Source organism: Syngnathus typhle, linkage group LG4, assembly GCF_033458585.1.
Source record: "Syngnathus typhle isolate RoL2023-S1 ecotype Sweden linkage group LG4, RoL_Styp_1.0, whole genome shotgun sequence".
NCBI lineage: Eukaryota > Metazoa > Chordata > Actinopteri > Syngnathiformes > Syngnathidae > Syngnathus > Syngnathus typhle.
The window spans coordinates 21685751-21811747 of record NC_083741.1 but is presented as its reverse complement, the minus strand read 5'-3'; the positions used below and the strand labels follow the sequence as shown (position 1 = coordinate 21811747).

At 40.5% G+C, this 125997-nt stretch overlaps 2 protein-coding genes, 2 long non-coding RNA genes and 1 other non-coding gene across 5 annotated transcripts; 2 read left to right on the top strand and 3 right to left on the bottom strand.

The window, feature by feature from the left end:
- The first annotated feature begins 2426 nt into the window (after positions 1-2426).
- Positions 2427-14965, top strand: slc6a5 (solute carrier family 6 member 5). The gene is made up of 15 exons (XM_061275820.1): positions 2427-2935; positions 3546-3696; positions 4208-4339; positions 4444-4617; positions 5667-5817; positions 6331-6463; positions 6611-6745; positions 6824-6927; positions 7067-7191; positions 7275-7387; positions 8483-8614; positions 8702-8801; positions 10192-10292; positions 11130-11297; positions 11915-14965. The coding sequence occupies exons 1-15, from the start codon at positions 2519-2521 to the stop codon at positions 12065-12067; spliced, it is 2289 nt and encodes a 762-aa protein (XP_061131804.1). The 5' UTR covers positions 2427-2518; the 3' UTR covers positions 12068-14965.
- Positions 14966-31209: 16244 nt separating this feature from the next.
- LOC133152301 (protein kinase C-binding protein NELL1-like) lies at positions 31210-110122 on the top strand. The gene is made up of 20 exons (XM_061275814.1): positions 31210-31342; positions 31704-31832; positions 42452-42602; positions 48134-48304; positions 59144-59240; positions 62330-62402; positions 62773-62855; positions 66825-66959; positions 68276-68378; positions 69144-69217; positions 70772-70871; positions 71703-71831; positions 85228-85353; positions 90893-91015; positions 100085-100180; positions 102712-102852; positions 105351-105547; positions 106908-107084; positions 107258-107482; positions 107915-110122. Exons 1-20 carry the CDS (start codon positions 31288-31290, stop codon positions 107963-107965), a joined length of 2436 nt encoding a protein of 811 aa, XP_061131798.1. The 5' UTR covers positions 31210-31287; the 3' UTR covers positions 107966-110122.
- LOC133152368 (uncharacterized) lies at positions 40865-42879 on the bottom strand. The gene is made up of 2 exons (XR_009714114.1): positions 42531-42879; positions 40865-42104 (listed from the first exon to the last, which is right to left on the bottom strand). It is a non-coding gene; the product is annotated as an uncharacterized LOC133152368 (long non-coding RNA).
- Positions 110123-124137: 14015 nt separating the features above from the next.
- On the bottom strand, positions 124138-125316 carry LOC133152364 (uncharacterized). The gene is made up of 2 exons (XR_009714109.1): positions 125018-125316; positions 124138-124321 (listed from the first exon to the last, which is right to left on the bottom strand). It is a non-coding gene; the product is annotated as an uncharacterized LOC133152364 (long non-coding RNA).
- LOC133153352 (small nucleolar RNA SNORD67) lies at positions 124446-124558 on the bottom strand. The gene has a single exon (XR_009714323.1). It is a non-coding gene; the product is annotated as a small nucleolar RNA SNORD67 (small nucleolar RNA).
- Positions 125317-125997: the final 681 nt, after the last annotated feature.

Below are 125997 nucleotides of genomic sequence, written 5' to 3'. Positions count from 1 at the left end.
AAGCAGCACTTTCTCGTAAATCTCCAAAGATCGTTCAAAACGGACATTTTAGAAATAATTCTAAATAAATATTTTGCAGCCATTTCAAAGTATTTAGGGCATTGAGAGCGTTTTGTACGATGTGTAACGCGTGCGCGCGCGCGCTCGTGTGTTAAAGCCACAAATCAATTACAATTATTCCAGTTGACAATGTAATTAAAGTCGAGGCTAATACAGCGGTCCCAGTCTCTTATCTGGAACGGAGTCAGATTTGGAAGGAGCGCGGTGCGCATATTAAAGTCTTGCAGCTCCGACATCGAACGTGGGGGGGATAAATCCAAGTCGCAATTTGTACAAACTAATTTTTGGAGAAACTAGAAACTTTCTATTTGTTATTAATTCTGTGCTTCTATTTTTTTTTTAATATATATTTTGGATTCATATTGGTCCAACAATGTTGGTTTTTCAACATATATGAACACACCGGCCGATGTATGTCAAAGTGATTAAACACGCCAGCATATTCTGCGATTAAGAGTTTTATTTTTCCTTGTGACTATTTGCAAAAAGAAGTATTTTAAAGTAGCATATGTTTTTTCACCGCATAACGCATAGCAGTATAAAAACGAGCATTGACTCATAGTTGCGCTGTGTAGAATGCGTCATTGTCATTGAAATTGAATAGATTTTTTATTTGATTTAAAATTGATCACGGTTCTCTATCAAAATCCGTGCTGCATTTCCGGGTTGTGTAATCCCACTCGTTTATTTTCACCTTCATCTTTTAAAATAGGCCTTCGTGATCTTGTGTGTTACCCATTGATTAAAAATAACTGATTAAAAGCGCGACAGTGTCTAAATGTATCGACATTAGTCAAAACAAACGGCCCGTTTTTTATTTTCCCCGTCGTTAGTTGGCAACAATACCGCTTCATGCGGTCGCTAGGCAACGCTGCACGGGAGTATTTTAGCTGAGGCGCAAAAAATGTAACCAATAAGCACATGCTGCTACAGGAAAGGCTTTACGAAATGTTTTCCACGTGTGCAACTATTGTTAAAAAGAATCCGAAGATGTGAAAATAGTCAAGTATTTTCCTTGTTTAAACAAAAGCTTAGAGACTAAATGCGCAATGCAGCATTCAGGGATCTAACATAGTACTTTTCTTCGTCACAGCCTCACGCGCAGGCTCCACTTTTTTCACAAGATTGATTTAGGATGCCCCCCCCCCCTTTTTTTGTGCAAGACTTGTGCGATCGAGACCCCCCAAAGTTGATTAACATACAAAAAGGGGGGCTGTAGTGTGTGTCCAAAAACCAGTGAGAGTGTTTTGATACACTATTTGCTGTCCCAATCAGTGTGCGCACCACAAACGTTTTTTTTTTTACCACGTGCTGTGGGCGTGGGTGCGCGTTCACGTGTGCGCGCAAAAGTATACTTGAGCAAATCTGTAAGTGACACGTGTTAAGTGGAGTGCGCAAGTGTTACAACGCGCGCGCCCGGCGTCCAGGTATTGTAACTGCGTGCGTAACAAACGCGTTAAATACACGCGTGTACGCGAACATCCTGTCCGTACGCCGTGGCGTGTCCCTTCCAAAAAAAAAAAACCCCAAAAAACTCCCAATCCACAGGGCCAAATGATTGATCAAAGTGCTATTATCACGAAAATGTCCCGCCAAGGGCACCTTGCTCTGCACTGACGCACGGACCCCGAGTAAGAAAATCGGTGCACGCGCCGGTTTGGCGCGCACACGAGCAAGTCAGCTCGCTCACACCACTCGTCATTTCCACGGACAACACTTTGAGCCTCTTCGGAGAACTCCGCGGCATGGTAAGTATATTTCACATCCCATTTCCCCCTCCTTGCGTTTGGTTTCGCATTCTTTCGGAACACTTTGGACTTTGCTACCTTGGTGTTGGACTCTCTTGGCTGTGTTTTCCTAGCGCTGTCCGTGGTGCTGAAACGCAGCATACGGTCGGACTTCACTGCTCATTTCCACACTGATTCAAACTACTTTATAATTTTGTGATATTTTTAGAGCTTATTTGGTCGTAACACTTTTTGTCTATATCTTTACAGTGTTCATTTTTATTCCAGAACCCCCCCCCCCCCCCCCCCCCCATGGGCAACATTTCGGGTTTATAATTGCGCGCCTCGGGTCAAGCCGCAGTAATTCCGGCACGGGTCGTGCGAGATCGAAGCCGCATAGACCCGCAGCAGCTTGTGTATTGCCCATTAAAAATGTTGGACGCGTATGTGTGTGTGGTTGAATGACACGAGGGGGAAATGGGCCGTAAAATTAAAGAATCCTGCAGAACGACACAAGAGGGGGTATAGCGAAGCAACCCCCCTCCCACTAACACGCGCATCCCCACATGCACAGCCGGTCCAGACCGTGAGCTGTGAATAGAGAATGCGTCCCCAAATCGTCGCAGAGAGCCACTCTGTCCACCCCCTAGCAGAGATGCGCCGCACGGACCCGACATTCTTCCACTTTCTGCACTTGTGACACACTTTTGTCGTCTTCATTCCCCGCTTCCATGTTCCAGGACGAGCAGAGAAACATGGCCAAACAACCGGTGGGCCACATCCCCACGCAGCAGCCGGACGGAACTGCGGGATTAACAGGAAACAAACCCGAAATCAACCCGCCTCAGCCCGCCACTCCTCAGCACAACCACCCGGCGCCTAACCCATGCAACGAAAACCAAAGTTTTTGTCCCCTGGAAAATGTACCAACGGGAGCACCGGACGCCAATAAAGCATACGGGACGTTCACAAACAACCCACCAGTCGTCCCGGCGATGATGACGGCTAATTCGGCCTTTGGGAAGGAGCCGTCAGTTTTGCACGGGGAGCAGAACAACACCGCTTCCAATTGGACCCCTATGAGCCAGACCACCGTGGTGATGGGCGTAGATGGCAACATGTCAGTTCAAGCAGGCTCCCTGACGCGAGTAAGTCCGCGAAAAACAAGCGTTTGACTCGGATGAACATGTTTTGCTCTTCACGTGATGTAAACTCTTGTATTTTGTTTTAGCGGTTGGCAGACTTCAAAATATTTGCTTGCATTCCAGGCTGTTGTTGCAGAATTGCCCAAAACAGATTATTGTATTCTTCTGAGTGTATTATTGCGCATGTTGTGTGGTAAAGGATGTTCGGAGGTTGTGGAATTCTTTTTTTTCAAACACTGGACAAAAAATTCTGCAAAGCACGGGTTTTTTTTTTTTTTTTTTGTGACGTGTCACAAGGAATTGTTGATCTCGCGATAGTTAGATTTTTTCCAATGCGGGTGTATCATGAGATTTACTCTTTTGCGGATTAATTCTCCTCCCTCTCTCTTGCTACACTCAGCGAAACTTTTTTTTTTTATATTATTTGAGATTCACTGTGTTTTGATAGACGTTTGATATTTTTTTTTGGCCCAAATTGACAGTTTGTGTTTTAAACCCGCAGATATGTTCATTCGTTCAGAAAAAAAAAAATCTTCTGATCTTGGGCCTTGGGACGGTTTTTTTTTTCAATTAAAATAATTTGGAAAATGATCTCGTTGTTTTCTCCTCTCAGGCTGAATGCGATGATGATGAGGAAGGGGACGAGAACAAGGCCAGGGGAAACTGGTCCAATAAACTGGATTTTATTCTCTCCATGGTTGGCTATGCAGTGGGACTGGGAAACGTGTGGAGGTTTCCATATCTTGCTTTCCAGAACGGTGGAGGTAAGAAGGCTGGAGACTTTGACACTCTATGGAACAAATAGTAAAATAGCACCCCGCATGCTTCCCCCCACTCCCACTCAAAATGAAACCAAAGTTTATTCCAAACATCTCCGATAGGCCGATGCGCAAACGTTTGTAGAAGAAATATTAACATTAAAAAAGTGATCATAATACGCTTGGATTATACACGTTAAATATTATTTGGACATATTAATTTTGTGTAGCCACTTTTATTTAACCACCAATCAATGGCAGCAGTCTGCATTACATTTGCAGATTTTTTTTTAACTGTAGAAAATGTCCGACTCAAAATTGTAACTATTATTATTAATAGAAGTAACAGTACAGTGATATTTGCAATGTTATGTTATGTTGCAATGTTAGCCTATTGTTTTTTTGCAATTTTCTATACCCTGTACCTCTCTCTCTTTCTATTTTTTTTTTAATATTTGCCTTTTCTGTCGCCTGTTATTGCCATTCTCTGTAGCTCGTCTTTGTATGTCCCTTCCAGGTGCATTTTTGATCCCTTACCTGACAATGTTGGGGATCGCCGGCATCCCCATCTTTTTGCTGGAAGTGTCCCTGGGCCAGTTTGCCAGCCAGGGCCCCGTGTCGGTGTGGAAGTGCATCCCGGCACTACAAGGTACACTGGCCCTTGCAATCAACTGCACCAGCATTTACCATCCTCACCAGTCTCCACTTTCATTAAGAGTAATTGCTATATTTCGTCTCATTTATTTATTTTAGGTTGCGGGATTGCCATGTTGATAATATCTGTCTTGATAGCCATATACTATAATATTATTATGTGCTGGACACTGTACTACCTGTTCGCTTCGTTGAAGGGCTCACTGCCATGGGCTAACTGTAGGAATGCGTGGAACACGGTGGATTGTAAGGACAAAGACATGCTGCTATTAGGTAAGACACACACACACACATTCACACACATTCGCTGGTCGCTTACACGCACGCACGCACGTGCACGCGCAGTGCACAATGCGCAATGCGTCACGAATCTTAGTTGAGGTGTCCTGCAGAAAATGAATCCTGACTTGTGATCTATGCGCTGCTTTTCATTCAACACATCGATAAGCCTGTGCAGTACATTTCGAGTTTTAGAGTATTGACTAACCTCAATATGACCACATGTTATAGATGTGATATTGATATATTATTTTATACGTTACCATATGATATTAACATGTTTGTAACATCTATTAGCAGTTGGAGCGTTCCTAATGTGTTTTTTCTTTCATAAAGCATGTTTATTAAAGTGAAATAACGTTTTGGCTATGGTAAAATGCAAAAGCATGCGATTGAAAAGAGTACGCATCGAATTTGTATCGAAATTGAACGAATTTGCCGTGATATTTGCCTCTTGAGATTGTGTGAATTCAGCACAAAAACTGCTTACTTGACATATTTACTGTACTGACTGAGCTGCTGCAGTGCTGCAGTGTGCGCACTACTGACCCCTGCTGGCTGTTAGGAGAACTACTTGCTCTGGCACCCTTTCTAAAAAAACGTCGGAACTAAACATTGTTGCCTTTTTAATCAATGCCCTTTATGATGTTAATGTCTTTCTAAAAGACACATTTTCTGATATATATTTTTTCTAATTTTGAGAAATTTCTCTAACAAACAACATTTGCTATGTGACGTCACAACAAAAGTGTTGAGTGGAAAGATAAATACGGGGGCGTGTTGTTAGTGAAGCACTAATTAGTGCTGTCGAAAAGCGTGCTGAATCCTTTTTTTTTTATTATTTCATTTTTAACATTTTCACGCATTTTCTTTGTAGTGTGTTCAGTTGAATATGAAAAGGAGATTTTCAACTCATTGGGGTTGGTACTTTTGTGACCTTTTGCAGGTTTTTTCGAGCAATAAAAGTTGGGAAACACTAATCTGTCATCTACTTTTTTTTTTTTAATTATTATTATTAAACATGTGGTTTCTCCTTTGAACAGACTCGTGCATCTTGCGGGACAAAAACTTCACCACAATCAAGAACTCTTCCTTTTGTCTGTCTGCCAACACTGTTGGAAATTTGAGCAAGTTATTAAACATGGCCGTGGAAGGTGGAAAGACATATGTCAGCCCGAGTGAGGAGTACTTCAAGTGAGTGAAGCTTCTAGCTGGTGAGAAAAAAAATCGAATCGATGCAAATGTATGTTTTATGACATGCATCCCTTAAAGCTGCTGTTTTTTAGGCTCTCGTGTGAACATATCACATTTTCCTTCCTACTGGATGTCCAGATTTAAATTTTCTTGTATCCTTTATAAACACATAATTAAATTCTAGCAAAAAAAAACAGCACGTGAGCTGTCTTTCCTCAATGAGATTCAAAGATAATAATGCTGAGTTTTGGATTACACTCTTGACGAACGGACGCCTTATACGGTGTTCCTAATATTTTGCTTATTTGGCTACCAGATGGGAGCATTATCTTTCCAAAGGTAGACTTGGTAAAACATCCCTTTGTTTTTAACCATTGGTGTTCACCATTGGCATGTGATGTTTTTTTTTTTTTTATCATTGTTTTATATTTTTTAACAATTTAGCAACACATAGTGTACAGTATTGACAGTCGAGTGTTGTTGTTTGCTGGTGTTTGATGGCTCCTCGTGCAGGTACAACGTGCTGCACATCTCCAAAGGAATCGAATACCCGGGAGACATCCGCTGGCCTCTGGCAGGCTGTCTGTTTCTGGCCTGGATTATTGTCTACGCCTCTTTGGCCAAGGGAATCAAATCATCAGGGAAGGTAACTTTGCTAAAGATAGATAATACCATCAACTTGTAGTATACTGCCCTCTTGTGGACGAAAGTATACAACCTGCAATCTAATGCCGAGAGATTTTCTGGTCAATCCTACCGTCTTTATGATTTTGATCATGACTTCTTTTGAAAGGTGGTGTATTTCACAGCCACTTTTCCTTACGTGGTACTTGTGATCCTGCTAATCCGAGGCGTGACCCTCCCGGGGGCCTTCGACGGCATCCTCTACTTCATCACACCAAAGTGGGAGAAACTCATGGATGGAAAGGTGCGTGATGCCTTCTGGCTTGAAGTGTGGCTCAAAAGTTTCCTTCCTGCTTCTAATGTGGAGTCTCTCCTCTATCAGGTGTGGAAAGATGCAGCCACTCAGATCTTTTTCTCACTGTCTGCCGCTTGGGGAGGCCTGATCACGCTTTCCTCCTACAATAAATTCCACAATAACTGCTACAGGTAAACACACAAAAGGTAAAGGATGCTTCTGGCAACAGACTTGGAAAGTGTCACTTGTTTGGACAACGGAAGCCTTTATTTCAAAATATGGCCGTTCTTGACAAACAGCTAAATTGTCTTTCCTTTTGTTTACCTGCAGGGATACGGTAATAGTGACATGTACAAACAGTGCCACCAGCATATTTGCTGGCTTTGTCATCTTTTCTGTCATTGGTTTCATGGCACATGAGTTGGACGTGCCAATTGATAAAGTAGCAGATGAAGGTAGGAACGCAAGCTCGCATGTAGCATCTTGGCTTGCTACTGTTACACAACGGGGCCAAAAATTCATTTGTGTGTGACCCAAGGTCCAGGTATAGCGTTCGTGGTGTACCCAGAAGCTCTGACCAGACTTCCCCTGTCTCCATTCTGGGCCATCATCTTCTTTCTCATGCTCCTGACTCTCGGCCTGGATACTATGGTAACCGTTACCTCCTCTGGATTTCTATGCTCGGGTGTGCTTATAAGATAGACGAGGTGAGAAGATTTCTCCAAGCATGCACTGTTTGATTCTTTTGGGTTCAGTGACCCAATGAAGTCTGCAACTGAGCGTGTCCCGAGACAGTTGGCTAACGCCAGAGAATCTTAACAAAGGCAGACGAGTCCCAACTCCATTGCGGTCATTTTCTGTCTGCTTTAAACTCTTTACCAGCTTAAAAGTGATTACTGCCGCACACATTGACCCAATTAACATAATTGTCCATTAATGCTGCCCATTGGGACAGATTCTGGATGAAGTGCTGTGGAAATAGCAGAAGGAGGTCTGTGTGAATGGCGAAAACGAAATTGGCCTTAAGTGTTATTAGGAAAACAAAGAACTGAAGGGAGGAAAACAGAGTTCCAAGACATTTAATATAATAAAAAAATATTGTGATTGATCGGTGGTTGTTTGCAGCGATGTAGAGCTCATCTGCATTTTACTGTCAAATTATGAAAAGCAATAATTTTTCCCATCTTGGCACACTTCAGTTGTGCTAATGAATAAATGCCTATGTCTAAGCAATACAAGATTTTTTCTTGGAACAAAAATTAATTATATCACAAGATTGTATTTACCATAATTTTCGGACTATAAGTCGCGTTTTTTTTCATAGTTTGGGTGGGGGAACGACTTAGATACATATATATGTTTTTTTTTCACTTTTTTGGGCATTTTATGGCTGGTGCGATTTATACTCCGGTGCGATTTATAGTCCGAAAATTACGGTAACAACTTTTTCCATGATCACGTTCAATCAAGGGCAAACAATTCCTGATGCAACATGGCCGCAAGTTGAGCAAAGTAGTAAAGAGGACACAGGAGCACACAAACCAACAGGAAGGTTAAAAGATGTTCCTTTCATTAGGCGGCTGAGAGAGCATTTGGACTCAAATCGACTTTCGGTGTTGGCAGGAAATTAGTTTTGCGAGCTCAGGCTAGAGGAGGTGGAAAGATTGATGCCACTTTTTTTTTGGGTCGTGTTTGTCTATTCATCTTCCTTCCGTCCTTCTCCCCCTCTGCTCTTTCCGTTCTCAGTTCGCAACCATTGAGACCATCGTGACCTCCGTTTCGGACGAGTTCCCCAAGTACTTGAGGAAGCACAAACCGATCTTCACCCTGGTTTGCTGCCTCGCCTTTTTCATCTTGGGATTTCCCATGATCACTGAGGTATCACATGGTTCAAATCCGAAAGGCCTTTTTGCTGAAAGTGGTTATGGCTATGAGTTTTAATAATATTTTGTGTGTGTGTGACAGAATGGCATGTACATGCTGCAGTTGGTGGACACGTATGCAGCCTCCTACTCCTTGGTTATTATCGCCATCTTTGAGCTTGTGGGGATTTCCTATCTCTATGGTGAGTACAGCAGGTCTCGGTCTGAAGCCTTTTCCGCCGAAGCTTTTACTTTTCCTCACATTTGTGTCAGCCTTTTTAGAAGGTTGAATAAAACTGGCTAAAGTTGACATTGTGTGCACTGCAGTACCAGATTTGACCTCTTTGGGGCACTGTTACTCATCTTGATACACAAAGTACCGTAATTTTCGGACTATAAGTTGCGTTTTTTTTCATAGTTTGGGTGGGGGGGCGACTTATACTCAGGAGCGACTTACATACATATATATGTTTTTTTTTCACTTTTTTGGGCATTTTATTGCTGGTGAGACTTATACTCCGGTGCGACTTATAGTCCGAAAATTACGATAGTGAAAACAGATCTTGTGGGGATCACATTTTGTTTTGCTGCAAATGACTTTGGAGTCTGTTTTCTATTGATTGCAATGCTTGTGCCTGTGGAGAAGCGATCCCCACGCAGATTGTCAGATCGCAAAAGAGGATATAAAAATAATAAACACAGACTGGTTTTAACATTAAACTAATTAGAAATTTCCAGACAAAATATTGCCCAAGTATTTTCTTCTTGCTCATTTTGTGTGCTGTACTAGAAATGGATGCGTGTCGTAGGACCAAGACTAAACTGCGAGTAGAAGCATAGTGGCACACGTCAATCAAAATGGCGGAAGAAAAACTACTACTCGTGGGCTTTTCTGTTAACCAGATTGAGGTTACAAACTCAGTTACACTGTGGTTTAAGATATAGTCACAGAGTTTGGGACTTGGCTCAACTCTGTGTTGACTATCCACAGGGATTTGAGATGATAAATATCAAACAGGGTTAACATTGTTGCCCTGTTTTGCAGCAGATCTATGCGGGAAATCACTGTAGCACCAAATCAGGGCTGACAATGACGAAGGAGCCGCAGTCGGGTTGGCTGCTCGCCATGCATCGATTTACACTCATTGATTTCTGTCTTTATTCTTAACACCCGCGTTCGGTCTCTCTCTCATTTCAAGTTATTGATCATGTCCTAACTAAGGTTCTTGTTAAATCAAGTAAAATGAAATGGTTCGTCAAACTCCGCTTTAGTGACTGAAGGGTCTTTGTGGAGTGTTGTACTAGTCTTGGCCACTAGGTGTCACTGTTGTAAAAGCCAAGCAACGCGTGTAGATGAAATTGTTCCCCGCCAGCTTCTGTTTGGCTGCACGCCGTCACACCCACTGCCTCTTGATGCCACTCAATGTCATTTATCAGACAGGAATGAGGAATGAAGCCACCTGCTTCCTCCTCCTTCTTCAGGAATTGGAATTTAGGATCTCCTTTAAGAGACTTTTTAAACCCCGGTTTGGTGACTTTATGCAATATCTACTCTTATTTCATTTACCCTCCACCCCCTCATTCCTTCTGCAGGGCTTCAAAGGTTTTGCGAGGATATTGAAATGATGATTGGTTTTCAGCCCAATCGCTTCTGGAGACTATGCTGGGCCTTTGTGACACCAACCATTCTGACGGTGAAACACACACACGCGCACACACACACACACGCCGAGTTTAAAAGTGGCCATTTTATTGCCTTTCAAATTCCAATTTCCCTGTAACGCTAGAATGCAAAACGACTTCTTTTACGATTGTCATCATGTCACAAAGTCTGAATTGTTTTTCCAAAAAGTTTTTAAAGTAGCCTGACAACATTGTTTAAAATGGCCTCACAATTATTTCCAAATGCAAGTTGTCCAGCGCTTACATCTAAGCCCGAGTACTGAAAACAAATTATCTTTATCTGTTTATCTATCAATATTTTCCACTTTGTCTTTTCACGGTCACAAATGTGTATTAATTGTTTATTTGAGCTCCATTTCACTTTCTGATTTGCCCATTGATTATTATGCTATGGTTATTATGCACCTTTGGGAAACGCTCGGACGCACATATGCTTTTTTCCTCCTCTTAAAAAAAAAGTCATTTTGAAAAATAACAATAATGTGTGCGATGGCATACTATCCGGCAGTGTGTCCAATCCGCAGAGCTTGCCTTCCTTTCAATATTGGCCACGAGACAGAATATATATTAGTCATTGTGCTGAAAATGGCCGCGGCACAGAAGCAGGGCTGACGATGACAAATGGAGCCACAGTCGGGCGGCTGGTGGTCTCACGAGAAGTCCAGTTCTCTTGGGGAGCTCATCGATTGGCCTTCATTTATTTCTCTCTTTGTTCCCTTTTCTCCCATTTCCACGACTTCCTCAATTCCAGCGCTGTTTATACTTATTTTATTCTTTACGGCACATTTTTCTTTAGCTATATTGAGCCGAATGACATGGTCACTCTGTCAATACGTTGATCCACGCAGGGCATCTTGATTCTGAGTCTTTCTCAGTGGAGCGTTATGACATACGAGGACTACACCTACCCCACCTGGTCTATGGTGATGGGCTGGCTAATGGTTATCTGTTCCGTCATCTGGATCCCCATCATGTTTGTCATCAAGATGTACCTCGCTCCCGGCACCTTAATTGAGGTAATCATTTAGTCAGGCGCTGTTGGCAAATCAGCAATCATCAGCAGAGGAAAACACACCGGCAGCTGAGTATTCACTTTTTTTCTTTTGTTTGTTTAAAGGGCACATTTAATTACTGTTGAATATTTAATTCCGTGTTCTCTCACAATCTCTCTTTCCACAGTCGCTACAAAACTGTTCTCAACCTTACAAGAAGTGTTTTTAAATACACATTTTCAACAACATGTCACAACATAGACCTTTTCCCAGGTGACCCCAAGAGCATTTCTTTTGGGTTCTTTTTTAGTCCAAGACCATTATAGAGCTGCAGCAAGATTTTAAAATGGATTCTTTGACTTGCATTTGAGGTCAGGTGTGGAGTGGTCCAATTTCCTGGCAGCCTGCTGCAGCCGGCTGAGTTATTTTTTATTTGGACCTGTTAAAAACATCCCAGTAGTTTCCTGGAAAGACAAGCACAAACATGGTTTTTGTCTTGTTGAGACACAAAGGCAGATTTCGTGGTAGCTTTTGAAAGGCTGCTAGAAATCTCTCCCCCCCCTGGAGAGTATAATTGGGATGAAAATTCACACAAGCCAGGACGAGCAATAACGCAGCGACCTCTGTCTGTCCCGCTGCAGCGTCTCAAGCTGGTTTGCTCCCCTCAACCCGACTGGGGTCCTTTCCTGATGAAGCATCGTGGGGAACGCTACAAGAACATGATGGACCCGCTGGGGACCAACTCTCTCGGCCTCAAGCTGCCCCCTACGGACTTCCAGCTCAGTTCTTTCTAGTAACAGCAGCCCCCGAAGAGCTCTAACCTTGGGCGGGGGTGTGTGTCAGAAGCAGCCCCCCCCTTCACTCCCCCCACTATAGTGTTTCACCGCCCTCTCCCATTGTCTTCCTCATGTTCCTCCTCCTCTCCCCTACTCACTCTTCTCTCAGGGAGGAGGGCCTCCCAGGTGGAATCATCTCCACCACCACCACTGCTGCTGCTTTGTGCTCAGCCGAAAGTCTATCATTGCCTCCCACTCATGATGACTGGCAATTTCACCGCAACCTTCCAAAGTGGGAGACTTTGTGACCTATCGTCATGAATGGCCAGAGCTGCAATCTGCAATACTTTCGCTGCTCCCAATGGAGTCATGTGTCTATGTGGCCATATATATATGTGTGTGTGTGTACTTACAACCATATCTATGTGCAAAAAAAAAAAAAGTCTCAGCACAAGCAGAGACAGGAAAACTCGTGACAGATGGTGAGAAAATGTGTTCCTTTGAATATAGTGGCAGTACAATGATCATGGCTGCTCCTCAGTATTTACAAAAGCAACAGTACATTGTCCTTTAGTTGGACTTTCTACTTCCTTGTACTGTTTGGCATCATAGAAAGTGGAGAATAGAAAATCAGGAATTTGTGCCTCCTTGGTCCGTGTTAAGCCGTCAATGCATTTCATTTGATACACTTTGGCCTCGGATGACTCCGCTGTCTTATAGATGCTTGCTTGGGGTGATATTTGTCCGTGACCCCCCAGGGACTCTTTGTGAGGGTCTCTCCCCTCCCCCCCCCCCCCCCCAACTACACCATACTGTATTTATCTTAACCCTGTATATGTAAATCATGTCAATCTGCCCTTTAGTTCACGATGAAGAAGCCATTTAACCTTTTCGAAGCGCTAAAACTCAGCCTGATAGTCACTCCGTGCATCTATTTAGTGTATTCATCGCAGTAGCCTCTTGTATGTGTTGTGTATTTATTAGCCATTTGTGAAAACATCACAGTGTGCGTTTCAATAGGCTCACCCACAAAAATAAGGAGATCTACAGATTTACATACGTATTTAAAAATGTGCATATACCTGACTATAAATCTGTAGCTTTGGGCGGAGGAGAGAGAGGAGGACAGATCGAATGCGTGCGTGTTGTTTTTGTATCGTGTCGGTTTTGTGTATACGTGTGTGTGGTCACGCCCCACAACGCTTGGCGCAGATGTTTGATGTGGCAAGGCGAGAAAACAGAAATAGGCTTCTTTCTCACTTCTTGGACGTGTTTATACGAGATAGCTCCGGAGACCTCTTTGCCATTTCGGAAGAATGCTTCTTGCTTCTCTGTATGTCCGCTTGAAAACAGGGTTTCAGGTATCCACAATTCCGTCAAATGAATGATGTGGAAAACTGTATTGTTATGCTCTGCGGAAAAACACTCTCACGGGAGTGCTTTCTGAATAGTTCCACAGAGATAAAGCAAAGAAACACTATTCAAATGTAAAACTCCGGCCTGATTGCCAAACGTGTTTTGGCTACTGGCAAGTGCAGTAAATTATAAGCTATAATGTCTTGATGTAAATGTACCATATAATATACAATGTAGCTCGCTTTGTAGTCTCTTTAAAAGCAACATGATGGTTCCAAATGGTGGGCTGCGAACCACCCCGTGGGGCTCCAGCATTTGAGAGGCGGCACGTTTAATTGCGTTGAGTTCTCGGATGGTTTCCGCAATAACAGTTGCTCAGAGATGGAAAAAAAAAAATTGGATTCTCAAAGCCATGCCTAACTTATATGAACTTAGAATACATTCTAGTGAGATTGTAAAAAATTGTTGCTTTTATTGAGCGCTTGTGTATTTCGCTTGAGTCCTCCCGTAACGTTCCTCAGTGGGCTCGATTGCCTTTTAGTTAGTTGAATTTATCAATCAGATGTTTGTAGGGCAGTAGGCGAGGAAAATATGTGCAGGTCTCCCACTCCCCTTTCCAAAATGCTCTAAACTAGAGTTTAAAAATGATGATGGGGATGTAAAAAAAAAAAAAAAGTGGTCTGCCCTGAACTGTATTATAATGGGTTATAGGGCAACAGTAATATCTCAACTTTTATTTTGAGGGGGAGGAAAAAAAGGCGCTAAATCCATATAGCTTCATGAAATAAGCTTGCATGTGCACTTTGTGTTGCTCAACTCAATGTCCATATATTGTGACGCACTCAATACGTGTATGTCAATGCATGATAAGTGAGCTTTCTGTTCACGTGAGACAGAACTTATCAGAGGATGAAGTAACAAAACGTATTCATTCATGACTTGAATAACTTTGCCTGCAAGTCAACCAAAGGGTAAAAAAAAAAAAAAAGGATTATGAGATTTGTGTGTAGAAGGTTTAGCTACTGCCATCCATGTTCCATGCAGTATATCTTGGTGTTTGCCAATACGTTACAAAACATCTTCAGGTAACCATTGGCCTTATAGATGTCTTGGACTAGTACAGTGTAATGTGATAACCACAGAAAAGCTCATTGTCTGTCTCATATGGTATTGTTATTATGTCTATGTGTCAGTTTGGCACGCTACTGTGTGACCTATGACGACATAGGATCAATTTCTAATTACTTGAGTAATGTCATACATTTTTGTGTGATCTCTTGTGAGGCACAGCTGCCTATGGATATAGATATGTGCCTCCAACATGACGTCATTTGATTTAGAAATAGAGTAGATATATATAGATATATATAAATATATATGTTTTAGAATTGGTGTAAGATATAAAAAGAATATAATATAAAATATATATATATGTGAAATGCATTTATTTTCCACTTGTCATCAATCTTTGAGGCCCTACCTCCAATTTTGTATTTATGTATAAAAATGCAATTGAATAATAGTATCTTTGCCAATAATATATATCGCTATTATAACATGAAATGTATACCTATGATCAATAAACGTTATTTTCTTTCTTGCCTATCTGCTTGTTTTGAACCATGCCAAGGGTAATAAAGACGAGCTGGTTTTCAAGCTGTCACGAGACGGCACATCTAAAGGCTTCGCGACTGCATGAAAACAAACACGTTCTGGAAAGTTATGATCAAAGATGAAACGATGCAATGTGCTTGATTGTTGCTCAATGCTCGCATTTTTATGTCAAACAACTTTACATCAAGTCTGTGCTGCTCTCATTGATAATCTGAACCAGAATTACTGGTAAATAATCTGAATTACCGTTTTTTTTCCATGTATAATGCGCAAAATTTAACTAATTTATTGTCCTAAAATCTGGGGTGCGGATTATACATGGGTACAATTTATTATTTATTTATTAAAATTATTATTATTATTTTCTTTTATCCGGATATCATACGGAGGCCGCCATTACAGATGCGCAGAACGGATGCGCATGACACGTCAGCTATATAAAGGGCGAGAGTTCAGTTCTCTGCCTAAATGCGTATTACAGGTAATATTTTATTTCACAACACTTTGCCTTGTTCCTTTCTTCTCTGCTGTTCACTTCAAACACGCTCCATACGAACACAATGCTCTCGTACCAGACAAGGCTTGCTCGATCACCTGCTCGTTTGCTGTCACAATGTACCCTACACAAATCCGAAACATTTCTTCGCTATCGAGTTTGCTAGCGCATGCGCAGTGATACTGACCGGCAGAATAACATCCGGTTGTTCCCAAAGATGATCTTTTTTCTGAAGAATTTTTACGTTTACGGACTTAAGTAGGAGTCAAAATTTGGGTGCCTATTATACATGGGTACAGGCTTTTTTCCAGCATCGACATGCCATTTTTAGGGTGTGTATTATACATGGGGGCGCGTTATACATGGAAAAAAACGGTAACCTATCTTATATTATTATCAAATTTTCTTGGGATAGGCCACACTTCATTTTCTGAGCCTTTGCAAGATGTAATACCGGTGTTCACCGAAAGGGGGCAGACATTGCTCACCAGCGTCTCTAACACTGCGGCTGGAATGGTGAATAAGAGTGTGTCATAGGTGCAACAAGTGATCTCAAAAGTGCAAAAGTACAACGGCGATTCCCAAATCGCCACCCCTGCCCGATCCCACCGCAGTTAAAGTTAATTTACATTGCATGAGGATTCAGCAAATGTGCGTCCATCCAACAACATAGACGTGCCTATGAGGACTTAATGAAACCAGGGGCTGTCATCATGGAGTCCTTGCAGAGTGACGTGCATCACACAGGTGAGTCAGCCTATTCATTTGTTCATTTGAAGTGTATGTGATTGCCTGTGTAGTTGAGCATTTGAGTCTTTATTAAAATTAGCATATTGATCACAAATTGGGCTTCTTCTTCCCACAGGAGTGCTGATTAAAAAAAAAAAAAAAAATGCCGCTTCCATCATTTAATTTGCCCATCCCCAGGTGTGTTAATAATAATAAGGGGAGACCTTTGACCGCTAGGGGTCAGCAATGATACAGGAAACTCAAATCCTTGACCTGTTCACTTGCAATAATTCTGCAGCCTATCAGTCTCAAATAATCTATTTTTTTTTTACCGCCAACTGGTGATGATAAAATGCTTTTTCTACATTAATTTCAATACTGGTGGTGTTTTCAGACTATCAGTCTCAACCCCCATATTATTAAAACTGCTCATTTTGCACTTGATGATTTTTTCCCCCTAGTTCTTCCAGCCTGCTCCTTTTAGAAAACATATTGTACATAGACAACCATCTGCAACTCCTGAAATATTCATCAAATTTCACAGTCTCAGCAAGACATCACAAGTTCTTGAAAATTGCGAGAACTAAAATAAAAGTGAAACAGTATGTTGATTAGGTTACACTGGTAAAGATCTTTTTTTTTTTTTCTCACAGCGAGCAAATACAGAATCAGATCACAATGCTCCATAGTGTCATTTGCAAGTGGTCAGATTCACACATTAGTCCTCTGTACTGATCCAGCTGCATGGGTTTCCGTGGTAACGGCACAGGTATCAGTTCCAATGCTGGTGATGAAGTCGGAGCTGTATAAGTATATAAATAAATTAGATTTGGCCATAGCTGTGAGAAAAAAAATGATTTGCAGCAATCTCAGCTGATCAGTTAGTATGACTGAGAAATGATGGTAATTGAGTTTTATTTGTTTGAAACATTTCAATAGTTTAGCCTTGGTCCTTGCAGTGACTCTCAATGGAGCACCATGAAAAAAAAAATGTTTTTCTAGTGTTACTTGTTTGGAAGGAAAGTAGTAGCGTGAATCCTGACTAATAAATAAGATATACACGATGAGGAAGAGGAAGGAAGTATTTTCCTAACGCAGTACTTTTATTGAGAAATTTTATTCCCCGAGGCAGCTTGCTCATGTGCTCCATGGCGGAAAACTCTTTGAAACCTGCTATAAGATAATATTGGCTTTGCTTCACTTGTAGGCTATTAAGTTAATCATCCAGAGCAAAACACTGCTTAATTTGTGAAAGGGAAATAAACACCACACCAACTACTGGATTCTGCTTCTTATCTAGCATGTCTAATAGATACCTTTTTGCGTCCATGACTTCATAAAGTGGTGTGAAATTATAAAATTTGTTACTAGTCAGTGCTATCTAGAGGAGTAAAAAAATACAACTGCTTCATGAAGCAAATTTGAAGCTTCATTACTATTTTAAGTTGGCCTCAAGCAGTTGTGGTTATAATTAATTGTTGTGACTGATTAACAGGTGCCCACCCAATTCCTGAATAATGTGAAAGGAAATAGTTAGGACCTATTCTATTTGATAATTCCAACTCACTTGAAAATAGCATTTTTCCAAATTCCGTTTTATTAAAGAGCTTTGTGTCCGTACAATTGTACACACACGGAGGTTCTACGTGCATAAATAAATGAATAGCACAGCTTGTCGTTTTTTCTTTTTTAGCGGGTAAATAGTTGCAGATTACATTAATGAGGACTCATTGCAGTTAATCGGCTGTCGACACATCTCAATGGCCGCTTTATCACTTGGCTTTATGTTGGGAGCATAGCGAAAGCCCTCTTTTGTCACATTGTGTGCCAGGACCGAGAGCGATAACATCCAATTTCCAATTCCCCATTGCCCGGGGCCTCACTGAGGTGTGTGTCCCGGTTCAAAGAATTAGTGGCTGTTTATTGTGGTCTGGCAATGAGCAGGAACAACAGAGCTGGAGTAATCAATGACCTTGCCTTTGAGGAGGAAATGTGTGAGCCAGGGCATTTATCCGACGGCTTGTTCGATCAAGTTGATTTACACGTAGAGAACTAATGAGGGCTGTTGAATTTTGAACCGAAACTCTCCTATAAACAAAAGTCAAGGTCTTGCTTATTGTCTTTATCCTTCTCATACACCTTTTCAATATCATCCGTCTTGGTTCTTATCTCTGAATGGGAAAAATAATGACCTCTCTGTTATGTTTGGCAGGTTTTAGATTTTGAGTTTGCATATTTCAAACCTGTTGAGAAGATTTCTCTCACTCGTCACCATTTTAGCGGAATCAAATCAACCGTATGTCCGCGTCAGCACAAAAGCGCACGAGTGAATCGAAGGCAACATCTGCCTGCCGAGTTACGGCGCTTTGGTTTGTCCCGAGTCCAGATGGGCCATCACGCTTTCATGCTTTCACACAGCAAACACTTACAGTAACTAATGACTTTAGGTTCGGAGCCAATGACAGGAATTCTTTTCACGAGGACAAACTGAAGCGCTGATGAGCGAACATCTGCAGTGCCAGTGCATTGTCCAGCCTCCTCGACTGTAATTTGAAAACATAAATCACCTTGACAGCCGTATCAAAGCATAAGCGTGGCTTTCTGGTCTGAAAAGTATCGTCCATATGGACACTTTGTTTGAGGCAATCCAAAAGTGGACCTCGAAAGAAACCAGCTTCCGCAATTTTAGCTGCTATTAACAGTGGAAGTTTTATTCTTTTTTTCACTGGAGAAGCGAGTAGAAAAATCTTTTCAGAAACTCCCTTCAGGGTTAAAAAAAAAATCAGTTCACTATAGTAATTCTTGCGGTAGAATTTCAGCACCACTTGTTCTTGAGGAGCTGGTTGTTGTCGCCTTGCAGGTGTATTTTCAGTTAACAAAGTTGTGGAGGACAAGCCCCGGAGTAGCTGCTCAGTCTGGAGAAAGTCAGAAAAGCATATCCAGGACTGCCGCACGTCCCCCAGGCTATGCTGAGCATCTGATACTCTTGCATGATTCTAATTAAACAAGCTCCAAAGCTGGAAGACAGGAAGCAATTTCATCAATGTCATATTGAGTCAATTATTACATTTTACAAAACCTTGTGGTGGTAGTGAGAGGGGGCAAAGAGCTTCTTCATTTTTAGAAAGGGAAAGCACCAATCAAACATTGATTTCCATGTGCCTCCATCTTGAATAGCATCCAAAGTCTTCCGTCCTGTCAAATAAAAACCAACGGCCAAAATTAATGTTTGCGATTGAAAACTGAAATGGTGAAGAACATATTTTTACACTATGAGCTCAATTTTACGCAAGTGCTCAGGCGTAAAAACTAGCGTGTGTTGATTTTTCGTGCTGGTGCTAGCTAGCTAGCATATTTGGAACGCGTGATTTGGGGGCCCACTTCACATCATCCAAAAATAAAGATCTTGCAGTTCCTTATGAACGTACTTTCGGCGTTCATCTCCTGCACGGAATTCCCATTTTGCGTCAAATGAAACATGAATAATGCAAAACATCATCAGTGCGAAACAATGATTGCTAGTTTTATGGATTTTTAAAGCACCTCCACCTTGAACCCACTGAGGTGATATCTTAATGGTGTTGAGCCCCACAGCAGTGAACACAAATGTCAGCTAGATTAACAGCGTTATTGGCGTGGTGTGGGTGCAGCTTTCCAAAGCCAAGGGCCAAGCTGAGAGCTGAGATGCATCGCTAAGGAAGATAATTCACAGACATCACGTGACCAAAACACAGCACCGGTGTGGAGGAATCTCCCATTTTCTCCTCCGAGCACAAATTCTCCACACGCTGATGCACACCGGCTAGCATGCACAGCCATACATAAATTATCACATGCCAGACCTCAGAGAGGCAAGCTACAAACAGTTGTGAGCACACATCACTTCACCCACATCTACATATTTAGTCTGGAGAAATACTGTATTATCACAAGATTTGTTTGAAGGCAAGTAAAATGAGTAGAAAAGGGAAATTAATATATTATTGTAATATGACTTGAGTTGGCAAACATTGCGTAGTGCTGATAATAGTTTAATAAAGGACAAATTAATTGAATAATTAAATTGAAAAAAAAACTTAAATGAATTAAATTGGAAAAATAAATTGAGAAATTAATTGAAGTAAAATGAAAAAATAAATTCACAAATTGTGCATATTTAGCAGCGTGAAGTTCCATTTAAATTCCTATATTATTTTATATCGGGGAAATTGATCTATAGCTCTACCTCTCAAAGGCTCATCTTCTCCTACAGTTAATTTTACGTATTTAATATAGTGCTTGTGCTCTTCGGAGCTATGCTGGGACCAGTGGGGGCAATGTTCTGTTTGACAATCTGATATCTGAGAACACGATGTAACGACTGCAGTTGGGCAATCGCAATGAAAGCATGATTTTCACGGACGGACAGAAACAACCTCACAAACTTACGACATACAAGTAAATGTCACAATTACTCGTGAATGGACCCAAAGTAGCATTTTAATCAGCCCGAGAGTTATGGAATGTCCTCTTTTGATGAATTAGCTCTGACACGGGCTTCATATTTTTATTAATTAAACATGCCTCTGTAATAATTTCATACTGATCGAGCACCATTCTACCATAGACTTTAGGCACACAGGATATGCTTTTGCCACATAACTTAATTAGAAAATGATAAATGCCCCAATTCCCTGTCTAAAGTATTTCGAAAGGTCAGGCCACCTCTGGCTTAATTCTTTGAATTTATAGTGCACTTGTTAAAGTGTTGACACGCTTTGTTTCCATCTGTTATCTACTATGTGTGGGCCTTAAAGTATTTCATCATTACTTTTATGTTGTAATATTAGACCTGCTGCTTTTAAAATAATTGTTATTTCAAGAATATCAATGTGAAAAGTGTTTTCTAAAGTTGCTCGAGTGGTCTGGAATAATGACATGATGTCAGGAGCCCGGTTCTGTGCCCATTTATTTAAATGCCATGTAGCGGTAGTTGCTTATCTTTATGGCTCGAGAACCATATGGTTCCAGACGAGACAGCTCGAGGAAAAAAAACAAACAATCCATCTGCTCTAAGTGTGAATAGATGAGAAATTGAGATACTGGTTAAGTAAAACAGATAGAAGTGAATATTGTATTGGTTTGGCAAATATTTTTGTAAAGTGTTAAGATCAAGTTAGTTCTTGCTGGTTATTCATGACCTCAGAATCATTTCCATTGTCCTGCTCTTCATCTGCCGCCATTAAGTTAGCCGCCTCATGTCGCAGGGGATCTGGACAGTTTCATGGAAGTTAAAAACATAAAAGATTTGCCCGCATAGTCACCAGGTAGTCAAGTCAAGCTGAGTCAAGTCAAGTCACCCTGATCTTAAACTCCCAGGAGGGAGGTAAACAAATGAGCTTTTTTTTTTAAATCATAAAGTAGCTTCAAAAGCCTTCACAAGCCCAGCATTCAGGGAGATCAATTACATTTATTGGTCTAAATCTCCCATCCGGGCAGGGGGAGGTGAGGGGAAAAATCCTTGAAAACCCATTTGGGAAAAAGAAAGCAACCTCGAGAAGGGATTACAGCTAGATGGATCCCTTTCCAACATGAAGGACTGCAGGCAGAGGCCTCTGGTTAAGTGGTTATCCTAAGGTCCATTCCGGTCCATCACTGGCGAAGCCTTCACAGCAACAGCCTCACTTCAGACGAGAGGAGAGAAGCAGCAATAAGACCGCCGCTCACAATCTAATTGCCAGAATAGTTGAAGACTTGGTCTGGTTGAACCAACTACAAGGGTGTAGGAATTAAGATGAGATTCCTAGCAGCTCAAATTTTTATCAGCCATGCTTCCAATTTACTGCTTATTCATTACTTCCAAAGGCATGAAGCTAGCGCTAGCATAACAATGAATGCTAATATCGTAGTTAGGTCTCCAATCGGAAGCATATCGTACTCACTCATCGCTATATGAGTGATACGCTCGAAACCAGCAAAATGCAAAGCCTTTCATTCCAATTCACGTTTCAAGGCAATCGTGTAGTACATTATGATTGACGGCGGTATCAAAGCAGTGTTAAGGTCAGGTAGTAATAACATTCATGGAATGTTATATAGCAAAAGATCATTCAGAAGTTTTTTTCGAGAGTCGTTTTGGTAGAGTGATTCATCCTGAATCTGGACTGAAATCAACCAAATTGATTGCTAGACGTAATCATTAATCTGCGTAGAATCCAACAGACGATTGCTAATGACTTGTAATGGCATTTACGAAACACAAAATGTGTGCTTTCCCGCACAGTAGCTTTAAGAGAGCAACTCTAGCCCATCCATCACTGTACGAAATTGTGGGCATTGACATTTTATAGCCAATGAAGGGTGTAAATTTGCCTGCTACTGCCTGTGGTTCATTTGTTGTTTTTTCCCCGGGATCCTGCAGAGGAGTTGCGAAACCACAGCTTTGTTTGAACGTCAGTACCTGAGACAAAAGACGACTGCTGTGCCAGCTAAGCTCGGTATGGTTTACGCTTGTGATTATAATGGGTTGGCCATCGTTAAGTTTGGTTTTGGACCGCTGTTTGGAAGCCATTCAGTTGGAAATGAATCTTGTGATTTCATTCTTCTTTTGCTATATGTGCCATGTCCTCTCATACCTTTACATTTATAGGTGTGTAATTTACTGGTTGTGTTGGTGCAGTATTTTTGGACCTGGTTGAATATTTTTGACACCAATATCCAAACTAATACATGTGATTTTTTTCAGAAAAAGCCAAAGGTCAATGATATCAAATTGGAAGTGTACCATGGGTGTCCCGCAAGGTTCCATTGCAGAACCACTTAGTTTTTCTCTTGACATCAATGTCCTTTCTAAGAAATATATGAAAATAACCAACAGTTTGCTATTATCAGTAAATATCTTAAGCATTTGATGTGCTGTTCATTGCAAAAAGCTTTTCCCAAAAGCATTTCATGGAAATGTGTTCCGTTGTGTAATACATTCAGCTGCATGTGATGAATTATTTTCATCAGTCGCCAGGAACACTCAGCCTGTTAAAGCCCTTCTCAATCAGTTTATTGTGATTAGCGGTGTATTCTTCTGCATTTGTTGATTGCGGCAAACCGCGGCTATCCTGTTTAATGATCCCCACACTAAAAAATAGACAGAATCAACAACAAGCGGGAGAAATCACAAAATTATAGAATCACTACAATAACAATCGGTTGGAGGTAGGTGGACTGGTCAAAGAATGGAGGATTAGAATCGTCATGGGCATTGTGCTAGTGGCCTTTTTGTGTTGTCACAATTGTTTGGATAGACGTTGTTTGCGTTACTGTAGGAAGTTGTGGAGGCGGACTTGTCAAACAAAGGCTCAGTGGAATTACCTGCCAGAACTCATTCATGCCCGGGTACGGTTGTGCGGATTCAGCTGGAGTTCTTATGTTTTGGGTTCATTACTACTTCTAAGCTTGAAGAGATATGCTGAAATTCCGACAAGTGATTGTGTGAAGATTCTTGTTTCCAGAGAGATTGTGGAGCTCTCACAATCAACATTTTTAGATTTTTGATGACTTCTACATTATGATGGACTTGGACAATAAGCTATTTGCAAAAGTTTCCGTCGACCGTATCTACTCTACACCAAAACTAACTTCTTCTAATTGTCGAAGTAGACATTCAATTTTGTGGGGGATTAAATTATCATCTTAAAATAAAATGTTTGGGCTTTCTCCATTAAGTATAATTTTTTTTTATTTGATTCGTAAATTAGCATAATGTTGCCAATGACTTTGCAATGACACCCAGAAGCAAATCTGCTACCTCATTTTAGAAGTGAAAATCAGTTTATATTGTGTTCCAGTGTTAGTTTACAAGCCCATTTTCTTGTACTTTAATACACAATCGTAGTTATCCCGGCAAACAAATGATTACTTGTATGCACGTTAAAATCGGTTGTTATCCCCGAGAATGGTCATTTGCATGATTGCCAACAGGAACCACAACACACATTGTGCTGTTTTGTTTATTTTTTGCTTCATGAGAGTACTCAACGCCTCATCTAACTGCACGATGAAAGATAATTGTAATAACAAGTCCTTTATTTTTGTGCTCTCTGAAAAGTGCAATTAAAACCTGACAAACGATTATTATTTGGAAATAGTCTCTTTTGTGCTAGTGACTGCAAAAATGTGCAGTTATGAGTTGGCCTGGTTGTATGTATGGTATTTTGTGCAGCAGTGCGTTTGTGTTAAGACAATCATAGTGTATTGTGTTCTTCCATTTGCTGTGGGACCAGAACTCCCACTCAGGCGGCCATTGTGCGGTCCCAGCCTTGCAGTCCTGAATGGGAAGTACCATCAGGTCTGCGCGCAGAACACCTGACATGACTCCATTGACAGATAAGCCTTCCAAACTCTGATCATCGACAACGCTACACAATTGAAATGTATAATCTGATTGGAGGCTTGTACTGGGACATTTCCACTGAGATTCGATTGAAGGTCCAACCTGACGTAATGAGATCTTTACTTGTTCGCAAGTGCTTCTTCTAATGGCTAAATTAAAAGCATTGTATTTTTTAAAACCGTACTTATTTAAAAAAAAGTCAGTTTAGATACACACACATAAAATACAGATTTATCTCTGAATGAGTTAATTACTTGATCCCCTCAATCTCTGGCATTTGAGTATATTTAAAGGATTTATCCTAATTAGAGAAACTCCGGATTCTGTGCTTGCCCTAAGGCTTTTGGATTGGGTTGTGTTCTTTAGAATTTGAAAGGTGGACACAAAGAATACGTATGTGTATCTCATCCTGTTTGTGCAGCCCTTCAAAGTTGTGTGCATTATCCCCCTGTGCTAGTCATTAGGAAAGACGCAATCTAATGAGGTCATTAACTCCCCAACACTGCTGTAGTTTGCATTTTCAGGATTTACAAAATGTTTTCACCATTTTTCATGTCAATCTTGATTATATAGCTATATAGCTGTGTATGTGTGTATATATATATATATATATTTTTTTTAATGTATACGTGTGTGTGTATGTAGGGACTGCAGTGAGCGTTGTCTCCACGTGAAAATGGCTCAGTGTCGGCTGACATCTGCATTTAGATGCCAGTGCGTCTTGTATCCAATAAATGTCTCCGCTCTGATGTATTCCTTCACCGCAGAGCATGGCACACGGGACTTTGCTCTTCTGTCGGCGGATGCCATGGCAACATCAATTTAACTGTGCATGTGGGTGACCTACCCACGTTGCAAACACTGACCAGCGTCATATACAATTTCTGCCAGCATTCCAGCTTTACACGCAGTGCCGGTAAGCATCGAATCAGAAGGAAATCAATTAAAAAGAAAATTCTATCGCGTTGTAATTACAGAAGACATTTGATGCCCGGACTTTGAAGCCTCTATTGCGGAGTTACCCCTTGAGATGAGTCATCTTCTTAGCTGTTATCACCAGCTCATTCTGTGAGGTTCACCTGTTCGCATTGTCCGCTCACCCAGAGCGGTGACAACACTCTAGTCACGCAACGATGGCCGTGGCCTTTTCCGGATCTCCATGCGAGAGGTCATTGCGCCTGTATTTATGAAAGGAGCGAAGCAAGTCTTCACGCCAATAATGACTCAGGCTACCTTGGTTGGCCAGACTTAAGCCAATCAGTCTTATATCCCAATAACGATAATTTAAAGTGGACTTTGGGAATTTGTTTGATAGCATAACTCGCTTGTGTCTCTAAATTGGTCGTTAAATCGGGAGCACTTGAATCACCTTGTGGGTGTCCAGTTAGAAAGCAAACATTGTTTTTTCTTGGGGTGTTATTATCCCAAGGCGGACACTGCATTCCCCACAAAGAACTCCTACGGAGAGAACGTGAAATATTTCAATTTAATTAAAATACTGCAGTGTTTTCTGACTAGTGGTATAAATATTTTTGGACGGGGAAGTTATTCTCACCTTGAATTGTAGTTAACCATGCAAAAATTCATCAGTATTCTCAAACTGATGTTTTATTATGATTATATATTTTCTTAAGGCTACAAAGACTAGACTTGTGTTTGTGTAATGAGCACAGTGTACTTAACTCTTCTCTGCTCCGCAGCCCCTGCCAGGAGACGCTCTTTCAGGACAATTTGTTTACAAGGCAGGACACAATTACCAAGCGCAACCACTTAGTACGGCCCGAGAAATATCAAAGCTAGTTTTTTAATCGCTGAAGCAAAGCAGACAATTATGCAAACACCTCTACTAAGAGTCCCACCATATCGCTCTTCTTATTTGCATACTATCAAGGGAAGTGTAGAGTGAAAGGTTAGTCGGGAGGAATGCGCTCAGGAGAAGAAGCCTTTATTAGTTCAGAGATGGCAGTTGAGAAGATCCAATTTTGTCTTTGTAAATTGTCCAGGCTGCTCTGTTGGGTGCATCATCACCGCACGGCAGTGTCGGCTTGAAATGGGGCAGATTAAAACTGTGTCGTTCTTCAGACCATTCACACAAGTGATCCTCCATAATGATCGAAAAATACAGAATAGAACATGAGCACATTTTACCAAAAGGTAGATTCATGCTCTCTGACATCAAACGTCATAACTAACGTATTTTCCGGACTACCAGTCCCAGTTTTTTCATAGTTTGGTCGTCGGTGCGATTGATACTCTGGAGCGATTTACGTGTGAAATTACATGATATCATTTCTCATGTTATTTTCACACTAAACCACAAGAGGGCGCTCTAGGCCTTGTGGAATAATTGGAACTGCAACTGACGATGAGTCTTATATATGTATTTTACTTCTTTATCATGCATTTTATGGCTGGTGTGACTTATAGAGAAAATACGGTACTCTATTATGTTTCCATGCTTAACTTGTCCACGTGTAGTGACGAAGTGATCGACTCATCATGGACATTCACAGTCTGACCTCTCTTAGTAACAAATGCAAACACACACACACATCTCAAGATATCGACTGACCTTCCTCCTAAATAGCACAGATTATTTCTGCTGCAATTACATATTCTCCCTCAGCTCTGATGGAAATCAATATTTCCTATGTCAAGTGACGATTTTTAGTCGATCTTGATCAAAATCTGTTTTTTTTTCCCATGACATAGAGTGTCAGTAGGTTCCACTTAGAATTGAGTCTGCCGATGGGTCACGCCCCTTTTTGACCACTCACAGCGACGAGACACAGAGAGAGAAAGGAAGGAAATGACAAATGACTTTTCGCTATGAGTGTATATTAGCACGAGCCATAAAAACGTAGGACATCCTCCTCGAGGAAGGCCACCGTTGCACCGACAGAGCCGTAACTTCTTTCACGGGCTGTCATTGATGAGTGAATATACTGTAGAAGTATCAAGTATCTTCTGAGATTTCTGCTGTCTGGTTTATTGTTATATCCGTGCTTATAGCGCTGAGTCATCATACATCGTTGAAGGGGAAACAAAGAAGAGAATAAGAGGCGTCGTGTCACCTTGATTTTCTGGATTTTGTCCAATCACAGATGAAAACAAGTTTTCTTTCTCAAAGTTTACCAGCAATGAAATTGTACCAATTTGCTTTTTAAAACGGTAATTTGTAATGTGAGTTAATTACTTATACATCCACATGCATGGTTGGGTCGATTAATTTTTTGATGTGTATCTAGTTTATCCATGCACACCAATCGAATTTTATTTCCTTAGCTTTTAAATGTATTTAATACTTTTGAAGCACCTTGTTTATGAAATGCGCTGCACAACCGAAGCTGCCTTGCATTGCCGACAGAAATATTTTCACTTGATGGAAATCCGTGTTTACGTGCGTGGGCAGTCATGGTCAAGTAGAAACCTGCGTGATAAACGAGAGTACAGAAAGAACATTGACGTTACATAGCAGTGAGAATCTCAAATATTTTCTCATGGCTTGATTATATTTAGTTTTGGAAATACTTCATTACACTGGCTCCATGCGATGGATGTCTTTAATAATTAATGTTGTCCAAACCGTTGGACCAGATTACGAAAACATCGGCAAACAAGCTCCCCTTATTACCGTTAGGCTGCTCATGTTTTATGCTTTTGTAATTGAGAGCGCAGAAGCGAAAATGAGCAGGTCTGTCACATGTAAATGAATGAGCTGCTCGGGGCCTGCCGCTGCCTTACGTCCATTTGTTATCACAAATCGGCTGTCAAAACGTGACTGCTGTGTTGAGAGAGTTGCAATACACAGGTCAGCAAAGACAAGCCAGTGCAGAAAAAGCAATTAGAGCAAGTTCAGCCACCCTGCATATTTGCCAGATAAGCTTCGAATCGTAGCGGCGCCAATGATAATAGCTTTCTCTGAAGTAGTCATTGCCAGTTGTTATTTTTTCAAATCCGTAATTGTGAAGGAACTCATAACGGCGAGAAGGGTGGAAAAAGCCAATTCGTCGAATTACAGCGCCCTGAAGTAAATGTTGTATTCAACGACAGATGGTCACCTATGATTATGTTTTAAAAAGATTCTCAACACGCTTGAACGAGCAAGTGCATTTTGCGAGGCGCTTTTCAGAAGGTTATGACTGAAAATAGGCCGTGTTTTGGAAACTTTTTTTTAAATCTCATCTCACCAAGCCCCCTAAAACGTTTCTTTCACCCTGCAATTGCCTTGTGGTTACAATTTTGGGAGGAAAAAAAAGCCAATCAAAAGGTTTTCCTTAGCAGTCTTCCCAATTGTGGCTGGAATGTAAGGGAAAATAAACGGCATGCTATTCCCTCCTCGAATGACATTCAGTCAGACGTCAATTGTGGCTGACAGCATAAATGTTATGCTTTCCCTCGAGTGTTGTAAAACGGCCAACTTGAGGTGGCCTAGATTTCTAATCCTCAAGATAGAGCAGACTCATTACCTACCACTCTCACTGTGGCTAATGGGGATGTGAATGAAGAATCGTTAAGACCTGGCATAAGCAGTTTGCTTTTTACGTTGGACTGTACGACAAGCACACTGGCAGCTAAGCAAGATGTTGCCTGATTAATAAATAAATAAATAAATAAATAAATAAATAAATAAATAAATAAATAAATAAATAAATAAATAAATACATAAATACATAAATAAATAAATAAATACATAAATACATAAATACATAAATACATAAATACATAAATACATAAATAAATACATAAATGAATACATAAATAAATACATAAATGAATCAATAAATGAACGGGAATGAATATAAATATATATATATATATACACAGTAGGGATGTACCGATGAATCAAAAATTGATTTAATAGATTTAAATTGTTTAAAATATCGGGGAAAAAAAAAATCGACTCACTCACCGTAACCACTCGTTTCGGCTGTAAACAAAGCGCATACATAAAAACTGGGCTGAAGTACTAATTCATCATCTTTAAAACGGGAGTAAACGGTAAAGTTAATCATGTTGAAAGTGTGTTTTGCTCTCCCTGCAGCCCTCCCCAAGTGTGTGTTCCCTTGCCCCAAATAAAACCACAAGAACCAAATCATGTTTTTGTCTTATAATAGTTTCGGTCTGTTGTGTGTTATGAATTTAATGAAAAGCAGTTATGATGTTTTATCTGCTTAGTTCAAATATACTAAACCAAATCCTCCTTCCATTCCTTTCCAGAATCGTTTCATATTTAAATGACATGTTCTCTGTTTCTCCGAGGTGCGCTAAATAGTTGTGACAAGCTGCAGACAGGTTGTGACAGTGAAACAATGACATGCCTTCACAACACTCTGAGAAATAAGCACTGGCTTATTTGCACTTATCACCATGTCTCATTAACTATATATTGGAAAAGACTTAATGACTAAACTAGCATCATCAAAGGGAATTGATAAACAACACATTTTCCTTAACCCTCCAATCTTTTTGTTTTGTTGTTCTGGATCAGTGGGGAGGCTTAGACGTCCTGCTCATTCCTTTGAAGGGATGGAAGAGTTGACAGCAATTCTAAGTAGACGTCACTGTCTATGTTGTAGAACATATTTTTTCACAGGTGGAACAAGCAATTCACTTTGTGTAACCACCACCATTATCATCAAGCAGACAGTGTTGGCCTTTCTCTTGCCAGTTGGGCTTGTTACAGGTAACCCGGACAACCTGACAATGTATACAAATTAGACGGTGGCAGGAGAAACGCCTGATTAATGGCTCTCTATGTGGACGAGCCCCGGTGGAATTAAAGGGAATGAGAGGGAAGCTGGTCGGGAAGCAAGTTGACTGTGTTAGATCCCTCATCGGCGCAAACGGCCATTTCTAACTTTGCCTGTCTGCAAAAATGCCCCAGAAAAGAAGATAAAATAAGCACAGACAAATACTAAATGATTATTAGGATAGTATCTAACTGATTCACTTAAAGTAGTAGCAAATAGATGTACACTTCTTTTTTGTTGGTGTGCTTGACTGTATTATTCTGCCTCCCAGTGGTTAAGGTGGGCACACCAGAATGAGCAGCACAATTAATTGAACTGCAGCATAAAATAAGAATGCACAAATCGTTTAATTCTTTACTTTTTGATTAATTAGGTTATTATGCTATGTATTTATAAATTATTATGATATATATATATTTTTAAACACACTGAGACATAATTCCATGAAAACGTTATTTCTTAGGGGAGAGATTCAATTTCAAGTCGAGTCATTTTCAAAAAACCTTCGGGACTGATATGATATTAAATTACCACTCGAAATCTGAATATTGCTCTCCCCACCTCCATGTTATTGGTTTTAAATATCACTTTATTAACCTCTAAAACTGGAACTTTGGAAGACGAGGGTGTGACGGAATTCTAATTTTACTCTTCACCTTGTTTCGCTTTTTGAGGTCAACTCCAATTCACTAAAGGCACAATTATAGTATTATTTTAGTGTTGGTGCAAGGAGAGCCTGTCCGGCTGGGCTGCAACACCTAAGTGCGATGCTTTTGTGTTTTTGCGGCAGCCCCTGCTCGCGTGTCGTGGACCATTCCTCAATTCTCACACATAGTCTGAGTGGGAGCAGCGCACACGGACCAAATAGGTGCTCGTGGATACAGCGAGACGCACGGCTCGGGACTCTACAGCGCAATTCCATCTCATGGATATGGATATTTCCGTGGCTTTATTATACCTTTTGCTTTTTTCCAAACCAGGTAAGACGATCGCACCTCGTTCATTAGGAGCGGAGTAAAAAATGGTGTCGTTTTTCCCTATACGCGTCAATTTTTCTTTTGCGCAAAAAGTGATATATTTAAATTAAAAAAAAAAAATACGGTCGCGTTTTGATTAAATCACCGTTTGCAAACTAAAGAGCCAAAAAGGACAACTCTATACGTGCGCTGCTGCTCAGGTGTGGGGCTGCAGAGCGTTTTCCACGCAACACTCCAATCTAAATGAAATGCGTTCAAATCGACTTTTAACGCAAGTGCAATTTAAGCCCAGCATCGTATGCGGCAGCGCTGATTCAATGTGTGCTCATTGTGATCAGCTCCTTTCTCTTCTTCTCTTCATCAGTTTTGGCTTTTGGCACAGATCAAGACTACCAAATTGATATAATCAATGAACTTGACTTGGCAAATGCTACCTATGGAATTACCCAAGTGGCCGGGCTTCACAATAGCAGCAAAGCCTTCGTTTTTCGAGGTAAGGCGACCGTAAAAGTTGGATCATCTTGTATGCTTTTGTGGTGATGTGCCCTCACAGGTGCATTCCCCTTCATACATCCTTGAGCACCTTCTCTAAAAATGACACACAAGTGGCACCAGAATCCTTCTGGTGCAAGAAAAGCATAACAGTACACTTATTTTTGTGATTTTAATAAAATTGAGGATGGTGAGAATTTTTTTTGCATAACTTGTGAATGAAAGGCTGAAAATGGATTGTGGGAAATGATGCTTAGAGCAAAAAAGGTCTATAAATGGCAACATTTAACTCAATATTGTCTTCCTTTCCACTTGCAATGAGATCTATAGTGTTAAATAAGGCTGTATGAGCTGCAATGATGGGATGCAGCGTGCGGCTCGAGATGTCCGAGGGCTCAAATGCGATAAAGCGATACGAAACAAAGTATGTCAAAAGGTTGACCCATTTGCTGTTGAAGCTGTCGTTGTAAGTCTTGTCAGTTGCAGATGCTTTTCCGAGCTCCTTCTGAACTTGTGCGTTGCCCTCAGCCTCAAGCAGATTGTAAAAGTAGAAGAATGAATTAAAAAAAAAAAGTAGTTGTGATTTAGGAGTGCTTTTTTTCCTCCCTCGACTCCTTCATTGTAGGAAAGCCAAATATGAAACTGGCATTTTGCATGTTTATTGATGTTGTAATTTCAAGCATGGCTTTGTGAGGCTCTCGTGGGAGGAGAATTGTTCAAATGCTGCTTCAAAGCCTGATCTGTTTGAGTTCAGGGATGGTGGCGCAAACACTGGTTGCTTGAGTCAAAAATCTGTAGCCTTGGATGTTGAGATGTGTGAGGAGAGGGAGGGAGGAAGAGAAAAAAGTGTGTGTGTGTTTGTGCGTGTGCACTTGAGTGTGTGCTCCTATCTTGGAATGAATGAATGCAGGATGCCGCACACCTAATTAGCCAAATATGAGGCAGAGCTGTCCAAGCTTGAGAAATGGAGGACGCCCAGCCCTCACAGTCCTGCTTTTTTTTTTTTCTTATCTAATATTTGTGACATGAACAAGCTTGCACACTCCTGCCAACCTGTTCTCCTTATGGTTTCCTGGTTACTCGTGTAGAGATACGCCAACGCATGAAACAGGATGGGAAACATTTGGCATGATTTTATTTCAACAAAATCCCCCACCAAGAAACAGCAAAAATTTTATTTTCTTAGTTATTATATTTTGGGTTGTATTTTACTAGCAGCTGTTGAAATGTTTGTGTGAAATAAATATCTTCTACTACAATATATCAATTTCAGCAGTATGCCAAAAAAAAGGCCACTAATAACTAAAATATGAATAATTTTGCTGTTTGTTTGTTCTTGCATATCCACAATTCATAATTTTAGCCATTTGTATATTTTGGTGGGGCAACCTGCTTTTATTGGCGCAAAAACTCACCTACTTGCTATTTTCATGCTCTGCCCAGTCAATAGGGAGGTTGCAGTCCATCTTGTGGACAATTCGAGAAGTTTTTGGGGGCGTGTCTATTACTTTTGGAAATTTGCTATCTGCGGCATGGCTTGGTTCATATGAAAGCACCATATCTCATATGTTTTTATTGCATTGAGATTGTTTGAAAACGAGTTTAAAGTCAACAAGTCGACTTCTGACTTGTGGGGTTCCTGTAGGTGGCGCTGTCGTGCAACTCGCACGTACATCTGCCCGCCTTCAATTGTAGCTGTCATCAGGCAGTGGCTAGCTCAGACTTTTAAAAATGGAGTCAGTCCATAATTATTAAGCATCTGTTAGGAACTGTGCAAGGGTCTGCGGGGGCGGAGTGACAGAATATCCGTGATCTGATCATTTATGCATGCTGGATGTAATCATGTTGTGTTCTGAGGTGGAGAGCATATTTGATCTGTTTGAACACATGAATTGTGAAAGAGCATGTACACTTTGTAATGTCGTTGAAGGAGCTCTCGGAAGAGGCAATCAAGCTTTTCAGTAAGTGTCCAAAAGAGTGTGGGGGAGGCAGAACGAGAGCGAGAGAGAGAGACTAGTGGGCAGAAGCTTTGCAAAAATAATCATCCCAGCATGTCTTTATCTCATCTCTCCATCACATCATTTCCCGTCCCAAGATTATTGCACCACTGCGCATAATGAAAGCTACTTTAGGATAGGCAGCTGAGCAAAAACCATGACTAAAAGCTCTTTATCTCCACGTGCGATCCGACCTTTTGATGAACAAAAAAAATAAATAAAATGCTAATTTGCTCCTGCTGGGTACTAATAATCAGCAACAAAACACAACTTGATATTTGCATAAGTGCTCTTAACATGGTGTGGACACACAATCCGGATTCTGATTGTTTACAAGTACAAAATAGCTACATATGATTTGAAAATGATTTCTACATCCAGACGTCGGTAAATCAGAAACATCACGGTTGTTGCCTTCCCACGGAATATATGTTGAGAATCTCTGCAGCATGTTGCGGCAATGTCAAATAGCACCACAGAGGAAATCACGGACTCACCCAGATGGTGCTGACACCATTTTAGAAAAACATCACATTTAAAGTGTGAGTCAGGCTGGGGGGGGGGGGGGGGGGGGGCGACGGCAGGTCCCCGCTGCCAATATTCAGCTGACAATTTTGCAGCGAGACGCTAACCCAAATCCACAAACATTGAGGTGCGAGCATTAAAAATGATGCAAGCCGAGTTGCGCAAGCCCAACTACCGTTCTTTTCCATGTATAATGCGCAGAATTTAACTAATTTATTGTCCTAAAATCTGGGGTGCGCATTATACATGGGTACATTTGTTTTTTGTTTTTTAAATCCGGATATCATACGGAGGGCGCCATTACAGATGCGCTTTCTTCTCTGCTGTTGACTTCAAACACGCTCCATACGAACACAATGCTCTCGTATCAGACGCTTGCTCGATCACCTGCTCGTTTGCTGTCACAATGTACCCCACACAAATCCGAAACATTTCTTCGCTATCGAGTATGCTAGTTCATGCGCAGTGATACTGACCGGCAGAATAACATCCGGTTGTTCCCAAAGATGATCTTTTTTCCGAAATAATTTTACGTTCACGGACTTAAGTAGGAGTCAAAATTTGGGTGCGTATTATACATGGGTACAGGCTTTTTTCCAGCATCAACATGCCGTTTTTAGGGTGCGTATTATACATGGGGGCGCATTATACATGGAAAAAAACGGTAAACTGAATACTGGCGGCAGCACCAGGACTGAGCTATTCTCATGGCGACAGTAATTAATTAATAAAAAAAATACGCATCTCTTTTGACACTATTATAGTGTGGAGTTGAAACTGTTAAGTATACATTTATGAACGTTTGACTGACAAAGCCGCTAATGAGTTTGCCAGCTAATCTTAATTAAAATACAATTACTTCAACAGGACTTTCCACATTATTAAGCAAGTCACATTTTTTATTAATCAGGAAGGTGGGGGGGGGGGGACCAAGCATCTTCTTGCTAATGAAAAACAGAATTGCTCAACATATGGCAAAGGGATGAAACTATTTTTTTTACTGGTAAATCATTTGTGGGACTCTGAAACAAAACGTTTGATGTATTAAGGAAAGTTCCTGCAAGGCATTTGTTTTTTCTTTTTTCTTTTTTAAGAGAGCAGCTGCTAAAATGTCACTTTTTTTTCTCTCCTGTAGATTAGGCAAAGACACTTATTTTCTGTTATACCCCCCCAGGAAATATAAACAATTTCACACCCCCTGCAACTCTCCTCGGAGACTATAAATAACATCGTTTCTCTATCAAATTGTAATAAATCCACTTTTGGATCTCCTAATTAACACGTTCTCACGTTTTCATGGAAACCTTTGCTTTTTTAGTTCAAAAAGTTGATGAGGAGTGATGTCATTGGCTGCATATGCCACTTGAGAATGTTTAACTCATCCAGTGCCATTGACGGTTATAGACGTCAAAGATATGAACTGGTTTGGCAGTGAATGAGTTAAGGGTGACAAATTGTCACAAATTGGTTGTTAATCACACTTCTCAAATAATCACTACTTTTAGCCAGCCAGCCAGCCAGCCAGCCAGCCAGCCGTTAATCTAAAAGTCCTGATGATTACAATGTCTGCAAAGCGTGGCTAAAAATAGCCACGGTTTTCACCGGGTATTTTTGTTTTTGTTTCATCCTTCCTCCGTTGCTTCTTTCCCACTTGCCGTGGGATCAAATGGATGTTGGCGACATCTCAACGCTCTACTCTAATGGGGAAGAAAAAGCAAACGAATGGCGAAGCCAGGTGGGAAGATAAAAAAAGGGGAATACAACTCAACATGAAATAGTCAAGTTCAACATAAAGCACAGAACGTTCAAAATCACATCCTATATGTCTCCTTTTCATCTCTGTACAGAACAAAAACACCCCCATCTTATATGCGCTCAAGGTAAATATTTTCATATTTGTGTCAGTCAATCAGAGGAATGTTTTGCTCCTTTCAACACGTTTGTGTGTGGCCTAAATTGAAGCTTGGAAAAAACGGCAATTGAAAGCGCTCACTGCTTCTAATGTAGTAAAAATAGACCTGTGGCGTTTGGAGTCACAAGTCAACTATGACTGAAAAGTGAATTATCATTATCATTAAAAATTTGCAAAGAAGTGATTTTTTTTTCAGGAGGCTGTGAGCAATTCATAGGCTGCGTCCGTGTAGCTAAGCGATGTTACCACAATAAAGTCTTTACAGTGGCACCAAAAGCAATGAAGGTTATCAAACCTTTCATCTTTTATGTATGAGCTTCCTGGCTGTCCTACTGCTGCGGGATAAGGCGAGACACCGGTCCCACCTCACAGGGACCTCCATGGAATCTGAATTATTCATCCTACATGAAGGGGATAGCTCTTAAAGGCACAGACGACGGTGTCTCTGTTACGTCCTTGCTGTCCAATTTTTTGCCATAATTCTCTCTCTCTCTCTTTCTCTCTCTCGCTCTCTCTCGTTCTCTCTCTCTCTTTCTCTCTCTCTTTTTCTCTCTCTTTTTCTCTCACTCTCTCTCCCCATCTCTCAATCTCTCATTCATCCCTTCATCCATGTCTCCCTCCCTCCCTCCCTCTCTATCTCCCTCCCTCCCTCTCTCTCTCTCTCTCTCTCTCTCTCTCTCTCTCCCTCTCTCTCTCTCTCTCTCTCTCTCCCCATCTCTCAATCTCTCATCCATCCCTTCATCCATCCCTTCATCCATCCCTTTATCCATGTCTCCATCCATTCATCTCTCTCTCTCTTGCTCCCTCCCTCTCTCTCTCTCTCCCTCCCTCTCTCTCTCTCTCTCTCTCTCCCCATCTCTCAATCTTTCATCCATCCCTTCATCCATCCCTTCATCCATGTCTCCATCCATTCATCTCTCTCTCTCTTGCTCTCTCTCTCTTGCTCTCTCTTTCTCACTCTCTCTTGCTCTCTCTTGCTCTCTTGCTCTCTCTCTTTCTCTCTCTTGCTCTCTCTTGCTCTCTCTCTTTCTCTCGCTCTTTCTCTTGCTCTCTCTCTTTCTCTTTCTCTCTCTCTATCTGTCACTCTATCTCTCAATCTCTCCATCCATCTCTCCATCTATCTCTCCATTTCTGTCTCCCCATCTCAAATTTTAGTTCATCTTGTTGCTTGTTTTGCTGTAAATTGATCATCTCAGTGGTTGGCAGCTTGAAGGCAGAAGGTGCGATATCCAACTTTTGTACTCAGGATTAAACTTGCATCACACTGACGCATAGAGGAAGCATATCACTGTGTGTGTGTGTGTGTGTGTGTGTGTGTGTGTGTGTGGCAACACCTTACAGAAACAGTGTGGGAGGTTTTCATGTTGAAAGTGTGGAAATACTTGCCTTTCAAGGCTGAAGAAATTTTTTCCCAAATTGAAGTGCTGAAGCGTTGTTGGTACGTAAAGCATCTAGAGGAGCTCACATATCCTTGACTGTGAAAAAGAGAAAAAGGGAATGATAGACTGTGTTATACTGAAACTGTGGACATATTGTACGTGTTGTAAATATCTTGGGGACAAAATGTATATATATTTTCAGTTTGCAGCTACACTTCCAAATCATTTATTCTCCATTGGCATCGTATTTTAACAAAGCCAAAAAGGTCAGTATTTCGATCCTCCTCATCTTATACAAAGACCGGACCAAATTGTAGCAGTTTTGTCTAAGTAGGCAAATTTCATTCCTTAAAGTATTGTGATTAGACAGCACCTCTGAGTCATTGCCATTAAAAAAAATTTTTAAGGTGGCATATGCAATTTATTCACTACCGTTGACGACTATAGACGTCAAAGTTTTTAACTGGACTGGCAGTGACTGAGTTAAGTCTTCAATGTTTTTGGAAAATGAAAACACAAACTTCCACACTGAAGCACCCGCCTGTCGGATGAAACCGAAAAACAAAACAAAAAGAAATGAAGTGAAGGGAAGGGGCTACTGCCGGCTTGTCATGTCACAGGGCTGAAAAGTGAGAGGCGCTTTTATGAAAGCGATGAAGGCTTTTCCCACGTTTGCATCCTCTCATTAGTCTTTTCATTCAAATGCCTGAGCAACAACATTTTGGGAATGTCTGATCAGACCAAACATATGCTGTAGATTACAATCATTAATGAGGCAGTGAATGGAGCACAAGGCTGGAGAACTGGTTGGAAGAACAAAGACGTATGGAGACGACGGTTGTTTTGCTTTCTTGAAGATTTAAGAAGCAGACTCCATGGTGTTGACTACAATAGAACTCACTTGTTTATCCCACAGGGAGTTAGCAATATTTCAAAACTTGCTCCTGTGACAAGTTTTTTTTTTTTGGTCGCGAGTCAATCTCACCACGTAACAAACTGTTGTGTTTGTCGTCTATTTGCCGCGTCAGATGTTGTATTTATTGTATTTGCAAATGGTTTTTTTTACGGTATGAGTTACAGAAGAAAAGATGAATGCTTATTTAACACCTCCCCTGATACAATTATCCACAATTTCACCTACCTCGCCAGATTTTCTTTTTTACACAGGCTCATTCAAAACTTGCAGCATTAACTTGACAATGCGAAATGACTGAGAACTGCTAATATGTCACTGTGACACTCCGCCTCAGGAATTAGAAATCTACCCAATTATGCCCCCCCATACATCATTTGTCTTGGCAAACAAGAGAAAGTCATGCATTTGTTTATAAATAGTATCAACACACTCATTTACTTCAGTTGGTGTCCCATGATGATAACCTAACTTATTTTATTATCAACTGATGAATAACTAGTTTTAAAATCAGACTAGAAAAAACTGTTCAAGTATTTTAAAGTGAAAACAATTTGAAATTTTAGTAATGACATAAAGTCGATGCAAAATGTGTCTTTGCAGGCCACATAAAATTATATGGTGGGCCGTATCTGGCCCACAGGCCTTGACTTTGACACCTATGACCTCTATAATCTATAATGAAATGATTGATGGTATTTGTATAAGCCGTGATTAATTTTCAGGCAGCATCATTTCAACTTTGAATAATTCATTTTACAGAGTGTACGGGAGGATAGCTTCACTTATATAGTGTACATTGCAACAACAAAAATGCATCTTGCTACAGTTAATGTGTATTCATCATTTTCGACTTTCGCACATATGTCATCCATCAATGTGGGAGTGAAAATGTTAATATGCCTGCAATATATTTGGGCCGGCTGTCAACCCGGCACCTCTAAACATCTCATTTTCGAATCTCCTCTGCTGTGCAGGATCTCTTGATTGTGAGGCAGACGTGCTAAACTCTATCTCCCCATTTTGTTGCCTTCATTCCCAATCGTAATAATATTTTGCCGCCTGCATGACAGATGCAAAACATATTCTTTGACGGATTTAGATGTGGAACATCTACATTTTGTCATATTGAATGTGAGGTTCTCACATATAATGGCCATGTTATTTATTTTGTCTTTGGCGAGACTACAACTCATGAGATGACCTCTAGTGCACCTCAGGGTGACCTTTGCCCATATTATCTCTCAGTGTGTCTTGTCCCTGTCTGGCCCGTCCTTATCGCATTTCCCAGTGCTGCTCGGCAACGCCGCACCTTTTTTAGCCCCCCATTTGTCTCGATAACATTACGCGCTGGGAAATGATGCAAACCTCTTGGCGTGATCAACAACGTGGCGGTCGTGAGGACCCGATTAAGGCTCCTGCCCATCAACTTGATTGTATGATGATTAGCTCATTTGACGATCGGTTGCTTCGGCGGACGTTTACTGACGTGGTAGTTTACGGCTTCTCTGGGGATGAGAGCCCGTTTCCTGGCCTTATTGCATTTTTCAAGTGTGCAGAGTGTGGATAATTGAGATAAGTCACAATGTAAAGCAACCTTGTGCTGACCAGTTAGATGCGCTTTGGAAAAGGCGATTGAGTTTGAAGTGATATAGGCAGAGTGCTTTGACAACTTTAATTTAAAAAAAAACCGAGGTGAGGAAACATTAAGATCAGATTTTAATACGGTACCCTAGCTCAGTTCAAATCACAACCCCATCCTTGAGAACGACCATGAAATATAAACCATCTCTATCTCTCTATCACCATCGATAAAAAGCGAACATTGTAATTCCCACTGGGAGGATTTATAGTAGGTGTGTGTGTTTGTGTCATGCTGATGTAAATAGTTATGTTGGTTTGAGGCAGATTAAGCCAGTTGTGTTGTCGAGTTGTAGATATTATATGTGCGTGCGTGTGTGTGTGTGTGGGGGGGGGGGAGTTGTCCTGTGGAGAGTTGCTGTTAACAAAAGACACAAATCTACACTGTGCGAGATGAGATTAATGCCAGCACAAGGAATTTAAACACTATGATGAACTAGTTTATAAATACTGCATTATATTAAATTTTAATGTACGAGTTATTTGCCTGATGATGACAATGTTGTTTTTTTAATCCAAAAAATAATTTGCAACTAGTATATATAATAAAGAAGACGGAAATAACTAAGTTACATGCACAATGGAGTGATGAAGAAAAAAAAAAGCAGGCTCAAAGGATCCCTGCAGAAATCACAATCTGTGATCGTTTTTTGTTCACGTCAAAGCTTTTCTAGTTGAGGAGCGGATTTTATTTGTGCATTAAATTATATTCAGATACTCTTCTGCGCATTCGTTAAAAACAAAACCACATTATTTATACACACAAACACGGTGTATATAAAAAAAGGCAGTAGAAAGTGACAGTTTATGTTCAAAGGGAGTAGTAGAAGTTGAAAACTGAGCTTTAAGCTTTAGTTTAAAAACATTTTTCACTTCTGAAGAGAAGAAAAATGCAGGGGCTTTCATGAAGCAGTATTCCCTCAGCTGGGTTTGGCATCAAGGCTCTGCCTGATTGTTCTTCAAGTGACAGCGCTCTCAGACGGGGCAGCCTTAATTTCTCACAGCTTAACAAGAATCCAACAATGTTGAATGTGTGGATTGTTGCTAAGAGTTGACGACGTCGTCAGATGACAACCTGCTGAGATTGTGCCTCATTAGATGTGTGACGCGCCACACGACACCAATTACTTGGCACAATGAGGTTTTGCGTTTCATGTTTACATACAAGTTACTTACTTGCAAAAGGGGGAAGGCTCTTCAACGGGAGTCATCACATTTTTATCAATTCGGATTTTATGAATTTTTTATCAGGCAAGAGATTTTTCAAATGTGAGCCAAGGCGTGCTGAGAGCTTGACAGTGGTTTGAGACGAGTGCTGCTCTCTGTCTCTTTTGGTTTTGCACGAACAATGTTAACTTTCTTTGGTTTTCTAAAAGCTTTGTTGTACATTTTTTTTTGCCATTCTGCTGTATATTGCGCAGAAGTACTACATTATTCAGTTGTTGTTTTGGGCCGCATCAAACATCCCCCCCCCTCATTGCTGTAGTCAACGTGACATGTCAACTGCAGTTGACATTCATTTTGGTCTTTGTTTCTTTGTACCTTGGTGGATTTTAAAAGCAGCACTACTGCCATATGCTACCCTCCTTTGTTTTTGTAGTCACAGTCAGTCGTCCGTATCTTTAGCTCCAGCCCAAAGTTTTAACTGGATCCCGCAAAGTCCCCCCAAGAGCATGCGAAAACAGGCTAGCTCCTCAGGGACCGTCTGCCGTGGACTTGATGCACGGCCGACGCGCTGGCGAGCTTTATGTGCCGATGTTGCCAAAATAAGAGAAACATTTCAAGGAGTCGCCGAAATAGTTTGGCACAAAGGTGTTTCAACTCTGGCACAGCACAGATGCCAGAACGTTGAGTGATCTGCAAAAAATTGAGTCTGCTGGCCCATGCTCGGCAACAAATCTGTCCCCTAAAAATAGAATAGAAAAGGAGAAGTTGAATTTTCACAATACACCAAAATATATTGTGTATTTATGAATTCCGTAACTTGACAGGTCATCTTGTTTGTAGTAATATAATAGATAAATAACAGTTAATAAAAAAAATTTAAAAAAAATTACAATAAAAAAAATCAAAGAAAATCAAAAATAATAATAAATAAGTAAATAAATAAACAGTTTGCCTTTATTAAGAAGGAGAGCAAGAAAGCACACAATTATGGTTGCATTCCTTTGTGAGATTAACATTTGCTCTTTGCATCTTTGGCAAGAAAGCTGTATGCAACCTCGTCTAATTTTCTACGTTTTCCTTCTGTAGATGTTGGGAGAGCCGTTCAAGCCCCGGCCCACATCACAGAGAAAGTCATGCAGCTATTCAGGAGAAAAAGTGAATTTACCTTTATGGCCTCCATCCAACAGAAGTCCTCAACATCGGGTGTCATATTCTCCATCCATGAGTCGGAACACAGGTAATCCTTTTGTAATCCTCTTCATTTTGTTTCCAGATCCTTTCTGGCGCAACTTTACTGCAACGGATTAGACGGCATTCTTTGTAATAAGATGATTTTTTTTCCCCCCCTTGATCGAGTTGTTTGCAGGTGGCCAGTGTCGATGTGTTCTTAAGACGGCTGTTAAAGATCAGTCTCCCGTCATTTTAGATCAGTGGTGGATGCGATGATTCAGTCAGCGCTCGTTTAGGGATGCTAAGCCAGAGAGATAAGCTTCTGTCTATTGTGTCTGCATGAGTCAAAATTGTAAGCATGCTGATAATGCTTATCGCAGGATGTTGCATAAACAGGCACGCAATCCAGGAAACGGCCTTGCACCTCACATGCCTTCAACTTGTACTTGTATTTCAAAGCGGGGCTTAAGAAATCTGTGTAACTCACCAGCATTTTATTTGCTATTTCAAAATATTTTGTAAAATGTTTTCTCAGCCTCTCTGTTTCGTCCCTGGAGAGCGAGGAAAAAAAATCTGGGTTTATTTCTTTATTTATTTTTATTATTATAAAAATGATACATCTTTTATTATTATTTTTTTATTTATTATTTTACTTTTTATCTATTTATTTTTATTTATATTATTGAATTTCAAGGCAACAAATTTAGTTTTAGGTTTAAGAATACCGTGATTTATTTTTAAAGCCAAGGCTGTGTGGTTGTTTAAATTGTAATTGAATTCTCATGCAACTTCAACTGGTGGCGTCGATAAAGTGGGTTGAGTTCATTGCAACCATCCAGCGCTGCGAGAGCTGGCGTTTGCACAAAGACAGGGAAAGTCAATTGTAGAAGTGATAAAGCTGCCTCGTACCTTGCTCTTGAAGTTTGGTCTTTTCATCAGTGGTAGTAATAGCAGGCCTTTGTCAAGAAGAGTTCTGGTTCTGAGAAACTAGCCATGGCTGGCGTGAATTGTAAAGCACGGTGGAGTATATCGCGATGGCCATAAAACTGCTCAGAACAACATTCGAGGACAGAAAAACCTTTTGCCGGCAGTTAGTTTTTCGATTGGCGAACCATAGGCAATGAAATGGTACAAAATCAACAAGGCCTAAGCTTTCAAATGGCGATGGCCTTGTCTGGCTAAATGACGTCGGAAATGAAATCGTAGAGAGTGCCTTTTGTGACATTGCGTTTCCACTATGGTAATTGCCTAGTGTACAATTTTTTTGTCTAGTTTAGTCTTGTTCGATCCCCCGTCACTTGGTGTGCGGCGGCCCAACTTGTAAGTAAGTCTCAGACTTATTGTTTCATATCTGTCAGACGTTAGCGCCAATGAATTGACCGCCAGTTCCCTTAGAAACTGTACAAGTAGTTTAAAAGGGCAAGCAAAATTGATTTTCTCTCCTTTCGCCTTTCTCTCTCTCGAGGTAGATGGTTTTTTTTTTGTTAAAAAGCATACAACTCGCACAGTGGAAGTGAACATGTGACTTTGTGTGTACTGGATGTGTTAATGCTCAGATTCAAGAAAAAGGGAAAACTACACACAATAACCACGGTTGTTATTTTTTTTGTAAGTCACATTGATAAAGGTGTATTTTTCCTTCTCCATTCTTTTAATCTCTGACACAATGATTGTAATTCTGACAAGTGCTCCGTTAAACAGGGATGACCAGACAAGTGACTGTCCAGTTTTTACGTCCGTCCGTCCATCCGTCCATGCATGCGTCCGTCCGTACATGCGTGCGTCCATCCATCCATCCATCCATCCATCCATCCATCCATCCATCCATCCATCCATCCATCCATCCATCCATCCATCCATCCATCCCTCCCTCCCTCCCTCCCTCCCTCCCTCCCTCCCTCCCTCCCTCCCTCCCTCCCTCCCTCCCTCCCTCCCCATCATCTGCACCGCTCATCCTCCCTCCATCCATCTGCACCACTCATCCTCACAAGGGCTGCGAGCATCCACCTGTCAAAACAGCAGAAAATAGGAGAGGCACAAATATTGGTAACAATTAGACATATGATGATCACTTCATCTAAATATGAGCAAACTATGTTATTCATGTAAAACGTGACCTCAAGGTCAGGAAATATCCCGGACAGACACTCCAAACCATTAATCAGTCTTTGTTTACTGTCGGCAAACGAGGCCGCCATTGTGAGTCAGACTCCAGCGCCGCAAGTGGGCAGTAATTACAGTCGGCGAGATGGGCAGAACCTCAGATGACACCCTGCTGCTGACTCGTGTGCCTCTGTGAACCCGTGAATCCTCTCTGAAGGCCCTATTAGAGCTCTTGTCTGCGCCTATTCTTTACCATTAGAACGCAGAGCTTCCATTCTACCATCCACTCGACAGCTCGCTCCATCATATTGGCCGCGCCATAATTCCCTTTGTCACCCTCCTTTCCCGCCCACCTTCTCAGCTAGCTCGGCTACAAGGAAACGGCAATTTCCACTCATCCTTCACCCTGCTCAGCGTCAAACAGCTTTTGAATGCAAGCCTTTCCCAGTCCCCGCTGCAAAATCATAAAACCCATTCCTCGCTTCTTTGTACTGATTTTGGGGGCTGAATACACCTAGCAAGAACAATTTTTGTCCAGCCAGCACTTCTCCTCAGTAGCCCAGTAAGGCTTATTGTTACCGAGTAGCTGTGAGAAACAAACTCAAAGCTCAGCTACTTCGCCGCTCTGAGTTTTCAAACGCAAAAGAAACATCGCAGATCCGGTGAAGTGCCACTCTGGAAATTCTGAAGATCTCTCATTCACGTGACGATATAGTGTCCCAATTTTTTTGGTCTTGATTTCACGTACTCATTCAAACTCTTCTCTGCTGTGTTTTTCGTTCAACTTTGCCGTTCAATCGTTACCCCACCGAGTGGTAAAAAGATAGAAAGGTCATCAATTGTCCCCCGCTTTTCTCGGGCGTTTGGAACAGGCTGATACCTGACATTTGCGTTCAGATGTTGCTTTTCTCTTCCTTTCAAAGCCCGTTGTTTCTTTTTGTTTTTGAAAGCATTTGACAAAGTCGCTTGTCAACAGGAAGAGCTCCTCAAACTTGTGTAATTGAAGACGCTCTTCGCAAGAGTCGCTTCAAATCTCCTTCATCCTTCCTCCGTTGGGAGAATCTCGGTCTGTTGATGATTCTGGGCAGGTTCGCTTGTCAGTTAAAAGTACTGAGTCATGAAAAATTCAGGGACAATCTTTCAAAGATGGCCGACATCTCTGAGTAGTAGCGAGAGAGACCAATGTGAAAATAGTCATTGTGGTGTTGTCTGTAATGCTCGTCCTGAAATTCAACTCATCAAGAAACCGATAGAGTTAGTGAAGACGGGTGCACCTGTCAGTCTTGACCGCAGGATGTAATCAAAACATCTACTTGGTCCATCAAGCATGTTCTTCCTGTGACATCTAAAGCTGCAATGTATCATGACCACTTATCAGCGACCGGAGGCATCCGCGCATTTTCTGCTTAGTCTCAGTCAGCCTTTTTATTGACAAGTCCCAATGTGTGTTGACCCCGCCTCCTTTCCGAACGGATAATTGGCTGTCATCTGCCCTCCGTAAAGCAGATGTGTGACACCGAGGTTGAAGGGAAAGGGCGCAGATGATATATACCGCACACCCGGCAGTCGAAGTTTTTTCCCGGAGGAATGAAATGCGCTCATTTTGAAGATGAGCACTCAAGATGCTCTACAAGCAGATTTTTTTTTCTTAATGTTGGGACTGTGAGAAACTGCTGGCAGTTGGTTGACAAGCAGCTATACGACGTGTCCAGGCGGACAAAGCGGCGAGGAACTGAAGGCCAGTGTCCAAATTGGTCCCTTAAAATCTACAAAAGTTAAATTTAGTGCCATGCAATGGCACTAAAATAGATTTTCTTTCTCTCTCATTCTCTGTCGGCCCATGTTTATTACACCTTGCCAGTCGATTATTTCCCTCTCATTAAATATTCCTTATTACAACAGCTCCTACTAAATGTTCTATAAAACAAATGGCGGCCGTGAAGTGGATTTTATGGCTTTGGATTGTTTCACCAGTTGAATCAAGATGAAGGTGTGTGGGAATCCAGCGAAGCCTCCATAAACTTATGACAAAGGTTTCACATCAACTGAGCTGTTAATGGAGAGCTTTTATTATGGCGTTCTTCTTCACTCAATGCAAATGAAGCTTCTTTGGCTGACAAGTATCATTGATGAAGACGAGCTGTCGGGTCAGCGCCCGGCGCGGCCCCACGCTGATGGATTCATTTCATCTCGGAATGATGACACGCTGCTTGATGACTGGAGCTCGAGCTGGGCTGCCTTGACTTTATTTACAATCCCCTTTTATCTGTGATGCCTAATGACACACATTGGTGCTGCAAGAACGCTGTCACTTTGCTACAACTTCCTCTTAAATACACTTCTTTGAGATAATCAATGTTTTTTTTAGCCAATTCATTATCAGTCATTATCTATTTGTGTTTCGATCTAATATGAACTATGCAGAGTTCATGTGGTGTAATGAGCTGAGTGGGTGGCTGGTGGGCTGTCATTAACTGTGTCACGAGGGTTGAGCTTCTTGATTACGTGATTGGCTCGGCATCCTTTTGTTTGTTTGTTTATTTTTTTTTTTATTTTTATTTAATTTTTTTATATTTATATGTTTGTTTATTTATATTTTTATTTATTTTCTTTTTTAATTTCTTTATTTATCTTGCCTTATCCTGATGAATTTATTTTTCTCTGGTTAGAAAAAGACACTCCTTCCTATCGTACATATATTTGTAAAGTATGTTTGGGTACTTTCTGTATTTAATGGAAACAAACCCTGGAAAGCAAACCCCAACCTTTTAAAATGTGAATTTATTCATTTCTGACTTTTCCAAACCAAATTCTTTCCAGGTTCACAGTCAGTCGCTGTCCTCTTCATATTCGTGCAAGCTACATTTGAATACTCTTTGCTTCTTTTCTGTTTCATTCAATTTTCCCAAACAGTCCCGCTCCAGCGTAGCCCACATTGATATTCTGCGGGAAGGGTACACTTTTCACTCTTCATTAATATGCATGATACTCTTTAGCTTTTGCTATTGAATGGGCTCGGCTCCAACGCCATTGTGTCTGCGTTCTTGTCGAGCTCAGTATATTTGAATTAGCAAGGAGGCTGCTAGCTTGGGGAAATGTTTTGTATGTTATCAATCATTTTACAGCGGTTCTGTAGTTTACCATGTCGGTGTTGTGCCAAAGGTTTCACTGTTCAGGTCATCAGCTGCCACGGGCAAGCTAAAATGCCATGACTTGAGAGCCTGCAGCTCCGCCATTACCACCGCCGCTGCAGCTGGCTGGCTGCCCTCTAATTCAGCGTAGCTGATGAGGCTGCACACAATGCGAGAATACGGGTCAAGTGCCTGAAGTTAGACACAAAATGAGTGTGGGGAATATTTTTGTTTTGTTCATTTTGTGTGTGTGTGTGTGTGCTATGCTTAGTTTGCTAAAGTTTAGCTTAGAAATTGTAGACTTCATGAAAAATCTTGTGCTTGCGGTTTATTGACTTTTGACCTTCCTCCCTTCCCCCGTTAGCTACTTTGAATTGGAGAGCAGCGGCGTTCGAGAGGAGATCCGTTACCACTACCGCTTCAAGGGCAAGCCCCGCACCGAGTCCTTCCCCTATCGTCTTGCTGATGGCCAGTGGCACAAAATCGCCCTCACTATAAGCTCCTCCCACCTACTGCTGCACGTGGATTGTAACAGGTACTTTTCAAACACTCGACACCTCGTTTGGAGTCATTTCCTTGCTGCCACTTTGATACGGCTCATGAGTATTGGCTATTATCAGCTCTGGATTTGACTGCCGCTGTCTCTGAAGTGACAGGTTGTTAACTGCGTCGGCTGTGGGAATACATAACATATTAAGAACCAATTTCACATAATGCAATGGGAATGGTCCTTCTTAAAGCTGAGGTGGTGCACCCGGAACATAATAAAGTGGAAGTTAACAACGATGATATAATCGCTCATCGATTGGACGGTCAAAGCCCTTTTCTGCAAGGGCTCTCGGTCAGAGCTGATCTATAAACATGCTCTTATGATCCCTCTGTCATCTCCCCCCCAGAGTCCGAAAGCCGTCACTTGTCCTACCTCAGACGCACTCGCGGCGGGACAGCCACTCGGGCAACGAGCGGTGCAAATTTGAGAAGTGCTAATGCCTCTGTCACCCATCTCGAATGAAAAGTTGGATGATTCACAGGGGGTTATGTTGTAGTATTGATTTTTTTTTCTTCCCTTTCCCAGACGCCTATTACTCCCATAAGGGTAGCGCTTTGTCGATTAATTATAGCTGCAATGTCTGCTCGCCGTCTCTATTCGGGAGATAAAAGGGAGGCTATTAAAAAGAAGAGATCAAAACATAACTGTTTAAAACGCTATCCAGACTTTTATGCTAATTTGCAGTTGTTGGGCAGCAAAGCTGACAAGTGGTTAGTGCCTTGCAGTTCAGATGTTTGGGGTTGGAATTCCGGCTACTGTACGAGCCTCAACTTCCCAAAAAACCACCTCTTTAACTGAAAAATAAGGATACATTGTAGTATTCTCTTTACTGAGTCCTACTATAGCTAATTAGCTGGCTAGCTGGATTGATAGGGTGAAAATCGCCATGGTTACCAAGCCCCTCCGAAACACGTGCGCAGCATCAGGGTAAGGTTGGACACATTCGCTTCTCTGACCCGTTGTTACTAATCTGCATTTCACCGTGACCCGGTAGCGGCAGGTGACACCGCCTGCTGGCAAATCACTTTTTGAAAACAGTCATCACAACGTAGCAAATGATCAGCTCAGCGCTTTAGTCTAATGTGACCCTCAGGGAAACTTTTCCGGGGTTGTGGATCATCTGCTCCTCCACCTTGCATCATTGTGTTGCTTCCCTGTCAACACCAGATTCCACTCTTGTCATTTTAACAACAAAACAAGCCTCGAGTGCCTGCACTTCATCATGTACATGGCTTTTCACTTAGGATATCCTGACTGCATTGCTCCAACTTAATAGATGGCACTGCTCAGACTTCCAACATTGTCGCTTATCATGCCCTTAAACATGAACATAGCTTTCATGCGCCTCCATTTCTGTGATAATGTTATCTCCATCGGTAGTAGCTGACCAGATGTAAAATGAGTAGTGGCTTTAAAAGTGCTTGAAATAAGCAAAAGCGTCGTTTTACCTGCAAACGTCGGCTCTTCATCAGATGTTTTATTTATGGGCATGGAAAGTCCTCTCGCAATATGCTCGGAAATGACTACATCCATCTTGCTCAGCCGGCTACGAACGAGCGGATAAACAATGCGTTTATTGGATGCTAGTTTTTCCGCTGTAGGCCTTTTTCATCACGCAAACACATTTGCGCGACATTACCTCCAAAAGTGTTATTACGGAGCACGGACAAGGTCACGCTTTTACAGTACTCAATCGCATTATGCAAATGCGTCTCCATATTTTTCCAAAGTGAATTAGTGGCACACCCCCATTATAGTCTCACATCTCCTTGTCACTCTGACTCGCATTTGTTTTGTTTTGCTAATCATAGTAATGACGTAGACTCCGCCCGTCTTGTGCAACCTTGTCTTTGTCCTTCTTACTCGCAGAAGGTCAACTCGTGTGCACACTGGCTCGTGTTTCCCAAAGGGCCGGAGCCGTGGGGCTCATTAATGCTCAGTTCCCGATGCCAGCTCCTTTATTTGAACTAAGTTTAGACAATGTTCTGCTAAATGTGCGATAAAAGCCAAGCTCAACATAGAGCTTGGTTTCTCCTCGAAGGCTCCTTCCTCGGGGTGCAGCATGAGCTCTGAACATGCTCATTTCGCGAGAGTGGATCAAACGATTACTCCGTCTCAAAGTCTAAAATGTCTTAAATTCAACCCGTACTTATTCTAACAGCATTTCATTCATCAGTTTAAAAAAAAGATTGCTCACGGCTTTGCCTCTGGGGTCCACTTAAGATTGCAAAATGCTCTATCAGTGAAAGAAGACAAATTAGATTGTGTAGGACATTTTCATCTAAAAGGTCACACTCATAAAGGTCATGTACACGCGAAAGGACTTGGCATCATCTCCTGAAATGTATCAGACACCTTGAGCGACGTTTTAATGCAACCTTAAGCTTGGGTTTACCACCTCTGTAATTTAATATGATTTTCTATATGTGCTTTCCCAGTCATACCAATTCATTATATAATCGGTCACAATATGAAATATTTTATACTTTGTAGTCTACAGCAAGTGCTGGTATTTTTTATTAAGCACATATCTTGACACAGTTTGAAAAAAATTGTGTTTGCCGTTGTGGGCGTGACCACAGCCGAGTTGATTCGCAGCTAATTGAAGCAGGTCCTCTCGTTCACTTTATAATCAGATGGGAGAGGAGTGCAGTCCTTGAGACGGCAGAAGCCGAAACTGATTTGCTGGCGTTCCCCGCAGGAGGTTGAGTGCAAAATACGTTGAACTGGAAGCAGACCTCTAAGCATCAAAGGAGCATTTTATTATGAAGATTAGCATCAGTTTACATAATTGAGTCTTCCAAAAGTCTGTAACTGGTCATATTGACTCATAATCTAATTCCACATACATAGTCTGAGTGGCCAAAAATATGCGCTAAACTATCTCCAGGCAGAACCATGTGTTGATTGTCATGAAAACTCTTGTGCTTCTCCCCGCTGCACAATAGTCATTTCAAGCCATTTTAAGCTTTGCATATTTGTAGCAGTCACCAGCATGGCTAATGCTCTGCTCTGTGTGTTCTGGCTGCGGAACGTTCCCCCTGAAGGCACGCCATCAGGAGACCCTGCTGCTACGGCTGGGCCACTTCAGCCATGATAGGCCAATCGGCTTAGTGGTGGTCCTCGGTGCCTCCTACTGTATAAATGGAGTTTTTTTTTTATGTTAATGGAATGCAGAGGAAAAAAAACCTACTGACCTCCTTGTGTATCGCCAACGGCAGGTTTAAGGTGCTACATGCTCAAGGTGAGGCGCTCGCCCTCAGGTTTACGCTGTCAAATTTCGATACTGCTAACTTGCCCCCAGGGATTATCAAATGTAATATCACATTTTGCAGTATTTTGATTGCCATCGTGCAAGGACGAATAAGGTCACAATTTGCTTTTGAATCATGAAAATGAAACATTGAATTGCAGGACGTTAGTTTCATTGCGTCACTGCCTAATGAAGGAGAGAAAGTGAGAGCGAGCCACCTTGAGAGTCTCATAATGATGCATGTTGTATTACCTTTGTGTCCAGCGGCCATAAAATGACATTCTGCGTTCCTCATTTACGATGCCAGTGAGCTCAGATATATTTATTTCCTCTCCATTGGTACCCAGCATATCAGACTAGCAAAACATTCATAATGTGAAGATCAGCTACGTCATGATCTTTTTATTGCTGTGGAGCATTTGGCTAATGCTAAAATTATTTTGGGTGATGATGCTGAATTGATTTTCTTCCTTTTTCGAATCGGGTTATTTCAACGAGAAATGAAAAGTGACGAAAAATCGGCGTATTGGTAGAAACTGCGGCAAAAATGCCAAATTAATTGATTTTGATCGATATGTCTAATTGTATGTTACAGTTTTGTTGTTAAATATTCTGCTTGAGAACTCTCCTTAAATTAAATTTAACTTTGGTAAACATTCACTCTGCATTTGGAAGTTACAAACAACCAAGTTTGGAATAAATCTCTGGTACTGAGTCTTTAATTTTTGTGTTGAAAGCCAAAAACCTAGCACTGTCCCATTTCTTCTGTTTCATCGCTTTACAAAGCTATTATGAACATTTGCCCGATGGGACGACATTCATCAAAGCTTCCCAACCGCTTTTGATGAGGATTAAGTATCTGGCGTCTTTTATTTTTTGCCCCACTCCCCAGCCTTGAATTCAGAATTATTTGTTTCACAATCACCAGGCATTAGAAGCAGTTCCCCAAACTTGTCATTACGTGACAAATATGGCTACTCGCGCCCAGGTCACCATCAATGAAACGGACACTCTGTCAGCCCTCAGCTAGCATTAGCGTCGCTAAGCTTATATCAGCCTGCTGCTCCAGTTACTTTGTCGGCCCTCCGTGTGTGTGTATGTGTGTGTGTGAGGTTGTTTCACTGTTGTCTTGTGTTAGGTGTGATGGAGTGTGTCATTAAGAGCGCCAAGCCAGGCAGGCGTCCAAATATGGGGTCCCTGCTGGTGATGAGGCATAGTAGAAGGTGTGACAAGGAGACTCAGGGGGCACTTGGCTACATAAATACACTCCCTACAAGACTTTCCATCGTTGTTTTTTTTCTTTAATCTGAAAAGAAAATAACTCCAGTTAGAAAAGGACAGGAGCTTCTATTAGCAGATAAGGTCATGCGCTAAGTAGCCTACAGATAAGAAGCAGTTCGAAATTTGTGTAGCCCCAGTTAAGCCCCTGCAGCGTTTTAGTTGATATTCTTGAAATGTATTTAGAAATTACTTTCTCAGATGCCCTATCTATCGATCACGACCACCTTAAGCCCCCGGGAAAGAGAGGGAGAAAAAATCGGAGGCGTCTCTGGAGGCAGGCACTCGAGTTGAGGACGCTTGATCGGAATCTATCTTCATTTCCATACAGCGAGTAAATGCAGTCCTGTCCTCGCTCGGCAACAAGTCATAGAATTGGGTCATTTTGTCCATTAAACATGATACATCTGCTATATGCTCTACTTTCAGACTCGTCTTGGCTTTTCATTGCGACTTACTTTTGTGCCCTGTTTTTCTGTGTTGAAAAAAAAAGACTTTTCATTTTTGGTGACATCTTCATTAAGAATCGGTTTTATTTCCTTGCACTGGATTTACGTAACTGGTGCGCAAAGCAGCGACTTGAGTCGCAAACCACTGTGCTTGTATATTTAACCACAGAATTGTATTTGGGTACTGTTCATTGTATTCACACAGTACTTAGAAGTAGAAGTATACGAGAGACTGACGAATACCCTTTTGAAATCGACTATCAATGCAATGACAGAGTCTGAACTAGCGATGCTTTAGATGCAGCCGAAAAAGATGAGAAAAGAAAAAGTACACCAGCGCAAGCTCACTGCCATTCCGCAACATGAAATTCTTATGAAAACTTTTCTGTCTCTCCTATTAATTGAAGTGTTTGGGTAACTTTGCTTGAGTTTTTATAAAACATCCAAAGCCAAAGGGTGAAGAAAAATCATGAAAATATGTCACGTCAGACAAGTTGTCTCTCAAGTTTTACAAACACCCTGAACTCTTCAGAAAACGCTCACAAACAAAATTACGTTCACTTCGGGGGGCTGGGGGAAATGTATGAGGAAAAAAAAATCCACAAAAAGTGTTTTGTAGTGAATTGATCGCATTGATGAAAGTGTCTGTTTTCTTTATGTTCGCTAAAACGGGTGAATGAACGTGACTTGACAACTAGAGTAGAAGCCAGCAGCTGAATAATGAGCAGCCTTGTGCAAATTGATGTGTACGTAAATCACAATCCCACAATGATTTGTCAGTGCTGTGATTCTCAGGATTATTTGTTTGCATCCAAGTTTGTTCTGAAAAGCGTTTAATGTGCCAATCGCCTCTATTCCGTCTTCCAACCCTATGTTTAGTGCTAAGAGAAGCTTTTCAATAGGCCAACTTGAGTCCAGAGAAAAATAGATTGGACTTTGATTGCTTGATATTATGGCTGTCATGATGTTTTTTTTCCTTTTTTCTTCACTGCCACGGAACACTATGCTTGAGTTGAAGTGGATGCTTTTATGTTAAAGTAACTCAAGGTTCAGTGCGAGAGAGAGCATATGGATGTTGCATTGTAATGACACAGGTGGCCTTGGGCATGTACACCGACTCGCTGTGTTACGACTGTCACGAGTAACACATAAAAAGAGGCAGCTGCTTCAATATTTCAAGTCAGACTTTACAAGCAGCTGTTTGTGTTTTCACATAATATACCGTAAACAACACGGAGTATTTTCCATGCATCTGCTGCCATTTTTGTCCAGTATACACTACCGTTCAAAAGTTTGGGGTCACAAAATTGTTTGGGTGACCCCAAACATTTGAACGGTAGTGTATATATTTATTTAGATAATTATTATTTATAGATTATATATATAATCTTCTGTGTAAAAAATCGTATAATATATACGTATACTTATATTCATAGATTATATATAATCTTATACAAATATAAGATATAATTTATAATATTTAATTCATAATATTTTATTATAATAATATTTACACTACCGTTCAAAAGTTTGGGGTCACCCAAACAATTTTGTGACCCCAAACTTTTGAACGGTAGTGTATATATATATATATAAATATATTATTATAAATACAATTATACATATTATTATCATTATTATTAATCAGGATCAGGAACGATCACAAAGACATTTGCCATTCTGCCTCTACCATCTAAATTGAGATGTAGGTCACATTCAAACATACACAAACATGGATAAAGGTCAAGAGAAGCACATGTGTAAAAGTGGAGCAGTGCTGCCCTATTTTGTTGAATGGAGTGATATGTCTGATTCTGCTCCACAGTTTGTCCGAGTGCCTGAAATTAATTATTGACCAGCAAGATGGCAAAGCTGGGCCACACTGCTAATAATAATTAATTGAATATATATATAATATAATAGAATATGATAAATAATAGAAAATGACTTTTCTTTTTTTTTTTTTTCTGAAGCTCTTAAAGTTTTTTAATGTATTTCCAAATATACAAAGACACCGTCTGGACCTAACGGCAAAATTATGAGAAATTATTATGATTGTTGATTAAAGGTTTGTGAACCCCCAAGGAATTAATACTTGAGACTATTGGGCATTCTTAATTCATTTAGTATCCTGTAACACAGAATTACAAACTACAATAATCCCAACAAAGTTGGGTGTACTTGCATGTTCATAGATTTTTTTATGGCGAACATTTTGGTCAATGTTGCAATCACCTTTAAAAACAAAAACAAACAAAAACTGGTGAATTGTGCTTCCCATTATGGTAGCCCATCCAGTGAAACCTGCACCATGGTGATAAGAGCATTGTTAATCATACTCCACAGTGCGTCGACTGGTGAACATCCTGTGTAATTAGCTGTTGATGGGTGCCGCTGGTAACGTCAAACAATGCAAACATGCCCCATGCGAATCCCGTCACTGTTGCTTCGCTGCTGACAAGAGGCGAAGCTTGGGGGAGACAAAATAGAGTAAAAATGGCCTAACCTCTACATTCTTTAGTGCAGCGACAGCTTTTCCAGACAGCGACAACAGCTTTGACTCTCCAACATTTCGCAAATGTACGCATCCACACAATGTAGAAGTGAGGATAAACTCGGTAAAATTTAAATAGCATTTGACCCATAAATGTCACATGTGAAATAACATCACAGTATTTCCTTGACTCCAACTTTTGTTGACTTACTAAATCTATTTTAAACTCTCAACATTGACCGTGAAGCTGACGGAGCTGGAGTCTGAGTTGTTTAGTGAGGAGTTAGTAGCCCCTCCCCTCCACACATTTTCTACTGCAAAGATTTTACCCAATGTTAAATAAGAATACAGTTTAACCGAGCTTAATAACACGCTTGAGGTGAACGCATAAACTGATTTACAGTATACCGAGGAACTTTTATGGAGCTATTATGGCCAATTACCTGCACTGCTGACCTTTCCGGCTTACAAATTGTACCTTTTGTCCTCTATTCTGTTTTTGAAACAACCCCCACAGCTATGAAAAAGGTTTTTGTGATCTATCCGCTGGATGTAATGTCCGTTGCCCTCCACGGATCAGTGTTTTTATGATGATGATGATGATGATGATGAAAAAAAAAAAACCCCTGCCCTCGCAAGTTTGGCCTTGCATGCTCGTGCTGTCGTCAGGGCAACATTGTAACCGATGTCCAGAGGCAAATGAATGTTTTGATTAAATTTCATACACGCTGAAGAAATTTACCCTAGCACAGTGACTAAGCTATTGAGCTAAGTAGAGATACTACGAGTGGGTGCTAATAATTTTTTTTTTTAATGGAAAGTGGAAAATTATAGTTTTTTTTTATAATGCGAGAATTGCTCTGCTCAGTTGTTCAATTCTTTTTCAGAAAAAAAAGCTACTAAAAGTTTCTTTTGTTATCCTTTGGAATACTTTCAAGAATAATAAGATCGTAAGCATAATCAAGAAAAAATCATTGCATTGCAATCATTTTACGTCATCCTATAGCAACAGTTTCTGTTACATGGCCAGTCTTCCATCCTTATCCCAAATACTTTTGAAAGCAGTTGCCTCACAAATTGATTCTCAGCTAACCCATAACAGTCAGTTTGAGCAATTCCAGTCTGGTTTTCACCCACTTATATTGCCGTGAAACTGCCTTAATAAAAATCACTAATGACCTCCTCCTGGCAGCTGAATCTAGTTTAATCATCATCATTCTTCTCCTTGATCAGAGTGTGGCCTTTGCCACCATGTCCCCCAACATCATCTCCCACTTGCCATCCAATTGATTTAATTCCCAGCTTTTGGCTGCTCTCATTTTCTTCAACTCTAACCATTAACTCAGCTGTCCACAGTCACCTCCGGTGTCCCACAGGGCAGGACTCTAGGCCCGCTCCTCTTCACCGCATATCTCCTTCCCATCAGCAATATCAAATACATCCTACAAGGTGGATGACATCAAATTCTACACCTCCAGCAATCCCAACGCTGCGAATTGAAATTCCTTCCTGGTTGCGTGCAAATTTTCTCAAACTTAAATTGATTCAAGTCGGGTCAAAATCTACACTTGGCAAACAAGTTTCACCATTAACATATAGAATTGCCCTGTTTCCTCGTTCTTCCCACTCCACGAATCCGTGTTTCATTTCACGGCCGCATAAATACCACGACTCAATCAAAGTTCCATTTCTGCATGCGCTGCCTTCATCCTTCGCTCACCTGCTGTTCCATTACCTTCCTCGCTCACAGCCTCGTCACCTTCGGGATCAATTATGGCACTTCAAATCTTCTTGGTTTCACCCAGAAATCCCCGCCTAAACTCCCAGCATGGCCTGAATTCTACCGCTTGAGTCATAACAAGAGCCACTTCCTCTCACCATGTCACCGCCATCTTAAAACACTTCTTGCTGGCAGTTACATTGAATACATTTCAAAAGCCTTCTGCTATCTTTAAAAGCCATTCATTAGGTTCTTGTCAACACACTGTCCAGCTTTATATCCTCATTGTTTCTCCAGTCATCCATGTACCAGGAAATTTAGTTGCGCTGCTCCTCACCCTTTGGAATTCACCAGACTTTGATGTTTCACGTGTTTTGAATTTGGTTTTTAATGTTTCATTGTGCCGTGTCTTTGTGCGTGTTGAAAGGCACTTTTAAATGAAATACTTTATGGCATTCCAGACATCATTTGTGTACAAGTAATTAAAATGTTTAAGCTTTTATGTTTATAAAAGATTATAATGGTAAAGAATTAAAAGTTGCTTTAATGTTTGCTTTGTGACTTTGTTTGCTGTCAGAAGCAGTAAATTGAGCTTTATTTTTATTTTTTCCATGGCTGTCTTATGTTTTGAAGACTACCACTACCACACAACCTTCACCGAATTCCTTAGAAGTTGAATTGTGGATTCAAAATTGCAAGTAGAGGCAATTAGCTATTGGACAAAATAAAGCAAGGAAAAAAAATACACAACAAAAATGATGAACTGTGGAAAACCTGGTTGGCCATTGGGTGGGGGGGGATATTTAAAAACACACGTACCCAATGTGGATGTATTATTTATTTAGATCACTTGATTGTCAGTCATTAAAAGAGGACCACCTCTATAACTCAATCATGTGATTTATGTTTCCAGTAACCATCGGTGTCTCAAAAGTTGTTGACCCCTAGTTTATACTATCTCCCATTTTGGTCCATCTTACGAAAAAATATCACTGAAGGACGCCCATTTCTCTCACAAAGAGACCATTGATACATCACTATAAGTTATGAATGTGTCTCACAGCGGGCGTTTTGAGTGACAAATGTTTGCTCCGTATCCTTTCCAAGGCCCACTGGAGCGCACCTGCCTACGTATTAAAGCTGGATAAAAACAGTCTTGTTGAGGTTCTTTGCCTTGATAACACTAAAGCCTGTTACATCTTTGTCAGTAATCTTGCTTAATCCAGCCTACTACTCATGTCCAGATATCAATACCCCGTATGGAAAGGCAAATCCCAGAAGTCATGCTTGAGGAGAGTAGCTGCACTCTACTCTCAACAAGCAAGTCATCCATGCTTTAAGAAATACCCCTGTGTCAATAGAATCAACAAATATCATACTGTGATTTGACATAAATAACACACATTGAAAATAAATCTGAAATTATTCACGGTATTTACACATTGAGACCCGTGTAGTAAAGGATGCAAAAAATATTACACAGTTTAGAGAAATAACAAATAAATATATATATTTATATGTATAAAAATATATATATTTATATATATATATGAATAAAAATACATATTTAGAGATATATATTTTTTATGCAATTATATAATCGTTTTTTGGTTGTCTTTTCTCCTGACAGGATTTATGAGCGCGTTATTGACCCTCCTCAGATGGAACTCACCCCAGGAAGTGGCGTCTGGCTGGGCCAGCACAGCCACAAGCACGGCCTATTCAAGGTGAGCCTTGCAAGGAGATGCATACGCAGTCACGCAATTCCCTGGTGTACCTTCGCCTGCTTCACTTTTCCAGTTGCCTGGGATAATTGGGCAGATTTGCACAGGGCTAGAAGAAGTAGCGAGGGGGGGGGGGGGCTCCTCAGCGGTGTGTGCTCTGAAACTCTTACTCCCAAGCTCATTACGATGTCGATCTTTAATCACCGCTCATTTTCTCAGCCCACCGCGTGTGCTCCGAGCAGGCAGAGGACATGACAGATTGTGTCAAAGATATGATTTTGTTCCTGTTTAACCCATAGCCCTGCCCACCCAATCAATAGACATTTTCCCCTGCACTCTCTTACATATCGATTAGCTAAAATCCCTGCTGGGTGTAAATTATTTTTGCTGTGAAGGCTGCCTGCTCCTGCTTTACTTCTTTTGTAGCGCGGGATTTAAAGGGGATCTTTCTTTCGTCAGCCGTGGCCTTGAAAGATTCAGCTAAATCATGCAGTCTTCTACACATGGTTTGTTTCGTGCTTGGAGTCTCACGACTCAGAAGTGATTGTCAGCAAAGAGACAGATGGGACGGAAACTAGTTTGTGTGAAGTGATGGAAGAAAAGCGGAAATTTCCCCTTGCAACTGATCTGGGTTGGCATGTTGCTTGACAGGTGTGCTTGTAACACCTTGAATCGTGAACCTGCTACTCGGTGTGCTGCAAGGGCTGTCATAGCAGGAGAAGAGTCAACCCAATCTGACGCAACTATCGGAGAACCAACTTCCGATTTTTGCTCAAGTGTCAAAGTGTTCAATCTACTGCTATCGGTTCTTGCATATTAAATATTCACAAGTTAGGAATCAGCAGGTCAGAAGAGTGTATTCTGATACAGGCAACTTGATTCAAGAATTTCTTGAGTTCTAAGATGTCACAAATGTTTATTTATTTTTTTGGTCATCTGTTGCAAGCCAAAATGAGTTCTTAGCTGTCACAAATTTTTTGGGGGTCTTATGTTGCAAGCCAAAATTTTGCCCTGTACAGTACTCTTATATTCAAAAATCAGTTTGTTTTACATTTGTTCGTTTGTCATCTTAGTTTTTTTGACCTAACACAAGAGCATAAGACATAATTTCATTATTAAAAAATAATAATAATAATGTTTTTGTGGAGGCTTCGACAGATTACTGGCAATTTGATTCATTTTAACGAGGAATTTTGATTTGACATTGACAATTATGGAGATGGCAATGGAACCATATCATTATATTAAGACAAAAAAATTACTAGGTAAATCTTGACATAAAAAGGCTTGTCAGTTTATTTTTGTTTTCAAATTCAAAATAATAGCTAACATTTTTTGAAATATTTTTCTATGATTTATTTGAGGAGCCATCATGAAAAACACCCATTCAGGCAATCAATTTTCCCATCTGACACATCATTTCACATCAAGCAATCAAGTTTGCGTCCCTTCATAAATTGTTTTGTTGCTTTCAAGGATATCCTCCATCTCATTTTCGAGGTGGCTTATTTCAACACATACAAATAATAATAATAATACACAAAATAACGATTAAAAATTAATCCACCATATAATGTAAAAACATTTCAACACAAACACACTCGCACTTAATCACTCACATTTATGCTTCCCTTAAGCCTCGCCTCGCAGCAGCCGCAATAAACATTTGTACATTTAAAATATTTTTTAACAGCGTTAAACTCCTGGGTCAATTTAGGTGAAACTATCTCGGCGCAACAGACAACCATATTTCAAGTTCTAACTTTTAATGGTGATGAGTTGTATCGTCAGCCCTAATTCATACCACTGAGAGGAAATGATTACATGTTTGTGTTCAGCTCAGCACGTCTCCTAGCACAAGTTAAAACACATTTAGTCGCCCACACACTTCCAGCTTGAAATTGGATGCTTTTTCATACATTACAAATTTTCTTCATTACTTATTTAAGTGGGCAGCGCGGCGGAGTAGAGGTTAGAATGCATGCCTCGCTGCTGAGAGGCTTTGGGTTAGAATCTTGGCTCGGGCTCTTGTATGCGGTTTTCTTACGAGGGTTTTAGCCAGGTAGAAAAAAAATTCCTCCCATGTAATGAAAAGGTTACGGTACGAAATATGCAAAATTCTCCATAAGTGTGAATGTCACTAAATTGGAGTCGGGGAAAAAAATATTTTAAATAATAACTGCCGTAAAATAAATCCCAACACCAGCCCGTTAAAACTATTTTTTCTTCTACAAATGCATTCTGGTAGTTCTTGGTCTTAAGATGGCGATGCGTATTATTTCCAGCATTTGTCTACTGGTGTGAGAAGAAAGGAAGTATTTCAGGGCTCCACTTGAATTATCTCCTAATCGTAGACACTGATGTATGGTCAGCGCTTCTATATTACTGGATAGACATCTGTGATCTACACCTTCATTTTTATTCTGACACTTCTGACAACCTCTTCTGAAACAGCCAGTGCTCAGCCCGTGTGTGTGCGTATGTGTGAAAGAATTTGTGTGGGCAATCTGTGCTGCAATCCTGTTAGTCTCATGGCTCTCATACGAGATAGTGAGGCAAGGTGTTGCTTGCCTCAAGACCACCCAAATGCACTGTGAATGACTTTTCATATCCCAAGCAGACGACACATTTTAATGTTCTCAACGACCCAGTTTCAGGAGAAATTGGTGGACACCGCATGAGGGGGATTTATCATTTTCCTTAAAGATAGTGATTTTTCCCCCCCACTGTGGTTATCATAAGGACCGTCTTGTACTGCTTGTCATTCACAATGATTGGCAGACTGGTCAGCAGGTTCACTTGCTTCTTTTTTTCCTCAATGTTATTTTCAAGGATCATATTGTACTTTTTTCCAGCCTTACCTGTGCGATTTTTGTCTCGTCATCATCGAAATGAATTCCAACAGTTCCCGTCTAATAAATAGGGAAAAAATATGAAATGTCCATGAATTGCTTTCAAATGATCTCATCTAAATGTGAAACTCAACCTCTGTGTCCAGACCTACTGATAAACATCAATAAAAAAAAGGGGACTTGATGTATTGGGAAAAAACAAAAACCTCATCAGTGGTTCTCTCGCTTTCTTCTCGCCAGGGTATCATCCAGGATGTGAAGTTTGTTTTCGCTCCCAACGGTTACATTACCCAGTGTCCAAACCTCAACCGCAGTAAGTAACCACCATATTTTTCAAAAGCAAAAAGTACATTCAAGTAAAAGGAACACGTTCCCTTTGTGAAATTGGACTGTGATATGATGGCGCTCATCAATATCATGCATCAAAAAAAAAGTGTGCCATCCATTCCCCCTGCCCTACTTCTTCAGGAATATTCATCTCTCTCCCACTTATTATCTCCTCAAAGCTCAATCAGTATATCATGGCCCATAATCATTTTTTCCTCATTCAGTGCCATTGACCGTTATAGATATATCAAAAATATGAACTGGGTTGGCAGTGAATGACTTAAACTGGGTGTAAGACTTAGGTTTTGTTTACAATTGATCAGCTGTTTCAATTGTTGCTGCGCTCTTTCTTTCAGCCTGTCCAACCTGTAGTGATTTCTTGAGCCTAGTGCAAGGCATTATGGATCTGCAAGACCTACTTGCAAAGATGACCCTCAAGGTAAGCACAATCAATTGCCTCGCACAAAAGGAATATCCAATATTGTTCACCATACATAAAATGTACTTAAGTTCTTGTATCAATACAGTAAGTATCAATACTGTATGTCACCCACACAAGAAGACAGCAAAATAAAAAACTGAGTGTCATTCCGTTCAAAAACTCAAGGTGGTTCATAGAGAGGATGTGGTGCGTCCCAGGTCCGGCTTCTCCTACCGTACGGCTCGTTGGTTTTATTAACATTCAGTTCCAGTGAGCTCTCCTGAAACTAAAGGGCCATCCTTTCCACATACGGCTTACATGTAGACGGGGACTGTTCATCTGTCAGACAGGCCGCTGGGACCATGTTAACACATATCTATGTGTGTGTCTGTGTGATTTGCATTGCCGTGACCGAGCGTAGCCATTTTTGATTTTGCAACTTGCTGTCTCCGAAACAATCATACACAAGTCGAGTCTACAATATTTACGACGAAACATTACTATCCTGCTGCGTTCTTGACACGTTCTCTTTTTCCATTCATGCCACCTGGTTTGTTCATACAAGTCACAGCGGGGGGGAGGATCCGATCATCTCCACTCCGCAAATGCCTTTTTTTTTAGTGGTGGGACTTGAAGAGTTCATCAAAGGGTGAATTTTTTCTTATTGGAATGTCGTGTGTGAAAAAGACAGAGGTGATTCGAGCCATTGATTCCCTCGATATTTGCATATAGCACGCCTGTGCAACGGATTATGAAGAATCTCATGTGCTCAGAAAATTGGATTGACGAGGAAAGTGTGCAGATGGAAGAGTTCCATCTTCTCCTGCCATTTTATTATTATGCCAGAGTGCCTTTGCTTCTTGTATCAGCCGCTGGAGTCACACGTCTATTAGCTTTCGACTCGTGTGATAGCACGCCGCTCGCTCACCATTTCCTGGAATGTGATTCCTCTGTGGCACCTCGGGGCTGATGCTTTACCTCTCAAATGTGGGGCTTTTGTTTTGGGCTTTGACTGGGCTGCTTTTTAAAGCTCACGCAGCCCTACAATAGCCAATGGGGATGCCTCGAAATGAAATGTTTTTCTCTTTCTCTCTCTTCACTGATCAGTTCATCCTTTAGTTATTCATCGATGCCAATCAGAACTCTGAGCGTGTTTCTAGAATTGAAGTTTGAGTCTAGTCTTTGGCAGCAACCTGCTATGTGTTTATGGACCTTGCTTTGAAATGATCCGAGTAATGACTTTGGTCCACCAATATGTTCCTAATTATGCTTTTTCATAAATCTTTCTCAACCTGTTCAACTGTTCACACTCATGTCAAGTCAAGTCAAGTCAAGTTTATTTGTATAGCCCTAAATCACAAGCAGTCTCAAAGGGCTTCACATAGACAGAAATTGACAATTATTCTCAAAGCATCCCCTGATCTTAAGCTCCCAAAAGGGCAAGGAAAAACTTAAAAACCCCTAGCAGGGGGAAAATGAGAAACCTTGAGAAGGGACCACAGATGGAAGGATCCCCCTTTCAGGATCACCAGGTTGAAATGGATGCAGAGAGGGCACAAATGATACAACATGAAAATCAATTAAATAAAAAGTGGATGTCCATGTCACAGCAGAGGGCTGCCGAAAGGAGCCCTCAATTGTCCTGGCAGTGCTCTTCGAGGAGGTTGAGCTGCAGTTCCCCTATCCTGAATTGGCCACGAGAATCCAGATAGCCGCTGTCAGCATGGGTACCACCTAACCACCTCCCCGGCCGGGGAGGGGGGAGGGAGGGGGTGGAGAGGGAGAGAAAACAAACTCCAGCCGAATCGGCCACTACAGGTTAGTTAAAGGCCATGTCATAGAAATGTGTCTTTAAACGTGTCTTAAATGTTTCTACTGAGGTAGCAGTCCTAATATCCATTGGTAGGGCATTCCAAAGCTCTGGAGCCCGAATAGAAAATGCTCTAGAGCCTGCAGACATTTTCTTAGCCCTCGGTGTCGCTAAAAGGGTAGCGTTTTGCGAACGAAGGTTACGAGACGGAACATAAGGAACAACTAGGTCGACGAGATATGAAGGCGCTAAGCCATGCAGCGATTTATAGGTTAATAGAAGAACCTTGAAGTCACATCTTAAATGGACCGGAAGCCAATGTAAGTTGGCTAGTATTGGGGTAATGTGATCAAATTTTCTTGTCCGAGAGAGCAGCCTTGCAGCGGCATTTTGTACTAACTGTAGACTTTTGATGCGGGACTTAGGAAGACCCGAAAATAGTACATTACAGTAGTCCAGGCGCGACGTGACGAACGCATGTATAATAGTTTCCGCATCACCGGTCGAAAGGATCGGACGAATCTTTGCAATATTACGAAGGTGAAAAAACGCAATTCTGGTTATATTCTTAATGTGCTTTTGAAAGGAGAGAGTTTGGTCAAATATTACCCCGAGATTAGTTACAGTATCGCTTTGAGTGATAGTACGGTTATCTATAGTTATAGCGGTTTCCTTGAATAAGTGTTGATAACGAGCTGGACCAATTATCAACATCTCAGTTTTATCTGGGTTAAGACGAAGGAAGTTGAGAGACATCCATTGCTTGATCTCCGCAAGGCACTTCTCAAGATTACAACAATCCCGCGGATCTGTCATCGATAACGGCATATATAATTGGGTGTCATCCGCATAGCATTGAAAACTAATATTATATTTACGTATTATGTCCCCAAGCGGAATCATATCATGATTTCATTTTCTCATAAATAGCAGGCTTGGGCCAGCTGGTCCGAATTAGCATAAGTAAATGCGTAGCAATGTTGATGCAAGGGCATGAAACTGGAACACAGCAATGAGACCAATTTTTTTTCTTATTCATTTTTTTTATATAGATTAATATTGCTCACACTTGGCATGCAGAATTTATTTTCGGACAATAATTAGAAAAAGTAAAATTAGTTGGTTTTTTTCCAGTATCTAATCTGTAACTCAGATTATGTTTTTTGAAAACTATTACACAAAATCACAAAAATAGAATATGGAATAGTTTTTAAAAAGTTGAATTAAGACACACAGATGTTACTGCTGGAAGCCAACTTGTTATTCACCAACTTTTTACTTCCATCTATTTAATTAGACTTCTTCATCTCCATAGCTGACCCTACCAATTTACGAAAAATAAGTAAGGCAGGCCGGCATATTTTGACCTACAGGCAACCTTAAACAAGTCAATATTTTAATTGAAGAAAAAAATGATGGTATCTCTGAAAAGTGTGAGGACGACACGGCATAGGAAATGAATGTATTTAACTCCAAGTTTTTCTTTTCACTATTGATTAAATCTTGCCCAGAATAAATCTACCATTTCTAGACTATAAACCGCACCCAAATATAAACCCCACCAGCTAAAATTCTGGAAAAATCCTGTTTTGTTCATATATAAACTACACTGGACTATAAACCACACGTGTTAATGTTTAATTTCCATATATATGAGAATATGCACAAATGATATAATATCATAAAAAGTTCATAGATAAACCGCACTGGGCTATAAACAGCAGGATTCAAAGTTTGTGCAAAAAGTAGCTGTTTATCATCCGGAAAATATGGTAATGAAATTCCAAAATATTAGTGAATCACACCTGGTCTTTCAAGTCGGGAGTCATTTGTATCACCATGAGATGTGCAAACACTTCTTTGAATGATGTCAAAGAGGCATCACACTGGAAGGACAAACATCAAGAGAATTGAGAATGAAACAAACTGGAGGAAAAAAAAGCAAAAGGAGATTTGGCCGGGATCTCAAGTCTATCTTTGCCATCACCGTAGCTGATGGCCTGAGGCCTGAAACACGAGCTGAATGAAGATCACTTCTTCTTCTTCCTTTCTCGAATGATTGGCTCCCAGTGGAGCTGAATTAAAGTTGGCATTTCAGCGAGGGAGGGGTCGAGGGGTTAAACTGCTCGTATTGTCATACTTTCATTGAGTTTTGTGACTTCTGATGTCATTGGCAGTTAAATTACGCCGAGTCCAGGCTGACGCAGCTTGAGGGATGTCACTGTGAGAAGACTTGCAGTGCCAACGGCCTCGTCTACAGGGATAAGGAGCTCTGGGTGGAGCCGGAAAATTGCCGGAACTGTGCATGTAAGGTGAGTGTCACATTTTATAAATGAATATATAATACATTATTTAAAAGTACCGTATTTTCTGGACTGTATGTCGCTCCGGAGTATAAGTCACACCAGCCATAAAATGCATAATAAAATAAAAAAAAATAAAAATAGAATAACCAACAACAGGCTGAACGTATGCTAACGTTACATAAACACATAAACAAGGAGCTGAGAACGTGCCTGACATAATATATTAAGAGTTATTCAAATAACCATAACATGAATAAAAAGTTGATCAAACAAACAACACCCATGTCACTCCAAATCATTAAATCCAACGAAATCTTCATCCTCAGTGTCACTTGTAAACAACGCTAACTCCGGAAGCACAAGATGCAGCGCTTCCTCTTCTACGTGGCTTACGTCAGACTCATCGTCAGTTGCACTTCCAATTATTCCACAGACCTAGTGGTTAAGTGTGAATGATACAATGTGTTAATAATTTCACACATAAGTCGCTCCTAAGTATAAGTCGCACCCCCGGCCAAACTAGGAAAAAAATTGCGACTTATAGTCCGTAAAATAGGGTAAATCAAATGAAATTAACATCCAATGTCATGTCTGTGAATTTGTGGCCAGGCATGGGTAGATAACACTTTTGGACGGTGTTGAAGGAAATATTCCATAATAGCTTCTTTCCTTTAGTATTTCTTCTTTGTCAGACCCAATTTGCTAGCTCCAGGCAGCACGCTGATAATCGCCGCCTAATTAGCCTCCCTGTCTGCTCACACACATGGCAGCCAGACTTTGAAATGTGCTGAATCTGGCCATCGAGAGCCTTTGGTAATTCGAATTACTGTATCGCAGCACAGCTAGTAGTGGGCAAAGTGTAGCTGGTGTGAGCGTATCGTTAAGTGATGTGTGCGTGTGTGTGTGTGTGTGTATCCCTGGGAAGTCGTTCCAAAGAGTCATGAAATGACGAGGCGTCTACGAGGAGAAATCAGCTTCAAAAGTCATGTCAGTCCTCCGGGGCCTCCGTACCAGCAGACCGCTCGGTGTTGTTGGTGCCATCCTCCAGCACTTGCGGATATATCACTTCATAGAGCTTGTGTGTTTTTATACTATTAGACGAGGGAGGGAGGCGGATCCGACTAAAGCTGGATGAATGGATAATATTGCGTCAAAAACGAAAATCAATTTAAAGCACAGCCCAGAGAACCAAAAGTGAATAAAATATTCTGAAGCAGTATTTGTTTGTTTTTCACTGTTGATGACAGTGATTTTTTTTTTAAGTGCATGTACCCAGAAATGACACAAGTTTCATTTGTTTTCATTTTTTTGTTTTTTTACAGAATGGAGTAGTAGAGTGCCGCAGGATTTTCTGTCCTCCTGCCAATTGCTCTGAGGACTCTTTGCCAGTACATGTGGAGGGGACCTGCTGTAAGAAATGCAGACGTGAGTACAGATGATAAAAATACGCTTAATCAGAGGTGGAGCTACAGCGTGGCCACTCGGGGGTGGCACCCCTACATCTAGTTGATGAATGTGATTCTATGGTGCAGATAATAATTTCGCCATTTCCACACGGCCACATAACACTGGAGAATCCCAAACATCGGTTTCATGTTCATCTATTTTAAGTATCTCACCAAACATCTTGGCCGAGGATAAAGAATACGCGTTTGGTAAATGCTCAAAAATTCACGTGTGTTTTGCAAACCGAGTAATCCCCTTTCGAATAGTCTGCCTTTGAATAATTCCAGCTCGACTGTTATTTTCTCTTCCGCTCTGCATGATCAGTCTTCCTCCTCTTCCTCCCATATGTACATGAGAACTCTGGCACAGGCAAACAAGGGAATTATGTTGCAGACTTGTGAGCGTGAGCTCCACGTCCCCTACACCCGGGGGAGAAGAAAAGCAGGACTTCACATGATAGGCTTCATTGTCTATTTCTGTTTTATTGCCAGAGGAATATGTAGCCGCGTCGCTTGTGTTGTATTCTTAATGCAAGGTTACATTTCTCCCCCTTTGCTTGGGCTCACTAGCCAAGGACAAGTCATTTTATGGACTTAATTAACCGGCTGTGTTTGCAGTGTTTGCCTTGGAACCATATTCACGCGCAATCGCACTTGGGCTCTTTGTTGTTTCAAGTACTCTGAGTTTTCAAAAGATTTTAGTTTGTGCTGACCTTAATGGAGTGTTTCTCCCTCTCCACTTCAGCAAAATGCAGTTACATGGGGCAGGTCTTTTCTGAGGGTCAACGTGTTTTATCCAGGAGCTGCAGGGAATGCAAGGTAAATCTATTTTTGTTTTGGTGCTTTGTTTAGCAAGCTCTCCAGGCTGCATTTGTTTTCCGACATGAATGTGTAGCGACTGCTCGACTTGTACATATTCATAAGGCGGGACAATTTGTTCGTGTTCCATTTGACTTTGGATTGACTCAATCTGTTTCTCTTTGTTACCAAATAATCAGGAAACCAGGTAATTAAAAAAGCAAAACAAAAAGAAAACCAATTGTGGGAATACAAAGGCCTCGTGTGAACTGCTGTCTTATCACCGCGTGGATCATAATTGAATGCATTCTTCGTATTAACAATAGGTCAGATGTGAATGTTACTCACAGGTCGGACATTTATCTGCAAAGTCTGTCTGCGTGTCGTATATTATATGTGAGTAAGCTGCCTATTCCGCCTTTCAATGTCAATCTCCTCAGTAGTGAAGTGTTGTGTGAAAGACGTTATGAAACATATAATTTAGACAGTTTGTGACACTGAACCTTCTCCAATTCATTGGCCTTCACGCAGCCTTCCCACACCTCCAAAAAAGGACACTTAGGTTCCATAGCTCTTTATTGACGGCGGCTCAGCATTCAACACGGTCGTTTCAACCAAAGCTCAACAGAGATTGTACTTCTTGATTCAGAATAGCCCAAGCCACAACCCCAGCAATTTTTACAGATGTACGGCGGAGCATATCTGCACCAACTCCATCATGGAAGGGTATGGGAAGTGCACCGTAGAGGACGGACGGGGCTCCCTCGTGTGTCATTAAAATTGCACAACACATCTGTGGAATAGCCTTTACATCATATTGATGACAGCCGTGGCACAAAGAAGACACCGGGCGTGATCAGAAAGCGCACACATCCGGAACACACATTTTTCATAAGGCTGAGGCTACGGAAGCGTAGCAGCTCAAATGGCAAAAGTGAAAAACACGGGTGCTTCAATTATGTGCGGACAGAATACGCCTGTTGAGATTTAATGAGAGGTGCTGGCTGGTGTAAAATATAACTTGACAAATAAGATGAAAACAAAGGGTAAGTAAGTCGCACATGAGAGCACCTTCAACGGAGCGGGGTTGATGAGGAACCGGGTGGTGAAGGTGAGAATACAATGAAAAATTCTGGGAATAGCCAAGGTGACGTAGAACGTGCGGGACAAATAATGTGCTATACATTTATCATCGTAACAAAAAGAAAAGCCGACCTTTGTACTAAACTCTATATGGTAAAGGTGTCAAACAATTTTTTTGTTGTGGGCCACATCTGAGTTATGGTTTCCCTCGTGGGGCCATTAATGACTTAAATAGAAATGAATGGGTGTGAATGTTATCACATACAATAAAAAAGTTAAAAAAAGTTCCAATTTATTTTGAAATTGGGATTATAACAAAAATATTTGCAATATCTCACTGTTATTAAAAGAAAAGACAATTGGACATTTTAGCAAGAAACATTGACACTCGTGATTTTGCGGGCCACATAGAATGATGTGGCCGGCCGGATCTGGCCCCCGGGCCTTGAGTTTGATACCAATGCTATATGGTATGCCGCACTCTACTTGCAGAATGGTCTGATGGTGAGAGTCACAGAAACCTGCCCAGAGCTCAACTGTTCTGTCAGTGAGCAGATATTAAGAGACGGGAGATGCTGCAATGTTTGTCAAGGTAAGGTCACTTTGCATGTCAGGGTTAGGATTACTTGATCCCTTGGCACACACACAAATGCTTCGCTGTGAGGAATTTAAAGACAGGTTGAGTGATGGGAATACACTCTCCCCCCGTGCAATATTTATTGTCTTGATTAACCACTTTGATTGTTTCTTAGCTGAGAAAATTAGCCGTAGCTAGCTAGGCTAATTTTCCCAAACGCTGTTGCTTCAGCAGACAGCTATTACTGGTGGAATATCCAAGATTGACTCGGTAATTACATCCAGTGAACAAACTAAAGTGGCTGCCCCTTAAGGATGCAGAGTAAAAGTGTGAATAAAAGTTCTGAAAATGATACGGGATAAAAAGATTAAGGCTGGTCATTGAAGTAAACGATAGAAAATTAAGCAGCAAGATGGCTAGTGAGAAAGCCGCTGATGATGGGGGATTAGCTATAATCCAAGATTTTATTTTTACTTTCAAAATTGGCGTCTGAAAGAAGAGAATTTATATTGTAAGAGATTGAAGTTGTCTCCAAATTCAAGTGTGACTTGCACTTTAATTGTAAATCTCCTGCGTGACCGCAGTTCTGCAATTTGTTAGGCTTCTAATTGATTTTGGGTAAACATCTGATTAGTTGTGCTTTAATTTCATTGGGGGTTGTGATTCATCTTGACATAACTTGCAATATATCTGCGGAGTAGAAGAAAAAGACATGATGACTTAAATACACATCGCTGGTGTCGAGCGGAATCCTCGTACTTTCGAAATTAGTCATCTAGGCAAGTCATGTTGGTGATGACTCAAGAAAAAGTGTTTTTCATACTTTGGTGTTATTTTATTTGATAGGTTATGATTTCTGCGCCGAAGGGGTCATCTGCGGGGAAAACTCTCTTTGTAAAAACAAGGACACTAAAGCGGAGTGTGAATGCAAGAGCGGCTACGCTTCCATTCACGGCGACTCGACTTACTGTGAAGGTAGGGACAATATATATATTTTTTTACCCTGTTCAAACTCCAGGACTGACTCTTTATAAATGGAAAGCATTTCAATTTTTGTTACATCACTTCACCCTTGTCAACTGTCATGTTCCCTGATTTGACTGCTTGACTGGCTGGCTGCCCCCTTCCTTTAAGACTTTAATAGCAGCCATCTTGAAATGGGAGCATGTTGAAGTTATTCAGCCGAACCCAAACGGCTTTATCTAAGAGTGTCAGTGTGCTTGCTGTTTACTGATTGTTGGACTTGGCTGAGCAAAACGTCGCCTCTGGGTGCCGGAGGCTCAGACTACTTGTGATGGAGCTAATGGTTGTATGCGATGAAGACGCTCGGGCATGCCATTGGCCAGATTGAAGGATTTTCCTCATTGCTCTGGGCTGTTGTCTTTGGTTCGGCGCCTCCCTGGACTGAATCCTCTGAAAATGCTGAGAGCCGGGGAGCCTGGAGCCTTTCAGTGTGTTTGCTTCTTCTTGATCTGCGTGGTAAAGAGGTTTACTCAAAGCACCACTCCCATCCGAGAATGTCGGACGCCGTGCGAGTGAGGATGGGAAGATGCTGATTGTTGGATCGACAATGTAAATCGGCAAGCCATAGCATTGCCCGTCTTTGGGGATTTCACTAAAGACGGCTCAAGTTACTGTTGTAAATGGATTAGCCGGGAGCTTCTTACCCTTCACTTTTGATACATTTGACATGACTTCTTGATCGCTTCGAAATTTGTTTGGCCTGCAGCTTTTGGTGTTATAGCAAGTGACCAAATATTAATTAGCATTTTCTTTTTGTGAGTGACTGCATGTGTAATAACAATATATTGCCTCTGTCAGGTCAGTCAGTTGTGTGAATAACACTATAGAGAAACTGATAACTAGCTTCTGATCACTCCATTTAGCCCTCAATTGTTGAATGAACCTAAAATAAGCTTGGGAAAATTCAGATATTGTCCAACAATATAATTTTAGGGAAAACAATTGTTCAGTTTAAATTATTATTATTATTAATATCATTATTATTGTTAATAATTTTATTTTCTATTTATTTCTTATTTTCTATTTTATTATTATATTATTTTTTATGTTGATGCCATGTAATATAAAAAGTAATGTTTATATGTTATCTATATATATATATGTTTGTTCTTAACAAAAATAGTGACGTATACGAGAACATTTACTTTCCCAAAATGTTTCTTTCCATGCTAATGTAGCGTGCTGCTCCCCGCCACTGTTGTTAAAATGCACGGCTTATTCATTGGCTTTTGTCTTTCCACTCCATTCCAATTGCACTTTTTCACATTTCTACTAATGGGCTTATGATCATCTTATTATCCTCATCAGCTCTTGTTTATCCCGTCAGTGAGTCTCCCAGCATATCGAAATGCTCGCTCAGTGCCTTAGGACACAAACACATTAACGCTGGTTTTGTCTGGCTGACAGTTCTCTAATTACAGCCTGGAACAATGATGTTTTTGTTCAAACACAATTTCTTAAACCTAATCAACATCATCTGCTCAAGTATAACGAAGACAATATAATATCCATCATTTCAATACGACACAAAGAATAATGGCGATAATGAGGAAGTGGTACAGTAAGAGATTTGTTTCGATTTACTTCTTCACGTTCATCTATTCCCTTTCAAGCACATGTCGTATCTTGTTCAAGGTCACAGATAAGACGGGGGCAATCCCAGCAGACTCGCCCGTCAATCACAGTATGGTATAGACAAGCATTCACACCTAGATGATAATTGAAAGTCTTATAGTAGGGTGCATGGTTTTTTTTTTACGAGTCAGGCCTTTAAAAAAAAAAAAAAAAACGGCCAGGTTCGGCCAAGGTGTGTGTTCGGGCTCCTTAGTAAAACAAATTAAACAGGATGCACACGACCCCACTAAGCTGGCAGCACATCGCCCGCCATACTGTCCATATTATGTAAATGTACCATATCGTCTTTCACTTTAATGGTTTGTTTAGGAGACGTCTCCAGCTGTTTGCAACCATCACTGGCTCACTTTCGTGAGGCCGTTTGCTTTCTGTTCTAACTCAACCGCAGAAGTTCATTTTTGCTCATGTAAAATTGGCATCGGTTTCATTGCGCCTCCAGTTGTGTTTTTCCAGTAAATATTGACCAAATGAATCTATAGAAGCATATTTTCATGATGGTCTCTTCAATAAGGGCCGTATTCTTTGACAGTATTTCTTCGCAATGCGATTCTTGCCGGCTGTCCTTTTTTCTGCAGCGGTTAACACGATTAGGACCTACTGTGAGGCCGACACATCAAAACTAACAGGGCAATTTCTGTTTGTTCAGCTCACTTTCATTTAGCCTCCAGAGCGGCTGGACCTCAGACATCAAATGCGTGATGTGTCCCTTTAGCTAAGAGGCTGTGGGGAAGCACTTTATGACGCCCCGTGATCTCCAATCAATCTCAGCTGACAGCTCAGCTGCTTTCAGCGTTTTTATTCTTTGCCTTTACTTTTCTGACCTTTAAGACACTGTAAAAATGTTTCGTATTTATCCGTCAACTGTGGTATTTAACGCGCCGCTATGGTAAATGACTAATTACTGTGCTGTTTAGTGTTGAGGTAAATTTCAATTTGGAATGGTGTGAAAATATGGGGGGTGACAGTAGCAACAATGAATTGATTTTTGGGTATTTTATGATTAGTTTATTTTCACATTTAGTAGATATATATTTTTATATTATTATTATCATAAAAATATTATTTTTCTCAGCATTTTCTGAATATATTTTGGGCTTTGGAAAAATATTATTTTGTCTTATTTTTTTATATTATTATATTATTATTTTGCACCCCCCCTGGGATATCCTTGGCCCCCCCAAGAAAAAAAATCTAGCTCCGCCAGTGGCTTGTAGAAGATTGTGTCTACCCACAATTTTGTACCCAGTAGAGGTGCAATTATTATGTCCGTAGATGATCCGAGATCATCTGCGATATTTAGTTTAGGGCTAGCTGGACACTGAGGGATTGACAGCTCATCGCAGCAGCACCAGTGAGATATCGAATGATGAGGGGGCAGCAGCATCAAACACACAGGATGAACGGATCCATGGGAGAGCAAAGCGGCAAGATTCATATCCTCACAGTTTGGAAATGAGCTAATCAAGGGCAGCGCCTGCCTGCAGAGCTTCCATAGCGGGGATGAAAGTGTGTTTGCGAGCTTGTGTAGATGCCGTGGGATTGCAGATAAACTCGGGGAAAACATGACGTCTCTGCATGAATGGCAGCGTCTGCTTTTACTGACTGCAAAATCTTTTTCTCCGCTAAGGTCAGTCACACATAACTGAACCTCTGGAGGAGAATAGCACGGAAATATTTCCGCACTCTCGTCATGTATCGTGTTTTGCTCATCTTCCGACTCTATCGCAGAGTCTTCAGAGAGGAGTCATTAATGGTAATGCTCTCAATGCAAAAGAATGTGGCATATTGATTGGGAGCAATTGGTAATAACCCTCATTTGTCCTTATTCAGCGTCAGGGATGGGAAGAGCATTATGCATCTCTCTCCTGCGGGACTGGCCGGGAAGACTGACTGAATTGTGCTCACTCAGTGGCATTGCAGAATAATTGGCTCTTTTTGTTATTCTGCGAATCAATCAGGTTCTCGGTGGGAACTCTGCCTCTGAGGTCTTAAAACAAGAGCGTAATGGCAGGGAACCGGGGCGTATGTTCCTCCTCAATTTGGAATATTGGAGGTCGAGGAGGAGGGGATCCAATGGAGAGGAAAGCTAATGTGCAAAGGAAAGCTTTTTGCCATCCCCCTTTTCTCTCTCTCTCTCTCTCTCTCTCTCTCTCTCTCTCTTTGTTTTTTATATCATCACCTAAAACCAAACAAACTTACAAGCACTTAATGAGTGAGGCCCATTGTGCCTTAGCCTAAAATTTGTGGTTCCCAGTCGTCGTTAATTACTTATTATAGGGTTTTATTGTGTTTTGTTCTTTTTATTTTTTACTTTTTTTCTTATATTATAGGCTGGGGTATTGAAGTTTGTCTTCAAAATTAACATTTTTGTTTTATCTTTTAATTTTTTCTATTATATTATAGGCTGGGGTATTGAAGTTTTTCTTAAAAAAAAAAAAAAAATTCCCTAAAAGCTTTATTTGCCCTCTTGTTATCAAATCTCCCTTGTAGTAAATTGATTATTTGTACTAAAATGTAAGTCTTACAAACTATAAAGAAACTGTAATCAAATGAAAAATTGTTTACCTCTGCGAGTTGAGTCCTTTGTAAACACGAAATATCTCAGGTCCAGGCTATTGTAGAATGAGGACTCCCCACCCCGTAGTATTTATAGTAATACGCCCTTGTCATTTTTTTGGACTACAGAGGTGAGCTCAATGGGAAAAAAAAAAAGGGGCAATGTTTTTTGGGGGGGGGGATACATTTTTAAAAATAAATAAATGAAAGGTCTGCTGCCGCCGCCGTCACAGGACTGGTGAAATGTCAGCGAACGACCCAAAGTAAATTACAGGTGCTGTTGCCTGTCTCACTGAACAACAACAACATGTTTATACACTGTGGCACACACAGGCGCCCTTCAAACTCACTTTTGGGTGGCATCCATCTCTGCCATCTGCACAACACTGACTGCATGCTGTCCTTGGCATCACCCCGGCCCCTTGCCTCATATGGTTATTTATCCCTTCTTATTTTCCGTTCAATTTCCGATCCATTTTGGTGCTGTGGGGGGATTGCTGTGCTAATCCTTAAACCGGAGGGCCTGCTGCTTAAATTTCCCCTGGAATGAAGCCTAAAAACAGCCATGCTGCCTCCAACTATTCATTTGTTCAACGTGGCCAAATTGGCAGAATTGCTGTTTGGTTTTGTTTTGTAAGCATGAATGATTACTTTTGAAACCTTAAAAACCTTCCCATTTGGATATTTTTAAAAATGGGATTTCTCATCCATCGCCAAATGGCCGGTGGACACGTCCGCTCCACGACTTTCATGTTGTGTTCGCTGGGAGAGAGCAACTTGCTTTTACAGTCTATAAAATTGGAGAAACTAATACAGAGTATATGATGTAGTGAAAATTTGTCAGGCTTTAAGTCACCTTGGTCGATTCACTAAAAAGTATTTTCAACAAAAGACACCAGTTGTGTAATTTGTGTTTCAATGTTCATTGTGTATAAAAAATTTAAAAATATATATATATAATACATAAAAAAATCAACTTCTAGCTAAAAAAAGAATGAATCCAAGACACTAGTTGTGTAATTTGTGTTTCAATGTTCATTGTGTATAAATTTTTTTAAAATATATATATATAATACATAAAAAAATCAACTTCTAGCTAAAAAAAGAATAAATCCAAGACACCAGTTGTGTAATTTGTGTTTCAATGTTCATTGTGTATAATTTTTTTAAAAATATATATATATATAATACATAAAAAAATCAACTTCTAGCTAAAAAAAAGAATAAATCCAAGACACCAGTCGTGTAATTTGTGTTTCAATGTTCATTGTGTATAAAAAATTTAAAAATATATATATATAATACATAAAAAAATCAACTTCTAGCTAAAAAAAGAATAAATCCATTGGTGACTCCATGAATATTCAAGCCTAGACATTCATTTGATGAGGAAAAGTCTCCAAAGCGGTCCGCTTTGTTTGAGGATTTATTTTTTGCCGACCGACGTCATGTCAAGGATTTTGCCTTGCGGTGGTGATTTTATGCTCAACTGCATCCGAACGATTCTTACGGGCTACCCCATATTCATGTCTTATTTAACTACTGACAATTAAAGCTGCCAGCAGCATTCCATGCTAGTTGTCGCAGCTTTAATTGCGTTAGCGCGTTGGAGATGAGCTGTGACTTTCGACTGAAGCTCTTCCTTCAGCAATCAGCATATTTTTAATGTTCCAGTAATCTCACCATTAAAAAAAATCCTTCTCCATTTAAATTCAAAGTTTCATATTGGCATCATTCCCTTGGGAGATTAAAACATATTTTAGGTCTTTATTTTATTGCCTTTACAATTCAATTACGTAAAATTTTATTAAGTTAAGGTTGCTTTTTGCAAGCTTTTCTATTAATTAATCAATGTATATATTTATTTTTAATTTTTATTTAATTTGCAATTTTTTTATTTAAATTGTTTTGTATTTTTGTATTTTAAAATGGCCACCAACATAACACTTGGATGCCCTACCCAGTAACCACTACAAGGACATCAGGTCAACTCGGCACCAAATGTTCTTTACTGTATATATATTTATGTTGTAATAGAGCAGATCTAGTACATTCCAGCACATTTATTATCTCCTGTGGCACCTTGTGTGACAATCCTCTTGATTTTCCAAGGTGACTCTCATATTTTTTCACGACATCCTCCTGCAGTTTCTTCTATTTGTCATATGATCTCGAAAGGACGGCAAACAAGGCAGAAAAAAAAAAGCAAATAAATACTAAAGCAAATGTCAGCTAGTACATTCAGAAAAGCTTCCAATGTGATGTTTGGAGCTATCCTAAATAACATCTGTGCTTGTGATTGACACAAAGGTAAACTGCCTCTTATCTGTTCGCACAAAATAATCAGCGTAGCAAAATGGCTACTTGGTTGGCAAAGCAACAACAGTTATCAGACGATTAATCGAAAGCAGAGCACGCCTGTCACCTGGCTGTTCGCGGTTAACTTTGATCTTACGCCTCATTCCTGCTCGGTTGCTAAAGTCTATTTCATCCAAAATGCGAACGTACAGACATTACCGTAATTTTCGGACTATAAGTCGCACCGGAGTATAAATCGCACCAGCCATAAAATCCCCAAAAAAGTGACGAAAAAAAAACATATATATGTATATAAGTCGCTCCTGAGTAGAAGTCGCCCCCCCACCCAAACTATGAAAAAAAAACGCGACTTATAGTCCGGAAATTACGGTACATAATTCGTCAACCATTTTACCTGTGGTCCTGGATAAGTGAATCGATCCCGAGATGTACAAAAACCAAAGCAAGTCATTCTCTTAAAGATGCTATTCATATCTTCAAGCAGCTTCTAGAACAGTTTGCACCAATTAAATATGTATAGGACGGAATAAAAACGCTCTCCGTGTCTTCTCCCGTTTTCCAGCCGATGTGTAAATATCAGACAGAAAATGGTCAACTACTAAAACTTGCATGACTTTCCAATAGCGAGATTACGCCCGCGACTTGGACTTAAAAGGGCGAGATGTGGAAAAAGTCGAGCATTATCGGTCATTAAAATGCATGTTTTGGAAGAAATTGAATCGGCAGTCGAGAATGCGATGTTTTGCGCGGTCGTTGATGCTAAAAGAAAAATGAATCATTCAAGAAGCAGCGGCAAACTCTGCAGCATCTGCTACTCACTGCGCTTAACAAGATGTCTGCTCTGCCCGCAGCCTCACCTTCTGCTAATCAACACCTCTGTCATTCTTTATTCATGCAACTGGATTTTTCTTATCAAATGCGATTACCTCATTGCCTTCTCGACCCGACAAAAATAGCAACCCCTAGTATCGATATCCGCAATTCTTCAAGCATATGCCGCATTACATAAGCAAACATATTTCTGCTGAGTAGCAGCCACAGTTTGGGGGGAATGCGATTGTCATTTGGTATGATGAATGTTTTTCTCGAGCAGATGTCACCTGGTGACAACAGGATGCTCCCTAAATAGATTCCCCCGTCCGCATTATTGGTTATGATCCAGTGCAGGTTTTCGGGGATGTGGAGTGAATCCCATTTGGCAAAGGGTTTCATCAAAGGGCTGAAAGAGGGAACGCATTTTTAAAATGATTAAATATATTATTAAATATTATTTATTAAATATATTTAATTTTGTAAAATATATTATTTATTAAATATATTTTATTTATTAAATTATAATTGTTGAAATGCTCTGTGAATATTATCCGGTACTTGTGTGAGGATATAATGTTTTTGCTGGAGTTAAAAAAATAAATAAGCCCCGCCCCCTCATCTTCCCCCATACATAAATAAGGATCATCTGCTGACTGTCACTCAACAAATTAGAATTTACATAACGTAGCAGGTTACATAAGGGCTTTCTGTTTTTCATCCCATTTGCATACTTGCAAGGAATTGTTGGCACTAAGATGACATGGCAAATTATTCGGTGTGGCGTTTAATTATGTAATAGCGGTTTATATTGACTTTTTATTCCACGTTATTTGCAGAGGTTATCAAAAATGAAATAGTTTTGCTTCTACATCATCGTCATAGTCTTTACAAGAAATTGGACCACAAATTATTATCTTGTAGCACGAGCATGATTCCAAAGGACAAGCATGACATAAAGCTCAATGTGCAATAAATCTCACACGTCAGTGAGACATAAAAAAAAAAAAAAGCGAGCAATCCTCCTCCAGTTGTGAATCAAAAGAAAAGAAAAAAAAAAAGACACTTATGCTGTCCGGAGAATCAGCAGAGGCGATCGCTCACCGTGATTCGTCTTTTGCTTTGGCACTTGGCATTCACCTTGGTTAGGGATGTTCATTAGGATGAATGTGAAAGTCACATTGCAGTTAATAATTCACATGAAGCCAAGCACAACTGACAGTGATGGAGCGCTTGATTTGAACAACCTATCAATTACATTTACTCCTTTTTCTCACGTTCTCTAAATGCTGCCGTATTTAATTTTTTATTTTTTTTTTTGCCGGTTTGTTGGTCGTTTTGGTTATTAATGATACGATGCTGTTTGTTCGCCAAGCTTTTTGTCCTAGTTCTGCTGTGCTCTTCCTCTAAAGTGTCTGTGCCACCGTTTCCTCTGCTTTGTAATTTTCATTGCTTAGTAATGAGAACGTGTCATGTCAGCTCAGCAGCAGCCCAAATGAATACAGTGAATATATGAAATTCCCAGTAGCTCGCAGAAGAAAGCAAGGCACATTTTAATGCATAAATGTAAAATAGATAGCGAGTCTAGAGAGGCTCTATCGGAAAAGTATGGGGAAATTTGGAAAATGCAAAAATATTGTGACGGTGATGGAATGTGATGCTGAAGCTTTCTTTGACAACTTTGGGTGGATGTGATTACTTTTTCCTCACTAATGCTGTAGAAATATTTTTGTTCATAAAATAAATTGACGAGCATACTTGGGGACGGGACACTGCGTCGTTAATGTCGATGACGACTATTACCGGCATACATAGAGTTAATCTGTCGTTCTTTGTCCTCGCCATGATGCTACCTCCGGAATCCATCTACATTTTCCCTACTTGACTTCCTTTTCGATCTGTTGCGGTGATTTGGAGAGCGCACGCTGAGCGACACACGTATGCTTACAAACACATCATCTCGGTCGTCCGTGTGACTTGCGTGAAATGTTCTTCTGCCGCAGAGCGGGGAGCACATCTGACAGTTGCTCCCTGCGTCCTATGCCCTCCCCCCCACCGCCGTTGCGCTTCTCTTGCCTCGCTCCATAAGATATTTATAAGCATTTTGATAGTTTTCTTCCACTCTCTATCATCTGAGGTGAATGCTGTCATGTTACATTAGTCCAAGAACCCCGCTGCCGCTGTCCTCCTGCTCCTGCTCTGAAGATCCCGGCACACCGCACACTTCGTTTTAGACCGCTATAGAAGTGCTTGTGAATTATTAATAGGATTAAGCGGCAAGCGCATCCTCCCCAAGTCGAGCAGTTTGAACTTGTTTTGGAATGGATGCAGCAAGAAATGAATATGATTATCAGAAGATGGATAATAATAATAAGAAATAAAAATAAAATAATAAAAGCTAATAATAATAATAATGGCATCTTCCAATGAGCAAAAAAAGGAAAATGACTATTGACTTGTTTACAGCTGCTGGAACTGTCAACAAAGGTAGCAATTAGCATTAGCCAAAAATGACAACTGGTCACCAGATTGACTAGCGATGCTCAAACTTCTATTTTGTCTATCAGAGGTTCCCTTTCTCTTCTTCGCTTGAAATTGCTAGCATTGTAGTTGCATTGCGAGGAAATAGTATCTTACAAATAAAACCCCAATAAAATGGGTTACTCGAGAATTTGATGGAACAATCGATGGAATAATTGATTCGAAAAATTTGTTCGTGACAGTTACTTTGTTACTTTTTAGATGAATTTTGACACGATATTACTTGACTATCTCTAGTTAGCCTCTCGACGAACTCGGTTTAAACAAAATATGCCCTGAATGACATTTTTTTTAATGTTGTTTTATTGCCAGTGAGGGTTCCCGCCTGGCTCGTAACAGTTCACCACATTAGGGCATTCCTTTTAATATAGCATATGCGTACACACACACACACGCACACACACACACACGCACACGTACACAAAATGGGGTTTGCCACTGAGTATAGGAGATGAATGGCGAAGTGCTCACAATAAACGAGGTGATTTCCGTGATGAAATAGAGCGATAAAAAGTCAGAGGAGAAAGTGAATTTCGTCTCACGCTCTCTCCCTCTCTCCAACTCTCCTACTCCATTGACCAAGCATTCATCATGACATAGGGGTGATGGAAGACACATACACACAGACAGTAGATGAAGTGGAACCTGAAATCATCTCGAGTAAATCAGGTTTAAGTTGAGTGTTAAAAATGTGTCTCGCTCAGCGCACGTCTGGCAGGTGACCTTGACGTGTGCGGGGCGAAACTGAAGATGAACAAACCTGTGTGGCGCCTTGGAATTGATGAGGACTGAACTAAGCCACCGTGGTATTGTTCAGAGGTCAAAGCAAGGTCATGTTGGCAGTATCTTTTTAAACAGGAAGCCGTTAAGTTGGAAATCAATCGATGACATTTTTTTCCTTGATTTTTTTTTTTCAGTTTCTGGGATATGATCTCTTCATGGTTGAATGCGCTTTCTCTGGTTTTCATGTTTTTTTTTAACATTAAATAGTAGTTAGAACCATGTTTTGCCATTATGCTTAATTAGACACTTGATGAACTTCAGTAATGATTGATTTAAAAAATCTTTTAAAAGATTTTCTCCATTTAGATTGGGCAGTTATTTTTAGGCAATTGTATATATATTAAATACAGGATGGATATTATTTCATGTCATTTTGAGAATATGTTATGTACTGATCTGTTACTGCCACTAAAATATAATGTGGTCATAAATTAAATAAATAAATGGAAGGAAGGAAGGAAGGAAGGAAGGAAGGAAGGAAGGAAGGAAGGAAGGAAGGAAGGAAGGAAGGAAGGAAGGAAGGAAGGAAGGAAGGAAGGAAGGAAGGAAGGAAGGAAGGAAGGAAGGAAGGAAGGAAGGAAGGAAGGAAGGAAGGAAGGAAGGAAGGAAGGAAGGAAGGAAGGAAGGAAGGAAGGAAGGAAGGAAGGAAGGAAGGAAGGAAGGAAGGAAGGAATAATGAAGGCAATTCTTAGAGACATCAAGGTGAAATTCAGTGCCCTGTGACAATCTGATATCTTGACAGTCGAGAACCAAAATTCATCATCCAAGTCGATGCTGATACCTTCACAGTTAATAGAAGCGTCCTCCAGAATTCCGGATTTGAAAAAAATGGATCGGCCGGTAAGTCAGCTTTTGAATGATCTCCATGTCGGAGTGACAAACACAATCATGTTGGCTGACTTGCTTTGATTTGTGCTCGAAAAGTGGAACGTCACCTCAAATTCAGTGTGTGAACAGATCGGTGGCCATGCATGAAAAGGAGAATCTCGGCCGTTGCGTCTTTGTGTGCTCCTTCCGTGCTCCATTCGGTCTCTGACTCTTTCTTCAGATATTTCTGACTGACATTTTTTTAATCAGTACAGTCAAATAAATTACATCATTTGTAATAACCCTGCCATGTCATATCAGGCAGAAAGCCAGGCGACCATTTGCAATGTTTATTCTCAAAAGTCCATGGCAGTTCAAGTTTGAGACCAACTGGCTTGCCCGAAGCACCATTTACGCTTCTTTCTCCCATAGTTATTCTGCTTGTTTGTTTGGTGAAATCTAAATTCCATTATGTCCCCAAAATGTCCTCCCTTTGTCCAGAGCTTGTTGTCATTCCAGAGACTCAAGTGAGGCAATACTGTATTCCCCTTCCAGGTTGTAAACCTCAGTCCGGTCGTGTCATTTACTCGCTGTAAACTATATCTGACCAGATAAATGATGTCACTGCGAGGATTTCTTTTCCATTGACACAGATTATCCGTATCTCGCTGTCGCTGGCATTTAATTGCACTTCATGTGTAAGCGCTGGAGGAAATCACATTATGAGTGCCTCATCCTGCTGTTTGCGCCAGCGGCGTATTCCAGTCCACACTGCTCGTTTCCATAGCTGTCCTTCAGACTTCCTTGAATGTCAGCTGCTCAGGGCATCAGGTTGCTGTCTCAATTATAAGTTGAGAATGCTTCAGTCGGTATGGAGATCTGTGCAAACGGCATGCTGATGGCACTTTGGTGGCGAGAGAGGACAATAGTGGTCGGGCCAAGGACAAGCTATTAGGTGATGTAATTGAGACAAATGATGTTTTATCCAAATTTTTGGAGTGGTTTACTTTACGTGCAGGCAGTGTGGGGTACAGTTCACACTTAGGATCAGTGATATTTAAAAGTAACGTGTTATCCTAATATATACACTACCGTTCAAAAGTTTGGGGTCACAAAATTGTTTGGGTGACCCCAAACTTTTGAACGGTAGTGTAAATATTATTATAATAAAATATTATGAATTAAATATTATAAATTATATCTTATATTTGTATAAGATTATATATCATCTATGAATATAAGTTATCAAATCAGTCATCATCCCAGTAGGATGAGAACTCATTTTTTTATTAACTTCTGCGCAGTTACCGGCACGTTAGATGAGGTCTTATCCGTCTAAATTGCTACATTGATACACACAAACCTTCCTGCCCACACACACTCACATTGACACAAAGGGGTGGCAGCATCAGACACACACAAGGCCTATCGTGTCTTATTTTTAGCTATTCTCCAGTTGTGACCTACATCACTGCATGAATAAAGCAGTAGAGATGTGAGAATGAGCAGGGGGAGGCAGACGTATCCTACCGAGTAAAAAAATAAATAAATAAAAAATCCTCCCTGTTTGCAATGACAGTTCCATTTCTGTCAGCAGCCCGCAAAAAGCGGAGCAAACGTTGGATACGATATTTTATATATATTAAAATATATATATTATTTTATAAAATATTTTACTATGACTAAAATCGGGGAGAAAAGGGAATTAAATTCCCAAATATTAGTGACCGCACCCAAAAAATAGGTGGTTTGAAACTATCGCAATGCGAGTCACTTTACTCTAAGGACAACACTCAATACAATTATTACGAATGACCATTTTTTTAAAATATCTTCTGTCACCTCCCACTCATTATTGCTTCACAGATCTAAAAGAACATTCTTTCTTTCTTCCCAGATATTGATGAATGTGCAACCCAGATGCACTACTGTCAGTCCAACACGGTGTGCGTCAACCTACCCGGCAGCCATCGCTGTGACTGTTTGCCAGGCTTCACCTGGGTGGACCAATACTCATGCACAGGTAGGTCGGTTGTTTTTCAGAACCGACTCACTCTTGCACGTCATGTCCTATGCTGTGTGCGGATAAAAAGAAAAGCAAGCCCGACATTTTCTATCACTTCTCCACCTGCGTGCTAATTGCCTTCAGGTGCTGCAACAGCAGGTAGGAGCTCATAATAATGGCCAGAAGAAGTGCAAAGCAACCACCACGGTTGCCTTCACAAAGGCGAGGGACAGCCTGTGGTGTCATTCAGAGGTGGTGCTGAAAATTGGCGATTCTAGCCAGAATAATGTCGCATCATGCCTCGGCAAGTGCGATGATGAATTATTTGTTATCTGAAATTAAAGCCTGCAGAAAAATGAAAGGAATTGATTTTCATGAATGTATTCGTTACAGGCTGCCTGAGCTCGTATGGCTATAAGGAAGTAATTGCGGTCATTCAGCTTGTCCACACTTGTTATGCAGTCTACCGTTTTTTTCCGTGTATAGTGCGCCCCCATGTATAATACGCACCCTTAAAATGGCATGTCGATGCTGGAAAAAAGCCTGTACCCATGTATAATACGCACCCAAATTTTGACTCCTACTTAAGTGCGTAAATGTAAAATTATTTCAGAAAAAAGATCATCTTTGGGAACAACCGGATGTTATTCTGCCGGTCAATATCACTGCGCATGCGCTAGCAAACTCAACAGCAAAGAAATGTTTCGGATTTGTGTAGGGTACATTGTGACAGCAAACGAGAGGGTGATCGAGCAAGCGTCTGATACGAGAGCATTGTGTTCGTATGGAGCGTGTTTGAAGTGAACACCAGAGAAGAAAGCGCATCTGTAATGGCGGCCTCCATATCATCTCCGGATTAAAAATTATTATTATTTTTTTTTTGTACCCATGTATAATGCGCACCCCAGATTTTAGGACAATAAATTAGTTAAATTTTGCGCATTATACATGGAAAAAAACGGTAAATGTATCGTGACTTCTCAACAAAATGGAGAATGATCAACAAATACTGTGTTTTATTTTGTCGTCATGTAATACAGAGGACCTGTTGTTAGGTCATCGTGTCAGTTTAGAGCGGGTTGTTTGTACAATCTTCATTATCGCATTTTTTTTCTTTTTTTTCTTTCTCCCCTTAGTGTACTTTAATTAGGTCGGACTTGGCAGACACGCAAGCACAAGCATCCGTGGACAATCCATCTATTTTACAGCTTGTAAAGTGTCTTGAGCTGCTGACTCGGAGCAGCAAAAACACTCAACATGTGCTCCTCAAGATAAATCCTCTTGCGTGCACTCAAGGTTTTCATATGTGCGACATGGAAATAAAAAGCTCCAGTAATTGGTCCATATGCGGAATTCTATACACTTACCATAAAAAGCATTGCAACCGTGCTTATGACACAAGAGATCAATATCTTTAATTTGGAGGGATTTATATCAGAGAAAGTTGAACAATAGTATGGACTAAAAAGATGTATACAAAAAATAATAAAAGTATAAAAAGTAATAATAATACATATATACACTACCGTTCAAAAGTTTGGGGTCACAAAATTGTTTGGGTGACCCCAAACGTTTGAACGGTAGTGTATATATGTATTTAGATAATTATTTATAGATTATATATATAATCTTCTGTGTAAAAAATCTTATAATATATATGTATACTTATTTTCATAGATTATATATAATCTTATACAAATATAAGATATACGTAATGTATAATATTTAATTCATAATATTTTATTATAATAATATTTACACTACCGTTCAAAAGTTTGGGGTCACCCAAACAATTTTGTGACCCCAAACTTTTGAATGGTAGTATATATATATAAATATAAAATATAATGAATAATAAATGAAATAATAAATAAAAAAATATATATAAAACATACACACACACTTATATACCCTTCTGTTCAGAAATAATTTTCCTTTATATTAAAAAACTGCATGGTTCCCCTGAGATATAAAATGCCATTGGACATTATCTCGTGCTCTTTCTCTTTTATCATCTGCCTTGCTTTGGGGGCTGTCCTTTGTGATGACAGTGCCCCGTAAACAATAGGAAGCTGCAGTAATTGTGGTTCCACTTGATTTCACCTCTATGGAAGCAGCTCGGGGGAAACAGGGAATGGACAGAGAAATCAACGCAGTGCCGGGGAATGCGAGCGTCTGCACATTGTTTGTCAAAATGCCACAAAGCTGCGGTCACACAAATTAATATCACTCACAGGGCATTGTTTCTTCATTCGGACTTTATCTTAAGTTATTCGGATCAACAATTTAACTTTAGTTAATACAGCCCTAATTTGACCTGCATCTGTGGCGGAGTGAGAGGGGAGCTGCTTGGGCACTGGTTCCCCCTGAAATATTCTTTGGGTTTTTAAATATATATATATTGTTTTCCAAATTAATCCAAGGGCCACTGCTGTGATGCCTTGGCCACCCCACGGATCCCCAAGGAAAAAAAATCTAGCTCCGCCAGTTCGGGGAAATACCCCGCAGCCTCGTCAGGGAAATTGATTCCATTTTGATTCGGTCAATCCACAGTTGCACATTTCCACTCGGTGATTAGTTATTTATACAAAGTGAAATAGTGTGGTTGTATTTTAGAATTGTAACAATAAATAATGAATTGTGTTTGGAATATACAGCTCCGGCCAATTGGCATAAGTGGCAACGATGAATGGTGTTTACACTCAGTTTTATGATTCAGTGCAGGCAGAACACAAATGATTTCCCTGTGGAAGGTCATTATGAGCCCTAACTTCACGTGGATAACAGCTATGTGCCATCTGTGATCGAGGAAAATGTCCAGCTCCCGCGGTGTACTGTATCTTATGATGGATTTTACAGTCCTGTTCCGCTTTATGCAGATGCTGAGTTTAATATTTACTTATAACACTGACACAGCGGGCTGTTGTCTGATTGAAACAAAATGACATTTAACTGCTTTGGGAAATATTCTTGACGACTGGAAAAAAAACATTGTATACTCACAGTAATGTTTAAATGTGTTTCTACAGTATAAGCTAACAACAAACTAATGAATAACTAGCTTTGAAATCAGAGACTAGTGAAAACTGTTCAAATATTTTAAAAAGATGAATGTAGTAATAAAAATAGCAATTTTTCTATTTTTTTTTAAAAGTCAAGACAATTTGTAATTTTAGTATTGACTCATGAAGTCAATGCAAAATTTCTCTTCGCGGGCCACATCAAATGATGTGACGTGCCGTATCTGGCCCCCGGGCCTTAACTTTGACACCTATGTTATGTCGTATGATAATAAGGAGCTGCTATTAATTTTGGTCATGCCTTGTATATTGTTTGACATTCCGACACTGGATACACTGGAATTTAATCAAATCCAATTCCAATGATACATATGATGAATGTTGAGCTCAGGTGCGACAAGCGCGGTAACCTTGGCAACCCTCCCTGTATACGTTAGCTTTTCAAAGATGGTCTCGTTGTAAGGCTGGCAAAGGAGCAGTCATTTTAATAAACCCATCAAACTTGATTTGAGCAGGAGTCATGTAAGTTTTCATCAATTCATAATTGTCCCTGTAGAGGCCAGTGTTTATATTTAGCCTCCTCATAAAGGTTTGATGCAAAAATTCTTTTCCACTTACTCAAAGGCCGTCCACAGTGATTTCTGTCTGCGTGTTACACCGCTGTGCGGAAAGCTTGATGTTGCGCTCTCTGGAGAGGCATTGATTCCATTTCCCCTGGGTGAATACACGGAGACGTCAAGAATATAATGCACTGTGCATGTTTACTGACAGGACACATTAATGAAACACACTTTTCATTAATGTACAAAACAGCTAAAGCATCTCAGACGTGGCCCTGAGCTTTGCAAATTTCTAGTGTAGCAAATTAAAGATTGTAAATGCTTTGTTTGGGCTCCCAGAGATTATAATAAGGGAACGGAAACAACAACATATCTTCATTTGCAACAGAAGAAAAAAAACAAAGCCAAAATGTTGCATTTTAAGAGTTCGAGAGGATTACAGCACACTTAACAGCTAATGCAACTTTCTGGTTGAAATCGCTCAGTATATTTTTTTTATGCAAATGAGACACATAAATTACACAGACATTTTAAAAGAGCAGCTGACTAAAAATGTATTTAGTTGTGGGACATGGAAATACAGAAAACATAAATATGACAAATTAAACTTGCAAGTCAAGGCATCACTGTGCAAGCCTTCAGGGAATAAAGTATCAGCTCATTCCTGAACACAGCCAGCTTTCCATGCAAAGCAGCTGTGTGAGGTGGAATTCATTGACTGCTGGCTCTGCAGAAAATTGCCACTTTAACATGGAGATTGTTATTACGCATTTACTGGACTAATTTTATGGAAATCCATGCTCCCTCAGCTAAATACTGCGACAACCAATCAATATTGTTTCCCCCTGTGAGTCCGGACACAGCTCGGCGCTAGTCACATCAAGGTGAGCATCAAGGCCGAGCTAGAAAATACATCAAATGTAATAAGAACACAATTGGGGGCCAGTGAAGGAATCTGAGCATAATAAACTATGAGTGAAGTTGTTTTAAAACACGACCCCGAATCACAATGCCTCCCCCCTCCCCTTTTTTTTTTAATCTCAGCATAGGGAGCATTCATCGGGAAGACAAAAGCTAAATTATTTCAGCTAGCTGCTGCGGGGCGTTCAGCTTGCCACTCATTAATTAAGGAAAATGTATTAGTCATGACTTCCAAAGCTGCATATTCATGAGGAGTGTGCGCCCCAAGGAGAGGAATGGCTGCCTCAGGAGAAAAGAACATGTTCAGTATTTAAAGACTTTGTTCGGATATAAGGAAATATTCTTCCACCGTCTCGTATAATAATCTGAAAGTGTTCCATATTCAAATTGAAAATCAGATGTTGGAAAATTAATCTGATAAATTCAAGCCTAAAAAATGAACGAGTAACATATTTAGACTTAAATCACGTTATTACAATTTGTCATGCTATTTTAATTATGCAATTAAGGATATGAATAATCACACTTTTTTTTTTTTACCCTATTCTGCATATTACTTCTACATCGTGCCGGCCCCAGGTCGTTCCCACAACAGCTTCATCAGATTGTCTCATTAGTGGAACACGTTCATGTGTAACATGTACATGGACTGCAGCAAAGATGAAATCGCTCCAGCGGCTGGAGTTGACAGAATTTGTTGACTTTCGCTTTCAAATAAACTCTCAATGGGAGGACTCCGCTCGTACTCAGTATTGCAAATGCTAAATCGACAAACCCGTTCTCGTTAGCATAAATCGTAACAACACAACGGGCGGATACAGTGCTTAGATGATAAAATGAATGAAGGACGACTTTCTTTTTAAGGTTTAAAAAGTCAGGCAGCTTGACTAAAGGGATGTCATATTGCCGTGTTAGATCCTCTTAATTCTACTTCAAGGATTCTCTTTTTACTGAAGAGAGATTGATCTTCCGACATATTTAGGAGCCCCCGGCTAGCTAAGTTAGCCAACTGTTGCTGCTGTAATACTTCTCTCATGAGCTATATCTCTCTTCCAGAACATGATGAGTGTGCCAGTCGTCAGAACTCGTGCGATGAGAATGCGATCTGCACCAATACCGTTCGAGGACATCTGTGTAGCTGCAAGCCGGGCTACGTTGGGAATGGCACCATCTGCAGAGGTAAGTTCCTCCCTTCTGTCATGTCAACCAATTAGGAGTGATCGGGTGTCTTGTAGTAACATCTCTGACTGTCTGGTTCAGGCCTTCTGTTTATCGCCTTACAAGGCCACCGATTTTTTTTCCCCGTTGGTGAAACTTGATTTTTCTGGCATCCCGTGAACATGACGTAGGTTCATCATCTTTCCCTGATTCAATTGTGCGTAAAACTGCCTACACCGGAGCCACTAAACTGAAAAATACACTGTTTTCTTTTTTAGTGCACTAAAGTTGGGTCCTTGTCAAATCAAACATGGAATCTCTTGAGAAATAAAATTTCTAGTACAAGAGAGACATTATTTTATGACAGCAAGCGTCGGTGTTATGTTCTGCTATCACTTTTTATTTTAGAGCAAAATATGTACTGATATAAAAATGGTCCAAATACTGCAGTTTGTAAATAAGATGTGAATGGCTTGATATACATTTTTACAAGGCGATTATAACATGCAGGAATAACGACGAGTCTCCAAAGGAGACCTGGCAAAGGGAATTTTAATTGACATGGTAGATGTGGGCCTAAAACTCATTTCACACATACTGTCACATAATGGGAAATGTATTTAAATGTCTATGCTGGGAGAATTACACTTGTCATTAAAGGTTTCACTAAAACAGAGTAAGCCAGTTCATTCGCATTAAAATCACAATTAAAAAAATCGCATTGAAGAATAAAAAAGCACTCACAAGGCTTTAAAAGGGATTTTGACAGTCTTTATATGTGCTGTGTTTAACTACCAAATTGGGCAATAACAAGCTCACAAGGAGGCTTTCGTGGAATTTTATCACGTTGCACTTGGTTGTCATCCAAAGATGAAACTCTCATTAATTAGGGTGTGATTCCACAAAATGCGTTCCATCGTGGGACAGTCAGCGGTTGTGATAAATCAACAGCTGTTATTCTTACTGTGCTTCTTAAACACAGCTGAGATAATACGGTGTACTCGGTCGATCAGTGTTTTTATATTTTTTTTGGATGAGCTCATGATAGCAAATGACAAAACGTACTCGACTGAAGCCAGAGGTGTCAAACTCGTTTTTGTCACGGCCCGCATCGTAGTCATAGTTTCCTTCGGAGGGCCTTATGTATTATATATATACAGTATAGCCTACAGAACAAACTGATGAAGAATTATTTCTGAAATCTAGCAAAAACTTCAAATATTTTAAAAAGAGGAATGGTACTAAAAATTCCTAGCAATTTTTTAAAATTAAATACAATTTGGCATTTTAGTATTGACACAAAAAGTTATTGCACAATTTGTCTTCGCGGGCCACATAAAAGGATGTGGCGGGCCATATCCGGCCCCCGGGCCTCGAGTTTGACAACAACAGCCTACGCTGATGTCACAAAAGCATTAAGATGGGTAGCAGGCACAACGCAAGTCTTGGGACAGATCAATGCAATTTATAAAATGCTTCTCATACATTTTCTCCCTCTGGAATGTCTCCAAGCTCATATATAAACATGGAGGCAATATACAGTCTGAATCTATCGCTAACAGCGCATTTTTCATGCTGGGAGTCATTGGCAAAGTGTGAATGAAGGAGCAGAAGATTAAAAAGATGAATATATGGAATTACTGTCGAGAATATGAAATATGGCAATTTACTCATGCGTGCTAGTGACAAACACTATATGGAGTATAATCTGGATGAGTGGATGTAAAAATAAACCACTTTGGGTCAAAAAGACTCTGACCCGCTATTTGGGTCAACTTGACCCAACAGTCTGAGTCAATTTTTCTTGTCGGTTCATTTCCGAACTTAGTTGTTGTTGGCCCGACTGTTTTCCGAGTGTACTTAATGTCACTAAAACTTCCAATGACTTCCTGTCCTATTCCGGCCAATTAGTATTATTCAAGAAAGGAGTTGGAGGAAGTGGCCTCCCCCCCCTCCTCCCCCTTGAGATCTCATTACTGTGTGAATGTGACGGTGTTGGCCAATCGACCTGTGCCTCCCATTTCATCCCGCTCATACATCACTGCATCCCCCGTAGGACGGAGGGAATTAGTCTGAGTGCGACTGCTGCTCCTCTGTCTGTCGCCGTTAATATTAATAGGAGCAAGAATCGTGTTTAGCCAGCCTTGAGCAACGTGTCCACGGCCAGCAAGGTAAAGTCAGGTGTCATTAGAGGAGCCAGTTGAAAGCTGTGCAGGTGTTGCACATCATTCTTTTTGGAAGCTTGGAAAAAATAAAACCTTTCCTTTGTTGCTACCTAATTGGATTGCTAAGGAGCAACACATTTGGCAAGAATAATATCGTCATTGACTTTTTTTTGTATTTCGGGGAAGAACGTGGGCTGCTATAATTTCTTTTGCTAAGTGGTTGTTTGTTGAGGATTTCTTTCCGAACTCAAACTGTGCCTATTCATTATAAGAGCATAGTTGAGGACTTTTTTTTCTTTCGCCTACCCTTTCCATGGTTTTTTTTTTTTTTTTAAATCTAACAAAATATGTCTCCCCCTGTTGACCAATGCTTTTTTTTCTGGTGCAAACATGGTGCTCATCGATCGAAAATATTTGACAGCGATTGACTGTATCTGGCTTAGCTGGAATTGAGACAAAATGAGAGGTTAGGACACTACATCTTTTTGTCGTGGCTCTCTCGAGGGGAGAAAGGTGTCGCCTTTGTGTCAATTGCCATTTTATTGAGTCACAAGACGATAAATAGGCCACAGCAGTTCCACCGGAGCAAAGCAAACAATTATAGATCAGCATTGTCTCAGGGTCAGCCTAATGATCGTCCGCCTATCGTAGAGCTCGTGTCGTTTGTTGAATAAGCCAGCTAATCGTCTTCATGGCCCATTTCATCTCCAAGAGCCGCTCTATACAAACCAAAGCTTGAGTAGCATCAGGAGACAAAAGCGGGATCCTTTTCTTTTCGCATCCTCCTACAAGGGCTAATCACAGAGGAACCATGTTTGACAAAAGATTTGTGAATTCTCAAGGGAGGATGTTTACTTTAGGAAGAAGGTGGCAGGAGATAAGTATGAAGGAGAGAGTTGATGGCTGGAGCCTTGATTTCCCTTACAAGTGTGAAGGATTTCTTTTGATGTTTACATAATGGTTGTTCCCCCTCGACTCATTTTAATAGAATGTGCCGCAGCTTCTCGGCTGTGCCAGAGGGCAGTGGCGTCTTATTTTAATTGCACCAAGCGGTGATTAATTGTGGACGCAAAAGAAGAAAGTACGTTTTATACTTTCTGGCAATTAGCATACGAGGCAATTATTTTTTTACCAGTGCCTCGCTGTGATGACGATTTTTGCTTGAGGAGCACACATTTAAACTCGGTCTGCCATTAGATGTCTCTCTTTATATTCTTAACCTATCTCAATGGGGATTTCTTACCTGTCAACTGTCTTTTTTTTCAAATGATCAGTGTCTGTCACTCTCACTGCCTGATCCATCGTTCATCGTGACCATGTGCTGTCTTTTGGCATGACAGAGAAGCTTTTTCTTGAGAGAAGTAATGAACGCCGTCCACACTACGGATTTCCCTTTCCTATTTGCCGACATATCCAAGCTGACACCATGTAGGAACATGCTTGGATTAGCTGAGCACTGCTACAAAAAACGCAAACAATCCAATGAGACTATGAAAGGAAATGTCCCGTATTTTCCGGACTATAAATCGATCTGGAGTATAAGTCGCATCAGCCATAAAATGCATAATAAAGAAGAAAAATACGCTGGAGTGTAAATGCATTTGATAAAATCCAAAATTGATAATATAGCTAGAATAGAGGTAACAACAGGCTGAATAATTGTACGGTATGCTAACGTTTCATGACACATAAACAAGGAACTGACAACGTGCCTGACGTAACATATTAAGAGTTATTCGAATAACTATAACATGCTAACTAGTTTATGGAACCATCCGTGTCACTCCAAATCATTAAATCCATCAAAATCGCCGTCCACTGTGTCACTTTTAAACAACTCCGCTAACTCCGGAGGTAGAAAATGCGGCGCTTCCTCTTCTTCGTGGCTTGTGTCAGACTCATCGTCAGTTGCAGTTCCAATTATTCCACAAGCCTAGAGCACCCTCTTACGGTTTAGAGTGAAAATCACATGTGAAATGACATAATGATATGTTAATAATTTCACACATAAGTTGCTCCTAAGTATAAGTCGCACCCCCGGCCAAACTAAGAAAAAACTGTGACCTGTATATACGGTAAACAAACAAGTCAACACAATCTCCTGACCGATCAAATGCATTTCAGGGTTTGTGCATCCCTCCTCCAGAACCTGGCAGCATGTGTCATGTGTAATTCCCACACGACATCATGCATCTCAGCAGTAAACGGCGTCTTATCAGTGAAAGAGCAGAGGGTGGCGAAAAGTGTGGCGTCAGCGACCTCGGCGTGTGTGCGCGCGCTTCAATAATGGATTTGGACGTAGGGATTCGTTGATCCCGCTCAGCATTTAGTTATGAAAGCTCCTCACATCCGAGTGCCAAGGGCATCCCTGTTCCTCCCCTCTTGCTCCTCTGATAGCTTCTCTGCCCCTGTGACTCTTCCACAGATTGAAATAGATTGAATCACCCATACGTGATGGGAATGGCAAGTTTCACAATGAATGTTTAGTCACATGCAGATTTCGAATCGAGGCCGTGAAATTATTTTTTTTCAAATGTTCGTTGTCATTTGTCAAATACTGTAACTTCAAATTTCCAAAGCTCAGTTTGCTAAACTTGCCAAATTGTGATCAGTTTTAGGATTTATTTTCATTTTGAAATTATACAGTATACTATGGTCAAATGGTTCTCAACAGTTTTGCAATAGAAAATGGTCCCAAGCCAGTTTGCTTGTTCTAAGAATAGATAGATAGATAGATAGATAGATAGATAGATAGATAGATAGATAGATAGATAGATAGATAGATAGATAGATAGATAGATAGATAGATAGATAGATAGATAGATAGATAGATAGATAGATAGATAGATAGATAGATAGATAGATAGATAGATAGATAGATAGATAGATAGATAGATAGATAGATAGATAGATAGATAGATAGATAGATAGATAGATAGATAGATAGATAGATAGATAGATAGATAGATAGATAGATAGATAGATAGATAGATAGATAGATAGATAGATAGATAGATAGATAGATAGATAGATAGATAGATAGATAGATAGATAGATAGATAGATAGATAGATAGATAGATAGATAGATAGATAGATAGATAGATAGATAGATAGATAGATAGATAGATAGATAGATAGATAGATAGATAGATAGATAGATAGATAGATAGATAGATAGATAGATAGATAGAATCAGCGATTACATTCATCATGAAAAAAATATATTTCCTCGTCGGCTTGCGTGTTCTCCGTTCCCCTGTTGATCATTAATAAATAGCTTCTGGTGTCATCTCAGTCTAACTCATCCATCTGGTTACAGAGGCAAGCTTGCAAAACCATCTGCAGTGGATTTCATAAACATCAAACAACAAGCTCACAAATGTACGTCGAGTCGGTTGTTGTCATGAGGATTATCTCGAGCACTGGAAAACAGAAGATGACAAGCCACAGTATCCCACAACGGCCTGTTCCTTACAACAGGGCACCATTCTAAATAAAGTATAGCTAAGGTAAATTTAAAGTTCAAGTTAAAGTCCCAATGATCGTCACACACACCTCTGGGTGTGGTGAAATTTGTCTTCTGCATTTAACCCATCCCCATGGGATTTTCATCCATCCCCTGGGGGAGAGGGGAGCAGTGAGCAGCAGCGGTGCCGCGCTCGGGAATCAGTTGGTGATCTAACCCCCCAATTCCAACCCTTAATGCTGAGTGCCAAGCAGGGAGGCAATGGGTCCCATTTTTATAGTCTTTGGTATGACCCGGCCAGGGTTTGAACCCACAACCTTCCAGTCTCAGGGCGGACACTCTACCACTAGGCCGCTGAGCTTAAAACTACACATTTCCTAAACAAAGGCAACGTTAGGCATTTTTTGGCAGAATTTTCAAATGTTTCCATAATTTCCTACTTGCTGAAGGCAATCCATCTGTAAGGCGATTGGAATATATGGCGGCTCCTCTGAGTAAAAGAACTCTCACTCATAGCACAGTGGGCGTAATAAATTGCTATGTCAGAGGTATTGATCATCTGCCCTCGCAACCCGCTGCGGATGCATTATGATGACAAAAATCATTCTTAATGCAGCTTTAATCTACGCAGACCGTCTAGCGTAGGTTTTTATTGTCAAGTAAGCAGGGTCATTATTTGGGATGTTATGGAAGAAGCTCAACACAACCTTGTGGTGTGTTTGTAACTGAATATATTTTTCGTGGTGAACCTTCCTAAAGAGCCCAGTTTGATTGAGGAGTTGACCTACGCCGAACAAGGTCATCAGTGAGCCAACTCTGACCTTATCCGGAGCGCTCATTGTTTCCAAAGGCTGTTTGTCCCTCCAGCAATCCAAACAACAGGCAGCCAAGCGCTACTTTACAAGTATTGATTTATTCACTCATTGGAAACGCAATGGCTCGCAGTGACATGCAACTTCTGTGCTGATATATAGCATTGCTTCTTATGTGACTGAAATGTTACTCGGATTTGAAAATATAATTAAAATGTTATACCGACACATTTTTAAGGCGGAAGTCAAGTCAATGTGGATTTTTTTTTTTTTAATGACCAATACGAATATATGTAAATGTCCTGCCTTTATTAAAAAACAAAAATCACATTATCGCAAGACCAACAAAGCAGTAACACGTCACATCAATGAACCATGCAGCCGTGGAAGCTCATAATTAGCGAGTTTTCTTCCATGCTCTAATTAAAATACGCTTTCGATATTCCTCGCAATTGGTGGAATACCCATCGGCTCTCACTGTTCACTTCAACACTAATTCTGAGCTGGATCCTTAGATGCCCAATGAGCGTGAACGGGGCTGTTAGCCGTGCCACATAGTGGAGTGATTTGATTCTCACCACCCACTGGAAAGCAATCTGGGTCCATAATGGGAAACTCAAATAGCAAATCTGTGAGTATAAGCATGTGTTGAGAAGTCGCGAGTCAGCAACAGGCTCACTTAAGCATCCAGATAGTTTAACCGGAGGTCACGGGAGTGACAATGAAGGAGGCGCCATCATAGCACGTATTATTCGTCGCACTAGCGCCGCTCCTAAAATAGAAGGTAATATCGTTGGAGAAATCAAAAAAAAAGAAAGCGAATGATGAAAGGAACTACGGTTGGTTGAAGCTGGTTGATGACACTAAATATGTATATAAATATATATAGTATCTATATATTTTATGGATTATATATTTTATTATCGTTGTATTTTATTATTCTATTTTTATATAATATATATATAAAAATCATATATATTTTTATTATTATATTTTAATATTTTCTTATTATTTTCCTTTGATTGTATTTTTCAGATATTGGGTTGATTGTTTTTCTTTGCATGATTTATCTTTTTTTATCTTTTTTTTAAAAATTATTATTATTATCATATTTTAATATTATTTTCCTTTGATTATATTGTTCAGATATGGTTTTTTTTTGTTTTTATTTGCATGATTTAGTATCTTAGTACATTATTTGAGACCAGAAAATAAACTAACTCGTAAACTACAATTCCACATTTTCATTCCCACCACACACATCAACAAAAGTCTGTCTCGGTTCCAAGACCAAGCAGTTTATGAGTGTGAAAAGCGGTTAGAGAAGTTTTAAATTGAATTGTATTCCTGTGTGGGAGTGCCAATATTGACGTTTTATTCCGCTTCATCCCGTGTCTGTCCGTCACGTATTCCCCTGACAACCGTACTACTGAATATGCGTAGCCTCATCAAGAAGATGAGGCGGCAGAGTGATGACAGATTGCTCTAATTAAGACTTCATCACAAGATTAAGAAAATAGCATACATATTGAAAATCACAAGACTTAATGAAGCCTGAACGTTCATTTTTACTGCAGCCCAATTCATTAGTTTCATATAGATACACGTAATAATGAATCACGAGTGTTACGACGGTCATTGTGGTTTCCCCTCCCCGTGTTTGAAAGTCATTAGTTGGAAAAGACGGGCAGCAGAACGCTGATGACGGCGAAATGATGATTAGTGCTGCAGATAGATTGAGTCAATACAAGTGTAATTAATATTTCAGCGTGGGCTTTATTAGTACAGGAGCAATCAGGCTCTTGATGAGGGAATTTTTAAATCAGCGAGTCACTTAAATATACAGTCGGTGGTCTTTGATTTTATGTAAATGTTTGCGCTTTCTTGCTGCTGCTGTGATCTTTTGCAACATTCATACGCACGCCGAGGTTGTTCAGTCAATTGGGCTCATTTATCAAGTCATTTTTTATGAATGCACTTGTTTAACTTTTCCTACTTTTTGCTTTTTTGGTGGGGGATTAATTGCACTTGTTAGCTAGCCGCCTACTCTTGTGTTGTGTGTGTGTTTGTGCCAAAATTTTTAATGAAAACCAGACCATCTGCTTAGTGTTTCTCTGTTTGAGGTGGGATCACTCAAAAAAATTTTACTACCGTAATTTTCGGACTGTAAGTCGCGGTTTTTTTCATAGTTTGGGCGACTTATACTCAGGAGCGACTTGTATACATATATATGTTTTTTTTCACTTTTTTGGGCTTTTTATGGCTAGTGCGACTTATACTCCGGTGCGACTTATAGTCCGAAAATTACGGTATATGCTCTCACCAGCACACATCATTTAGAATCGCAAACTAAAAATGCAAAATTAGAAATGCTTCAAGCCCACTGATCAATAATCTTCGGCCATGTTAAATTGAATCACACAGGAGGCTGAGCAATTCTGAATCTTAGCTGCAAGCATGGCTGTTTTCACATTGACTGCTTGATGTTTTCAATATTTTGTATAAATTAGCAAGGGCATTAGAACACGAAATGGTGGAATGATAAAATTATTACTGAAATGAGAAAGAATCCATTCGTGCTTTGTGTTTCCTAACAGCTGCAAGTGTGATAGAGTTTTTAGAAAAATATTTTTCTTGTCTTTTCAGCTTTCTGCGAAGAGGGGTGCAGGAGCGGCGGGACATGTGTGTCCCCCAACACGTGTGTTTGTCCTTCAGGATTCACAGGACGATATTGTGAGACGGGTAAGACACATATTTTGCTCTAATTTCAACTTGAGTGACATCACATGTCTGGCACATTATTTAATTTGGCTCAACCAGCTTACGTTTAGACTTTTTAGGAGCGGCAAACTTCTATCTCTCATATATAAGTTTGCAGTGCTGCAAGTCCCCAGTGATATTTAGTAGGTTAGTAGGACTTGGACAGCGATGTAAAAGTGTGAGAGCTCGGCTAAGGGAGTCTCTTGAGAGCTCGGTGATTATTTTAACTGCATGGATTAATTCCCAGCTAAAGTAATATTTAGAGCCCTTCACAGTTTAAACTGTCATAAAGCCTTCGCACGCCCCTTCCTTTTGGGAAATTGGGGAGGAGAAATGAGGCTCTGCAGAAGGAACCGAAGAGCTTTCCAATAAAGCAAAAGTATCAAACCCAAGGCCCGGGGGCCAGATACGGTCCGCCTAATCATTTTATGTGGCCCGCGAAGACAAATAGTGCATCGACTTCATTTGTCAATACTAAAATTACAAATAGTTTTCTCTTTTGAAAAATAGATAATTGCTAGACATTTTTATTAGCATTCATCAAATATTTAAACTGTTCTTACTCGTCGCTGATTTCAGACTGTCTATGAGGCGTTGACACTCATAATGGCCCTCCGAAAGAAACTGAATACAATGCGGCCAGCGATAAAAATTTCTTTGACACCCCTGCAATAGACGAAGATGGAGAGACTGGCCTTGTATGGAAAAAAAAAACATTCTGTGTATTTTCCAATAAAAAAGGCCTGAAATATGGAGAGAAGAAAATGCTGACATGTTTTTCTCACAAAATAGCAGAGCGCGAGCCCTCGGATTGGTAACATTTTGTATTGGAGGTGAAAACCATTTTGGGCTGAGTCTCTTTTCATAAACGATGAAAAGCCATGTTTGCGACTACAGCGGGATTATTGTTATTATTCGCAAGGCTGGTGGCACTGCTGCCTGGCAGCTTAGCTGATGTTGCTTTGCTTCTTGTCAAGTCACATGTTTATGTATTTTGGGAAACATCACAAATGACAACGTTCGGCTTTAATTTAAGAAGATTTAACAACGTATTAGGAAGGTCTGCCGAGTATGTACCTGGATTTTCAGGACCTCACTTATATTTGGAGGAAGTGAGCTAAATATTTTTCCTTCTGTGAGGATTTTATTTTGGCAAATAATCTCCTTAATGTGTTATTGGAAGTTTCTCTGGCATTAGCACAAGCTAAAAAAAGGCTAACATTAGCATTTTTCACACGGTGATGTTTATTTGTGGAAGTACAAGTTGCCTTCAGCCATAAGTCTGTCAGAGTGAGTAAGCTAGTGATTCATCTATGGCCTGGGGGAGCGATGGAGGGCAGCCCCCTCAGGCATCTGACAGATATTAGTGAGCTGCGGAGAAGGGCAACAAAAGTAGACGTTGGCCCAAAGTGTTTACAAAGTCTGTGGATGTTCTTCTTATAATACGTTATACATGAGCAGTTTCAACGGTGAAAGATTTCAAAACTGAAAAAAGTATCTTGTGATTGGTCGAGGTGTCACATGAGGACAAGACAAATTTTATATCACATTTAATTTTTTGCTTATTCAGCTTTCTCATACTATTTCTCAATTCTAGTCCTTAGATTAAATTTTTGGCGGGGGCATACAATCAAGGAGTTGTCAAATTTGTAATGTGCCACAAATTCTATTCATACTGTATTTCTTCTTTTTTTCTCTCTTTAATAATTAAGATGACAACCCAGATTTTTATGTGCACATGTTGACTTCTTTTCTGACAATTCTAATATGGTATGTTGAAAATATGGATTTTTCTGATGATTTTTTTTTTTTTTAGTAGAGCATCCCGGTGAATATAATATCCATCTGTGAACTCAGACATGTGGCATCTGCCTCCTATAGTTTCAGTAACACTCTATCCGTGCATGTATTGATTTTCAATAGCGCTTGTCCTGTCCAGTGTCGCATTCTCCCAGAGGCAAAACACAGACTTCACTTCAACCAATCACTGCCAGGAAACAAATTAAGACCCAAGCATCATCCACATATTATTAATTTACATTTTTATCATTGCTCCTCAACCATTATTATCTTTTCTATCCATTACGTTTGATATATATTATATGCCACTTTCACCAAGTTAATGAGGACTTCCTTGTCCTTTTGGCTACTGTTAGCATTTAGGCATTTTTCTAGCCAGAGGCCAAAGTACTGCAGATGAGCAGCAGAATTCACATGATACATAATGGATGAGCGCGATTCGCTCTCCTGAGAAAGCGCTAAGGGCCGGCCGGGCGGGCAGGAGTATTTACTCCACTTGAGGGAAACAAAGCAAGCGGGGGCAAACCTGCAAGTGCACACGGCTTTCTTCCCTGCAGAGATGGGTGGCATCTAATGCGAGCAGCCGCTGGCCCGGCGCCACTCTTGTGACAGAATTTGGCAGTTTGATGGGATTAGCCTTCACTGAGCCAACCGGACGGCGCAGATGTTTCATGTTCATAATCAAGCGTCTGTGTGTGAATGTGTGTGTGCAGATATCAACGAGTGCGCGGAGGGCCTGATTGAGTGTCACAACCATTCCCGCTGTGTCAACCTCCCCGGCTGGTACCACTGTGAATGCAGAAGCGGTTTCCATGACAATGGCTCCTATCTGCTTGATGGGAGCTCATGCATTGGTGAGTATACACAGAGTTGAAAACATTCAGAATAACAGTCGACAAGACCCTTCTGAGATCTGATTGAAATTCTGGAGTATATTTTGCTTTCTTTCTCATTGTTTATTTGTGATCCGTTCTACTCGATAGGATTCACGTGTGGCTGTGAGCCTCATTTCTAATCGAGGAGATATGTTTGTCCCGCTTCCAATTTGACGGTTGCGACTGGCACGAGGAAAAACAAGATTCAAAGTAATGCCAAAGGCTGCACTCGGGCATCCAAGCGCAGTCAGGAGTAAAAAGGAAAGAAAACATGATAAGTTAGTTGGCAAAATTTGTTTTCTAAAAGTTTAAGATGGAAGGATTGGGAGTGACATTTTTGTGGAGAACAGATAAAAGAAAAACATTTTGGCTGCTCGTTTAGTACAGCGCACTGTTTTGAAATGGTTTTTAAAAATCTCCCCTTTGAAAGTGTTCATTCCGGGCTCGTGTAAATATATTACAGTCATGACAATAATGGTGGCACTGTAATAATGTTTTCCAGCAGGTGTACGTTTAATGCAGGGTGAATTCAGAACCTCATTTTTGACAAGGTTATGGTCTATACGTGATACTTTTCAATGACGCAATGAAAAAAAAGCAACATTCCTGTTATCACCAGGTTGTTGTAAAAATGTATGCTGAGCTAAAAAAAAAAAAAAAAAAGGCCTTGACAACTTTGTAAACAAAGACGGTCTATTCTGTAGAAGCGAATAGTAATCCAAGTACTACTTGCAAAGTCCGAGGTGAAATTCAAACAGAACCTCGGAGCCGTGAGGCCACAGTTGAGTGCAATTCCGCATTTGATAGAATTCAATACTTTCATAAATCAGCACCTTTGCAGCAAGCAACAATCAATGAAACTTGATTGGGTTCCCAATACTCTCCATTCTGTCAGTGGAGAGGACGATAGGCCATCTTTGATATACTGACACATAACGACCAAATATGTCGGGGCTACTGAAGATAAAACCAAATTTATGAATCAAATTAGATTAATTCAGTCAACTGTAATCGGAAAGAACCGATAGATAGAAAGGACGGACGGACAGATGGATGCCTGTCCACGACATGCGGTGATGAGTGAGCACCATTTGCCCTCCATTGAAGTGAGCTAAATAAAATAAACTATGCTTACATTTATTCTCAGTTCATTTGGAAGCATTGCGGGATGTTGAATAGCATTGTGTTGTGCTGCGTCCAGGATGGCGGCAGCCGCATCGCTTTCGCATTATTGCTTTGACTGAGCGCTACACGGCTTGCATCGTAAAATCTATGAATTATGCCTCGAGCATTGAGGCTTTACCAGGAATCTTGAGGATAATGCATTTTAATAACACACTGTCTCCCTGCATAAAATATGTGGGTACCCCGTTCCCTTTCTATGTGGAAACCCGTGGCACAAACATGATTTCGATTTGCAAAGTTTTGAGAAGAGTTTTGGCAGTGCTGAGGTAGTTTGTATTGAGCGTACATGCAATGGGTATCTTGCGGTATCGGGGCGCTCGTTTTGGGGTTTTCCATCCGCTTGGCCGTGCTCAGCTGCGTTCTACTAATGACTTTTGTGTTGCAATCTTGGGTGTGTGTCATCTGCGAGCGGCTGCTTCTGGCGGAATGCGGTGAATGTAGCATGACGAGCATTAATCCTTCAGCAGCAGAGCTGCATGTCCTACCCGCTAATGGGGATTTTATGTAGTCTATGCAAATAGTCCGCGGGAGGAACAATACATTCTCATCTGAGCTTTTATGCTCTGGTTCTTTTTTTTTTTTTTTTTTTACACACAAACTTGATTCTGCAAATAATTCCAGCATGTGTTCGGCGATGGCACGGTTTATTGTCATGGCTACAACATGAGCCAAGCTTCATCCCAGTGAATGTTTGTTTACCTTTTATATTGCACGAGATTACTTTGAAAGGCTCAATTAGTTTGGCAATTTAGTAGAACAAAAAAAAAAAGTGGCAGGTGGTGCTAACCCCAGCATTTGGGCAGGATGTCACATTTGGTTTGGCAAAAGAAAATGAAAATGAGTAACGTTACAGTTGAGGCACCTGGATGCTGCTGAGGACGTGCTCATAGCGAGGAAAACACAATAACGCTCGGTTCAAATTGACAGTCGGGGAGATGCACGTTTAATATTGAATATCGCGTGTTTGTTTATTTTTGTGCTTGAGGCTTGCAGTTGTATTGAAACGCTTACTGATGAATTGATCCATGTGTAAACTCCGATACACAGTAGATGGCAGACATGACTTGGAACAACGCAATCTTAGAGAACAAATATATTGTGTATTTTGACAGAGAGAAGATCGAAGCTATAACGTGCCACGATGTGTCCCACTTGTGTTGTTGCTGTGTAAAATAGCAAAGAAAAAAAAATCACAATCAGTAGTCACCGATCGACTCCCTTTTCATGTATGCCGTGTAAAATCTATTCATTGCAGGCCTTGTGTGACTTTTTTTTTTCCATCTGCCTCCCAGACATCGACGAGTGCATTGCGCAGAAACACTCTTGCTGGAACAACAGCGTGTGCGTCAACCTACCGGGAAGCTATGACTGCGTGTGCGCGTCGGGTCCGGGTTGCACCGGGGACTGCCCGCAAGCGGAGGGCATCATCCGAAGGAACAGGGAAGACTGGAAACCCAGCTATGACATCTGCACTATTTGTTCCTGCAAGGTACTGAGAAGAAAATTTAATTAGGACTCTATGATGATCGTTTTTATGTAATTAATTCTGACATCACACGTTCCAGTGGAGACGAGAAAGGGCAAAAGGTTTAAGATTAACTCAAGATGCAATTTAATACACGGATCTGGATCTGTCCGCGATTTATTACAGTCCAGATATGGAAACGTGCTTTTCATGGCTGTGCACAGACTTGGCCTGTTTTACTACCAACCATGATGCAAAACGATGCGTGTGCTAACGTGCGCCAACACAATCCATTGGAAGATAAAGAGTCCCACACACTTAGCCTTTGGCACATACTTCAAAAGACGCGCTTCGGAAATGACCAAATCAAATTACGCATGGAAAGAACATCTCCGACAAAGGCTATAATGAATACAATCTATGAATTATTCAACATGTCATCCACAGCGATTATATTCATTATGAAGCTGTTGTTGAACGGTAAATAGGCAACACGAATTTGGATTTACTGGGGGAAAAAAAATCACAAGGCAGTGGCGGACTTCCCGGCGCGGCGAGGCGAGCGTCTCCGCAATTGGTTGTTAATTCCCCAGCAGGCTCCAGCCTGTAAATGTAAAGACCAAGGCCATAAGAATTGGCCTGGCGCTTAACGAAGCGGGACAATACGCAGAGATAAAACATTGGCTCCGTGTTACCTTTTTAACGGTATGCAGAGGGATTTTACAGCCCTCGTACATTTTCTAACGGCCTTTTCTTGTAACGTTTTTATATCGCCACTAGACTGCCATCGCTGAGCCAGACAGCGCTTGCTGTTCTGTGTAAAACCACCCATTAAGTTTTTAGCAGGTGGAGTGGAAGATACAGGGACCGAGTGTCCACAAATTCTGTCAATACGCGTTCAAATCTCGCTACTCTTGAGTTTGACCTACAGCTACATAAAAAAGTAGCTGATAAAAATGGATGTTTAGGGGGCCAAAACAACACATCACAACACACACAGAAAGAAAAATTCCAGAGCTGGAGGGATCCTCACATTGTGGTAGGCAATTATTGGTTCCAAATACCAAGCAATTTTGCCTGAAAACCTTGAGGAGGAATTTCTCCTTTTCAACACAGCAGTTACTCACAGCGGTAGGTCGGTTTGCATGATTTCAGATCTGTTTATGCCGAATAAATTCAAACGTGGGCATCCGGTTCTGCTTTTCAAAAACAATATGATTATTTCATCCTGAAAAATATTTTTGGTCTTCCTGAATGGGCTGCCAGTGGGTACAAATCAATGATTTCATTCGTGCCGTTGATAAGCGGACGCCAATCAAATTGGAAGCTGAGACAATTTGCCGGACCGCACGTATTCAAAGCAACTCCAACCTGCTCTTTCCAGGATGGCCAGACATACTGTCGAAGGAAACCCTGTGACTGCGCAGACCCAGAGGAGGATCTGTTCTGCTGTCCCAGTTGCGATAACAGACCCAGCAGCCAATGTTTGGACCAGAGCGGCCGTACACTCTACCGGAGCGGCGCGTCTTGGCTGTATGGCTGCCAGCAGTGCCGCTGCATGGTTAGACAACACATGGACATGCATGTAAATTAGCGTCGCAAATGAAACCCGACCTTCAAGGCCAATCTCTGTGGGCTGTAATAGAATCTCCTCATCAATACGGAGCTCAGACTTAAGCTAGGTTTCAAAGCCGCTCATGGATGACTTTTTTGCTACGTCGTTTTTGTTTCCAGGAGGGCGAGGTGGATTGCTGGCCTCTGGTTTGTCCTGTGCTGATGTGCGAGTACACGGCAGTGGCAGAAGGCGAATGCTGCCCGCGCTGCGTCACAGACCCCTGCCTGGCCGACAGTTTGTCTTACGACATCCGACAAACGTGTTCGGACCACGCCGGCGTCACGCGCCTCAGCGGGGACGCGTGGCAGATGCCCAACTCGCCCTGCACCGGCTGCATGTGTAAAGTAAGACGAAGCAATATTTGTTGTTGATTATTATGAGTCATCTTTGTGAATTATTGAACGGTTTTCTTCACCGAGACTACTCGGCAAACTGCAGTTGAAATAATACCAAATTTCACAGATACCAAGTACCATAATTTCAATTAAAATATTATCAATACTAACAATTTTGTACTTTAATATATATATATAACAAAAATTCACAAAATTCCACAATGACAGAAAATAAATGTGTCACAGAAGATGATTCGGTGAAAATTCTATTGCCAAGGAAGATTTAGTCAGTGTAATCTTTTTTTGCCTTAAGTATCGGTGACTGGTATCGGCAGTCTCTACGATTGTGAATTTGCAAGTTGTAAAATGTTGCTTCACAGCATTGCAGTACGGGATATAAATGCTACAACGCTTGTTTCTTTTTTGTGCTGCCATGCACAGAACGGAAACGTTTGCTGTTCGCTGGATCTCGACTGCCTCCAGAACAACTGATGCTCTTCATCTTCTGGTGATATTTTTTCCCCACTATCTTTCCCTGACTCCTCCTTTCGCCGAAGGGCAGCCACGCCCCGCTTCCCATTGCCAAACAACTGGAGCCCCTTTTTTTTTTTTTTTCAAGGGGGACAAACTCTTTCTTGCACATCCTTGTGTATGCCGATGTGTGCACCGAAAATACAAACACACACTGGTTGAGACGTTGGGTTATCCCCCCCACCTGACATTGTTGGCAGGACTTGACTGCGAGTCGTAGCTCCACCCGAGGAGCTTGTGGTCGAAGCTACTCACATCCCCTGCTGTATGTCTTCATCTTTTCTTCTGTTTCACAAACAAATATTTTGGCTTTTATCTTTTCAGGCCCAAACTAGACACAAGGCGCTGAGAGCTGTCAATCAAAGTTTGAAGAGCCTGCTAATGAGGTCAATAAGAATGTTGTCCGATGCGATTTGTTTTATGGCTCACTATTGAGTGGATTCATAATTTTGGGGGGAATTATTTTCATCAGTTGTATTTGTTTCAGTTTTTCAATCCAATGCAGCCCACAAAAAGACAAAAGTTTTGATGCCTATAATGAACGAGAATTATATTGAGCAATATTTAAGTTTAAAACATGAACAGAATAGGGCAAAGGGATGGTTGATTGGATGTGAAGGAAGAAATATGGCTGCTTCTGGTAATTGTCAAATAGCATAAACATTTCTCAGCAATATCTAATGAAGTAACATGGATTTATTCTTTGCAATACCCCGTTTTACCTGTAGGAGCAATAGTGAGTTATAGTAGCTTCCAGTCAGCCCTCGGTTGAGTGGATGAGATGCGAAGGAAAAAAAAATTGTTCAAACCACGGTTTTTGCGAATCACAATGAGGTTAAAACAAATAAATTTCATCTTTTTTTCCCCTTCATAGTTTTCAAGCAGCAATGATCCCAGCAAAAACCTGAGCTATGCAAATCGAAAAATCTATGAAAATGGTACGACTGACAAATTAACACTGGGCTCAAATTAATCTCATTATTTTCTTTTAACTCATTTGTTAGCTAAAAAAAAATACATCTTCTTACATACAGCAATTTTAGATGCAACGTGTACATATTTGTAAAAATGTCTAACTCTTCAAAACCTCATTTGATTCCATTTTATTTTTTAATCACACACTCCTTTTGTGCATCGAAATATTTAAGTCTCCCCCAGTCTATGGGCATTTTAATCCTTGCGGACCTCTCAGTTTTGAGTGAGCTCTTCGTATTTACGTCTGTAATTCTTTCATAAGCATCCTCTGTGCTTAAGTTGTCTGTCAAATAACCACACGTGATTTCCACAGTGGGTAGCGGTCGGCCCCACGACATTGATTAAATTGCCGGACATTGCCAGATTGCTCTGTCATTCCCAAGGTGGCCCGGCTCCTCGCTGTACACACACGCATTGACAGCAAGACACTAAAAAGGAGGAAAGAGTTAATTAAAAGACCCCAGTCGTGTGCTTTCCAGTATGCCAGCGGGTCACCGTGTGTCGAATCTGTTTACAGACGGTCAGGCTCATTAAGACACAAAATGTCAGTGCTCTTTCTGCAACACTACATATGTTCTGGCTCTATTTTGGCTTCTGTTGTCTTCTCCATCATGCTGATGTTTGTCTTGAGAGGGCTCGTTTCCCTTGAGCGTCCCTTTCATCACACTTTGAGTCTGTCGCTGTTGGTAATATTGCTTTTTCACCCCCAAAATGTGAGATGGATTGCCAAGAGTGTATTTGTAGTCGAACGGCTAAGTACCGATACTGGAATGAAATTCTTGTCAGATTCTCTTGGACCGTGCTTTGGAACATCTGCCAGTTATTTGGTACACTTGTCAGTCAAATCCGGAATACGCAACATTTGGAACAGGATTTAGTTAGTTCCCCCCAAAGAATCAATGGCAGATATTTTAAAGAAAGACTTCCATATTTAAATATAATATTTTCCTTAAATATGCATGACATAAATCGGATATTGGTACTTCGTATCGGTACTCGCCCATCAGTGACTTTATGAATTGCGTTTCTGTACTGTGGACAAATTCACCCTGGCAACTTCCACGGTTCATTTGTTAGTCCATGTATTTATTTATTAATCTATTTATGTATTCCTCTTTTTTATTTTGTTTATGAAGAGACCAAAATTAGCCGCATTTCATTTGTTTGTTCATGTATTTAATATTTATTTATTTATTTATTTATTTATTTATTTATTTATTTATTTATTTATTTATTTATTTATTTATTTAGTTATTTAGTTATTTAGTTATTTAGTTATTTAGTTATTTATTTCATTGTTTCATTTGTCCATTTAAAAAAAAAAAAAAAAGTTTTTTAATTTTGTTTACGAAGAGACCGAAATGAGCTACATAGCGAGATGGAACTGCATGAGTAATTTGCCTTCCTTTTGCCCTTCCTGCGTTGGGCTTGTGAAAGCTGAAGGGTCATCTCGTGCTAGGCCATGTCATTGTCCCTCCGGAGGGGACGCGGTGTCACGCGGAGGGGTGCGCCGTCGCTTTGACTTCTCAGCCACGCTGACCTTGTCTCGTCTGTTCGCCTTGGCATCTGTTTGTGTCTCATAGGAACGAATCTCCATATATCGCCCTTCGTCACGATGACTTTTTTTAATCGTGTGTTAATTGTGCAGAGTCAGCATACGATTGAAAAACAAGCGATGTACACTGATCTCACTGAAGTCGAACGCCGCAGACATTTGTAAAAAGATCACTTTTTTTCTGCGCGTGCTTTTGATTTATTTGATATTTGAAAAAAAAAAATCTGTAAACACATTGCAAGTTTGTGTGTAAATGTTTTTACATACTGACGATATGAAGAAATTATACAGTTTTCTATTACCGTTGTGTTCATGCCTAATGTGTTTCTTTTGGTGACGACTTTCATTTGGATAGGATCGCTCAATTCTTTGTAAATAGATTGTAAAGCGGAAGGCTTCTGTAAAGTATATCAAAAGAATGTGAATAATTCTCATTAACTAGAGCTTCTTAGGAGTGTTTTGAGTCCAGTATGAGAAGCAAGCTGTACATTGTTTTTATTGCTATTTATTTTTCTATGTTTGCCTTAACCCTTTTAGTAACCGCCATCGTTTTTTTTTCTCGTCACTGTTTTAGGGGAACTTTATGGATTAGACTAGTCTGTATGTTTGTACACTGGAGTCTGCATCGATTGACTATTCACTGCACTGACAAACCTGATAGGGAGGAAAAGATAATCAAACAAAATAGTAAACGTGAAAAAAAGAGAAAGAAAAAAAAATCGAAATTCAGCGTTGAGTAAATGTTGTTGATTCATTTTCACACAAAAAAAGAAAAAAATAAGACGCTGTGTTGCTCCATTATGTCTAAGGTAAAAAAAAAAAGGGAGCTTTGGATCTTTTCCATCCTGATATGCTTCTTGATGATTTTGACAGACAAACAACACACTGGAGAAATTCACATTTACTGTTCTTGTACTCAAAGGGTTAAGTGTCATTTGACTTGAAGACTGTGTTGTGAGTTTGCTGTAAGACATTCTCCAGTTAATAAATATTTGACTTGTTTATTTGCTGTGGGGCTCTTTGGCTCTAAAGTCTGATGACCACTCTCACTTCAAGAAAAGTAGCATCATTATGACCTTCGCTCGCCTTCCGGCAAAAATCAATTCTGTTTTACCACCCGTAGATAATGATAAGAAAAAAAGACTTCTAGGTTTTTCTGTATAATACATTTTATATCCACTCGAGGAAATGAATCGCAATCAAGGAAAGCTGTTTTTTCTAAAGTGTAATTGCCCATCCATTACAGTAGGTGGCAGTGGCACTCATTGTCAGACTGAGTATCACAAATAGTTTTTCATTTATTTTTTTGCTTTTTTATATTAATAAGTATACAATGTTATGTCAAGCTTTACTTCTCACCAATTTAGAAGCAAATGACATCACGTACTGCTTTTCAACATACAGTTTTCTGTATTGTGGCAGAAAGTGTGTGGACTCCAATACTTATAACATCTGTTTCTGCCCCTGCATGAGTTTTGATTGTGATGTCAGGATAAACAAATGTTTTTCACTCATTCGGTCTGCACTCAAAGACAAGACATTTAATAGAACTTGGGGCTCCCTGAGCGTTTCAATGAGCATCTGCTTTTCACGGATCAGTATGGATAGCTTTATCCTCCATGGAGGAGTGGATTGTAGTGGGGGGGGGGGGTTAGTCAATTAAGCCAGTTCCACTCAGCTGTGTAGCAACTTCTCTGTGTTCTCCGCTCTGCCGCTTGTGGTCATGGTGAGTGGTGGCCCAGAGCTCCGTGTCCATCCTCACTAGGCGGGTCCACCCAAGGCTGCTTACCATTCATGGGCTGGCGCCACCGAGGTCACCACCGAGAACAAGCATCTCCAAACTCAGCTCTTTAAAAAACAACTCAAGAACTTTAAATTACTACATTGAGTGAATCATACAATTGAGGTTGTTTGGCTCGTATCATTTCAGCAGAATTCTGCAATTCTGAAGCCACGCCCCCCTCTAGTCCATCCATCCACCCTCGATCAATTTTGTCTCTCAATCAGCATTTCTTAAAAAGGGCATCCACTTAGAAATGCAAGAGGCAGCCAATAGCGGCTCACCCCAGAAGGTGTGTATTGTTCACGTTAACGCAACAAGGATCAAGCAGCTTAAATGCCTTATCGACATTGGGAGCGATCAATTGGAATATAATTAAAAAGTGCAGCTGAGCAAGTGACAGGGCCGCCTCGCCGCTGCTGTCGACCGCAGGGCGAACGGAGCAGTTAAGTGTTTGTTTAACCCGGTGTCACATCGGAGCGCTGTGTAAGTATTTCTGCTTGTGTACTTTGGAAGGCGTTTGTGTGACCTACCGGACCCGGCTGCTTCCTTGCAAACAAATGTTTTACCGCACGTCATTCAAACGCAGGACTTTTTTCCATGTGTTGCAATTTTTAACGTTTTTATATATCCAGCAAGTATGAGAAAAATCCTGTGGCTGTTTTGTATTACTAATTAATAGAATTGCTCAAGGACTTAACACATTTTTTTTTCTAGGTTTGTTGAACAAGTTTTTGAAATATAAGAAAATAGAATATATTCATAGTAAACAGGAGGACAGCAAATTGGGAATACATCTATCAAATGGAAAGTTTTTTGAAAATGTGAGCGGGCAGCATAACTTGCCCAAAGAATGAATTTTTCATGCAGTTCCCGACAGAACGAATAAGATGACGGGATGGTGGGACGACCTGCGTGACACCTGAAATATATCCCAAGGTGTTGTATAAGCAAACCGTCACGAAATGCGATACTCAATAAGCTAATAAATAGCCGTATCCTGATTACGTACTGGAGTTATATAAAATCTCGATTGTCAGTTCATCAAATGACAACGCTTGAATCCTATAAAGAGTTTTTGTGTATATCTTTACACTGCTCGCTATACAGCACTAGCGTGGCTGCCAGAGCTGACCATCTGGATGTTGCGTCTGGCCAAATTGCCTCAGCTGAGGGAGAGAAAATGACAACAATTTAAGCATCATCTATGCGGATTCACCGTGACCTTCTCACACACAGCCTGGCTGACATCATTATTTCTCTGTCACAATTTATTAAGTGGTAACGTTTATTAATTAGGCAAATGGATTTTCAATTGAGAGGGTGTGCAAGTGCTGTTCAAAACAAGTATGTGATGTTTCATTAATTCTTAAAAATTAAAACCTTGAATGTCAGGAGAGGAAGCTACCGCAGTCGGAATATGTCTTGAAATTGTTTGATGGCTAATGTCAAATTAAAAAAGATGATGGCTTCTAATCGAAAGGAATAAGACTCCGACGATACGTTAGCCAAGTTAAGGTAGAATGTTTACTGTTAAATTATTAACCCAACCGTGTTAAAATGAGACTTTTGTAATGACAAACTTATGCATTATCAGCGGTAGGCGAGGCAAAAAGACCATGTGTATCATGACACATGAATTAAAAAAAGGTGCCTTGCGACGTTGTGGGTGTGAACACAAATAACTCCATTCAACGCCAATTGAAGTGTCCCCTCTCTAAATGTCCTTGAAAAAAATGAAATGATTTTCTTGAGTCCTGCAGCAGGTTGACGCACGCAGAGCACATTTAAAAATGAACTCCACAGGCGGTTGATTTAAAGACGCCTCGGGAAATCACAGAGCCGTGAAGTGGGCACTTTGAGACCTCCTCCCACTCCGATCGTACGTGTCCGTTCATTTCACGTGAAACATTGCAGAGCAAATGAATGTTCTTGTACTCTCCATAAAGAGGCATGAGCCATGACTCCTCCTTTGGAAATGTTGAATAAGGGTCTCATTACGCATTCCACCAACTCACCGTGTCCCACAATGTTCCCGTTGTTGTTATTCATGCCGCCAGACCTTCAATGTGGATCTAAGACAGAAAGTGGGCCAGGTTTGCTTGATCAATAGACGATCTGTGATAAGTCGACAGATTCGTATTAGGCGTGACGAGCTGCAGCCTCCAACCCTGTCATTGCAACCGGCTGCATTCTTTGAAGATTTTGGATGGGAACGCGCACGAGTGTGACAGCACTCAGTCGGAAGCGCCAATCGTTGACTCAATTCTTGCCTTGAGACAAAACAGAAATGCGACCAAATGTCACTTCAACATGCTGCAGGCATTAGAAAGGAGGAAGAACCTGTCAAATGCAACAAATAGTCCATCCGGCTTGATTTTCCAATTCAACAATTCTCAGAGATTGTTACACAAGCTACAAATCCAAATGTTGTCTGCCATGTCCTACATAGTCCTGCCAGTATTAGCCCTCGTGCATCTTGGGAAAAACAAGATGCCTTGCCTTCAGTGCAGTGGCCATGCATGTTTTTTTTTTTTGAATATGCGAGGGAGCCGAAGTACCAGGAGACCACCCACACAAACGGGCATTGAGAAAATATGCAAACAGTAGACTGCACAGGAAGACAAAAGTTTGAGTTGACGTCATGCACCAACTTTACTTCGCACCTGCAATTGCATGAATCCATTGCAATTCTTTCTTTATATTGTTTTGAGTGACAGGACGTAATGTGCTCTTTCGTCGTTCACTGCCGATCCAGTTAATATCTTTGACGTCTATAACCGTCAATGGGACTGAATGAGTTCACCACCGGTCGCTTCCAAATGTATGATGTGAGATAGTTAATGTTTTACAATGAAAATAATTGTGTCTCGTACTACAGTATTTCTTCACTATATTGTTTTATTATTGATGCTATTTCTGTTTCCACTGACGGGAACTATTCGTTCTCTTCTGTGCTTGACATCACATCATTTCATGTCATCATGTACTATATTCAGGTGAACAAAGCAAAGGCACTTATGTGCTGCAGAAAATGTGCAGTTCAGGAATTGTGGAATAGTGGACGCTTATGCAAATGAGATTGTTATAGGCGTTCAGTGTAGCGACTATACGGCGCCTCCTGCATACGTTTTTGTACATTATCTTCATCCACTCAACTTCTGTAGCTCCTCATCATACTTGTCGTTGACACACAATCACCACCAATGACATCACGCTTGAAAGAGTGGAGTTCCAGAGAAAGAACCAAAAAAAAGCCTTACTGCTTATTTAAGATGATAAAAATAAGTACACACACTCGTTATTCATTCAAGTCTCTCCTATCTGTGCCAGTCATGTTCAGAGCAAACCTTTGCTCTCTTTCTCACTCGCTCGCTCGCTCTCTCTGCTCACACACCTACACACACATTCGTAGGAGGGCCTGGCTGAGGCTGATAACATCCTGCAGCGCCTGATGGAGGACAATAGTCTTTAGAAATTGGAGGGGGAGGGGACTGTGTGGGGGGTGAGGGGGGGGCAAGCTCCACTATCCTCACCATCACACAGAAATGGATGTTCTCGGAAATGGGTCTGAAAATCAACGGGGACACCTGAAGACTCTTTCTCCTTGTGGTGATCCAGTACGCCTCAGCAACCGCATTGTTGAAGAGACATGTTTTGTCCAACTAATTCAAAGAAACATTTGTCCAAGTAGAGCTCAAGGGAGCTTGAAACGATGTCTTCCGTGATGTTTGTTTGTTTGTTTGTTTGTTTGTTTTATCATGGTGGCTTAGAATAGACATCAGTTTATATTCCGCGATTTTACAATGACTCTATTTTTTCATATTTTATTTGTTTACTTACCCATTTATTTATTCAAATGTATTCATTTATTTATCTACCTATTTATTTTATTTAACAAAATGTATTTATTTACCTATCTAAATGTATTTATTTATTTAACAAAATGTATTTATTTACCTATTTATTTATAAATAGTTTTTCCTTATCTGTCCATGCAGACCAGTACCAAATGGCGCACGGACCGGTACTAGGCCACAGACCGGTGGTTGGAGACCACGATGTTAATGGACAGCCAACCAACAAATTTAGGAAGACAGGATGCTGTTGCTAAAATCAACGCACAGGTGGAAAATTGTTGCAAGGAGCGAGACGTCAGAACCGCATTCCGGCTCGTCCCGTTTGTTTGCATATCTTTCAAATCGTTAATTATTTAGCGAGTGTGCTGACTGAAGTAGCTTTTTGTGATTTTGTTTGCAACATCCTGCTCTTGTCTTTTTTTTTTTTTTCCTTGTACCTCAAACACAGGCGCCGCAGAAGAGGAGCGTGGCTCAGCTTGCAGCGTAAATGAAATTGAATGTGTTATCTTTGTGAGCAGATGGAGAGCAGTCCTTGGAAAGCAGTGACACCTCCCATGTAGGCTTCAGTCTAGACGGAGTTCTTAGCGGCAGCACGGGTACACAAATTATTATGTGGCTTGTTACAGCTGGAAGGACTGTTTTGTTTGCTGGCATAATGAAGAGATATTGATATAGCTTTGGCAACGGAGACGTACAACGAGTAGAAATTGATTCTGAGAGTCAATTAACCCTGCCGAGATGGGGGCTGCAATGAAATTTCCGGACACCGGTGTTGTGGAATTTTGGAGGAAGCTTGAGTGTCTGATTCTATCATAAAAATAGAGCCATCTGTTACTCTTGAAATAATGGTTGTTGGAGACAAAAAGCAGATTGAAAAAAAGTTAGACATTTGAATTTTATCACCAGGCCGCACATTTGGCAGGACATGTTTGGGCCGTGGACGACGGGCGTGGGGCTTTTTCTGCTGCCCGAGTTTAGAACCTGCTGCCAAAAGGCTCGGTCAGAAGGCAATCTGCTACCCAGTGGGAGTCGAGCAGAAATATTTGAGCAGCGCAAACTCTTGAGGCTGACCAAGCGGGAGTTGCAGTTTTTAGTCTGACAATTACTGATATTTATGGAAGTTGGGAAATAAGCAAGGAAGCGAGACTTTGACCATTTATAGGAAACTTTAAATTTTTCATCGCAATGAAATGTTAGCGCAGGGGTGTCAAACTCATTTTTTTCACGGGCCGCATTGGAGTCCTAGCTTCTTTCGGAGGGCCATTATGACTGTCAACCCAAATAAATGTATGAGCACCTCGTATTATATACAGTAGAAGCTACAAAACAAACTGACAAATAACTCGTGTTCATATAAGACAAGTAAAAACTGGTCAAATATTTAAAAAAAAAAAAAAAAAGATTATTAAAAGTGAAGACAATTTGCAATTCTAGTAATGACACACGAATTTGATGCACAATTTGTCTTCGCGGGCCACATAAAATGATGTGGCGGGCCGTATCTGGCCCCCGGGCCTTGACTTTGACACCTGTGTCAAGATGGGATTAATGTACTCATTCAGTGCCATTGACAGTTATAGACGTCAAAGATATTACCTCGGTTGGCAGTAATGTTGGCTTTTATGAATTCAAATAAAAGGTTCTTGCAACCTGAAAATCAAATCTGAATGTACGCTGAGTTCCCCCCAGCTCAACGTTCAATCTAAAAACAACAGGATACTTCCATCATGACATGATTCCTATAGAGAAAGCACTTTGGAATATGGACAAGGCAGAAGAATATGCAATGAAAGTAGATGACTATAATGCTCCTGGCGGGAAACCTTGACAGCACGATACTCACAGACGTCAAAAATCTACTTTTATGGTCGCTCAAAAGTGACACGCTTTGCTTTCTACATTGTAAGTTCTGAAAAGTACAATTGCTAACTGCAGTGGGGGGGGGGGTTCTGAAGATTTTTTTTTTTTTAAACGTTTTTTTTGTGTCTCTCTCCGTGTGGTATAGATTGCAGGTCTTTCCATCGCTGCCTTGAGTACTTATTCAGTAAATACCATGGGCCCCGGCTGAGAGCTGAATCTTTTTTAATACCCTGCAATCCTGAACAGCACTGGACAGAGGAGCACAGACTGAAGATTGGTCCTCCAGTTTTCAAGGCAGAATGCTTCTTGAGGTGTCAGAGAAGTCAAAATTACTTTGTGTTTTTTCTTCTACCAAGGACTTAAAACATCAAAGGGAAAATCAGCTAGAGCATAGGTGTCAAACTTAAGGCCCGGGGACCAGAGAAGGCCCGCCATATCATCTTATGTGGCCCGCGAAGACAAATTTTGCATGGACTTCGTGTCAATCAAAAAATTGCAAATTGTCTTCATTCGAGATATTGCTAGCAATTTTTATTATAAAGGAAGGAAATTGTCAGAAATGTATTTATTTTTGCTAAAGACTGAATTTTATTTATTTATTTATTAAAACATTTTGGTTTGACATCAAAAGATCAATTTAGACAAGAAATCAAAAATTTTTGACCGCTTATTAAAATGATTAAAATCATTAAAATTATTACAATTGTCAAAATTATTACAATTATTATTATTATTATTAAAAATATTATTATTGAAATAAATTTTTGTTTTTGTAAAAGCTACCTGTAGACAATGCACCAGCACGAAATCAACTTAAAGGAGTCTAAAGAGAGCAACGTTATCTTCTTGCCTAAATTAACACTAATCAAAGTTATCGATGAAAGATATTTTTGCAGATTGCTGTGAGGTTTGTCTTCTGAGCAGCACTGTGAAAAAGAGCAAGTGATTAGGCAGCCAGAGAAAAAAAAAAGTCTATCTTAAGAGGTTACAATGTCATTAATGCGTAAATGTGTCCTGGATTACAAAACATTGATCGGTGAAAATGTTGGCTTTGCCTGTCTCTATTACTCTTCTCCTGCCTCTGTGGGGATTTGGACTTTTCACCTTCAACATCCATTAGAATTCCTGACAGACTAATCACCGTTCTCGATATTGTCTTTGACTGCATCTTTTCTGTTGCAGGAGTGTCAAACTCATTTTTTGTTACGGGCTACATCATACTTATGATTTCCTTCGTGGGGCCATTAATGACTATCTTATATTATCATACACACAACAGAATCCAGCATCAAAAAAGTTAAACAATTTTCTAATTTATTTTCAAAGTTGGGTTTTTAAAAAAATAATAATTATCTCACTGAAAGACAATTTACAATTTCGATATTTTGACAAGAAACACTGAATAACTTTGCGGGCCACATAAAATGATGTGGCGGACCGGATCAGGCCCTCGGCCCTTGACTTTGAGACCTGTGCTGTAAATGATTCAGTTCACTTGTGTTTAGATGCCTGGTTGCTTTCAGGCTTTGTCACATTGTTGCTGCTGTCACGTTATTTTGTTCCATCATGTGGTGTGTTTTGTTTTCCAACGTTTTGTTACTACTTTGAGTTTTGGATTGTGAGTCATCCCAAGCAGGTCCTCAATCCTGCCACGACTGTGCCACAATAGACTTTGATAAAGTTCACCTCCCTTCCTCAGCAGAAAAACTCCTCAAATGTTATGAATAGGCATGTGGAATAGTAAATAAAAAAAAAAAATCTGCCGTGTCGCATTTAAAGAGGGTCATATAAATAAAATGAGCGAACATTGCTGAGCGAAGTGGATAACATATCAAGCAGCCGAGTGTTAAATTCTGACGGGGAGCCTGATGTGACACGGTCCATCTCCCTGACAATGGAAAGTTTAATCATCTCTCCTCAGCTCGCTTTAGATAAATCACTTCTTTTAATAAAGTGTCTCCGGGAAATTCAAGGCTCTCCGAGGAAGTTGTGATCGACTGCCAATGTCAAATATTTGCGTACGTTCCTTACTAACAATATGCTGGCTAGTTGTTTTTTTGGTCATGGAAGGTTCTGCTAAAATAAAGTAACAAGGAAGGTAAATAAAATAAGGTATTACCGTATTTTCCGCCCTATAAGGCGCACCTAAAAACCTCAAATGTTCTCAAAAACCAACAGTGCGCCTTATAGTCCGGTGCGCCTTATATATGGACCAAATTCCTAAATTCAAACTGGCCCAAAGCATTGTGTCATGAAATCAATCATAAGTGGCCCGCTGAAGACTATGAATCATGACTCAAAAAGACTATGGATCATTATTTTATGATTATAAAATAATTTGTTCCGTCTGAAGTTGAAACAAAAAAGATAAAATGGAGAATGATTTGATTTGGATTAAAAATCTGACATGATGCATTAATGGTGCGCCTTATAGTCCGGTGCGCCTTATATAAGGATAAAGTTTTAAAATGGGCCATTCATTGAAGGTGCGCCTTATAGTCCGGTGCGCCTTATAGGCCGGAAAATACGGTATATTTTCTAACCTCGTCGTTAGGCATACTCCTCCGTAAATTGGTTTAAAAAAATGTCTTCTTTTTATTGTTTTTACTGCCTTCTTTTTTTTTTTTACTGCAAAATACAAGCTCAGCTTGGCTCCGCGGTTTCCATCACATCTCAGTTTGAGGCGGTTGGTAGCTGGGGAAACTGCCAAAAAACATGCCGCATTAGCAGCAGCTATCAAAACAACACACAAAATAACCATTATTGGTGAAGGCAAAAGAAAAACAAAGCGGCTGTAGCAAACTGATGGCTGAATTTTTTAAGGTGGTATCAAAGAGCGCAGCATGTTAAGGTCATGTCAAGTTGTGTTTACTTTTCACATTTAGCGTTAGCAGCGCCATGATTTTGGTCAACCCATCACGAATGGTTCAAATATTTTTTCAGGCTGGAGGACATGATGATATCACCATTCCTGCTCTCCGAATCTTATAGCTGAATAAAAACCAAGAATGCCCCCCACTCCATTTTTCTTTGAGCGCAGACTTTAGCCTGCCCGATTCGCTAACGATTGAGATTGTCAGCAGGAATAATAATAAGTACTCAGAGCTGCATTGTTCCCCGTTTTCAAAGTCCCTAATGGCTTCTGAGAGGAACAATGCTCTTTTTTTTCCCCTATAGACTATTTTAGCCAAAAAAATATACACCATTCTTCTCTTTGAAAATGTATGAAAGTGCCGCACTTTAATTTAAACTGACCTCTTGACTTGAAAGCTTTCGTTTTCAAAGAGAAACATTTAGTGTGCTTTTTCTTTTTCTTTGCCTGACTCAAGAGATATAATCCTCAATGCCATGATTAATCTCAAAGAGGGGACTCAAAAAATAGAAAAGCGAACACAGCAGTCTCAAAAGGATTTTATGGGGTTAAGGTGAAGGATTAGGATTTTTAAAATGGCAAACCAAAGACCCCCAGCAATTTTATTCGCCACTTTCCTATAATTGCTAACGATCAGCATCTGCAAACTTCAAATGAAATTTCAATCGAATGTTCTTCAAATCTAGAGAAAGTGGAGAGAGGCAGAAAGAATTTGGGTCATTCGTGGCACCATCATGATGCTAGAGCACAGAGTGAACCGTAAACACGGCCTTCGGTAAATGACATCCGGACACCTCCAGTGCACAATAGACAAACGAACACACGCAAGCATCTCAAAAACTAGCCCATGACATTTCACAACTGTCACCGAAGCCCCCAACAAAGTGATTGAAGAAAAGGGCATCAATCGGGGGGATTAGGGGACTGAGTTGAACAGATTTTCATTACTCTCATCTGTTTATAAGGATGTGTTCTTAATGGGCACAGGAATGGAAAGGAAGCGCAATGTGTGTGTGTGTGTGTGTGTGTGTGTACGAGCGAAAGAGGTCATCCATCACTCAAGGACCTGTGAGGAGGCGAGGCAGCAGAAGGGAAGGTTAATGTCAGTTGGGAGGCGACCGAAGCGAACATCTATTCCTATCCAAGTCTCGCGTGGCAAGGATAAGCGATTTCGCCGCTGCCTTCCACCGCTGAGAGCCAAGCGAGATCACGAAGATCGCTGGCCTTTAATAACCAGATAGTGAGGGGATTTTATTTTGAAAATTCCGTTAATATTCCAAGTTGGGCAATTTAACAAAAGTTTTCATAATGGGAAAATCGGCTTCCTTGCAGCCAGTAGTCTTTTTGCATTTTTTTTTCTTCCAATTTTCAATGTTTTGGGTTTCCTAGTTGAAAACACACAGACCAGGTGATAGCTGCTAAAACTTTTGTCATTGGTGTCAATGTGTGAAGCCACCTGTGTGGCGGCCATGGCTCAAGCATCGAGTAGAGCAGGTCGGTCAGTCACCGGAATGTCATCAGTTCAAACCCAGCTCAGTCTGGTAGAATACACAAATGTAATATTCCTAATTTAATCTCTGCAACAGTTTCAAAATGTATAGTAAGTTTCCCTCTTTGCCAAGCGAACCATCTTGTACTATTTTGAAATCGACACTTCCGCGGCAAAACAGATTGACTCCAAGCTGCTTTCCGTTTGTGTGGCTAATTTGAGACAATTTCTTTCATCCTCCTTTCGACCGAGGTTGTACTTTGAGAGGCTGCCATGGAACGACGGCTCCAGAAACTGAGACCTCCTCACCTCCGGCGTGTCATTGCTCGAGCATTTTCTCAGCGCTTATCTCGGAATGCTTGTTGCATTCAACCTTTATGTTGTGGTTCAAGTGGGAAAATCAGAGTGGGTTTTCCAGTCACACTGACATATTTCATTCCAAGCACATCGTACGTTCCTTCCTATGTGTCTCCCACACATACGGCCTGTTGCGTTTAATCTGACAAGTTTTAGCTCCCTTCCGTCTACCCGTGAAAGGAGTTTATCCTCCTATTCAGGAGTGGATAAACAGCACTGGCAGTCAGGGATCTGTGTCCGATGTGATGCAATAAAACATGAACCGAGCACAAGCGGAGTGTTCAACTAGTTTGAAACCCTAACCCTAGTTTGAAACCCTAGGTTGAAACCCTAAACCTGGTTTAAACCCCCTAGTTTAAAACCATAACCCTAGTTTTAAACCCTATCTTAAAACCCTAACTCTGATTTAAAACCCTAGTTTGAAACTCTGACCCTAGTTTGAAGCCCTAATCCTGGTTTAAAACCTTGTTTGGAACCCTAACTCTAGTTTGAAACTCTAATCCAAGTTTTAAACCCAAGTTTGAAAACCCTAATTTGAAACCCTAACACTGCTTTAAAACTTTAGTGTGAAACCCTAATCTTAGTTTTAAACCCTATCTTGAAACTCCAATCCTGGTTTAAACCCTAGTTTGAAACCCTGACACAGGTTTAAAACCCTAATTTCAAACTCTAACCCTAGTTTTAAACCCTAACCCTATCTTGGGTCACCAACTTTGGAGACTGCAAAATCAAAATCTTTAAATGTGAAATTGTGCATGTTGATTCATTTACCCCTCACGTTATGCTTGGCTTAAAAACAAATGGGGCCACATGAAGGTGGCCTCTCCGTGAAAAGCATATCGCCACATCAGGCCACGTCAAATTTGAAATTTCACTCGCCTCGACTTTGAAGAAAACCTGACACTGTGATTGGCCCAACCTCATACAGTTGGGTCAGAATGACAGGAGAAGTGCTGCACTGCTCCAACAATGTGGCAGCTTGACGGACAGCCGAGGTTACAAGATTACTGGATGGCTGAAGAATGACAGTTGAATTGACATTAAATGGAAAACCAGCCACTGAAACGTGGCTCCAATGGTCAAACTCCATTATGACGTCACTTAAAACCTTTCAGGAAATAATAAACCTATTAGCAACTGATTTGTTGTTCATCAAAAGCCACAACTGAAAGACAATAAAGCAAGTCTTTGTTTTTTCTTGCATTAAAGTTTAGTTTTAAAATCTAATGCACAATTTTCTTCACAACACTAATTTGCTTAATCTTCAAATAATTAAATCCATCCTCCAGATGGTAAATTAGCACTCTCAAAAGGCATCTCACTAAAATTAAATGGCTGGTGCTTTACTGACACCTTGTGGTAGATCATGGAATTGCAACCAGACGTTGGCAGTTTGTACAAATCTTTATTCAGAGACTACTAAAACAAGGGCAGCAATAATTCCTGGGAGTTGTTGAAGGAGCCTGCTTTGATTTTGATCATTTTTGCTTGCAGCAGGACAGCGATGGACGGTCTTGGTCCTCTTGACTCCTTCAGGCACTGTCCATCCTCTGGATACAGCATCACAACCTCAAAGGATAAAACGGAGAAAAGAGTTGTGATATATTAAAATAAACAAAAATAAACTGTAAATCACCAATGAATAAATATTTTTTTTAATGGAATAAAGAAGGCAAAGCTCAAGAATGGAAGATTTGAGTCAGATGGCCCCTGTGCACAGCGTGCGTCATCAGGTTGAATCAGATTGAAGTGTTAATGCCACTGCAACACACTCCAATCGATTAAGTGCAACTCATCACTCTCATATCCACTTCCAGGCTTTCAAAGATTCCTCTAAATATATTTAAAGATCGGAAAAGATCACTCGAGGATTTTTGACCCCCAATGAGCCATGCATGGAGCTAACTGCTGCACCCACGTGTAAACTAGTAAGCTTCTGAAGTAATTCACCAAGATGTTACGTTTATTATTTTACAAGGAGACGAACCACTATTGCAGAACCGTGTCAATATAGTACTTAGAAGATCTTTGGTTTTGCAATGAGCCATTGCAACAAGGTTAATGAATGTGTCCGTTTCCTCATTCAGGACAAAGAAACAAACGAAAGAACTAGCTAGCTACTGTCCTAGCCGGACATTTTGGCTCGTATTCGTTGAGGCAACTAAGCCGTATAAGTCTGTAACTAACAAATACGTCATTTTCGTCGTTGAGACTGATAAATTTGTATCGCAAATATGACTCTAAAGTGGTACAACAAAAACTTACCAAACATTATCTGTCTTTGGAAATGGAGGTCTACATTTTCAACGGGTCGACTTGGCCGGAAACGCCCCTTTAGTGTGGGCTTGTGAGTGAACGATTCGTTCAAATGAACGGATTTATTTCAGTGAACGAATCATTTCCTAAAGTGATCCGTTCTTTTTTCAGTTCATATGACTTCCACCAGTAGGTGTCGGTAATGCGCATTGAAGCTGGTGCCACCCCGCAGTAAAAGAAAACGAAGAAGAAAATGATGTAACTTCCCGTTCCCGAACGAGTCGTGAATTGTATATCCCGTTCATCGACTGAACGGATCTGTGAGTGAACGAGTCAGTGATTTGCATTTCCAGTTCATCGCGAGAACGGATCAATGAGGGAACGAATCCTGATTTACCCGTTCGCGAACGAGTCAATGAGTGAACTGCCTTCCTTCCGTGCATCAACGGATCAGTCAGTGAACGTGTTGCATCTCCTGGCGTGAACTATGTAAGCCAAAATGTCGATTTACGATGTGCCATGGAAAAAAAAGAACCATTCGATGAAGCATCACTTCTTTTATGTGCGTTTTCTCCAAGCTAACGGCTATCTTTATTGCATGAAGGGATGCGCCGTTATGCAATAACGGGGAGATTATGCTTCTTTTTGGGTAATCTTGATTTTATAACACTTATAGTAGTTTTAAAATAACGTGTATGCATATATACGCCTAAATATTGTTATCCAATATATCTACTGCAATTTCACAATAGATTGCTGGTTTGAAATGTACTTTTAACATTATTATTATTATTATTATTATTATTATTATTATTATTAAACATTAAAAAAAACCTGTTAAAACTTGTCTGGTGTTTTATTCCTTGTTTTTATTTTTGGGGCATGAAAACAAAATAGTAGTTTTAAAATAACGTGTATGCATATATACGCCTAAATATTGTTATCCAATATATCTACTGCAATTTCACAATAGATTGCTGGTTTGAAAT

Coding starts and splice junctions, on each gene's coding strand:
- slc6a5 (XM_061275820.1), top strand. CDS start 2,519: ATGTTCCAGGACGAGCAGAGAAACATGGCCAAACAACCGGTGGGCCAC. Junction 2,936..3,545: donor AAGCAGGCTCCCTGACGCGA/GTAAGTCCGCGA, acceptor TTCTCCTCTCAG/GCTGAATGCGATGATGATGA. Junction 5,818..6,330: donor CCGAGTGAGGAGTACTTCAA/GTGAGTGAAGCT, acceptor CTCCTCGTGCAG/GTACAACGTGCTGCACATCT.
- LOC133152301 (XM_061275814.1), top strand. CDS start 31,288: ATGGATATGGATATTTCCGTGGCTTTATTATACCTTTTGCTTTTTTCC. Junction 69,218..70,771: donor GGAGCTGCAGGGAATGCAAG/GTAAATCTATTT, acceptor CTCTACTTGCAG/AATGGTCTGATGGTGAGAGT. Junction 100,181..102,711: donor AGGACGATATTGTGAGACGG/GTAAGACACATA, acceptor GTGTGTGTGCAG/ATATCAACGAGTGCGCGGAG.